We start from the raw sequence: 107555 nt of genomic DNA on the forward strand, positions 1-107555 counted from the left end.
TGGTCTCCTCACCTCAAAAGAGATATTCTAGCACTAGAAAAGGTTCAGAAAAGGGCAACTAAAATGATTAGGGGTTTGGAGAGGGTCCCATATGAGGAAAGATTAAAGAGGCTAGGCCTCTTCAGCTTGGAAAAGAGGATACTAAAGGGGGATATGATAGAGGTATATAAAATCATGAGTGATGTTGAGAAAGTGGATAAGGAAAAGTTATTTACTTATTCCCATAATACAAGAACTAGGGGTCACCAAATGAAATTAATAGGTTTAAAACAAATAAAAGGAAGTTCTTCTTCACGCAGTGCACAGTCAACTTGTGGAACTCCTTACCTGAGGAGCTTGTGAAGGCTGGGACTATAATAATGTTTAAAAGGGAACTGGATAAATTTGTGTTGGCTAAGTCCATAAATGGCTATTAGCCTGTGTCACGGAGTGTGGGGGAGTCTGGCCCTGCACCCCTCTTCCTGGGACTCACAATGACTCTCAGCCAGCCAGTAAAACAGAAGGTTTATTGGACAATAGGAATGTAGGTTACAGCAGAGCTTGTAGGCACAGTCAAGACCCCTCAATCAAGTCCTTCTGGGGTTTCAGGGTGCTTGGATCCCAATTTAGGATTCCCTGAATTCCCACCACCCAGCCCAAAACCAAAACTGAAACTAACCCCCTCCAGCTGGCCCCTTCCTTTGTCTAGCTTCCCGGGCAAAAGTGTTGACCTCCCACCCCCCTTGCCTAGCTCAGGTTACAGGCTCAGGTATTGTCCATCCCCTAAAGTCCTCCCCTGCTCTCCCATCCCCCATGCAGACAGCCCCTACTCCATCACAGGCTGGAGGGGTAAAGAATGGTGTCCCTAGCCTCTGTTCATCAGAGGATGGAGATGGATGGCAGGAAAGAGATCACTTGATCATTGCCTGTTAGCTTCACTTCCTCTGGGGCACCTGGCATTGGTCACTGTTGGTAGACAGATACTGGGCTAGATGGACCTTTGGTCTGACCCGGTGCGGCCGTTCTTATGTTCTTGTTTCTAGTTTCCATAATATGCACCCAGGTAAATCCATTATTATGTTGTTCTGATACAGCCAATCTGCTCCTAAAATAATTTCATCAGTCATGTCAGGGGCCTGAATTAAGTTCCCTTTTGTTTTAAAACCTTGTATTGAAAATGGGACCTGTGCCCATTCCCAGCCTGTACTTGGCTTTCCCTGAAAAGATTTCAAAGTGACTTGCTTCACTTTCTCCCCTGCCTGTGGAGCGGTTTTAATTAAAGAGACAGCAGCTCCAGTATCAATTAAAGCTAATGCAGGAGCGCGATTCTCCTGCTGGACATAAATGTACGGTCTCCCTCCAGAGTCTCAGGATATTTTACCGATGAGCCCCCATTGCTGCGCTCCCGTATTATGTGGGGTGCTCATGTCCAGCAGTCCCCCCTAGCTCTGATTGCTTGGAGGGGCACTTGCGGCTATGCTAGTTACACGTTCCCGATTCTGTAGGGCTTCTTGGACTAAATCTCAAGTTGGGGCTCCATCCCAGTGCTCCCAATCACCTCCTTGTCGCATTACCGCCCACCAAGCCAATCGGCAGATCAGAGAGTCATAAGAATTCTGTCCCTCCCCTTCATGTCTTTGGAAATTATCATTTTTTACAGAAGGGCGGGAGATTGAACATGAATAATGTCCCCGCGGCTTATGATTCCCCCATCCACGGTAGCGACCTCGGGAGCCCCCTATTCCTATACTGCTGCTTTCATTAGAGTAAGTTATTCGCTCAAGCGCAGCCACGAAGGGAGCCCTTTCTTTTTTTATTTGGAGTGCGGGGCCAGAATGGGTGGTGATCTGTTTGATCAGATCTCGGAGCTCAGTCACGCTCGCGGGCTGGTTAGGTGCCCAGAAGCTGAGCTTATTGGCATAGTAAGGGAGAAGAGTCGCAGCACAGTCCCTCAGGACGTCTGTGCCGTATGCTACAGTGTCAGGGTTATTTGCAGGGGCTCCTTGGGCATCTTCAGGGTGGGTGATGCCTGCCATGACCTGCATTAGTCCCCAGCAGGATAGGTACCCTTCAGGGTCTTCATTAGGTTCCTGCATCATGCTGGCTGCCTGTATCATTAGATGTCAGCGACTCATTTGTTCTCCTAGGCTTACAAACAGGGGTAGAAACGTATTGTTCTCCCTGTTTTCTCTTACCACCCGATCAAGGACTCCCTGTAATTCGGGAGCTGCACAGGTAGTCATGAGGCGTTTAAGCTCAGAGACTGTTAAATCTTCTCTGCTTGCCAATTGCAGCACACGCAGAGTCCATTTTGAGAAATTTTCCTGGTTAAGGGGTCCAAGCATTTTTGCCATCGCTTAGAGATCTGCTGCTGATACGGGGACGATTGTAGTAGCTGTGCTAGTCCCTGCAGCTGTGTCTGCTCTTGTTACAGTAATTCTGTTAATGGCTGCAACCGGCCCCTGGGGCTCAGGATTGCTGCTCCGTATCTCTCTTTCCCACAGCTCTGCTGAACCCACAGATCCTCTCAGACACTCAGGACCTCCAGTCTCACAAGCTCATCCACTGGGACCTAGGTCTTTTCCTTTGGGGGTTGGCTAAAAAGGGCATCCGCTGGGCCTTGCTCTCCAGTCAAGGACCCCGGGGTGGACATTTTGCCCATACCTTCCCTCTCCCTTTTCAGGCTCTGTTGTCTAGGGGTTTTCTGGTCGGGGATCTCTACCCCCATGCTCAGGGGATCTCCTCTTTTTCTTATCTTATCGAGGAGCACCTGGGCTATAGAGTATTGCCTCCTATTCCCATGTATGCATTATATGTCCATCTTCTCACTGGGCATCCACCAGTGCAGCCTCACCAGCTTCCTTTATACCAGAGAGCAGGCCAAGGCAGAGTCCACCAAGCCTTGTTGTCATTTCCTCCCCACCATTACTGGAATGGTGGACAGCTTCCACCCCTTCCCTAGCCCTCCAGTGTTTGTCCAGTCACAAAACTCTGCCCACCCACAATCCATGTCTGGGCAGTCCCTTCTTGTGCCTCAGTTGTCCACACTGCTAGAGACAATCAGTCTGGACCCTGTGAAGGTCTTTCTCTTCCTGCAGGACAGGCCACACGGCCTCCCCACCTCCTGAGACTGAACCGCTGGGCTTCACCCCAGGAGCCCAGCCCAGCGAGTCCAGCTGAGATGGACCCTGGTACAGACCCATCCACTCTGCAGGGCCAGACGCCCCTCAGCCCGGGTGACAGGGCCACTCCCCTAGCATTGTCAGAACAGTCAGATTTCTTAGGCACCTGGACCCCAGCCCCAGCAGCCCAGCCCACTGAAGGTTAAAGCAAGAGGACGTTCTGGTCAGCCCAGAGCCTGGCCGAGCTGCAGCGAAACCTGTTTTCGGGCTCCGAGTCTGTCTACACACTGTTTGTTTTTTGGGCCCTTCCCAGGCAGGGGTTCTTTGGGCCTTCTCCAAGCCTCCACTTCCCTGCTCAGCCATCCCTCATTCCTGGGGAAGTCCACCTCCACATGCTCTTCCATAAGCTTTACAGCTGGCTTGACCATATTCGATTGGTGCCTCCTCACTCACACTTGTATGTTCTCGGGGAGGTCCCATAAAAACTTCTCTAGGACCAGCTCATCCATGATCTCTCACACTCTCTGGGCATCCGGCCTCAGCCAGCAGATGGCCCTCCATTAACTTTTGGGTGAATGCCCAGGGCCTCATATCCCCCACCCACTTCGCCGACCAGAACTTCTGATGGCACTTCTCTGCAGACTGCCTCACCAGATCCGGTATGGCTGCCTTTACTGCTTCATAATTCCTGGCCTGCTCTTCACTTCGGGCCATGTAGGCTGCTTGGCCTTCACCAGCAAGGCAGAGAGCCAGTCGCAGGGCTCAGGTTGCCCAGTCCCATCCAGCCCCCAGGGCTACCCGCTCATGTGCCTAGAAAGGCATAGGGTCATCGGTCAAACCCATTTTACACTAAGCCCTAAGCCCAGCACCTGAACACCATCCCTTCCCCTGAGACTCACCACTTTCTGCAGGAGCTGCTGTTGGATGCCAGCCTGCTCCGGAATGAAGTCCTGCAGGCTCTTCCGCTGTTCTGCCTTCCAGCTTCTGGGCTTGCTGAAATCTCTGAATTGCCTTTTTCACCTCCTCTTGCTGCTTGACCAGCCATTGCAGGGCCTCCTCCATCTCTGGGATGCCAAACACTTGCTTCAGCATGGAATCCTGGACAAGCCCCCATGTGTAGCAGAGCATGGCAGGGCCCTTTGGGCTCCTGCCCCTGTTAGGTCCACAAAGTCACTCTGAGATTCTCAAGTTACTGGTGCAGTTTATTCATAGGCTTGTTCCCACCACCATTTCACTATGTACAGTTGGTCCTTAACCATCTGCAGCTGGGAGGGAAGAGCTACCTCCCCACTTCCACTCTTTGCCTTTTCTTTCTGCTCCCCCCTTGGCTTCCTTCCCCTGAGGTTTTTATACAGCCCCAGGTTAATTAGGCAATGGCTATCTCTGGTTCCCCAGTTAGGCCCAGGTCATCTCCAGCCAGCTCTAATTTATTCCCCTAAATGAGAGCTAGCATGACAGAGGGCTGAATCAGCAACCCTTTGCCCAGTACCATAGAATATCATAGGCTATCAGGGTTGGAAGGGACCTCAGGAGGTCATCTAGTCCAATCCCCTGCTCAAAGCAGGACCAATCCCCAACTAAATCATCCCAGCCAGGGCTTTGTCAAGCCTGACCTTAAAAACCTCTAAGGAAGGAGATTCCACCACATCCCTATGTAACCCATTCCAGTGCTTCACCACCCTCCTAGTGAAAAAGTTTTTCCCAATATCCAATCTAAACCTCCCCCATTGCAACTTGAGACCATTACTCCTTGTTCTGTCATCTGGTACTACTGAGAACAGTCTAGACCCATCCTCTTTGGAACTCCCTTTCAGGTAGTTGAAAGCAGCTATCAAATCCCCCCTCGTTCTTCTCTTCTGCAAATTAAACAATCCCAATTCCCTCGGCCTCTCCCCATAAGTCATGTGCTCCAGCCCCTTAATCATTTTTGTTGCCCTCCATTGGACTCTTTCCAATTTTTCCACATCCTTCTTGTAGTGGGAGGCCCAAAACTAGACACAGTACTCCAGATGAGGCCTCACCAATGCCGAATAGAGGTGAATGATCACATCCCTCCATCTGCTGGCAATGCCCCTACTTATATAGCCCAAAATGTCATTAGTCTTCTTGGCAACAAGGGCACACTGTCGACACATATTCAGCTTCTCGTCCACTGTAACCCCCTAGGTCCTTTTCTGCAGAACTGCTGTCTATCCATTCGGTCCCTAGTCTGGAACAGTGCATGGGATTCTTCCATCCTAAGTGCAGGACTCTGCACTTGTCCTTGCTGAACCTCCTCAGATTTCTTTTGGCCCAATCCTCTAATTTGTCTAGATCCCTCTGTATCCTATCTTTACCCTCCAGCATATCTACCACTCCTCCCAGTTTAGTGTCATCTGCAAACTTGCTGAGGGTGCTGTCCACACCATCCTCCAGATCATTAATGAAGATATTGAACAAAACTGGCCCCAGGACAGACCCTTGGGGCACTCTGCTTGATACCGGCTGCCAACTAGGCATGGAGCCATTGATCAATATGCGTTGAGCCCAATGATCTAGCCAGCTTTCTATCCACCATTCATCCAGCCCATATTTCTTTAACTTGCTAGTAAGAATACTGTGGGAGACCGTATCAAAAGCTTTGCTGAAGTCAAGGAATAACACTGCTTTCCCCTCAGCCACAGAGCCAGTTATCTTGTCATAGAAGGCAATTAGGTTAGTCAGGCATGACTTGCCCTTGGTGAAACCATGCTGACTGTTTCTGATCACTTTCCTCTAAGTGCTTCAGAATCGATTCCGAGGACCTGCTCCATGATTTTTCCAGGGACTGAGGTGAGACTGACTGTAGTTCCACAGATCCTCCTCCTTCCCTTTTTTAAAGGTGGGCACTACATTAGTCTTTTTCCAGTCATCTGGGACCTCTCTAGATCACCCTGAGTTTTCAAAGATAATGACCAATCACATTCGCCAACTTCTTTACCACCCTTGGATGCAGCACATCTGGCCCTATGGACTTGTGCTTGTCCAGCTTTTCTAAATAGTCCTGAACTACTACTTTCTCCACAGAGGGCTGGTCACCTCCTCCCTATGCTGTGCTGCCCAGTGCAGCAGTCTGGGAGCTGACCTTGTTCGTGAAGACAGAGGCAAAAAAAGCATTGAGTACATTGGCTTTTCCCACATCCTCTGTCACCCTGTAACAAAAGCCTATATGCCTAACTCAAGCTTTGTAGATTCCATTTTTGTTCTAGTGATTTTATAAATCAGGCACTGCAAAGCTCAGCATCACAATGCCTAAGTCCCTTTGTGGATTCAGGTCTTAGGCCACATCTACACTACAGCATAAAATCGAAATTATTAAAACTGGTTTTATAAAATTGATTTTACGCGTCTACACTAGGGCACATTAATTCGGTGGTGTGTGTCCATGGTCCTAGGCTACCATCGATTTCCGGAGCGGTGCACTCTGGGTAGCTCAGTAAAAGAATGAGACCAATAACTTCGATTTCCGTCCACACTAACCCTAAATTGATATAGTAATATCGATTTTAGGGTTACTCCTCTCGTTGGGGAGGAGTACAGAAATCGATTTTAAGAGCCCTTAAAATCGATTTAAAGTGCCTTGTAGTGTGTACGGGTACAGCATTAAATCGATTTAATGCTGTTTAAATCGATTTAACGCTGTAGTGTGGACCAGGCCTTAGTTGGCAGTCATCACCAAAGCAGGGACTTGTCTGGAAGGAATTTCAAAATCTGTAACATTTTGGCAAAAGGCAAGATTTCCTAGTTGACCGTACAAACTGAGAACAAGTCAACTATTAACAGGGGATTGCTGCCAGCCAGAAAGAGGCCAGATTTTCTGTTTGTTCATAAGGTAAATTAAACTGGTACCACTCATGCAAAGCCTTGAGAAATGGTCTCTGAAGCTCAAAAGGGGAGAGGGTGTAGAGAGAGAATGTAAATAGATGTGAGAGAACAGAAGTGTAAATGTTATTCTGAAATCCTACTTCATGATACAAATGATATTTTCATTCCATGAACATGCACTGCTATAGCAGCAAAAAAAGTTTGGAGAAGTCTATAGTGGAAGAACATAGTGGTGGTGTCATGGTATAATTTCCCACTCTGAACCTTAGCATCCAAAAGATGAGGTACCAGCATAAATTCCTCTAAGCTCAATTACCAGCTTAGTAGTTGTAGCACTGCCACCAACCAGGAATTCCAGTGCCTGGTACACTCTGGTCCCCCCAAACCTTGCCTGGGGACCCCCAAGACCCAGACCCTCTAGATCTTAACACAAGGAAAGTAAACCCTTTCCCCCCGTTGCCTCTCCCAGGTTTTCCCTCCCTGGGTTACCCTGGAAGGTCACTGTGATTCAAACTCCTTGAATCTTAAAACAGAGAGGAAAATTCACCTTCCCCCCTCCTTCTCTCTCCCCCTCCCAGATTCTCCTTGAGAGAGAAAGTAATCCTAACACAGAGAGAAATTAGACTCTCTCTCCCCCTTCCCTCCTTTCTCCCCACCAATTCCCCAGTGAATCCAGACCCAGTCCCTTGGGGTCTCACCAGAATAAAACAAACAAACAAACAATCAGGTTCTTAAACAAGAAAAGCTTTTAATTAAAGAAAAAAAACAGTAAAAATTATCTTTGTAAATTTAAGATGGACTATGTTACAGGGTCTTTCAGCTATAGACACTGGGAATACCTTCCCAGCCTAAGTATACAAGTACAAATTAAAATCCTTTCAGCAAAATACAAATTTGAACTCCTTCTAGCCAAACACATATTTGCAAATAAAGAAAACAAACATAAGCCTAACTCGCTTTATCTACCTAGTACTCATTATTCTGGACATGTAAGAGACTGTATCAAAGAGATTGGAGAGAAACCCGGTTGCACATCTGGTCCCTCTGAGCCCCCAGAGTGAACAACCACCAAAAACTAAACAGCACACACAAAAACTTCCCTCCCTCAAGATTTGAAAGTATCCTGTCCCCTGATTGGCTGTCACCTGACCAGAGGACCAAGCTCACTAATCTTGTTAACCCTTTACAGGCAAAAGAGATATGAAGTACTTCTGTTCTATTAACTCTTACTTATCTGTTTATGACAGGTGGGCTTAATGTCTGTTTAAAAAAAGGTAAAGTTTTTCAAATTGCTTACAATGATGTTATTAAATGTAAATATTTGTACACTAAGCAGTTGTATAGTACTCTCTCTTTAATAAGACCTGAAGTCAGGATTTTGAATACAATTACCCTGGGGTTTAACTAATCTTTCTGAGAGACAGAACTTTGGCCTGTGCTACATCCAAGAGTTAACCAGAGCTGCAGAAAGGGGAGTGTAAAAGTTTACGCCTGGGGGGGGGAACTCTGTGCCATTGCACACAAGCAAAATTCATGTCCCTCACAGAATTTTTCTTCTCTGCAGAAAATGCATTCTGCCAGAGTGGCACTGCAATTATGCCTTTCACCCACCAGGGGCTGCAATGGTACCAGATTAGAGAGCAGCTCCCAAGCGGGAGCAGCCCAGCTTTGGATAGGGAGAAGAGGCTTTCTTCCCCCAGTGCCCTGCCCCTGGGGCCAGGTGAGGAGGGAAGAGTTATGAAGGGAATGGACTGCTTGGGGTACATGGTGCTGCTACATGATCAGACACTTGAGAAAGGCTCTGAAAACTTCACCATGTAAATACAACCACAACAGATTTTTTTTTAAAACATGAATTGCCAGATTTTTTAAGTGGAGTTGGCATTAATATTTTTAATCCTATAATCTTGTAATCCTCAGAAATTAGCCTACAGAAGATTTGGCTCAAAGAAGTTATTTCCCTCCTCCTTCCACTTTTAGCCTATTTACTGTATATTCCATGTGAATTACAACTGTCATAGTCATTAGGTTGCTTCTCACAGTTTATGGTTTTAATGGCTTTTGCAACATTAGATGCACAACATTTTCAAGCATCAAAAACCAGGCTTTGCTATCTAACATTTTTATAAAGATAATAAAAGTTAATGAGCACTCATGATCTATGATCTGACAAGACATCTGTTCTTTTCTTTCTGAGATGATAAAACACCCACCGCATCTTGTTCTGGCACAGTGGGAGAGAACAAATATGATCCAATTAATCATTCTAAACTATAAGCTATATTAAGTTATAGTTTCTCAACAGGCTTGTCATACATAGCCTTTGCAATACAATTATTAAATCTTGCTTTCATCACGTGGTCAGCTCCAGCTAGTAATCCTGTTTATGTATATTAAATGCAAAAAAAAAAAAAAACTTAATGCGCATTTAAGACTGAGCTTCAAAATCTGCAGAAGCAAGGATAGAGAGTTCTACATATCATGGCAACAAAAGCTCTACTTCCTAACGTGTATTTTGATAAGAGTTTTTCACTATGTACTCAAAAAACTTGGCACTGATACACTAGCAGGCAAATAGTCTATAAATGTGTGTGTAACAGAATAGACCCCTGTAGCCACACCCTATTGTAATAATTTTGTACAAGACATGTCTTATGATGTATCATTTGAAAACTTAGTTTGCTGGAATCACCCTGTTAAAATATGTATGGCAATTCTGTATGTAAAATAAGATTTCCCTGTATGATAACACGTTCCAAACCCCACACCTCTGACTAAACAGAAGTTGGTAAATAGGTCTGTCATAAACAAAGGAGCATGTGTTCTCCTTAATTTGCATTTAAGCAGTAAGGGAGGGAAGACAAAAGTTCCAACAGGTGAGAATAAAGCAACAGGGGCCATCCTTCCACATAGACTTTTTGTCTCCAGGTGCCCTGCTGGAAATGTTTCTCAAGAGAGGGACTGAAACTACATAAAAGGAGGGACAAACACCCCAAGGCACCCCACTCTCCTCACCCCTTCAGCTCACTGCACCTGAAGGGACAAAGGAAGCAGTTGTTAGACTCTACGGGAGGAGTCCAGGCCTTCATGATTTGGTCAGTAAGATTGCAGTGAAAGCTTGTGGTGAGAAACGTTGCTTGAATCTGATTAGTTTAAGTTAAGTTAGATATTGGTAAAAAAATCTATTTTTCTTCCAACCATTTCTGTCTTTTATACCTCATTATTTGTACTCACTTTAAAATGTTTGTAGTTAATAAACTTGTTTTAACTAACCCAGTGTGTTTAAAGTATCTGAATAACTATTTGAGATAATAAACTGGTATATTATTTCCTTTAAGGAATAACAGACTTAAATATTAAAATATTTTGTTCTGTCCCGGAGAGGGCTGGTCAGTATAGGACATACATTTTGGGAGGGAAATCTGAGACTGGGAGTGTGTTGGGGTCATCTTGCAGTATAATCAAGGCAGATGAGAGCTTGAGTGCAACCCATGTGTGACCGGAAGGCTGGAGTTACACAGACACTCAGGGTGTAGCCTGAATGCAGGAGGGCTGGTTGTGAGCAGCGCCGGTGGGAGCTACTTCAGCAAGGGATTGCAAGACACTCAGGATTGCAGGGCAGCTGCTCATTAATCTGGATCGTACCCTAGTATGTCACAACAGGTTAATTAAGTGGAAGTACACACAGCTGCCAAGAGAAACAACACATGAATAGTGAAAAGTTTCGTTTCTCACCATTTATCTGTGTCAGAAATGGTGTGATTGGTGACACTGTAAAATGTAATAGAAAACACAGTTGCCATTCGCAATTTATCATACATGTACACCACCCTACAAATACTTTAGAGAGAACAGCATTTATTTAGCTCAACTAGTATTTACATTGTCTATGTTTAGTGTACCGTATGTAAACATCTGTGACCTTTTAAGATGCAAGGTGCCAGGGATACTACTTCGGAATTAAATATAATAATCCAGCTCCAATCTTTTACAAGTAAGATATTTATAAGGAAGCATCTCTCAACATAGGAGAAATATGGTAAAATACGCAGGTCCCTATCTTTCTGTAGAATAAAACTGCAACATGTTTGATTAGCCACCTATAACTATACAAGAATCCATGTTTAAATCAAGTGATTTGGAAACAATGTTTACTATTTGTTTGACAATACTATTATGTCAATAGGTAAAATCCCTTTAGTACATGAGCCCTGTATGTTTTGGTACAAAGTGGTTAGATTGTCCTATGGATCAAAATATTTTACTTCTTTGATAAGAAATTACTTTTAAAAATAGTGGATTACTTGTGAGCACTTTGTTCTCCTTTTCCCATGTCAATTACTGTCCTTTTACCATCACTGCTTGCTGTCCAGGATCATTAAGAATATGTAAGGATTTAAAGACTCATTTGAAGATTTTCCAGACCTCTCTCCACATAACATGGCAATACTTCTGCATCAATGGACTGTTGCAAATCCATTAATAGAAAAGTACAAGGCAAATATAAATACAAGTTTGAAAATTGTGCATTCAGTCTTATGCCATTTGATGTTTAGTGTTTTAGATCTTTCTTTTTAGCAGGCAGAGTTTTATGCTCTTTGCGAACAGCTGTACACTACAATGAAACAGAAAATGTGAGAAGTAAGTATGACAGAAATTACTTAGTCATTACAAAACAAAAGCACTTGCAAGCTAAACCCCAGATATAAGCAAAAAAATAAAAATTAAAAAAATCCCAGGTTAACTAGAAAAGGCAAAAGCTACAATTTCAGAGAAAGTAATGCTTATTTTACAGAAGGAAAAGATGGCAGTAACACTATGGAAAAGCCTTATGGTGCAGGACTTCATGTACAATCAGGGAAAAAACTTACCATGATGTCTGAACTGAGCCTGTGTGTAGGTAGGTTGCCCTCTATACAAGCATCTTGTGATTTTTCCCCCCCCTAAAACAGTAGAGTCTCCAATAATTTAAAGAAGCTTTTTTCAATGTAATGTGAAGTGTTACTCAGAAATGGTATGTTTTCTTTGCTAATTCTCTATGATAGTGGCATAGGATTCCTAATTATTACAGTCTGCTTGGTACCTCAATACATTCAAGCTTTTTTCCTTTGTGCAATGTGAAAGCCAACTCAAAGCAACAGCCTTTGTCAACACAATGAAAGGTATATACTCATGCAAATGATGGTGCAATGTGATTGTTGAGACTATTAATATATGAATTCAGTCCAGACAAAAAAAACCAAACAGTGGCCAGTCACAGATTCTGCTAAAATATTAAAATTTAATTATATCTTTTCTACATAGGACTATAGCAAGGCATGTGAAAAGGTATTCTTCGAATAAAGAACAGATATACATCTAAAACAATATATATAAGTTCTAAACTGCAAATTGACAATGAAGTCACAAATACTTTAATATTTAGTACAATATAGCGTACATTATCATATATAATATAAATTAGATCTTAATTCCATCCGCCATTTACTTTTCAGTGACAATGGTCTAAATTTTACATATTATATACACATTAAAATACTAAAAAGTTAAAAACCATTTAATATAGGTACAATTCAATAAGTGGGAAAATACATTAGATCTGTCATTTTGTACACTATCTAAATCAAACTTTCTATACAGTGTTCTCTGCAAAAATAAATGGCACTTTTACATGCAATAAGTCACACAAGTGTGTGTCTTAATAGCATATCATGTGAGTGGGAGGTCAACTAAAAGAAACTCATTCATCCACACAGTTGAGAATCAAATAAAATTGGTGGGAAACATTGACAAACCCACTCATCTTCGTGTTACGTTAATGCTAATGAAAATATGCTGCTTTCAATACTAATCTAACATTAAATAAAGATACAGTGTACTATGAAATTTAAGTCATGTAACAGTATCACAGACTTAGACAACATAATGGACAGGAAACAGATCCTTTATTAATTTTTTTTTTTTTTAAGTCAGCCCTGTCTCTGAATCGCAGCATATAGGCTTGCTTTTGTGTTGACAGTTTCCAAAATTATTTCTGCCACTCTGAATTGCGCATCAGTAGTCAGAGGAGTTTTCCAGACTTCATTACGCCATTGTGTAACCATAGCTTCCACAGTGTAATGCCACAAGAAGCCTGTTCTTAAGGATTTCTTTGCTTGGATATTCAGGTAACTTGAGCATGTTGATACTAAAATAAAAGCATCGCCATTAAATATGAGAAGTAAAAATTTGATTGTTTTGTACTAGGTAATTAATATGAAACTGTCCTCATATATTTATTCAAATTAGAAAACCCTGAAGTTGTCATGTTTATGAAAAAACACACTGCTGCATTGCAGTACCCTTCAGCATTCAAATGTACTGCAGGAAAATAAGTTCCCTGTGGTTTAAAGTAAAAAGCAATATAGTAATTTAGCTTGAAGCATCCCTTAGTGATATTGTACTGCCTTCCATTAACTACGTGGGAGTAGTTAAGGTTGTTCCTTCAAATATATAACTACTTATGGCTTAACAACCAGTTTTAGGTTTTCCTTTTAATTAGGTTGTACAAGAGGGTTGCACCTGAAGTGTAAAACAAATAATGAAAACAATGAAAGGATTCTGCTTAGTTTCTTAATGCATTTAAATGAGGCTATTTAACATACCATGTACTTGATGTTGGTAGCAAATTTTGAGTATATGGCACAGCTGCAATTGTGAAATTCTGCAATCCACTGCCACCCATTATATGGGCAAAGCCACCATGAGGAACCCTGGAACTGAAAGCATCCACCATTTATTAACACATTAAAAGGGTACTTGGGAGCTGAAAAACCAGCACACTATAGAAAGCTTGTATTGCCACATCTAATAACCAGTGCTAAAAAATGGTTACCTACCGTTCCGTAACTGTCATTCTTTGAGATGTGTTGTACATGCACCTCTAATGGAATGGATATGTGCAACTTGTACACAGTTCTCAGAGAACCTTCCCCACCCCCCCATCAGCAGTACTTACTGGGGCAGCTCACGCACCCTCTACTGCCAAGTGCCTGCATGCCAGTAGAAGAGGGCAGAGTCACCCCAAGTCCCGTCAACTCCTTCTTACTGGACAGATTCTGATAGAAAGGGGAAGGAGGGTGGGCTATGGAATGGACATGTACAACACACCTGAAAGAACAACAGTTACAGAAAGGTAGGCAACATTTTCTTCAAGTGATTGTACATGTCCATTCTATTATAGGTGATTCACAAGCAGATTAACATGAGGCAGGATTGGACAGGCATTGTAAAACTGGCATTGTTCCTGGACTGATGAGAAACTGCATAATGAGCAATAAAAGTGAATACTGATTACTAGGCTGCTGCTTTGCAAATATCTAAATAGGTACTTGCGCTAGGAAAGCTCCTGAAGCTGTATGTGCTCTACTCAAATGAGCCAATAATCACAGGGTTGGCATGACATGAGCTAACTGGCAGCACAAATAAATACGAGAGAAAATCCTCCGAGTGGAAACCAGTGTGCCTTTTACCCTGTCCACAAATCACAGTGACATTCTAAAGGGTCTGGTGCTGCCCAAGGAGAAGGCCAATGCTTTCCTCACACCCAACAAATGAAGATTCTCTTCATCTGTATGCATGTGATGCTTCAAGAAAAACATCAATCAGGCAATGTATTTGCTAATGTGGAAACTGGAAGCTACCTTGGTCAAGAATTTTGGGTGAGGGTAAAGGTAAACTTTATACTTATGGAACATGACACAGGGATGTTCTGAAACCAAGGCTCAAAATTCACCGATTCTCCTTGATGTTATAGCAACTAGAGAAAACACTTGCACACGGGTAGAGAGAGTAGGGACAGCATGTCGCAAGAGCTGCAAAGGGAGGCCCCATTCATTTTGTTAGCACAAGGCTGAGATCTCATGGGGGAACAAGTTCTTATACTCAAGGGTATAATCTGTTCAACTCTTTTAAAAATCTGATAGTAGACTGCTTTTTTTCCAACCCCATAACTAGGGCCCTACCAAATTCACAACCCTGAAAAATGTGTCACAGAAAGTGAAATGTGGTGTTGTGTGCTTTTACCTTCTACTATACAGATTTCACAGGGGAGACCAGTGTTTCTCAAATTGGGGGTCCTGACCCAAAAGGAGGTTGCAGGGGGTCACAAGGTTATTTTAGGGGGAGTTGCAGTATTAGCACCCTTACTTCTGCGCTGCCTTCAGAGCTAGGTGGCTGGAAAGTGATGGCTGTTGGCCGGGCACCCAGCTCTGAAGGCAGCACTCTGACAGCAGCAGTGCAGATGTAAGGGTGGCAATACCATAGCATGCCACCCTTATTTCTGCGCTGCTGCCTTCAGAGCTTGGTGACTAGATAGGGGCAGCTGTTGATTGAGGGCTCAGCTCTGTGGGCAGCAGCACAGAAGTAAGAGTGACAATACCATATCATGTCATCCTTACATCTGCGCTGCTGCTGGCAGCAGCTCTGCCTTCAGAGCTGAGGTCCTGGCCTGCACCCACTGTTCTCCAGCTGCCCAACTCTGAAGGCAGTGCTGCCGCCAGCAGCACCAAAGTAGTAAGGGTAACAGTACCGCAACCCCCGCTACAATAACCTTGCAACACCCCTCCCCACACACACACACACACACACACACACACACACACCCCTCCTTTTCGGGTCAGGACCCCTACAATTCCAAACACTGTGAAATTTCAGATTTAAATAGATTAAATATTAAAATTTACAAACTTATGACCGTGAAATTGACCAAAATGAACTGTGAATTTGGTAGGGCCCTACCCATAACTACCCATTGGAGGATGGAATGCTGAAATCACTGTCAGATGTACTTTAATGGAACTGTCAGACCTTGCCATTTCAGGGGCAACAGATAATCCAAAAATGTGGAAGCCTGAACTGGAGAGAGATATTTCTCAGCTGAGAGCAGGTAGAAAAAATGTTTCCATTTGACCAGGGAAGTATGTCCAGCTGCAGGCTTTCTGCTGTTCAGAAGCAGCTCCTGAATGATTTTCAAGCAAGTCATGGTGTTAGCTGTGAAGCATCCATGCTATCAAGTGAAGGGCCTGTAGATTGGGACAGAGCAGATTGCCATGGTCCTGAGAAAATTACATCTGAATCTAATGGGAGAAGTAGAGGAGGCCTCACTAACAATGCTAACAGGTTGAGGATCACTGTTTCCAAGGCCATCTTGGTACTATTAGCATGAGGCAAGAATGATCCTGCTTGGCTTCAAATATGACCGACATTTACCAATAAAAAGCTGATGCTTCCAAGCCTGTCTATAATGCTCAAAAGGCCAAGATGATTTCTTGCTCACTGAAGAAACAATAGGTTTCCACCACCAACCATGCTTAGCCGAAACCTCAGACCATAAGCAGATACATCATAGCAGAAAAGTAATAGTAATCTGAGCCATTTCTGCCAAGTTCCAGTCCTACGCTTTAAAGGTATCAACAATATAAATTTAATTACTGTTAAAAAAAAGCTGTAACATCATAGCAGTAGGTGATCTGTAAACAAAGCAAACAAGGCTCTAACAAGGCTGGTATTAGTCAATTTCAGTGAACACGTCAGAATTCCCCTAGTTCATTAACAAGGCTATAAACACAATGGATTCCACTTAGAGCACATATCCCAAACCAGTGCTTTTCAAAGTACCATTCTGGATTTCAGAATAGCAAAACTGGACTATTGCAAAAAATAGATTTTGCTAATTTAGAAACACTAGAAACAGAGAACTGGAAGCAGTGCAGGTAGAATTACAGGAGTCAGTTCTGCAAGGGATGGAAGAACAGATCAAGACTCTCACTAATAACCCCCTAAACTGACCATGATCTTTGGAGATATTGTATCGATTAAGAGCTTCACTGAGACTAATGGGGGTAGGAGACATTTTTGGTGGCCCATCTATAGCTGTGGAACTCTTCGCGACAAGACTAAAGGATGACCACAAACTTGGTTCCCTCCAGGGAAAAATGCAATATCCTCTTTTGATTGCCTGCCCACAGAATTAACAGGAAAAAGAAAAATCCACTACTCTGTCATTTCAAAGATGTGAGAGAGAAGACAGAAGTCATTTTTCCTGTCCTTTAAATTCTACCTGCCTCCCAGAAACAAGGGCAAGAGAAAAATTAGGCCTATACACTAACCACTTAAGTGGTATAAACAGGATCTTCTGTTGACCTATTCTGAAACCAGGTATTTTTGAACCTTGCATGGAAATTGAGACATTCACTGACTCATGTACTCCCTATGGCAGGTGGAGCTCCTTAACTCCTCCTTGAATACAACTTCCCCATGAAAAGGGAGGCACAAGTGACTCATGATAGAAAGAACTAGTATTTCGGACACAGTCGTCTTGGGGGAAAACTCTTGGAACAGCCTAGTTTGGAGTGAAACTTTATATTGCATTGTTTATTTTAACTGCCAGTAAAAGAACCAACTTGGAAAGAAAAGTAGTTTGGACACTCAAGTGTGTTCTATGGTAGACCAGTATGACAACTGCCTGTTCAAATATGGATTTATGTACATATCTGTAAAAAACTCTCAGATATCACAACAATGGGCAAAAATTAGTATCTATGATAGCTAAAAAATAGCAAGTTAACCACACAAGAGGTATAATGCACAGGAATAAGCGATGAAATAAAACTAAGTGACTACCAAAATTACAGTAAGTGTTGGCAAATACTAATTAGCCATTTTGGTGGTAACAAACAGTACAACTGTTTACAGATCAACTAATAGTAGACTCCCGAGTATTCAGGTTGCCCAGTTCGGTAAACAAACAGTTCTTGGTCATGAAATGTGTCTTTCCATTTGCAGTCCAGTTGACTCTAGAGTATTTGTAATATATGCAGTATAAACTGAAATATTTCTCACCTGCCAGTAACAAATTGTAATAGTAACACTCGCTCTTCCTGAGTTAGTTCTTCTACAACATCCCAGAACCACTAAATGAAAAATAAGTGTGTTTAATGGAAAAGGAAAACTTTTTTTTAATTTGAAAAAAGATATAACTAAATAAGGGCAAATTTAAAATTTGATGGTTTCAATTATGGAAATTAGCTCTGAGTCAGATTCATACCTTATTTTATTATGCGACATTCCCATCTTAAGTGATTTATAGAAATACTTTGGTTAATGTAAGCTTTTATCCAAAAGTAACAAAAACTTTGAAGGATTAAAATACAATATTCTCCATCCATTCAGCTGGGACTTTACCTGAATAACAGGGTCTTCTCTTTCATAACCACTTGTGTATTCTGTATTTTTTATCCAATCACTCACATCAATTTCTGGCATACCAGAGAGCAACAGCTCCTTCAGCAGGACAAAAACAAATCTTGGTTAGTCTTCTCTACAAACAATTAATTTTGAAGAGTGCAGTTGCTTTACTTAAAGAATAATCCTGAATTAAACCAAAATGCTTTTTCTGTTCCAATTTCCTTTCAATACTTCATTCCTAATAAATAAGATATCAATTCTTATAATACAAGATCCTTCAGTCTCCTACATTTTAAAAAAGACAGGCAAACCTTTGTGTATTATTTAATTCCACCTGCAAGTCATCAGAAGTAGAAATTTTATTACATGCAAGTGCAGTGTAAGCAAGGGAGCTAGTACAATCCTGGTACCAGAGTTCCACTAGAACCAACCTATCCACCCATCCTCCAGGCAAGGTGGATCTTTGCAGACTACCAGCCCTTCAATGCACAGAAATGGATTGGCTGAAAAACCTGTCACCTTGACTGGGAAAGTCTAGTGTCACAGCTAGAGGTAGTTTTTCTTTGCCCTTCTCTCCTGGAAAGGGGGAACCAACTTTCATCCTTTTCGGCAGAGATAATCCAAATCTATATCTGATCTAGTGTGAGACAGAAGGAAGACTGGCATCTTTCTAAACAGGCTATTCTCAGTAGAGTGATGCCAAAAATCCACCAAATTGGAGGATCAACCTATGCTGAGACAATGAGAAGGGGAACCCTACCAATTCATTACTTCCAGACTAAGACAACTTAATATTTTAGATATGAAACTAGAAGTCAAAGATACAGTTTCAAAGTAGGTAACAGCATTGTCTCATAGCCACCAGAATCCCTTTTAATAAAACAGATTCTAAGTGGAATAGTTAAATGTATGAGGGCTGCCAAGTTTGTCTACACTGAACTACACAACTACATATTCAACCTTAATATAAAATACATTAAATGCCTTAGATCAGAATGAGAAATCCTTTGTGTTTTATTGTTTCACAAACTTCTGATACAGGAAAAAATTCTCTTGGAAAGCATACTTGAATATGAAAAACCAAAGCACTTGCGTAACTGGAAGACTGAGTTGTTGATTTCGTTTTGAAAAGTCTGAATCAGTTGCTATTTATACAATAAAACCTGGTAAAGATTTTACAGGTTAAGAAATTTTAAACCTGTAAGTGATCACCTGAAATGACAGGTTTTCCTTTTTAATAATAAAACATTCTTTAAATTTGTAATAATATTTTTAAATGCTATATTAAAATATCAATGTCAGTTTTAAATATATAGAAGCACAAGTTAGTGATTGTACTATAAACTATTATTCAGAAGGACAAATTTGGAGCTTAAAACTGTGTTTTGTTCCTTGCCCAGCAGGAGCTGAATGCGCTGTGGAGAAGAGAAGGACAGGGAGCAAAAGAGGCATAGTGTTCTTAACACTTGTCTGATACACCCTGCTGATATGAGAATGGAAGATCAGGTTCTTCTTCGAGTGATTGCTCACATCCATTCCAGTTAGGTGTGCGCGCCGCGCGTGCACGTTCGTCGGAAACTTTTTACCCTAGCAACTCCAGTGGGCCGGCAGGTCGCCACCTGGAGTGGCGCCGCCATGGCGCCCAATATATATCCCTGCCGGCCCGCCCGCTCCTCAGTTCCTTCTTACCGCCGTGTCGGTCGTTGGAACTGTGGAGCGCGGCATAGCTGTCCTCCACGTCCCTAGCTCTCCTAGTTCTCTATCGTTTATCTATCGTTCATCTCTAGTCCATTATAGTTGTTAATTAGTTGGTTAAGTAGATAGTTAAATTAAATAGTTGTTAAGTAGTTCTTCGCCGGGGGCTTAGCCCTTCCCGGCACCCGGCGCCAGGCTCATGCCTGTTTCGCCGGGCTTCAAACAGTGTGCGGCCTGCAAGAAGCCCATGTCTACCAGCGATCCCCACGAAGCGTGCCTGAAGTGCCTCGGGGAATCGCACAGATCTGACAAGTGCCGCATCTGTAAGGCTTTTAAGCCAAAGACAAAGAAGGAGAGGGATCAAAGGCTCCGGACTCTCCTCATGGAGGCGGCACTTGACCAGACGGCTTCGCAGGCCGTGATCTCGGCGCCGGCACCGGATCGCACCGGCACCGAAAAGACTCCCCGGCACCGACCCTCTCCGGCACCGGAGTCAGAACCAAGGCCGTCGAAGTCCAATACTCCGGCCAGGCAGACCCGGCTAGAGCGCCCGGCCTCGACATCGGCCGCGGCGCCGCCGGCACCGTCGACTCCGGGCCCAGCGGGTCCGTCGAGTCCGGTACCGCCGAGCTCCCCCATGAGATCTGGGGTTGAGGCAATGGTCCCATCCACACCGGAGACCTTCGCCTCGGCTCGGGACCTCATAGCCCTGACTGAGCCCACTCGGCTGCCACCCCCGGTACCTCCGGAGCGGGTTGTGTCCAGAGGCAAGCCCATGATGTCGGCACCGCCCAGAAGATCTCGTTCACGATCCAGCTCCCGACGTCTTGGGCGCTCCAGGTCCCGCCGCCGCTCGCAGTCCCGGCACCGCTCCCCTCAGCGGTACCGGTCGCACTCGTGGCACCGGTCGACATCGAGACGATCGCGGTCAGGTTCCAGTCGCCGAGACCGGCACCGCGATTCCAGAAGCAGGTCCCGACGCTACTCGCTGCACCGGTCGACCTCCCGGCACCGAGCCGGTGGCAGGTCCCGGTCTCGGTCAACCTCCCGGCACCGAGCCGGTGGCAGGTCCCGGCACCGAAGCGGCGCCCGGTACCGATCAGGATCCCGGCACCGCGACAGAACCCGGTCCCGATCCCGGCACCGATATGACTCCCGGCACCGGTCCCCGGCACCGAGACGATCCTCCGTGCCGGCCCGCGCAGACCCTTACCATCCAGGGTCGGCCCCTCCATGGCCCTCTAGACAGCCGTCCGTATCCTCCCAGACGGACAGCGGGTATGCGCTGGGCACCGACCGGCAGACGGCGCTGTTCGGTGATCCGCCGCTGCAGGACCAAGGCCCACAACAGTGGGGATTCTGGACACCCTGGGCATACCATCAGGCCCAGGGCCCCCAGCAGCTCCCTGCTAGGCCGGCGACTGCGGAGCGTAGGGCTCCTGAAGCCTCGTTGTCTCACCCCCCTCCCTCCCCGAAAGGGGAGGAAGGGTCCAAGCAGCAAGACTCCGCTGTGGCTCCTGAGGCAGAGGCGAGGGCTGAGGAAGACCCTCAGTTAGACACTCTCGTGCCTGGGGTCTCCTCATCCTCCTCCCCGGATGAGGCGGTGGCGGGTACCTCCTCCAACAGTCCCCCCCCACTGGATCTCAGGGCGCACCAAGACCTCCTCAGGCGTTTGGCTCAAAATTTGAGTCTGCAGGCAGAGGAGGTCTCGGAGATAGAGGATCCAATTGTGACCATCCTCTCTTCTGATGCTCCCACCAGGGTCGCCCTGCCCTTCATACGGACCATCCAGGCCAACGCCAACACCATCTGGCAGTCCCCGGCCTCCATCCCTCCGACGGCGAAAGGCGTCGAGAGGAAGTACATGGCCCCTTCTAGGGGATACGAATATCTCCATGTACACCCGACTCCGGGTTCACTGGTGGTGCAATCAGTGAACGATAGGGAGCGTCATGGCCAGGAGGCTCCAGCCCCCAAATCCAGAGAAGCCAGGCGGATGGACCTCCTTGGCCGTAAGGTGTATTCGGCTGGGGCGCTGCAGCTCAGGGTCTCCAACCAGCAGGCCCTGCTGAGCAGATATGCCTTTAATTCCTGGGTGGCAGTGGACAAATTTAAGGAGCTGCTGCCACAGGATGCTCGCCAAGAGCTTGCGGCCATCTTGGACGAAGGCAAGAAGGTCGCACGCACGGCCTTGCAAGCCTCCTTGGATGCTGCGGACTCGGCTGCCCGTACCCTCGCGTCAGGAGTTACGATGCATCGCATCTCCTGGCTGCAGTTTTCCGGCCTTCCGCCGGAGCTCCAGCATACTATACAGGACCTTCCTTTCGAAGGCCAGGGCTTGTTCTCTGACAAGACAGACCCCAGACTCAAGAGTCTTAAAGACAACCGGGTCATTATGCGGTCCCTCGGGATGCACACCCCCGTGACGCAGCGTAGACCCTTTAGGTCGCAGCAACAACAACGCAGGCCATTTTCCCAGTTCCGCCAGCGGCAGGACCTTTACAGGCGCCGCGGCAGGAACGGAAGGCGCAGGCACTCGGGGAACCAAGGGGGGCAGAACCAAGGCTCCTCAAAACCCCCGCCTGGTCCTAAGCCTTCATTTTGAAGGTGCGCCCGAGGGCGCAGTAACAGTTTCCCCTATGGATCCTTCCCCCCGTTTTCCAACCGCCTTTCGTTTTTCCTCCCGGCGTGGTCCCAAATAACATCGGACCGCTGGGTCTTAAGCATGGTGCAGACGGGATACCGCCTGCAGTTTGTTTCATTCCCTCCTTCCCGCCCCTCCTTCCTCGTCCCTCTTCAGGGACCCCTCTCACGAGCAATTCCTTCGGCAGGAGGTGCAGACGCTCCTCAGCAAAGGAGCTATAGAGGCGGTTCCGGAAAGCGAGAAAGGCAAGGGGTTTTATTCCCGCTACTTTCTGATCCCCAAGGCCAAGGGGGGCCTCAGGCCTATCCTCGACCTGCGAGAGCTCAACAAATACCTCGTGAAGTTGAAGTTCCGCATGGTATCCCTGGGGACCATTATTCCATCCCTGGATCCGGGAGACTGGTACGCCGCCCTCGACATGCAGGACGCGTATTTCCACATTGCCATTTGGCCGCGCCACAGACGCTTCCTCCACTTCGTTGTGGGGGCTCTTCATTATCAATTTGCAGTCCTCCCATTTGGCCTGTCCACGGCCCCGAGGGTGTTTACAAAATGCATGGCAGTTGTCGTGGCGCATCTTCGGCGCAACCGTGTCCACGTGTTCCCTTATCTGGACGACTGGTTGATTCGGGGCACGTCGGAACAACAAGTCAACAGCCATGTCCGCGTGATCACCGGCATGTTTGCAAGTCTGGGCCTCTTGATAAACACAGACAAGTCCACCCTGAGGCCCACTCAGAAGGTGGAATTTATCGGGGCCGTCCTGGACGCCACTGTGGGCAGGGCCTCGCTGCCTCTGCAACGGTTTCAGACCATGGTGGCGATCGTTCAACGTTTGCGGTCAGCCCCATTGACGTCAGTAAGGACATGTCTAACCCTGTTGGGCCACATGGCGGCTTGCACCTTTGTGACCGACTACGCTCGGCTCCGCATGAGGCCTCTCCAGTTGTGGCTTATCAGTCATTACAGGCCGGCAAGGCAACCGTTAGACATGTTAGTCACAATCCCCCAGAAGGTCTTAGATTCTCTCGGCTGGTGGCTAGACCAGTCCGTATTATGTGCGGGTCTTCCCTTCCACCCCCCTCAGCCCTTGGTATCCCTGACGACGGATGCCTCAGATCTAGGCTGGGGGGCCCACCTAGGGACCCTGCGGACACAGGGCCTGTGGTCTCAGGAGGAGGTGGGGCTACACATCAACATGCGGGAGTTGAGAGCGGTCCGCCTTGCTTGTCAAGCGTTCTGTCATCAGCTTCAGGGTCGTTGTGTCGCCGTGTTCACGGACAACACGACGACCATGTACTATATCAACAAGCAGGGCGGCACCAGGTCCTCCTCCCTGTGCCTCGAGGCGATACGACTCTGGGACTTTTGCGTAGCCCACTCCATTCACCTCAGGGCTTCTTTCCTCCCTGGAGTACGGAACACGCTGGCGGATCGATTGAGCAGATCCTTCCTGTCACACGAGTGGTCCCTTCGCCCGGACGTCGCTCTCTCCATTTTCCGGAGGTGGGGTTATCCCCGGGTGGACCTCTTCGCGTCCAAGGGGAACGGGAAGTGCCAAGCGTTCTGCTCCTTTCAGGGCAGGGAGCCGGGGTCGATAGCGGATGCCTTCCTCATCCAGTGGTCGACCCACCTGTACTATGCGTTTCCCCCGTTCCCCCTGGTCCACAAGGTCCTCCTGAAGGTGCGCAGAGACAGGGCTCTAGTGATCATGGTGGCCCCGGCATGGCCCAGGCAGCACTGGTACACCATGCTGCTGGACTTGGCCGTAGCCGACCCAGTTCCCCTGCCCCTTCATCCGGACCTGATTACCCAGGACCACGGGACCCTCTGTCACCCAGACCTGCAGTCGCTGCACCTAGCGGCGTGGCTCCTGCGTGGCTGACTGGTTCCGAGCTGCGCTGCTCCACGCCTGTGAAGGAGGTGCTCTTGAGCAGCAGGAAACCGTCCACAAGAGCCACATATTCGGCGAAATGGAAACGCTTCTCCTGTTGGTGCGTAGAGAGAAATCTCCGCCCTATGGAAGTTTCGGTAACCGAAATCTTAGACTATGTTTGGTCCCTCAAAGGGCAAGGTCTGGCCTTATCGTCGTTGCGAGTCCACCTAGCAGCTATCTCCACCTTTCACCCGGGTGCGGACGGTCGCTCCGTTTTTTCTCACCCGACGGTGTCGAGATTCCTTAAAGGGCTGGAACGTTTATTCCCTAACGTCCGTCCCCCTGCTCCGACCTGGGATCTTAACCTGGTGTTGTCCCGGCTCATGGGGCCCCCCTTTGAGCCGTTAGCTACTTGCTCCCTGCTCTACCTCTCTTGGAAGACTGCCTTTCTAGTAGCTATCACCTCAGCTAGACGGGTGTCGGAACTCCGAGCTCTTGTGGTAGACCCCCCATATACGGTCTTCCACAAAGACAAGGTGCAGCTGAGACCACACCCTGCTTTTCTGCCCAAGGTGGTCTCAGCCTTCCACGTCAACCAAGAGATTTTCCTTCCGGTTTTTTTCCCAAAACCTCACTCCTCAGGCAGGGAGCAGCAGCTCCACTCGCTGGATGTCCATAGGGCTCTCGCGTTCTACATAGAGAGGACCAAACCCTTCCGAAAATCCCCCCAGCTTTTCGTGGCGGTAGCAGATCGTATGAAAGGGCTTCCTTTCTCCTCCCAGAGGGTATCCTCTTGGGTTATGTCCTGTATCAGGACCTGTTATGACTTGGCCCATGTCCCTACGGGCCGTGTGACTGCGCATTCTACCAGGGCGCAGGCGTCGTCGCTGGCTTTCCTCGCCCGTGTGCCCATCCAGGAAATCTGTCGGGCAGCGACCTGGTCATCGGTCCACACCTTTGCTTCCCACTACGCCCTGGTCCAGCAGTCGAGGGAGGATGCGGCCTTCGGAACTGCAGTGCTCCGTGCCGCGACTTCTCACTCCGACCCCACCGCCTAGGTATGGCTTGGGAGTCACCTAACTGGAATGGATGTGAGCAATCACTCGAAGAAGAAAAGACGGTTACTCACCTTTGTAACTGTTGTTCTTCGAGATGTGTTGCTCACATCCATTCCACACCCGCCCTCCTTCCCCACTGTCGGAGTAGCCGGCAAGAAGGAACTGAGGAGCGGGCGGGCCGGCAGGGATATATATTGGGCGCCATGGCGGCGCCACTCCAGGGGGCGACCTGCCGGCCCACTGGAGTTGCTAGGGTAAAAAGTTTCCGACGAACGTGCACGCGCAGCGCGCACACCTAACTGGAATGGATGTGAGCAACACATCTCGAAGAACAACAGTTACAAAGGTGAGTAACCGTCTTTTCTAGACTGACCCCACCACCTTAATCAAGGTGACAGTGATAGAACAGGAGGGAGGGGAGAATATACCTAATGATCAAAAAAGCATCCCTGAGATGGGACAGAAGGAAAAAATGCTTAATGAACAGCAGAAAAACTTGTGAATGCCTCTCATTAGAACTCAGTGGACTGGCAGTACAGCATAATCTACAATATAGGGGGGTGGAGGAGAGGAGGGTAATTTCAACATTCTACCAAAAATAGCATATATAAATGAATTACAGGGCAATTTTTCAGATCCTTCAGATAGTGTGTCTAATGAACTGGTGTCCTCAACATGACAACTTGGAATTGTATTTGAGCTTGCATGTGTGCGCACATGTGCTCTATCTATGTACACCAGGATCTTAGGTCACCAGCAAGACAAAGGACAAAATGCTGAAGAAATTGAAGTCTGTATTTCTTTGAAAGCAAGGGAAAGAAATTAATTTTCAGTGGCCTCTCTGTTCCCCCTCCCATGACACCCAAATGTGTGCACAAATACACATATATACTTTGCAGGAGAAAAACATGAGTGTGTTGTATAAATTTGTAACATCAGCACATGTACGTAGTGGAGGCTGGAACTCTAATTTACCCTTCAGAATAAAATCAATGAGGCAAGACTGCATAAGAAGGATTTTTGTGGAATTTCTGTTCTGAATTTTCTGGTTTTAGTAAAATATTTGGGTGTTTAGTTTAACTACAATACTCCAATATAAGTAGAATTTCCAATCTTAAGTTGGAAAAAATCTTTAATTTTACATTAAATAATATGTAATTGCTTACAGATGATCTATATTTTTTGCATTCAGTGAGACTCAGGCTCCTAAATCATTATGAAAATTTTACACCAAGTCACTTTGTGGCTTAGGAAGAAGGAAAGAAGAGAAACATCCAAACATATAGGAAAACAACCATGGAATATCATGGAAAACAGGCAGAAAAGGCCCTGACTGGTGGTCACTTTCTCCAAGGTACTAAGTATATATGTAGTCAGAAATGAAAAACGGAGCAACTACACAAAGTTTTTTAGGAAAGTAAATTTGATTCAGAAAGTAGGAAGTGAGAGTAAAGACAAATAAACTAGGCAATAGGAACATTTCCTGAAGTTTACTGAAGGGATTTATGGACACCACATGACATATTCACTTTCTATCTTGGGTATTACAAAGCGTGACTTTACTCTTGTAACGAGCGACCAATACTACCGTCTTTCAGGAAAATGCTCACCTAAGGTAATCAGAGTGAACAAGGACAGAAGTTTCAGAGCAAGTCTATAGAAATGAAAACCAAAGCATGAATATCAAATCTCTTTCAAAACACTGAGCTTTACTTCTACCTCATTACATTAGCAATGAAGTGCTGAATGCTGTCAGTTACAAATATAGGAACTGCTGCTTACCAGTTCATATTCATCAAAAAGCTGTATAAGAGAAGGTGGTATGAACATATGAAATCCTTGCAAAAAAGCATTTATCTGAGGCTGAATGGCTCTTGTCATTCGAAGTTCAGTAACAAGTTGGACATACTCAGCCTGCAATGAAAGATATTGAGAACATTAAAATGAGATTTTTATGGTAAAAAATACCTCTCTCTCAATATAACGCTGTCCTCGGGAGCCAAAAAAAAAAATCTTACCACTTTATAGGTGAAACTGCGTTATATCGAACTTGCTTTGATCCACCGGAGTGCGCAGCCCCGCCCCCCCGGAACACTGCTTTACCACATTCTATCTGAATTTGTGTTATATCGGGTCACGTTATATCGCGGTAGAGGTGTATATAAAAATACATATGCATGAACATAGTCCTGCCTACATTAAGATTATAATTCGAAGTAAATTCTAGCGGTGGTTTTCAATGCATTCTTCACTCATCTAACTGAGGCTAGCAACTGCAGCACACATGGACACATTTTCAAAAGGCCTCTAAAAACAGAAACCTACAAAGTTTGAGCAAGTACTCTTCTATTTCCTTTTTGCCCATACAAATGTATGTAGCACAGCCATATTTTGTGGGGCATGTTTTTGGAGACTACTTCTGGAATGACAGTGCAGCACAGTTCCAGCAAGGGCCTGGACCTAGACCAAGAATGTTAATGGAATTTTACATTGTCATTTTCTGACTGAATGAACAATACAACCTCAAACATCAGTTTGGATGGAATTTCCTTTTCTTGTTTTTTAACTAAACAGGAGAAAAACAAAAGACCTACAATATGAAAATATTCAGTCGGACACCACTGATGTACTGTATCCCACACATTTTAAGCAATCTGCAAGTGGGAACCTCTCACTCTTCACCTTCCAAGATACACACTAAATGAAACAAGGCCTTGGCTCACTCCCTTTTTATCATTCAAAACTGCTACTACTATGGAGCAGTCAAAAAGGTAAAGGGACTTTCAAATGGGGGCAGAAAGACAGCTTCATCCAGCTTTACATTGCCTGGGCCACAAACACAGTGCTATGTGCTTGTGCACAGCCTGCCAGTCTATTCCAGCTCATCTTGATGCACGTTGTATAAGTCTAACACATTCTCTTTACTCAATGCAGACATCTTTCTACTTGGGAATCTAAACTTATGCCAACACTTCTCAAAACTAAGTTAAATCAACTTTGGCTCTGAGTGATACATGCAGCAGCAGAGGGGAAAAAAGCAATACAGTACAGTACTGTATTAAACACAAACTACTAAAAAATAAAGGGAAAGTGTAAAAAAGATTTGACAGGGTAAGGAAACTGTTTTTGTGCTTGTTTCATTTAAAATTAACGTGGTTAAAAGCAGCATTTTTTTTTCCTGCATAGTAAAGTTTCAAAGCTGAATTAAGTCAATGGTCAGTTCTAAACTTTTGAAAGAACAACCATAATGTTTTGTTCAGAATTACAAACAACTTCCATTCCCGAGGTGTTCGTAACTGAGGTTCTACTGTAAGTCTAAAATGATAACATTTAAAAAATATCCCTATTTTGAAAAGCTGCCCAATTTCAAAGAAATCCCTTATACTTTATTCTAGCAGGAATTAGTAGTCTCTTCAAAATTGGAAGAAATTCTCTTTTCAGTGTAAAAGTAGTAGTAACGTAAGAGTGAGATGAATGATTAGTTAAATGTTTGTGAAGTGCATGCAAAAGGAGAAGGGTGAAGATGTACTTAAGTAAACCAAAATTCCAGTCTCTTCCAAGGACACCACTGAATGGCAGGCTAAACCAGGTTGAGGGAACCTATGGAGAGACAGACACCTCTGGAAATACTCATTTCCAATATGCATGGGACTGGGAATGGCTTAAGAACACTTTTCCAGATGTCCAAAAAGCTACAATCCCTCAGTTGAGGATGAAGGCCATAATGGTTTTAAAAAGCAAAACCACAAAACTGATTTAACAGGGAAGAGAAGGTGGCTATAAAAAAATTGCATACAAGGAGGATGTTAAACAGCAGCTATTTTTAAATCAGCAGTTCCAGACAACCTGCATCCAAGGGTCTTAAAAAGCTGGCTGAAGAGCTCATTGGATTGGTAATAATGATTTTCAGTAAGCTAACATACCAGGGAAGTCCCAGTAGACTGGAAGAAAGCTCATTATGTTTCAATATTTAAAAAGAAACAGGATGACCCAGGTAATTATAGGCCTGTCCATCTGACATTGACCCTGGGCACAATAGGAGAACAGTTGATATGGGAAAGAATTAAAGAAGGGTAACATAACTAACATCAACCAACATGGGTTATAGAAAACAGAGCCTATCAAACTAACTGGATATCTTTTTCTTATGAGATTACAAGTTTGCTTGATTAAGGCAATAGTGTTGATGTAGTATACTTTGACTTAGTCCCAACATGACATTTTGATAAAAAACTAGAAATATATAAAATGTACCTGTCACTCGTTAAATTAATTAAAAGCTGGCTAACTGATAGGTCTCAAAATGTATCTGTACACAGGAAATAATAAAATGAGTGTTTTTAGTGAGGTACAGCAGGGATAAGTTCTTGACTCTTACTATAATGTACTTATTAAACATGGAATAAAACAAAACAACTGATAAAGTTTGCAGATGACAAAAATTGGGGAGTGGTAAATAATGATGAAAAGGACAGGTTACTGATAAAGAGCAATCTACATCGCTTAGTAAACTGGGCACAAGCAAACAAGATGCACTTTAACAGGGCTAAATGTAAACATTTACTTACATAATGGAAGGCTCTCTCCTGGGAAGACACTGAAAAGGATTTGAGGGTTGTGGTGGCTAATTAGCTGAACATGAGCTCCCAGTGTGCCGCTGTGGCCAAAAGGGCTAATCTAGTCCTTGGATGCATAAACAGGGGAATCTCAAGTAGAGGCAGAGAGGTTATTTCACCTCAGCGGCTGAAATACCATGTCCAGTTCTGGTATCCACCATTCAAGAAGGTTGATAAATTTGAGAGGCTTCAGAGAAGAGCCACAAGAATCTATGAAGGATCAGAAACTTTTCCTCATAGCGACTGAGCTCCTTGAGTCTATTTAGCTTAACAAAGAGAAGTTTAAGTGATGACTTGATTACAGTCTGTAAGTACCTACATGGGGAACATATTTAATAATGCGCTCTTCAATCTAACAGAGAAAGGTACACCATGATCCAATGGCTGGAAGTGAAGCTAGACAAATTCAGACTGAAAGTAAGATGTAAAGTACAATGAGAGTAATTAACCATTGGAACAACTTACCAAAAAGTCATGGTGTCTTGTCCATCACTGAAAATTTTTTAAATCAAAACCATATGCTCTAGTTCTACAGCCTGTGTTATGTAGGAGGTCAGACTACATGATCACATTGATTCCTTCTGGACTTGGACTTTATGAATCTGTACTAAGTCTGCTTTGGTGGACAGGGCAGAGGAGTCCTTTTGGTTCAACAGAGGGAAAGGTACTGCAGGGACATTCCATGACATATGCACTGCTTGACAAGGCACAAAAGACATCAGTGGCTATCCAATGTAGCTAATGAAGTTACCAGTCTTTATGACCCTTCAAGCCACTGGTCTTTGACTTCAGCAGCCAAGAGACCAAGATTGCCTTTCATGCATCAGAGAAAGGAAGTCCTCCAGCAATGCCAAGTGGTGAAGTGTCAGGTGTAGGTGAATACTGGAAGTCAGACAAACCTTCATCCTTGGCACCAAGGATGTCAGGCAACATCCTAGGTGACTGAATAGCCCCTTTTAAGACAGCACTGCTCAGCCCCATAAAGGAAGAGGCTAGCAAAAGTGCCATAATATTGCCTGCCCAACTCTAATCTGGACAGTTTACCACATCTGGTGGATCATCCACACACGAGGTCATTCTGTACGCAAAACAAGAGCTCTCACCATGGGGATATGGAACATAGGGACTCTAATAGATAACACCACATCAAGACCTGAAAGGTGTATATTATTAATTGCAAGGGAATTGCAAGATGGAGCATCAATATGGCTGCCCTCAGCAAAAGATGACTTGGAGAAGAAGGCTCCAGAATGGGGACTTCTGTCCGAGTTCCTAAGTGTGGGGTGTGCCCCTCTAGGGGGCACAGAGGAACATCCAGAGCAGGCACAACAGGGCCCAGAGCAGCCCCCACAGAGGCAGGGAGGGAGTGCCATCCAGCCCCCAGCCATGTCCCTGGCTCCTGGCCCTGTGCCTTGGCCCCATTGCCAGCCTTGGTGTGCCTCTGCTCCTGGTCTCCCCACCAGCCTCGCCCGTTGGACACAGCTCCATTCCTGGCCCAGGGTGAAGGCTAGGGGTAAGGCTGAAAGCAGAGCAGCACCTGGCCATGGGCCAGCTGCTGGTCCCCCCTACAGCCCAGTTGAAGCTCTGCTTCCGTACCCAGCCTTGGCACCGCTCTCAGCCCCAGACCCACCCCCCAGCTGCAGCCCCACCTTTGGCCCCCTTACCCTGTCTGTGTCTCCCCCGTCCCTACTTCCAAGCCACATCCCCACTCTCAGCTATAGGTAGACGGAGGGATGCAGACGGGAGGGGGGGCACAACTGTCAAAAGTTTGGGGCTCGCTGAACTAGGAGGTGGCTAATCTTTTGGAAAGGGAAAACAGCAGAGGAAGAAAGGATTTATGGCATTTATTTTGCCATTAGAAGCAGCTTTCTGAAGTCATTGAAAGATTTATCCATGGGAGACTAATACCAGAGTAGGGAAAGATAGCGAGGCTTGGAACAGTAATAAAGACCAATGGAGTTGGAAAAATGAACAGCAATAGTCTCCTACTTCAGCAAGTGTGCTGAGCATGAACTCTATTACAAACACAGTATTTAAGCAAGCAGACAATTATAAAACCTCTTGGATGCACTGGAGATCAAAGTATTGACACCTGAATGACTATCATTATATGGCAAAGTGGCACTAATATCACCAGAGCAATGCAACGGACGAATAGTTGGACTCAACATACAATGATCAGAGTCATTTTTAAATTACATCCTGCTGCCTCTCAGCTGAAGATATTAAATCTAAAATTGAACATAGCAAAGCAGAGACATCCATTTCTTCAAGAAAAACTAAGGGAAGACTTAGGGGAAAGTTTGATAACATTACATCAACCAATAATGTACTGTAAAAGTGGAATATATTCAAATCAGCCATTCTTCAAGCCTCAGAAGATGTTCTAGCCATAAATCAAAGATGGCGCCAGGACTGGTTCAATGAAAAAATCCTCAAGCAAAAGAATGATGTGTATGTCTTGACAAAATGACAAAAATCAACATTAAAGAAAGATAAATTCAAGTACCCGCAAGCCAAGGGTTAAAGACTGCATTCGTTTCTACAGGAAAACTGGTGGGAAAAGAAAGCAGAAGAAATATTGCATTATGTCAATACTAGCATAACATTGTTTCAGGATTCCCTGAAAGCTATTTATGTCCATCAAAATCTGGACCCTCTCCACTAAAGAATTCAGGTGGATCTACCTTAATCAAGGACAAGTGAGGCATCTCTGAAAGATGAGTACAACACTTCACTGAGCCACGGAATCACCCTTAACTATCAACCAACAGGTGCTAGAGGAATTGACCCCATATATGAAGAAATCGCCCAACTACCTACCACTGAGGAAGTGCAAAGAGCTATCAAACAAATGAAGTCTGGTAAACACCTGGCAAAGATGACATACTAGATGAAATCTTTAAAACTTGCAGGCCTAAATGCTGTCAATTATCTAGATGAAATCAAAGATGGGAAGCCAAGCAAATTCCTCAGGGCTTCAAAGATACAATCAGTTACTCTATACAAAAATAAAAGCATTAACTCTGACTGTGGTAACTACTGGGGTATTTCCCTGCTATCTGTTAGTAGCAAAATTCTCAACACTCATATTTTGCTCAATCAGTTTGTCAAAACAGTATCAGATACATTTCTACCAGAGAGCCACTGTGGATTTAGATCAGGTCAGGGTACCAGACCTGGCTTTTGTTGAGAGACAGATTCAGGGGGGAAAAAAAAAAATGAACAAAAACACAGAACTGTACACTGTCTTCATTGACCTAAAAATAGCATTCGGTACTGTGAGCAGAAACGGCCTCTGGAAAATTCTAGAAAAGTTTGGCTGCTCCACCAAATCTGCCAACATCATATATCAATTTCACAAAGACATGACTGGTCAAGCCCTCTCAGACAGTGACCTTTTAAACAATTTCCCATATATAATGGAGTGAAGCAAGCCTGTATGCTGGCACTGGCCCTGGCCCTTTTTCGTCTCCTCTTTGTAGCAGTTCTGAATTATGCAAAGACCAGCCTTCCAAAGGGCATCTACGTAAGGTATGGAACTGATGGAAAACTCTTCCATTTCCAAAGGCTTACTGCAAATATAAAAATTCTTGAGGAACTCATACAGGAAGCCCTTTTTGTGGATGACTGTGCACTACTTAGCCATAGTGATAACGATCTACAGCTTATCCTTGACAAGGTTCTCTAAGGCAACTAAACAGTTTCAACTCACTATCAGCCTGGAAAAAAAAACAAAAAAACAAGCCTTCTTTCGACCAACCACCAGCCAAATATCGCCACTGATTGTTTAAGCCAAAGACTGTCAATAACTTTACATACCTGGGCAGTACTATCTTAACAGATGGTTCGCTCGATCAGGAAAGCTGAAGTCGAATATAAAAGCTAAGCCAGGCCTTCAGAAGACTTTGCCATAGGATACTCACCCAGCACACCATCCAACACTTAGGGTTTGGCTACACTTGCAGCTGTACAGTGCTGGGAGTTACAGCTGTCTTCATACAGCTTGTAGGGAAAGTGCTGCAGCGTGGCCCCACTGACAGCTACCAGCACTGCAGTGTGGCCACATTTGCAGCATTTGCAGCGCTGTTGGGAGTGGCTGAACAGGCATTCTGGGATACCTCCGAATACCTCTGGAGGCCAATTACAGCGCTTTTGGTGGCCACACTGGCGGAGCAGCGCTGCATCACCAGCACTGAAATCGTTATACCACAGGCAGAGCAGGAGTACAGCCAGCGCTGCAGCCAGGGAGATGCAGTGCTGTATGTGCCTTGCAAGTGTGGACGGTGAGTAAGTTGCAGCGCTGTAAACCCACCACCAGCACTGCAACTCTCCAGTGTAGCCAAGCCCTTAACAAAACTGATAATACCCAATGCAGCAGTACTAGCATCCCTTTTAGACAGGTGTGAAACACAGACAATTTACCACAGACACATTAAGCAACTTGAAGAATGTCACACATGCTGCCTCCACTCTATTCTGAAAGTTGACTGGCAAGACAGTCTCAAACATTAATATCCTTAAAAGAACAAAACAGTAATTGAGGCCAGTTGAGGCCAAGTAAATGATAAAAGCTCAGCTTAGATTGACAGATCATGTTATCAGAGTGGGCAACAACATAGCTCATAGAAAACTTTTGTTTTCTGGAGTGTTGCTCTTGAAAGCGCAGTATGGGTGGACAACAAAATACTTCAAAGAGACACCCATAAGCAGAAACTCACCTCATGTAGCATAAAGAACAATACGTTTGAAGACACAGCCAAGGACAGAATAGACTGAATAGAGAACAACTATCAATAAAAGTTAACACTTTGAGGAAGCCAGGTACGAAAAAGTGATTGAAAAAAGGGTCAAGCATCATGCTGAGACTTCAGTGTGAGCATGCACACTCCTGTGTGACATTTGTTCATGATCTTGCTCCTCACAGATCATATTATGAAGCCACATGAGAGCACATGAGCCTGTGAGTTGTCATTGTTGGATAGCCACACAGACTATTTTATTGAAATTGTATATCCTATTTTCAACACCATCCATATGAATTTCTTCAGGTTTTATCTGCTGAACTAATTTTTGTTTTAAATAAGTATGTGTCATTCTCAATTGACATTCCTCTTCTACTGGACTGGATTAGCATTTTTTTTCCCTTTGTGCCCCATGACTTTATGAATTGCTTGGGATGATAATACTTTTCAACAGGTACCCCTCTACGGGACACACACTAATGAATTTCTTCAGAGACTGAACTTCCCTCCTCTGACAGATGTTAGTACAAGTTTTAGAAAAGGACAATTGTTTATTCTTAAATTACAAAAAAAATTACAACGTAGACTACAGAAAAATATTCTAAACTTATTGGAGAAGAAAGACTGCAGTATAAAGTTATTACTTACTTTGGATCTTTTTTTAAAAAAGGCATTTTTTAAATCTGCCAGAGTCATTAAGTTACACAGTACAAATACAGGTCATTAAGAAAATATTTACTGAATAGGTATGTCCAAGAACTGGCACATGATTTAAAAGTCAAGGACTCTGTATCCTTAGACCGGGGTGGGCAATCTAGGCCCGAGGGCCATGTCCGGCGCCCTAGACATTTTAATCTGGCCCTCGAGCTCCCGCCAGGGAAAGGGGTTGGGGGCTTGCCCTGCTACACATGACTCCAGGAAGCAGTGGCACGTCTCCCCTCTGGCTCCTATGCGGAGGGGCAGCCAAGGGGCTCCGCACGCTGACCCCGCCCCAAGTGCCACCCCCGCAGCTCTCATTGAACGGAAACCACAGCCAAAGGGAGCTGCAGGAGTGGTGCCTGTGGACAGGGCAGCACGCAGAGCCATCTGGCAGCCCCACCACGTAGAAACTGGAGGGTGATCATGCCGCTGCTTCGGGGAGCTGCCTGAGGTAAGCGTCGCCCGGAACCTGCACCCCTTACCTCCTCTTGCACTCCAACCCCCTGCCACAGCCCTGATCCCCTCCTGCCCTCTGAACCTCTCAGTCTCAGCCCAAAGCACCCTCCTGCACCCCCAACCTCAGCCCCAACCCAGAGGCCCCAGCCCCAGCTGGAGCTCTCACCCCCTCCCGCACCCCAACCCCCAATTTTGTGAGTGTTCATGGCTCACCATACAATTTCCATACTCAGATGTGGCCCTCGGGCCAAAAAGTTTGCCCACCCCTGCATTAGACTGAGTCTAGCTCAGATCAGTAGAGAGCAAAAAAGTCATTGCCCTCTAACTGCTGTTTGTATGACCGTGTCATTAAATAGTTTCATAATCCCCCCATTCCCAAGAGACTAACATCCATATTTCAAAAATCATCATAATTAGCAACATCAAAAGGTGCTAAGGGCAAGAAGGGAATAGAAATATCACCTCTAGAGGTGATCTCTTCATGTCAGAGTTGAGCATGTAGTGGAGGTAGTATGAGAATATTTATAAAGCAAATATACATAAAACTATCAAACTAAAATATGTAAAATTCTTGTAGGATATGTCAAACAGAAGAACTTAAATATTAGATTAGGGATGACATGTTAGCAAATTTCCAACTTCGTTCAAATTGAAAAGAGCATTGTAAACTGACGATAGACTTTATAATGGCAACACTGAAACCACAAATTATTGTGGGATATATTAAACTAAGAATATATATTATATATATTATGCTACAAGAATTTAAAAGAGATTGGAACAAAGCAACAGTGTATTTGTTCCCTGACTCCATCAATTTATAATATTAATAAAGGGGCCAAATCTCCACTGACTTGCATTGTGTAGTCATTTACACCTGTGAAAAGGGGGTGGAAAACCAACTCTAAATGGTACAAGACAGTGGAGAATCAGTCTCATAAAATGCATGTTAGTTATCTGAATGACATGTCTGCCCTGATAGAAAGGAAGATTATGCATGTAAGGATTCACTGTCAAAGTTCCAGAAACAAGAAAATTTTAAAATAAATGATGACACCAAGTGGTCATTTGCCAATATAACAGCCGAATATCTTACCAGCAAAAAGCTAGATAAATACATGCAATTTATGTATACATATAATACACATAGTATGCTCAAGAAAGAACCAGTGCAAAGGAAGTACAGAATTTGATTGGAACAATGTCTGCTTGACTCTTCTACGAAGTGTTAAAGTTTTAACACCAACTATATTGATGCTCGTTTGCTTAATACTGAAAAGGATTATATGCTGGACTCCCATACTCTCAATGTCACAAATAAAACTGATTAAAACTATTTTCATATATACTAAACAATTTATACATGGCTGGAAATGCTTCTCATGGAAACTTTCAGACCACTATATTGAATAAACTGAGCACAGTTTTCCTTTAAAATCTATTCATATACAGTGTGCTTATACTGGTAACAGACCCATCACGACATAACCATTTAATACATATGGAAAGATTAAAGAAGAAAAACACAAATGGTAAATTTCTGAAGTGTCAGTAGCATGAAGATATTACCAGATACTGAACATTAAAGACTGTATGAAGAATACACTGAGCTATTGAATGAAGGACAAAATTCAATTAAAAGGTAAGTTATATCATAATTTAGAACTAAATTTTTAAAGAGAGGCTGGGCAAAGGATACTATTTTAACCCTTGTTATGGTAATTACACACCACAGATTAATGACTTTCATGTAGGCAGAGCATGAAACATAAAATCACAGTACTAAATTTTAGAAGTCTACATTACTTTATATCTTTTCCAAAGAAATTCTCTTTAGATTTCACTATATCATTCAATTTTCAGGGGTTTATAGCCACAGGGTATACAGTACATATTTAATTTAGGTTTAGTTTTTCTGTAGCACAAGCAGCAGCAAGTTGTTTACAAAATATTTAACACAGAGAACAGAAACAGACTTTGCTTTAGTACTATGTTTAAGTATTAGGCCAAACTGCGCTAGCACACAGATTTTAACCCAATTATAATTCTGTCAGCTTCTGCTTTACATAGATCAAAATGTTATATTGTTAAACTTTGTTTATGGCTCATAAAATAAGCCTGGAACTGTTGAAAGATGAAAGGCCTAATAAATTTATTTCAAAATCCCATTCCTTTCTGTTTAGTGAATGAATTTGCATCGTGTTTTGTTCAATGATAATGTTAAGATCAAACTGTCTGGGTAGCTGAGCAGCACAATTCCTACTGACTTCAAATGGAGTTTTGGGTGCTTTGCACTTCTCTGTCCCAACACACCTTAAACACTCCACTGTTTAGTAAACCGGCCATATTTAACAGTGAATTTTGCAACACTTAAGCAACATTACCTACAGCTGTATTTTTGAAAAGCACATAGGTGTTCCTTGTTAATACTCCCCCTCCTCCCACACCCCCACCCTCCGCCAAGAGCTTGATCATGTACAGTATAGTATGTCACTTCTAAAAAGTCCTTCATTTGATTTCTACCTTGATTTTCTTCATAAAAACTCCAACAAAAGAGACAGACAGACAATTTCCGAGAGCTGTTTAAAGAACTTTCTTCAGAAGAGTCCAATTTACTGACATATACAAACGGGGACCATTTTGCCAGCTACTTTTTAATATGTGGGTATGATTACTTTAGGTACATAATTTATGCTTCTACTCACTCATAGGTCAGTTAAATTGTTCTTATCAGTAACTTCTGGATAAACCTGAACACTCACTTTGTTGTCTTGTGTAACAAGAATACTTGCACCCCCTGGTTTCAAAGGCACTTCTTCCATTGCTCCAAACACATCAGTCTCGACAGAGAAGGTCAGTTCCAGCCCAAGATCACTGATATCATTATCTAAAATCCACTGCAAGTTCTTTGCATACTCTGGATCAATTGATGCCACATCCTGATAATTTACAGGAATACCTGAGAAAATGAAAATTAAAAAAAATAAAAATCCAAATATTCAGTTTGCCTCAGCCTGCTTTTTCTATGGTAGAAGATTGCCCTCTAGAGAGGGACTGGAATAATGCAGGGATGAAAAACAGATTTATAGTCATGATACACAGCAGAGTTTAAACTCGCCGTATCTTCTGTATTTTGGACACAGACATAGAAAGTAAAACATGTCCTTTAATATAGATTCTCCTGGTGAACCGAAGTCACACACCATTTAGTCAATAAGCTATAACAAATGCATGTTCCTGGGACACTGACTCAAGTCTCACTGTGAAGCCCAAGGCTTTCAACCATGGACTGGTGTATTTTCATGAGGTCAAACAGGTGTTTACAACTAGTAAGTTTTACAAAACCAATTGCTTTAGTATATTAAAAGAAATGTCTCTTTTCACTAAAAAGCAGTTTGTAGCTGGAAAAAAATACTAAGGAAGTAGTTATGGAGGTCTTTTATATAGTCAGAATAAATTAATTTCCTTGGCTCTTTACATTTCTTTTTTATCCCATTTCTTATGAGACAAGACCTGCTACTCTTTCAGCAACAACTGTGGTCCAGCTACAAATCACGTTTAGAAAAAAAACTAAAGTTGTGAAACCCTAAAGCAATTTACATTATAAAAGCAAATCTGGAAAGAGGCTAAAAAGCAAAAGTTGTTATACAGCTTAAGCTGAATACAGAAATAAGTTTTAGAATTTCCTATTTTTATCCCCTTTCCCAAATACACATCGAATGACAGCATGCATTTTGCAAGCACCACTGCTAATCTGATCCTTCCATATCTTCCTCCGTTGTGAAACCATGGAGAAAGAGGGAAGATCAACAGCTCCTCCAATCTCAGCCCTGGTCACTCCTGGCCTATCACATAGTCACAGCCAAAGCCAAAGAAATTTCTTTCACATTTAGTTCCAGCTTTCTTCTCTGCCTGCACAGTAATGTGAAAGATCACTTATCAGTAAGTGTTCAAGAGCTACCTCTGTACAGTTCACTGCAATGTGGCACCGCTGGTGTCAAGCTACTTTGCAAAACCACCTCCACAGGCAGGTGCACGAGAGTTCTCGTCTATGAGTGACAGCGCCACCCTACACTACATAAGGAATTGCCCCAGTTCCTTCTTCCAAACTACAGTATCCTGATGTTACTCCATGGCAAAGAGGAAGGAGAGCCAGTAGCATGAATACAGAGAGCTAATTCTTCAACCACAGTAGTTACCAGCCTATATGCTTCTCACCTATGGGAGTTCAGCAAGCATGGCTCAACCAGGTAAATAGTGGGTGAGGAGTTCTTAGCGAAATACGGACCATATAACAACTACACAAAACCAGGCACTGGAGCATGATGCTAAGTCTAAGGAGAAGCATCTAGTGAAAGCATACACTGAATTCTCAAACAGCTTCTTTGCAAGTCTCCACCAGGGGAAGCCGGCCTAAGATGGGCCACTGACACTGAGGTGGCAGTTGTGGAATGGGTCTTCAAACGAGGTACTGTTTTCCTAGCTAAGATGATATATGGAACATAGTAACAGTCTTGTGAGAGTGTCTGGTAATAGGTTATTTGTAGTATGTGGGAGAACCTATTTAAATAATCAAAGGGTTTAGGGTTTTTTTCCCCCGAGTAAAGCACAGTAGCCTCTTATATCTAGTGTATGGAGACTTGCTTCCCCTGGGTGGGAATGAGGTGTCAGAAAAGAAACAGATTAAGATAGATGGAAATCTGAGACTACCTTAAGCATGAAGCTGGGATGTGTCCTCAGGATGATTTTGTCCTTTACGAGCACAGCACACAGTGGAGCGGTGATCCAAGCATTAAGCTCACATGCTCATCTTCCTACCAATAACCTCAGGTATCAGAAAGGCCATTTTGATTGACATATGCTTGGGAGAAGCCTGGGCTAGAGGCACATAAGGAGAGTCCCATTAGCTTTAGATCCTGTGTCGACAGGGACTCTCTAATTGGCGAAGGGGTAGAACATTTAATATGTCCTTAAAGAACCTGCAAAGTGAAAGAAGGGGTTGTCTTAACAAAACATTCTAATAAGCAGATATTGCTGCTACGTAGACCTTCAGGGAGAGGCTAAGACTACTAAGTCCTGAGACTAACTGTAAAATGTACTCAAAGATTGAAGGAACTTCAGCTTGAGATCTAGCGAGTCCTTTGTCAGCCACCAAGACAACAGTTGCCATTTTTATTTATAACATTTCAAAGTGAAAGCTGTAAGAGAATGGCTTGAGATCTTTGAGAGCAGGAACTGTTCACATTAGTCCCAGGTTCTCTAACCTCTAAGCTACCAAGTGGAGTATCTCTATGCTAGGATGAAGAATCCTTCCTTGCTGTAGAGATAAGAAGTCTGGAGACAGAGGCCAATAAAAAGCAGCACTATAGCCAGCAGCAGGAGATCTGGATACAAGTGCTGACAAGACCATGTTGCAGCTATTATTATGTTTGCTCTGTCCAACCTGATCTTCCTTATGTGACCCTGGGAATCAGGGAAATGGAAAAGACGTTCTTCTTATGTATCTACTGAGGTTTGTGAGATCCAGAATAGACCTCAGACATTAACTGCTCTTGGGAATCAGGAAATGGTAGTGTTAAAATCCTTTCCCTCAGTATTCCTATGGAAACTCCTTTATGGTTCCCTTCTTGAGGAGCGAATCCATCTCTTTCAACAGGACTCTCTCATGAGATGGGAGAAAATGGTGAAATGGCCTGGTGCAGAACTGGATGGAGTATCCACCATCAATTATGTCCACTATTCACTGATCCAAAATAATCATGCACCAGAAGCTGTAAGAGGAGAAACTAAGCCAGGTCTTAAGAGTATCTTGTGAGCTTAAAACTCCATGTGACCAAGGTCTTAGCCACTTCCTTCTATTCCTCCAGTTGAGATTCCAAGACGAGGCCCATGGCACCCCAAAGTGTAACTGCAGATGGACAAGATGGTTTAGTAGTCAGCCATTTGGGAGGTCTAGACATGTAGGCTCTCCTGCCAAAAGCACCCAGCTTACACCCCTCAGTCAGGAGCGGAAAGAGACACTTTGCCGCCTCTAACTTTCTCTAATGCTGCAGACACCACCAGGGAACTGGCTGGAAAAAGTTGTTTGATGTCCATTGTTTGCCAGAGTATACATCCTGTCTGCTCACCTGGACACAGCCAAGGAAGAAAAAGGAGATAGCCAAATAGTTCTGTCATCCTCAGCCCACCAAAGAATAAGAGGCAGAGACTACATCTCACTAGTCTGTACCTGTAATATGTCAAACAGGGGATTGGATCTCTCTGGTGCCATGACCCATTTGTAGCTGACATGTATCTGCCATTCTTTCCAGTAGCCCCTGAAACAGTATGATTGTCAGGAATGTAAACAGATGAAACACCAGTTTGGTCTTCACGGAACGTACCATCTGTATTATTCCTCCAAAGGGGACTCAGATGGTTTATTCTGAAGGAGTCTCATCCCATTCCTTAGATATAGGCAGGTCCTCCTGCACATCTACTGGATTCGGTGGCAGCATCAGTGCTGATGAGGAAGGTTGTTTTGGCACTGGATGAATGATAGGTACTATAAGGGTATCAATGCCAAGTGGGGGCCTGGTGCCAGATGGGGCATTGGAACTAGTGTCGCAGTCAGTACCAGAACTGGTCTCAGCCTCCAAAAGGGTCTTCAGAGTCCTGTATGTACAGCCACATGAGTAGCTGAAGAAAGCCTATGGTAGATTTCCATGACTTCTCGACCTAAGACAAGAGCACAGGTCCAGTGCCCTGAGATTAATTCAGGGGACTGTGTAAAGTTCATCTCCAAAGGGGTTAGATATTCAGAGGCACCTATGGGTTGGGACTGGAGGATTAAGTTTCAGTGCAGAGTCAAGCAGTGGAAAAGCATGCTGTAGGGTGGCTAGTAGATTCAGACACAGAAAGATTCAAAGTATTATTGGGATCTGAACTGGTTAGAAGTCCAAGTTAATTGGTGCTGAGATGTTCGGCTCCACAGGGACATGGAAAAGAAATGCCATTTGAGAATCTTTGAGGCACTTGTGTGTCAGAGAATACAAGAGAGCACTCATTTTCTCTGTTTTTTGTGCCTCATGAGGAGATGTGCTGCTTCTCCTTCCTTTTACCTGAATGGACCTCTGAATGCCCTTGTAGAGTTATCAGTAGACGAATAGAATAGTGCCAAATCATCTTGTGAGGAGCAGGCGGCAAGATGGGCACTTCCTGTGTTAGCACTGGGGCTAAGGAAACCTTTAAGATGGTGCCAACTTGATCTTTGGTGCTAGATGAAAGATTCATTCCCAGCATGGCTCCAAAGAGATTCTGGTCTCAAGCTCATGATGAAAAGCTGGCACTGAGGACAGAGCAGTAAAACTCATCATGAGTCCTGCACAGGAAGACCTACGCTGAGGCTGGGGTCTCTGTACCATCAATTAGCCCAGGCTATCAAGGCTGTAGGCACTCTGAGAAGCTAGATGAGCCTAGAGCCTGAAATGACTCTGCCTTCTAGAGCAGGGAGGGAAGCGGCAGCAAATTGTACCTTCGGTTACTGAGTGGGTCTCGCCTATACAGAGCAAGCACCAGATGAAAGCACCTGTCTCTGGTATGATCACTGGGCAGAAGGCACATCTTTTGATGCCTTTATGAGACCTCATGGCCCAACATAGCGTTGGTAAAAGGTATCTGGGACAAGGGGAGGGTGGTTTACAATAAACTACCTTATACTATTCTAAGCTAACTAATTACAAGAAGATATTAAGGTAGGATAGAGGAAGATCTATCTATCTATAGAAGGCAAGTTCCATTAGCATTCTGTGGCAGTGGCAGCAGCAAAAGACCTGAGGCACTTAGGGGGTGCACCCTCATATGTACAGTAAGGAAATGAAGTCACCCTCATGTGGGACTTCTCATGCACTCCCCAAAGGACCCTGGTTTTCTGGCTGTTCTGCAGCTCGAAGCCAGAGACAACATATTCCACAAATGCCAAGGGCAACATATCTCCATAAGAGTACTGCACAGAGGTCCTCAAAGACCAGCAGATATGTTCTTGTTCCTCAGGGAGGAGCCAAAGACACCAACAGTTCTTAGTGTCCCCATTCCTAAAGAAGAGCAGAACTCCAGCACCTTTCTGGGGACTGGAACAGTACTGTTGCATCTGGGGCAATCTTTGAGACACTAGGCTTCTCCCAATGGAGAAAGACTTGAGATTTTGCTGGACAGGCAGCTATGGCAGTCATGAGACTCTTATGGAAAAATCACATAGAATTTAAGGTGGGTGAAACCAAAAGGGTACTATAGAAATTGGTATGAAATTCTTTGAAAACTTGAGTAAGAATAATCTCCTTTCTATTAGAGTTTTTAAACTATCCTCTAGGAATCTATAGGAAGGACACAAACTTACATTACATTCTAAATGATGACTCAAAAATAGTTCCACTGAAAAGGAAAAAGGCTGAGAAGGGTACTGTAATAGCACCAATGACCCACTACTGAGAAGTAATACATTTGTCAGGGGAAGGAATTGTTAATATTGGTGGTGGTAAAAATACAGATTTTCTTTGTTGCTATGTGATGAGAACCTGAGTGTGCATGTGGGTGTTTATAGTAAGAGTGGAGTAGTAGACTTTCCCCCCTAGATTCAGCAAGATTCCTCGATAAATTTACAATGCTGGAAAAACTTCAGTCAATTTTTTTCAAAGTTATCAAACCAAGCACCCTCACTGAAAGATAGAGTTTTATGTTAAAACTCCAAATGTTTGAATTAGAGTTCAGGGATCCACTATGAAGACATTTTTGTCAGAATTCCTGAAAGGTCTCATACTTCTAGGCTGGGGAACATAAGTAATTTCAGACCAGGACATATCTGAGAAATTACAAACCATGGAAAACAAGGTTTAGAATGAACCTACCATTTAAATATCAAACAGAATGTTAGTACTGAAAAAACTAACGAACCTGCTGGCCATAACAGCTGTACTACTTGTCTCTGAACTAAGAATGTTTTTTAAAAGACAATCAAATACAAAGTGGTAATGGCCACTAGTTTATATATTTACACTTTAAAGGGGTTATAGCAGTGGCACTGTCATTTTTTCTTAAACATCCACAAGTGAGCTTCGTATATTGGTTAATAAGTGTGAAGGACTAGCTATCTGCTTCAGCTGATATAGTGCAGAAGTTGCTCTACTAAGTTTCCCAACACGGAAGTACCCAGTGTATTTCCATTTTCAAGAACTTTACTATTCCAATCTAAGCCTTTCTTCAGAGAATGCCAGTCATGCTGTGTTGTGCTGTAACCCTGATGTACACAAAAAAAGACTTACTTTCACATCCATCATTCTTTACCATAGGTCACCAAAGATGAAAGCCTAGTGCATAAATAACAGTACTACCAAGCCACATCATTTATACCATTTACTGAAATGAATTAGTTGTCTAAAACAGGATTTTAATAGAACCATACCAAGAATATGCTTGTAGAATGACCTTGTGAAGTAGATGTTGACCAGCTGCCTGTGATTCAGAGCTAAACCCAAGATCTGTCCAGCAAATCGAAAGTAGTTCAGGTGATCAGGATTTACAGAAGAGTTGCTGTTTGGCTGGAAGGTTGTTCCTACAAAACAAAGGGTGCTATTATATTTAGTCATAGTTTTAGCCCGTATCTTACAACTGCAGCCTATATATTTTTACTGTAATTTGAACCTCTCAAATAAATTCAACACTTGCAATTTGTTCGCAGGACAAGAACAAAAACACACACCTACATTACCCACTTCTCTGATAGATCTATTTTCTTGGCGTGACCAAAATCAAAAGGCAAAACCAGGATAAAACTTGTAAATACTTTCTACAACTTATTAAAACTGAAACAGATATTTCTTACTGCACACACACATTCTTAATATTTCAAACAAAAATTACATTTCCCAGTGGCACAGTGTGTTTGCCTTCTTCATCTCAAACCATTGAATTGACAAACATTTGAATTTTTTTCAAAAATATTTACATTCTTGCTGGTTTGGAATTAAAGTACAAAGGCCATCCAGAGCAAATATAAAACATGCATAGCCAAAACTTGGACACACCTTACAATAGGCAAGGTCTGACACTATGAAAAAGTCAGTATCTTTCTACAAAACAAAAAGTTGAAGCAAGTTCTCCAGATTTTTAGAATTAGAGCGCATTGTTCAATAGACTATAATCAGAGCCAAACAACTTGCTTAAGTGTAGCTGTACTCACTTGTGGTCTATTTCAAAGCTATTTTTCTAAGTAATTAATCTACTTCTTTGATTATCTGAAACACTGAAGTAAAAAAATTTGTTCTGTGTTTGCTGGGGGGGGGTGTTGTTTGTTTTTTAAAATATTCTAATTCAGATTGTAATTTCTGTATTACATTCAGCAGGACTAAAGTGATTCAGGAAAGAAATGGGTTAAAATGGAATTTTAATAGACAATTAAGGATGACTCTGAATTATGCCCTCATCATAAGGGTAATAATGAACTACTACATATAGGCCCCAATCCCGACAAAACTTATGCACAGGCATTATTTCACTTACATAAGCAGTTCCATGGCTATTCACATGGTTAAATTTGTGAACATACTTTAAGTGTTTCCAGGATTAGAGCCTAACCACTTCTTTGCATTTATTTAAAGCATAGTGACAGAAGGTTCAGTCTCTCTCACACACCTTCCTAAACCCTTTTTCCCAGCTATCAGGATGCAACATTTGCTGACTCAGTTCTCTTTGCAGTTTCCTAAGAAACTGGTAGAAGGTGTGAGTGAGACAATTCCTACTTCTGAGAAAAGCTTTGCAGCTAGACGATCTGTTCGATACCCAAGAGACAAGAACTCAGGCACTGAAAAGCAATTCCAGGGAGATAAACAGCTGTTTTCACTGCAGAAACCAGTTGTCGGGCTGATGCCAAGAGGGGATGAAAAAAACTCCCCATATCCTGCCTGCACCAGCCCAGACACACAAGTAACTGCAAGGGGAAAGAGAGCAACCGCCTGCTGCTGATGCGTGAGGTATGTTTTCTTGCTACCAGGAAAATGAAAGGAAAATTAAACTGGGAACTCAAAAGGAGCTAAAATAGAATGTCTCCACCCATGCCAAAGAAAGAGAAATATTTACAAGTCAGCCAGCAACATGTCAACTTATAAAAGTTGCTTAGTTCTCAATTGTAATTAATGGATAGTGCATATTATTTATTAGCCAAGGACTTTTTCTGTCCATTATACCTTAATTGATAACAGTTTACATTATGAATAACTTATCGGAACTTTTCCTTAGATTATGAACATTTGCTGATGCAACATTTAAAGTTAGAAGAACAAGAGATACCAACATACCATCAGCTGACTGGGTGAACAGTGCATAATCTGGGTTAACTATCTCATTGGATAAGATATCAAACCATTCACGTACCACACCTTGACCCTACATGTCAAAAGGATAAAAATACAGCAAAAAGAAATTTAATTTTACAGATGATTTAACAAAATGAGTAACCAAATATATTTCTTAAGCAAAAGTATAAGAGTATTGTTAAAACTTCATTTAGATTCAAATTTTGGTTAGATTTGGTATAAATTATATTTATATGCATATTAAAAATTTGTTTATGAAGGTTTTACTTACCATGCCTTCTTCACCATGGAATCGCACAGCAATCCCCTGCTTCAGCTTTGCACAATTTGCTTTAGACACAACTTCACAGCTACTCCTAAAAATAGAATCTAAATATGAAACACTAGTTAATTTTATATCTTAAAAGAATGACAAAAATATTATGCACTTTATACATGTACTCCTCCTCCTTGTAGCGTAATACCTCTGTGAACCAACAGGATGTCATTTTCATTGACTGGTCTGTGCACCATGTCTGAATCTGGTTGTCCAGAGTGCAAATGTTCATAGAACCACTCACAACGATCTTTAAAGGGCTACAAAACAAACACAAGTAAAATATGCCCAATATATTAGTCAATCATTCTCAAGGCTAGTAATCAAAGCATTCTGCTAAATTCACTCTAAATATTAAGCTCCAATGAGGGACTTCATTAAAGTGTAATTAGCAGACATTTCAACAAGATGTCATAATGGGAATAAAAGCAAAATCAAGCACTAATCCTGCTAAAAGAATACACAAACATTTTGTATAGCTCATTTTTGCATTTGGAAAGGACGACACTTAACAATTCAAACGCTTATGTCTAGGCGCTTTGAAAGTTAGATCTGTAATTGAATACATTAGCAACCAATTAGCTCACTTTTAAATTCAATAATGAATTCTCATGAATAATTTCTTTGAAACTATCCTCCACATTGTCTATTTAGCATATTTACACAAACATATGCTTTCATTCTTATTCCTCATTGATCCTCTATGCTAATGAGGCCATTATCAATAGTACCTGACAATAATATGACTTCACTGAATAGGATGATGGAAAAGGTCTTCTATAAAAGTAAGCAAACTCATTATGGTTTGGGGGTTTTTTTTGTTTTGTTTTGTTTTGATTTAAGTCACTTATTTTCTTCAATTCTGAGAGAAATTCATTATGTCTGGTTTGGTTTCGACCCAAATTAGGCCATGACCATACTACAAGTACAGCCATGCTTTTGTAACCAGTTCATGACACCTATGTGACTGAGTTATATATTTGTCTTTCAGTACATCACTTCTATCTCACAACCATAGTTAGCATAGTAAGTGCACATGCACAATTGTATTTTATCTGCATCAGTACATTCTGGGAAATGTGGGCAGCTATCTCACACATCTCAGCAGACAGAATGCTTAGAGAAAATGCCAGAAGCAGCATTGTGGATTACATGTTCAGGGAAGGAGGACTGGCCTAACCAGTTACACTGCCACGCTTAGAGGTCCTTTACACACAGGATAGCAGAAAAAATCCAGAACTGATTACAGGAAGACAATCATGTGGCAAACTAGGTTTCTGGTAGAATACCACACTTGGTTTTCAGGTTATCAACTGTGGCAGCTGACTGCAAACAGTGAGTTGCGGAGACAAATCATGTTTATGGCCAACCATGCCACTAAGTGGTTACAAACTTATTTAAAATTATGTAGCAGAGACAGGGCCTTAATCTGAAACTGCTCTGGTTTTTAAGAAGCTGTTTGATGAAAGAGGTTTTCCTCGTTTAGGGCAATAATTCTCTGTTTCCTCCATTTAATAAAGGAAAAAGTCTCATGGACCTCCCTCCCCTCAACACCCAAAACCCCCACTGTTGGATTCTCAGAATGTTTTATTGTAGAGTCCTCTGATACTCCAGAGACCTGAGAATCTCTGACTCAGAAATTGAATATTTTTAAATCCTTATTCATCTGGTGTTTTGTCCACCATTGCAGGTTTATCTCAAAACTAAAAGTAGACGCTGTTCTAAGATACAAACAAAAAAAACAAGTATAATTCCCTTGATAGAAAAGTCAATACTGTCATTAAAATAACAGCAATAATGAAAGGTATGATTTACAGTAATTCAAAGTACTTTTGAGACCTCTAATTCAACAGCAAATAAGACCTATGGAAATGGAAACAGCCAGGATTCCCTAGAAATCTATACAAAATGGCATCTTTTTCAGCAAATCTCACCAGAAAGGTAGTTCCATCTTGTTTGACTCATGACATTCAAACAATTGTGGCGACTGTTATGGGATTTTGCTTAGAACAAGGCCAGACAAATGGTGTGTTCACTGCCCACTGATTATAAGGTAAGGTAATAAGGTAATAAAGTAATAATTGGAGATATACCAATCTCCTAGAACTGGAAGGGACCTCAAAAGGTCATCGAGTCCAGCCCCCTGCCTTCACTAGCAGGACCAATTTTTGCCCCAGATCCCTAAGTGGCCCCCTCAAGAATTGAACTCACAACCCTGGGTTTAAGCAGGCCAATGCTCAAGCCACTGAGCTATCCCTCCACCCAGCCACTGAGCTCTCCCTCCCGCCTTGGGGAAAGCAGAATGTGCCTTTACTTGCTTTAGTGGATAGGATACCAGTACATGGGGCTTGGCTGAGTACAATATGGAACAGAACTGAAAATTATCCAGGGGACTGACAGCTAGCACAACCCTCACACTCTGCCCTGAAAAGTTAGTCACATGGCAACAGAAGTGGGTTCATAAATTCTAAGTACTTAAAATAAATGTTTTGCTTTGTGGACTATGGAAGAGAGGGGAATCCTGTCCAGACTTTGATAACTCTCAAAATACAGAATTTCTTTAAAGAGATTTTTGCTATTCAGGCAGCATGGCCCAGAGCTAGCCTACATGTCGTCTTAGGATTTGAGCAAAAATCTTTAGAGAAACTGGTCTAAAGGACCAACAAAATGGTTTCTTATCTTAGGTCTTTCTAATAAGCAGGACTACAGAGAATATTAGGAAATCACCAGACTATCTGCAGAAGTAAAGGGGCTCTCGTGTAATTTGTTGAAGATTGAATGAAACAAAGTGCTGCCCACGAGCCACCCACCAGCAGTACTAGTGCAGACTTGGATAATGATCACACTGCAGCCAATGCTCACATGTGTGGCCTTGTGTGCAGCAGCAATACACTGGGTTTTGTTTCCTGCCTTTTTACTTAACTCTCTGGAACACAAAAAAGCAAGCAACCAATTGCAATAATACCCAAATGTTTTAACCTCAGATGGCATGTGACAGGTGGTAGGAGGTATACTACAGGCAGCAAGAGAATGTCCTGGCAACATGATATCTGACTGAAGTGAGCAGCTATAGCAGAATCATACATTGAAGACTCAGACTAATTATTGTGCAGCTATAAGCCAGAAACAGTTGGTCACAATTGTCCTCAAAGTAATTCGGTTATATTTTAAATGGAAAAGATAGAAGATAAAAAGTTCACCCTGGCAAATATCACAATCTGTTTGTTTAAGCTCAAATACTAGAGGTAGTTAACCTTCACATTTTAGAATTAGTCAGTAATTTATGGATCTGCAAATGAAAAAAAGTGTTGTAAAAAAAGTATTAAAGATGTAAATAAGAAGTGCTTAACATTTACCTGTGCTTTTATGATGTGCATGAACCTTGACATCAGTTCAGGGCACTCAAGAAGAAAATGAAAGTGGTCAAAAATTATTTTGGGGTTTCTGAAAAAAAAATTCAGGTTGGAAGTTTACTAGTTGCAGGTGCACAGATCTAACCAAAGTCTCATGACAGAACTGAGCATACCTGAAAGGTATTTTTAAAAGTCGAACAAAACAAAAATTATAGGATATTTTCAAGAAACACTGACATTGCATAAAGTGTGTTTTCCTGCCTCACTTTGTGGGAGGCTTACATTACCTCAACTCATCTCAAGAGACTCTCTAGAGAGAGGACAAGGAGGAAGACTGAGCAATCCTCAGAAGAACTTTGGAAGCAGCCAAGCATAAGGAGAAGACAAACTAGGCTGTATGCTTCATTCAGCATTCCTTTGGTAAGTAAACCAAAACCTTGGGAGAAGGAGGGTAATTTTGACCTGTAGTGGACTATGTTTGGAGCAGGGTAGGAAAGGGCACCTACTTACAGACCAGTAGTTCTAGTCAGGGCCGGCTTTAAGCTGATTTACTTGATTCCCCGGAATCGGGCCCCGCACTGAAGAGGGCCCTGCTCTGGGGGTCTTCGCCAGCATTTCAGCGGCGGGGGAGGGAGGGGTCCTTCAGTGCCGCAGAAAACCAGGAGTGGACCCCCCCATGGCCTAAGTGCCGCTGAAGCCCTGGACTGCCGCCGAGTAATCCAATCGGGCTGCATGGGTCATAAAGCCGGCCCTGGTTCTAGTTCCTTCTTGACAAGTGTTGGGATACGAAACACACAGAAGAGTTGCTTAGAGACATACTCATTTAAACTTCATTCCTGCAATGCTTGTGGGCATACATCATTTATGCACAGGAGTACTTCCACGAAGTCCAACGGGCCTACTAATGTGCATAGTTAGATGTGTATGAATACATGCTGGATCAGGATTGTACCCAGCAACAAACACCTCTGAATCACAATTAAATATAAATTTGCAACTAACATTTTAGTCAAATAAAAAAAATTAAATTTTTGAAGGCCTACCGGTTAACAAAACACTTAAGAACATTGTCATGTTTGCAGACAAATTCTATAAAACGAGGTGATGTCATCCTGTAATACAAATAAAATGTATTCAGTTGTAAATAATTTTGTTTAATGAAAATAAAACAAATGCAGAATTTAAGATTGTACAACAAACCTCAGGATTTTTTTTTTTTTTTTTTACTTAAAATTACATGTAATCCTGGTATCATGCTGCAGTACAGGGATTTTTCAAGTATATAATTAATTAGTTTTAATCTTCTAGTATATCAACACCTCTGAGGAAGTAATGTAAAGCAATCAAGAAGGCAAGAAGAGTCAAGTGTCAAAGCCTGGCCATGCAGCCTGACTGGTAACTGCTCTCCTGGGCATATGGTTTGTGTTACAGCCTAACTGCATTATCACATGCATTTTCTGCAGGACTTTTGCTTTTCATGATACAGGTGAGAACACATACATTGTATGATACAATTTAGCATACACCCTTTCTACTATAACGTTAAGAGCACCTAACAGCTTGCATTTATATTTAAATATACAGAGCATGTTAACATAACATGTTTTTAGTGGAGCTTTTAACTGTTTAACTTAGATCTCAAAAGGTATTAACATCTGAAGGTGAACAAAAACATTTAATACAAACACAGATACTAAGAACTTATCTACACATAAGCGCTGCAACTACACCACTGTAGCATTTAGTGGAAACACTACCTATGCCCTTGGTGGTATTCCATCTCCCTGAGAAGCAGTAGCTATGTTGACAGGAGAAGCCCTCCTGTTGACATAGCACTGTCTACACTGGGAGTTAGGTCAGCATAACTGCATCACTCAGGGATGTGGATTTTCCAAACCAGTGAGCAACATAGTTATACCAACATCTGTCTGTATATAGACCAAGCCAAAAGATATCAATATGATCATTACCTTTCACCTGCCCACACCTGAACTCAGATACCTGTTTTTCTCCAGCAAGAGATGATGACATGAAATATCTCAAACATTTTATGGAGTTGCATCTTTATACTGTTTTAGGCTTCTGGTTTATCAGTTCTTGCAGGAGAATAATTCTGAAACTTCAGGTCTTGGCAGTTAAGAGGAAGTTACTTTTAAATATATCAAATGCTTTTAAAAGTTTGTATGTTTTTAAGCCTACTCTATATCTACATTCAGTATTGTGCTACCACTGAGTGGTTAAAATTTTTGTGCAATTATAATCCTCACTTAGAGGGGGACCCTATTTTTAACCTATTTTTCTAGTTTTGTTTAATCATTTTCCAAAATACAATCAATATTTAGAAAGAATTGGAGAGTAAAAGTTTGACTCCCTTCTCAACTTTAAAAAAAAAAAAAAAGAGAGAGGACATGTTTCCCAACGTGCCAGAAAACTTTCAGCTACAACTGACCAGCCTTCAATTAATTTTGCTCTGTTGGGAATATCCTCTGGATTCAAATCTAATCTTTTAGAGTTAAACCAGAAGCTTTATTACTCCTACTGCTAAGTATATTTATGAAAGCAGAAGCATTTTCTTTGAGATCTGAGTTTGTGAAAAAAGTGTTGCATGAAAAATACTATACAATGAAATACTTAAGCCTTAGAAAAACTGAGGGAGCAGCAGCACAAGCTCTCTCACACTATCCCACGAACACCAACAGTGTTATGCTTATAGGGCAAGTAGCATATTACCAAGACACGTTCAATCCTTTATGTCAAATAGATTAACAAGAAGAGTTCAGTTATAATGGAGACACTTGTCTACTCACTAGGTATTGGACTGAGACCACCAATCTATGGGCCATTAGAACAGATGTCATATGGTAACAGCTTTTTAGTATCTGCTAACCTGGGAGTGAATTCATAGTGGGCGTGACCTAGGGATGAAAGGTTTTGTATCCCATTACAATTCTCTGTGACATCAAGTCAGATGAGTTCTGCCGCTGGTGCTTATTTTTGCATGAAATGACAGTTCTGATTTTTCTGACATCGAAACTATAGTAGCAGTTATGAAGACAATTATGTGACACTAGGGAGGACTTCACATGTGGAATATGAAGTGGAAGTATTTGAACCCCAGAAGATCATGTTTTCCCACAACTATCACACATAAGACAAAAAAAGCAAAAACTAATCAAGATACTCAATGTGAGCAGAATTGCACCGAGAGTTTTCACGAGACAGCAGCAACACTAAGAAAAGGAAGGTATGCTGCATTGTTTAGAAGCGTTATGAAAAATAACATACTTGAACAAATGAAAGAAGCACAGAGCAATCCCTTGATTGTCGTTAAATATGTCAGCATGCATATTTTCACAAGAAATCAGACTAATTTTAAAAAATAAAATTTGAGATAATGAGCAGAATCCTCCTTACCCTTGAGGCATCTGACAGGAGCAGCACATATAAAACGCTTGAATGACAGCACTCAACCTGTTTGCTGTCACTGAGATAACATCCTGGCAATCTGCACAAGCTTCCTGCTTCCTGGCAACATCATATGCTTTACAATCCCTTGTGTCAGTAGATAGCTTTTCTCTGCTCTCAGTTCCTGCAGCGTCAAAGGCAGGCTTAAGAGTAGCATCCTGCTGATTTGGCCCTTTCTGCTTTAGTAAAATGGATGTAATGTTGGCAGAGTCTCTTTTGTTTTTCATCAATTCTGTAGCTATTAGAACTAGCCATTCATCTAATGAGTGCCAGAGTAATTCCAGCGGCTGCAACGGACAAATGACAAAAATGTAATTGGACATATTTGTGAACATTAGAAACAAGATCACACCATAAACAAAGACAAGTACAGCACAACTTCCATGCAAATGGTGAAGCTGCTAAATTAAATTCTAATAAAGCTCATCTCAGATAAAGTATTTGTTCACGTAAAATCTTTTCACAGCTATACAGTAATCTAAAAAACCCACATAAAACCAAGGAGAAAGGGGGGGGGGAGAGTGGAATCACGTAGTAGATGAAGAAATATATGATCACCTTGTGTTTTATACAAACTTTAATTTATAAAACTCACACATATGTTAGTCCAGCGGTTGCTATGTACATACTACTGACCAGAGGTAGCGCTATCCTAACTCGTAGGCAGTGAGACAGAGAGATGAAATTCAAGTCCTAACAATCCTGCCTATACTATTTGAAATGTTAGAAGTCTAAACAAGTCTCTTCTTTTTTTATATCTAGATCAAGCAGGCTGCTCCAATCAGGTGGACCCCTGCACCTATACAGAGCCCCAGTTAAGTCAACGAGGCTCTATGCAAGCAGACTCTGACCATCAACAAAGTTTGCCAGAGTAGGACCAAAATTAATATTTTTATGAGTAGTTCTGCTAGTATCACGAACGTCTCAGAGTTCATATTGCTAATATGATTAATTTCACTGGCTAGAAACAAGTTTATTGGTAATAATTATGCAAGTCTCCCCACTGCCCTTCAAAAACCAATCTCATTCACTATTTTGCAAAGCTATTCATAGAGAAGTTTAATTTTTTTAAAAAAACAGGACAAGATATTTAGTATCTATTTTGTTTAAGACCACAGTTCACTAGAGCTGTAACTGAAGAGTATGGAATAAGAAAGGCAACTTTTGTACGCACACAAGGTATCATCATCTCATCCTTTCTCCCTCTTAAAAAGCATTATTACTGAGGTACAATAGAACCCCATTTATCTGGTCTAACTGGAACCAAGACCAGATCAGATAATCAAAATTCTGGAAAAAAGAGAAAAATGGGAAAATGTGATGCTGCAGCACCATCTAACGGCCACAGGAGAAATCGCCCACTTCTGGTCCTGGAGTCCTGGTTGTCTGGTAAATGTGGAGAGCCTGTTAAGGGAGAGTCAGATAAACAGGGTTCTGTTGTACTTGCGAAGTGGGATCTGGACCTCTCCCTTTATAACTTCAGTACTCTGTTCCTGCCACTTACTGATATCTGTTTTCGTTGCACCCGTGCTAACAAAACAGTATCCGTATGACACTTCTTGGGGGTCACCTCAACTGAATACTTCAATATAGGTGTCATTTTTACCTCAGAGGGGTAGCTATGTTAGTCTGGATCTATAAAAGTAGCAAAGAATCCTGTGGCACCTTATAGACTAACAGACGTTTTGGAGCATGAGCTTTCGTGGGTGAATACATGTCATGCATCTGAGGAAGTGGGTATTCACCCACAAAGGCTCATGCTCCAAAACGTCTGTTAGTCTATAAAGTGCCACAGGATTCTTTGCTATTTTTACCTCAATTACTTCTCACAAGAGGTCAGAAGGTTAGCTTCCCTCCAAGGATGCATGACTGACTTTACCACAAAACAATGTAAGACTTAAATGTTTTAATTAAAAACAAGATTTACTGAATTACATAGAAGTCAGATTAAAAAGTAGCTGTACGCATAACATATATACTCTGAAAGACAAAGCTACGTAGGCATTTCCTCGATTAGCCTTGCATTTCTAAAGCATGCTTTCTCCTAAGTATTTCAGATGCTTGTCAGACACCCTTCTTGATTTCTTAGGACTCCTATTTTTAATTCTCTGTTCCATTATGCCCTGCAGGCACCAAACTGATATTCCTGGAGGTCTGACCCAAAATTCATTCAGATTGTATTCAGAGCCGTGGTCAAGGCAGTTTCAGTTCCTGTTTTCCTATTTCAACATTATGACTTACCAAATGTGAATACTCACACACACTTCCCAAAGTGGTCTACATTTTATGCTGGCATTAATGACTATGCCTAAGCAGTATGACTTAGTTGAAGTTGTCACCAAGAAACCAACTTAGGCCATGTCTACATCTAAAATTTTGCAGCGCTGGTTGTTACAGCTGTATTAGTACAGCTGTATAGGGCCAGCGCTGCAGAGTGGCCACACTTACAGCAACCAGCGCTGCAAGTGGTGTTAGATGTGGCCACACTGCAGCGCTGTTGGGCGGCTTCAAGGGGGGTTCCGGGAACGCGAGAGCAAACCGGGGAAGGAGACCAGCTTCGCCCGCGGTTTGCTCTCGCGTTCCCGGAGCCACCCAGCAAACCGCAGGGAAGGAGACCTGCTTGCTCGGGGTTCCGGGAACGAGAGAGCAAACCGGGGAAGGAGACCAGCTTCGCCGCGGTTTGCTCTCGCGTTCCCGGAGCCACCCAGCAAACCGCAGGGAAGGAGACTTGCTTGCTCGGGGTTCCGGGAACGAGAGAGCAAACCGGGGAAGGAGACCAGCTTCGCCGCGGTTTGCTCTCGCGTTCCCGGAGCCACCCAGCAAACCGCAGGGAAGGAGACCTGCTTGCTCGGGGTTCCGGGAACGAGAGAGCAAACCGGGAAAGGAGATCAGCTTGATTACCAGAGGCTTCCTCCTTCCACGGAGGTCAAGAAAAGCGCTGGTAAGTGTTTACATTGGATTACCAGTGCTGGATCACCAGCGCTGGATCCTCTACACCCGAGACAAAACGGGAGTACGGCCAGCGCTGCAAACAGGGAGTTGCAGCGCTGGTGATGCCCTGCAGATGTGTACACCTTCAAAGTTGCAGCGCTGTAACTCCCTCACCAGCGCTGCAACTTTCTGATGTAGACAAGCCCTGTGTTTGCTTTTAAAACTACAGACTTTACACTTCATTCTATAATGACAAGAATGAATTTAATTCTATTCTATATCCAATATGAATCAGGAAAGAGTAACTGATCTCCATTATCTCCTCGCACAGAGGGCTGTACTTGACCTCTCAAGGCCCCTTCCAGCCTTACATTTCTACGATTCTAGCACACATATCAAACATCCTTTGAGTCATAGTTTTTATTCTTTGTGTGTCCAGAAAGGCTACTGTTTAGTAACAGATGGCACAACTCCTTCCTTAAACCTATTCATGTTGCATGTGCAGCACTTTCATTCTCTACTACAGTGGTTCTCAACCAGGGGTACATGTACATTTTTTCAATAATAGCATGCTGTGACACTTTTGTATGTCTATATCAGATTTGTAAGCAAGTAGTTTAAGTGACTGAAACTTGTGGGTATGAAAGACAAATCAGATTCCTGAAAGGGGCACAGTAATCCGGAAAGGTTGAGAGCCACTGCTCTACTGACCTGGAATGCCAGAAATCAAACTCAGCTCTCATGCTACAGTATACAGCAATACCTTCCAGCCAACAGACAAATGTTTTAGTTTTAAAAAGGTTTAGAGCAGGGAACCATTAGTCCATAAAAGCAATAGCCATATGACAACAAAAAAATCATAATTTGATACTAGAAATGAGAGAATCAAATGTTACAGGCTTCTCTGATTAGGACAGGGAGCTTATGAAAAGAAGTTCACCAGAAAAAAAGATCAAAGACTTTGGAAGAAAAAAATCAGCAGAACAAGATAAATTAAACACTTAATACAGGCACCGAAGCCTAAAGAATACAAAGCCACAATTCAGGCATAGCATGTCTAATGTTTATTTGTCCCAGTGATCTCTTAAAGGATATTGCTTTGGATGCACAGGGAAATTAGTCAACAGCATCATCAAATTTGGGCTGTTTAATGCTTAATCAATAACAAGACCATCATAATTTATATTTCACCCATGAATGAGGCATCTGACCTTGCATATACTACCACCACTTAATTGGATTGCACTGTGTTAGTACCTAGCTGAAATAAGATGAACTAAGTCCAAAGTGAACTGAATTCGGATCAGGAAAGAGGTCACTCATGTTTTTTGTATTTGATCTCAGGTTTAGAAGATGCCCACTCTCAAGGACATGACTCGAGTCAAAGTATCCTGGAATAGAGTTAATTTGTAAATCTGGAAGTGTGCAGATCACATTAGGATTTATTGGAATTACTAGCCAAGTTTATAGAGTTCTACAGTCTTAAAATTCTCCCAGTGCTAGACCCAAATAAAAGCAAACTGGCTATGACTTAAGCAATGTAAGACAGAAGCATGCTTGCAGGGGAAAATATTTAGAATAAGCAGAAGTAGTGCCTGCATGATTTTTTCCACAGATAGTTTGCTCTTTTAGGGTCCTATTGGACCAATTATTGCCTCCAGTTTACAAGATAGCAAAGGTAATCTACAGTGAGTTTGAACACACAATGCAGAACAAGAAGATCTGATCCTTTTCTAATGACTACCTCAAAGCAGCCATCCATGCCTGTCACTGACAAATTAGAGCTGCAATGTGATGTGGGACCATTACTTCAGTCTTAAATCTGAAATAATTTGAGGTATTCAATGGAATATAATGGGGAGAAGATTAGAACCCGGTCAAAGTAAACAGAAAAGAGGCTTCTCACAGGTAGACTTAATTTGAGTTAAAAGGGATTTCCTTCACTCTTGGGTTTCTAAATAAAATGTATATTAACCAAAATTTCTTTGCACAGCCAAAGTTCAGTATAATCAAGAAGTGAGTTTTAATTAGCTAGTGATTCCTTCACCTATGAAGAGGGGCTGACTCTAGTGCATTTTATCATCTGCATAACACAGGTAATGCATCCACTTTTAGTACCTTTGGAATCTCTTAAATGAAGCTGGCTGGGTCTGCTGTAGTCAGTTAAGGATGGAATCTTAACTATGCCTCCAATAAGATCACACAGCTATTCTCTTCCCTCAAAGCGTGAGCTTTTTCCATGTCAGCCCATGCTCAGGGTCTATCCAAACTCTTTACACCTCTCCATGAAAGATTACTGTGACCATTTTTTTTTATTTAAGTGTTTAAAGCAGGGGTTGGAAAACTACAGCCCATGGGCAACGTCCAGCCTGTTAGACCTTTTAATCTGGCCCTCGAGCTCCCGCTGCAGAGACAGTGCCTGCAGAAGGGGCAGCACCTGCAGACAGGGCAGTGGGCAGAGATGCCTGGCCACGCCTCTATGTAGGCCATGGTGCTGCTTCCGGAAGCAGCTTGAGGTAAGTGCCGCCCAGAGCCTGCACCCATGACCCTCCCCACACCCTAGCCCCCTGCCCCAGCCCTTAACCCCTTCTCAGCCTCCGAATCCCTCGGTCCCAGCCCGGAACACACTCCTGCCCCCCAAACCACTCATTCCTAGCCCCAACCCAGAGCCCTCACCCCCTCCTGCACTCCAACTCCCTGCCCCAGCCTGGAGCCCTCTCTCATTTCTGGTACCATCCCAGAGCCTGCACCCCCTCCTGCACTCCAAACCCTAATTTCAGGAGCATTCACGGGTCCGCCATATAACTTCCATACCCAGATGTGACCCTCAGGCCAAAAAGTTTGCCCACCCTTGGTTTAAAGAAGAGGTGCCCTGAACTTTAGGCATTTCTGAAAATTATTTTAAAATATAATAAATCATAGATTCGTAGAATACCAAAGTTGGAAGGGACCTCAGGAGGTCATCTAGTCCCACCCCTCTCAAAGTAGGACCAATCCTCAACTAAATCATCCCAGCCAAGGCTTTGTCAAGCCTGATCTTAAAAACATTAAGGAAGAAGATTCCACCATCTCCCTAGGTAACCATTACAGTGCTTCACTACCCTCCTAATGAAAAAGTTGTTCCTAATATCCAACCTAAACCTCCCTCACTGCAACTTGAGACCATTACTCCTTGTTCTGTCATTTGGTACCACTGAGAACAGTCTAGATCCATCCTCTGCAAACACTTGGAAGGTGGTAAGGTGATAGGGAATAGCCAGCATGGATTTGTAAAGAACAAATCGTGTCAAACTAATCTGATAGCATTCTTTGATAGGATAACGAGTCTTGTGGATCAGGGAGAAGCGGTGGATGTGGTATACCTAGACTTTAGTAAGGCATTTGATACGGTCTCACATGATATCATCAATAATAAACTAAGCAAATACAATTTAGATGGGGCTACTGTAAGGTGGGTGCATAACTGGCTGGATAACCGTACTCAGAGAGTAGTTATTAACGGTTCCCAATCCTGCTGGAAAGGTATAACAAGTGGGGTTCTGCAGGGGTCTGTTTTGGGACCAGCTCTGTTCAACATCTTCATCAATGACTTAGATATTGGCATAGAAAGTATGCTGATTAAGTTTGCAGATGATACCAATTTGGGAGGGTTTGCACCTGCTTTGGAGGATAGGGTCATAATTCAAAACGATCTGGACAAATTGGAGAAATGGTCTGAGGTAAACAGGATGAAGTTTAAGACAGACAAATGCAAAGTGCTCCAGTTAGGAAGGAACAATTAATCAGTTTCACACATACAGAATGGGAACAGGCTGCCTACGAAGGAGTACGGCACAAAGGGATCTAGGGGTTATAGTGGACCACAAGTTAAATATGAGTCAACAGTGTGATGCTGTTACAAAGAAAGCAAACATGATTCTGGGATGCATTAACAGGTATGTTCTGAATAAGACACAAGAAGTCATTCTTCCACTCTACTCTGCACTGGTTAGGCCTGGAATATTGTGTCCAGTTCTGGGCACCACATTTCAAGAAAAAAAGTTTCTAGAGTTGCTCTTTCCTTGACAGGAATCCAGTGACTTCACCTAGTGAAGAATACATCCACCTGCCTATAAGAGGGAACACTGTTCTCATACAACATCTGTTCTCAGAATTCTGCACTTGTTCAAATGAGTGCATAGCATTCATCCTTTGCACTTGTTCTTCTTACTTCTGGGTGCAATTAAAAGCAAAGCCCCAATGGTTTGAAAGCTAGCTACATAAGACTACTCCTTTCATAACAGCAGTCATGAAAGTTAAACTAACTGGAACCCTAGACAGAGTTCTGCCACTGGCTTTACAGTTTAAGTTAAGGACCTTTGCCTTTAAAAAGATTACAAGCTAAAGCCTAAATTTAGCAATTTTGAGGGTACTATGGAAGATATTTTAATATGATCTGACACTGTGCTTATTTCACCTTTAAATGGATTTATATTTTGACTTGTGGCAGTAACTTTTGCTACTCACTGTGGTTATTTCAGAAGTTTGTACTTGATACGTATCAATCGATTCTGGCCCCACTGAAGTTACAACAGGAGTCAGTTTTACCATTGACTTCAGTAGGACCACTACAACACCCAAGATGTATATTTTTAAATGTATTAAATATGTACACATTGTTTGGTACAATTCACAGGTCTAAAGCAGCCTCCACTTGAAACAGTAACCACTGCTAACTGGCAGACACAGTATGACATTTCTTTCTTCCCAAAGGATTAAAGTGATCAGGACCACTACATACCTAAAGAAGGATTAAAGAGGAAAACATGTCTTCTGGGAGCCAAATACTGTCTGGCCCCCACCAGCTAAGCTACCTGAATACTGTGAGTCCAAAAGGAGCATACTACTTGTAACATGCCACTGAAGACTTTTAAACTAGGCCTCTCCATTGCTAGTCAAGTAAAATATACACCTGGAGATAAGGGTTAACCACCTGAAAGTGAAAATTAAACTGTGCTAAAATACCCAGACAGAAAAGCCATCAGAAGCCAAAGCAGAATCCTTTCTTCAAAATTTTAAGATTTCTAAACGCAGACAAAACTTCACTAAAAAACAAAACAAACTGAGACCCATCATGCAATTCTCACTTTTGCGAATTAGCAAGTTAAGATTTGAAGCCATGTTAGTACAGTACATAGTTAAATATACTAAACTCATGTATTTGAAAATATAAGTTTGCTTTATAGCGTAAAAAAACTATTACCAGTGCATTTTGAGAAAGCAATGTGATTTTAGTAATACAAACCTTCCCCACAGCACCCTGCCATTAAAATTTTTGTTGACAATAAAGAAGGGCACTGTGAATAGAGTTTAGTGATGTTCACCTGCATATCAAGTAATTCAACTTTAATATTTCAGTTTTAGGAAAAAGCGTGAGTTATATTAGCAACATTTCTTCTGCTGTAGATTTCATATTTCCCAGCAGAGTCACTGAGAAAAAGGATAGACTATTTTACCATCAAGAATTAGACAATATCTGAAACAGAGGCTTTTCAAATTTGCATATTTTCTCCCCTCCTTCCAGTAGGTGACACTATTCAACAAAATGAAGAATTACAAGGTTTGAATTTTGAGTATTCTTTTTTGGGGCTGCTTTGTTTCTACCAATATATCCATCTCTCAGTATACCTACCTCCCTCCCTCCCTCAATGCTAAATGTGATTTTCATGTTGAAGAAAATGTAACAATGTGTTTTGAAAAGAAGTAATTTAGAGGATAGCAGAAACGGAATGCTTTACAAAATAGCAAGTTACATAATTTCCTACTGAAGTATCATATATATGAAAAATATACATTCAGAGGTGAGACTTTTCATTAACAGAGCTTTGTGCAGATGTTTCAAGATACTATAAAGCCAATTAACTTTAAAGTATTCAATAATAAAGTTATTGGTTGAAATTTCTTAAACAAGGTTACTTCAGAAAAGACTTGGTGATGAAAGTAAAAAGAAAGATTAAATTTAATCTATTTTGAGAAATCAGATAAAAGAAGTGATAAAAACCTTATAAACCTCTAATCATCATATTCTGGATTTACATTAATACATTCTAGTATATTTCCTAATGTTATAGCATTGAGATTACAAGCTATACTACTAAACCTAAAACAGAAATAAAAACCTAAGATCTACCATAACAAACACAGATTGATAATTAAAGCATTTAAAATGTCTTATAAATGACATTAGATTATTAGTAGGAGACATTAAGAAGAGAACAAGAATAGGTAAGATGTAGGTCAGTAAAAAATGTAATGTAAAAACCTGATTACACAAAAAGTAAAGAAGTGGGCCTGGTTTAAAAACAGATACAGGTACCAACCAAACTTACTTCCTGTTCATGAGATGTCTGATTAATGAATGCATGCTTTGTGAAATTCATCTCTTTAACGTCTATCTTCCTAACAACTTCATATACTTTTCTGACCTTGAACACCTGACTTCTTGGAGTTTTATTTCCATTGTAGCCCATGTCATTTCCATTACTGGGAGAGGATGGGCCAATGCGAAAGACATGACAAAATATCCTCACGATCCTTAAGAGACTCTTCATTTGAGCTTCATAGTTACTTGACAAGCTGGGGGGAAAAAAGATATTGATTTAAGTATTTTTTCCCTAAATTAAATGATTCAGTATATAAAGGGGTAAACATAGGCCAATGTATGTGGATTTAACGCTTCTCCAACACACATGGCTAACAAATGATGGACCTATTCCCTAGCCAAAAAGGTCAAGGAACACATGCTGTAATTTTTACTGATTTCTAACCATATTTAAATTCTAGATACTTTGCAATAATAGCTAAGTAAAAATAGCAAATACAAACTTTTAGGGTACATTTTGTTAGTATTTGTATATACCTACACATCTTCTGAAGCATGGGTGAGAGATGCTATCTACAACAGTAAGGTCTTAGCACACCACTAATCATAAACCAAGCTGACTCAAAAGAAAATGTTTTCATTGCTTCCACTAAAAAAAAGTTAAGTGATGAACAGCATGCTAGCTAGTATTCTGTCTCAAGTAATACTGTAATAATGTAACTTATGTAATATTCAAAAAAGTCACACTTACTAAATAAATAAAATGTTTAATACTTGCGTGACTAGATTGGACAGAACTTCAACTGTAGACCAGTATCCTTGCACCATTAGTGTAATTAATGAATTCACTGATATCTAGATTATATATTAAACACTATAGACTCAACCATGTTCAGATTGCTTTCTGTTAACAAGCTGTACAACCAAGCTTCAAGAATTTTTCAAGCCTGATAAAAAGGATGCTTGTCCTCTATGAGAAATCTGAAGACACCATAACACAGTTTTAAACAACTTCAAGGAGTTAAACTTAGTATTTTAATATGCTAGATGCAGTTGTTGAGTGTCAACTCTGACTTTAAATACAATAAATCAGTGGTTCTCAACCAAGGGTCCACAAGCAGAGCCAACATTACACTTGCTAGGGCCCAGGGCAGAAAGCCAAAGCCCCACCACATGGGGCTGAAGCCCAGGGGCCCCAAGCCCTGCCAACCAGTCCTGAACAATTTAGTTTCATGGGGCCCCCTGTGGCGTGGGGGCCCAGGCAACTGCCCTGCTTGCTACCCATCACTGACTCTGGCTTTTATATGCAGAAAAAACTGTTGTGGCACAAGTGGGCCATGGAATTTTTTTTTAGCATGTTGGGGGTGGGGGGGAACCTCAGAAAGAAAAAGGTTGAAAACCCCTACAATAAATTATACCTTCTAGTTTTTGAGACGTGTGGTGACATGGCTATAAGAAACCATATACCTGCTCACCTACTACCTTGAAGGGTGTTATAGTGCCCTGACTAGGTTACTGAACTAGTGAATATTAATGTTATAGCATAAGTTGTTCCAATCTATGCAACATACCAAATAATGCCATACCACAATAATGCCCCAACAATATTATAATATTCATTAAAGAAGATGATCTGTCAGTGAGGAAACAGCCTAGATCTGCTGCAATAGCCTATATATAGTATATAAACACTGGGTATTAAAAGGTCATATAAGCCAGTTTTCAATATTTCTTAAAACATGGTTTGCCTGTCTGTCACAGAAGGTAGCATAACCATTTTTAAACAACGATAACCTAAACCAGACCAAACCACGTGTAAAACTGGTTTAAGCAACATTAGAGTGCCAACAGCATATGAAGCACTGTCTAGACAAATATCAGAGGGTAGCCGTGTTAGTCTGGATCTGTAAAAGCAGCAAAGAATCCTGTGGCACCTTATAGACTAACAGACGTTTTGGAGCATGAGCTTTCGTGGGTGAATACCCACTTCCTCAGATGCATGTGACATCTAGACAAAGACAGCACCTGTTCTGATTTTGATGGGGTCAAAGAGTTCATCCACTAAAAAAGGAAACAAAAGGAGGGGGGAAACTGCATTTTTTAAAGACTGCCTTTTTTAAATAAAAAAGTTACTACTAAAATATTTGAGGATTTAAATTAACACATTTTTGGAAAAATGATATGTAGAGTTCACATCTTTCCTGCTGTTTGATCTTTGACCAGGGAGCTTTTCATAAGCCAGGATTAACAAAGAATAGTATTACAACGTGATAGAAAAGGCTGCATTTTCCCCCAGTTAAATTTAAAAAAAAAAGGAAAAAAACACAAAATACAGGTTCAAAATTGTGATCACCTAAGCTTGGTCACAACCATACATCAATCATTTGGGAGATTCTTATCTAGCCACCAAAGTTTCTGAACACAGAATTTTAATTTAAATAATGAGACAAACTTAATCCACCCATGTGTATCAGCCAATGGCCCAGTGTCAATTTTTTTCCACATTAGAATTGGGTTCCAATCTTTTGCCTCCCAGGCTGAGAATGCTTCCTAAGTATATGACCAGCCCAAAAGAAGAAATAAGATAACATTTTCCCTAAACTAGTACACCTCTATCCCGATATAACACGGTCCTCAGGAGCCAAAAAATCTCACCGCCTTATAGGTGAGACTGAGTTACATCGTGTTTGGTCTGATACGGCGTACTGGCAAGAGCCGGTATGCCATGCCAGACCGGACTGGCTTCCCTGGTAGTGATTTAAAGGGCCTGGTGCACCAGCCAATGCGGGGAGCCCAGGTCCCTTTAAATCACCGCCGGAGCTCTGGCAGCAGGGCTCGGGCAGGGATTTAAAGGGCTTGGGACTCCACATGAATTCCGATATAATGCAGTAAAGCAGCGGGGCTCAGGTGGCGCTTTAATGGACCCGGGGCTCCACGCTGCTTTACCACGTTATATCCGAATTCGTGATTTATTAGGTCACATTGTATCAGGGTAGAGATGTATTAATGAACCCTGGATTGCGTTCCATCCAGTCCTTCTCTGCAAAAAGTATCCCACCACATCTGCTGTATGTTACAGAAAAGCTATACCAGATATGCTGAGTATTAAGATACTACTTACATTGCTCCACCTGCAAAACTAGCCTTCCTTAGTTACAAAGAAGGTTAACTATACAAGCAACAGCACACACTGTGAGGTGGAGAAGTATTATCCCCATTTTACATACGGGGAACCACGGCACAGAGATTCAAGTGCAACTTGAGACCACCGCTTCTTGTTTTGTCATCTGCTACAACTGAGAACAGCCTAGCTCCATCCTCTTTGGAACCCGCCTTCAGGTAACTGAAGGCTGCCATCATATCCCCCCTCACTCTTCTCTTCTGCAGACTAAATAACCCCCGTTTCCTCAGCCTCTCCTTGTAAGTCATGTGCCCCAGCACCCTAATCATTTTCGTTGCCCTCCACTGGACTCTCTCCAATTTGTCCACATTCATTCTGCAGTGGGGGCACCAAAACCGGATGCAATACTCCAGGTGTGGCCTCACCAGTGCCGAATAGAGGGGAATAATCAATCTGCTGGCAATGCTCCTACTAATACAGCCCAATATGCCATTGGCCTTCTTGGCAACAAGGGAAGTGTTGACTCATATCCAGCTTCTAGTCCCCTGTAATCCCCAGGTCCTTTTCTGCAGAACTGCTGCTTAGCCAGTCAGTCCCCAGCCTGTAGGATTCTTCCTACAGGCTGGGGACTGTAGGAACCCCAGCATAGGATTCTTCCTTCCTAAGTGCAGAATTCTGCACTTGTCCTTGTTGAACCTCATCAGATTTCTTTTGGCCCAATCCTCCAATTTGTCTAGATCACTCTGGACCCTATCCCTACTCACCATCGTATCTACCACTCCCCTCATCTTAGTGTCATCTGCAAACTTGCAGCAGGTGCAATTAACCACATCATCCAGATCATTAATGAAGACGTTGAACAAAACCAGCCTCAGGACCAACCCCTGGGACACTCTGCTTGATACTGGATGCCAACTAGATGTCAAGCTGTTGATCACTACCCATTGAGCCCGACAATCTAGCCAGCTTTCTATCCACCTTATAGTCCATTCATCCAATCCATATTTTCTTAACTTGCTGGCAAGAATACTGTGGAAAATCATATCAAAAATTTGCTCAAGTCAAGATACATCACATCCACTGCTTTCCCCATATCCACAGAGCCAGTTATCTCATCATAGAAGGCAATCAGGTTGGTCAGGCATGACTTGCCCTTGATGAATCCATGCTGACTGCTTCTGATCACCCTCTTCTCTTCCAAGTGCTTCAAAATGGATTCCCTGAGGACCTGCTCCATTATTTTGCCAGAGACTGAAGTGAGGCTGACTGGTCTGTAGTTCCCCGGTTTCTCTTTTTTAAATATGGGCACTATAGTTGCCTTTTTCCAATCATCCGAGACCTCCTCCGATCGCCACGAATTTTTAAAGATAATAGCCAATGGTTCTGCAATCACACGAGCCTTATCAGCCATCACTTCAGCACCCTTAGATACATTAGATCTGGATCCATGGACTTGTGCATGTCCAGCTTTTCTGAATAGTCCTTAACCTGTTCTTTCACCACTGAGGACTTTTCTGAAGTCCAGGGTCTCCTTTCTTCAGGATCCTGAACTCAACCATCTCATGGTCACTGCTGCCTAGGTTGCCAACCACTTCTACTTCCCCTACCAATTCATCCCTATTTGTAAGCAGCAGGCCAAAAGGAGCATGGCCCATAGTCGATTCCTTCAGCACTTGTACCAGGAAGTTGTCCCCAACACTCTCCAAAAACTTTCTGGATTGTCTGTGCACTGCTGTATTGGTCTCTCAGCAGATGTCAGGGTGATTGAAGTCCCCCATGAGAACCAGGGTCTGTGATCTGGAGACTTCAGTTAGTTGTCCAGAGAAAGCCTAGTCTCTCATTTTTCTGATCTGGTGCTCTATAGCACATGTCCACCACGACTTGTTGCTCTCGCCTCTAAACTGAACCCAAAGACTCTCAACAGACTTTTCTCCTGTTTCAAACTAGAGCTCTGAGCAATCATACTGCTCTTTTACATACAACGCAACTTCTCCACCTTCCCTCCCAGACCTGTGCTTCCTGAACAGTTTATACCCATCCATGACAGTGCTCCAGTCATGTGAACTGCCCCACCAGTTTGTTATTCCAAACACATAATAGTTCCTTGATTGTGGCAGGACTTCCAATTCTTCCAGCTTCTTTCCCAGGCTTCTTGCATTTGTGTACATGTGTGACAGTGCCATCCATAAGGCTTTACAGAAATATGCTCATGGATGTACATATATAGAACACAACTAGAAGGTATTTTATGCTACATATGTCATGTAACATCTCTGTAAAGATTATGATCTACTGAATCTATTAATCCTATTGTATGCATGTATCATTTTGTATTATAAATATTGCCTGCATACTTGTTTGATTCTAAGCAGGCTGTACTGAAACAGTTGGTCAGCTTCCTGAGAAAAGACTATTTTCAGTTAGTGCCCAGTCAAGAAACACTTAAGCCAACAAAGAACTTGAAGACACCATTCCACATCTAAGCTTTCCTAGGAATGTGGCTTGGCTGGTAAGTAACTCGGTCATGCATGGACATGTAACTTGCCCAGGTGACTCCTGGCTTGACTTGCATAGGAGAGCCAGCATGAGGAATCCCCTAGCTACCACCTGAGCTGGAACAAGGGCTGTACCACGGGAAAGGACTGTGCCCAGACTAAGGAGGGCATCCAGTCTGTGAAAAAAACGTACTGAAACATCTGTCAGGGTGAGATTATCTGTACTCAATTGTATTACAGCATTAGGCTTAGAGTTGCATGGTTTGTTTTTGTTTTTTGGCTTGGTAACTCACTTTGTTCTGTTACTACTTGGAACCACTTAAATCCTACTTTCTGTATTTAATAAAATCATTTTTTACTTATTAACTCAGAGTATGTGTTAATACCTGGGGAGGCAAACAGCTGTGCATCTCTTTCTATCAGGGTTATAGAGGGCGAACAATTTATGAGTTTACCCTATATAAGCTTTAAACAGGGTAAAATGGAATTATTTGGGTTTAGACCCCCATTGGGAGTTGGACATCTAAGTGTTCAAAACAAGAACACTTCTGTAAGCTGCTTTCAGGTAAGCCTACAGCTGTTAGGGAATGTGATTCAGACCTGGCTCTAACCAGGCAGAGCACTGAAGTCCTAAGCTGACAGGGCAAGAAGACAGCAGCAGAAGTAGTCTTGGCACATCAGGTGGCAGCTCCCAAGGGGGGGGATTCTGTGATTTAACCCGTCACAACAGGCACTTTAAGAAAACTAGCCGATTGCCCTACTTTCTCAGTAGGAATCAGGAGGCTTCTTGCCTTGTACGCTCCTCCTCGTGTTTCCTCCAGGTATCCCACTCCCCCACTTACCTCTGTGCTTAGGTCACCATTCCCAAGCGAACCTAGTTTAAAACCCTCCTCACTAGAGATACGTCTTCACTACCCGCCGTATCGGAGGGTAGCATCAATTGCTCGGGGATGGATATATCATGTCTCATCTAGACACGATATATCGATCCCCAAACGCGCTTATATCAATTCCGTAACTCCACCAACCCAAACGGAGTTGCAGAATCGACAGGGGGAGCCACAGACATCGATTCCATGCTGTGAGGACGGTGAGTAATTCAATCTTAGATACTTCGACTTCAGCTACGTTGTTCATGTAGCTGAAGTTGCGTATCTAAGATCGATTTTCTCCCGTAGTGTAGACCAGCCCATGGTTAGCAAGTCTGCCTGCAAAGATGCTCTTCTCTCTCTTCACTAGGTGGATCAAATCTCTTCCTAGCAATCCCTTTTCCAGGAACAATACCCCATGGTAGAAAAATTCAAACCCCTCTCCCGACACCACCTGCGTAACCACGCATTCACCTCCACAATTCAACAGTCCCTGCCTGGGCCTTTTCCTTCAATAGGGAGGATGGATGACAACATGACTTGCATCTCAAACTCCTTTATCCTTCTTCCCAGAGCCACGTAGTCTGCAGTGATCTGCTCAAGGTCATTCTTGGCAGTATCACTGGTGCCCACATGGACAAGTAGAAAGGGTAGCAGTCCGAGGCCTTGATCAGTCTTGGCAAACACTCCATCACGTCCTGGATTCTAGTTCCAGGCAAGCAGAACACTTTGAGTCTCTGATCTGGGCTGCAAATGGATGACTCCATCCCCCTTAGGAGGGAGTCCCCAACCACCACCACCCATCTCCTCTTGAGTGGTGGTGGTCCTGGAACCCCCATCCCTAGGACAATGCATGTCATGCTTCCCTGCTGATGGGATTTCCTTCTGACAGCTTCCCTCAGAGGGCTCTTCCAAATCCTTCTCTGTAGTAGTACCGGTGGAGAGCCTCAAAACAGTTTTGCACCTCTATCTGCATTGGGGGTACACAGGTTCTCCTCTTTCTTCTTCTGGAGGTCACCTGCTGCCAATACTCTTCCTCATTCTGCACCTCACTCTGATTCATCAGCATGTTTTGCTTCCAGAACCAAACACTGACCTCTATCCAAAAAACCCTCATTTTCTCTGATGCAACGCAGGGTTGATACTTCGTTCTCCAGTCCTCTAACCTTCTCTTATAATATGGAAACCAGCTTGTACTTCATACAGACGAAGTCACATCTGTCTTCTGGGAGAAAGACAAACATGGTACATTCTGAGCAGGTCACAACAGCTGACTGCTCACTATCCATGTCTTCCTTCTAAAAGGCTCCTCAGATGTTGTATGTAATGGTCAAAGGAGCCTGTAAAGCAAAAACACTGTGTGACCTCCCCACAGGCGAACTCCCAGGCAAACTCCCTCTGTTTGCCTGTCCGCTGTTTGCAACTGGCTGCCTTTTTATAAGGCTGCTGGATCAAAGCAGGTGGCCTGGCTCAAAGCCTGCTCTCCAATCAACGACTCAAGACCCACCTGGAACAAGGCACTCCCAATTCACACTTTTCAAACACCCACACAGTCAAACAATCGCATTATTCTGTCTTGCAGAAGCACTTATGTTAGGATGACATTTAGCTGAAGGAACATGAAGCAACAGTTTTAGCTAAACTTTGTAAAATGGAAGACACGGTCTGTGACATTAAACCCCATATTCTCCATAGAAATATTGTTATGATATGAATATGGCATCACTAAGACATGTTTTATGCATGATGGGTCTTGTGAGATCATTGAAAAGGTTATAGATTCATAGACTCTAGGACTGGAAGGGACCTCGAGAGGTCATCGAGTCCAGTCCCCTGCCCTCATGGCAGGACCAAATATTGTCTAGACCATCCCTAATAGACATTTATCTAAACTACTCTTAAATATCTCCAGAGATGGAGATTCCACAACTTCCCTAGGCAATCTATTCCAGTGTTTAACTACCCTGACAGTTAGAAACTTTTTCCTAATGTCCAACCTAAATCTCCCTTGCTGCAGTTTAAGCCCATTGCTTCTTGTTCTATCATTGGAGGCTAAGGTGAACAAGTTTTCTCTCTCCTCCTGATGACACCCTTTTAGATACCTGAAAACTGCTATCATGTCCCCTCTCAGTCTTCTCTTTTCCAAACTAAACAAACCCAATTCCTTCAGCCTTCCTTCATAGGTCATGTTCTCAAGACCTTTAATCATTCTTGTTGCTCTTCTCTGGACCCTCTCCAATTTCTCCACATCTTTCTTGAAATGCGGTGCCCAGAACTGGACACAATATTCCAGCTGAGGCCTAACCAGCGCAGAGTAAAGCGGAAGAATGACTTCTCGTGTCTTGTTTACAACACACCTGTTAATGCATCCCAGAATCACGTTTGCTTTTTTTGCAACAGTATCACACTGTTGACTCATATTAAGCTTGTGGTCTACTATGACCCCTAGATCTCTTTCTGCCATACTCCTTCCTAGACAGTCTCTTCCCATTCCGTATGTGTGAAACTGATTGTTCCTTCCTAAGTGGAGCACTTTGTATTTATCTTTATTGAACTTCATCCTGTTTACCTCAGACCATTTCTTCAATTTGTCCAGATCATTTTGAATTTTGACCCTGTCCTCCAAAGCAGTTGCAATCCCTCCCAGTTTGGTATCGTCCGCAAACTTAATAAGCGTACTTTCTATGCCAACATCTAAATCGTTGATGAAGATATTGAACAGAACCGGTCCCAAAACAGATCCCTGCGGAACCCCACTGTTATACCTTTCCAGCAGGATTGGGAGCCATTAACAACTACTCTCTGAGTACGATTATCCAGCCAGTTATGCACCCACCTTATAGTAGCCCCATCTAAATTGTACTTTCCTAGTTTATCTATAAGAATATCATGCGAGACCATATCAAATGCCTTACTAAAGTCTAGGTATATCACATCCACTGCTTCTCCCTTATCCACAAAGCTCGTTATCCTATCAAAGAACACTATCAGATTAGTTTGACACGATTTGTTCTTTACAAATCCATGCTGGCTATTCCCTATCACCTTACTACCTTCCAAGTGTTTGCAGATGATTTCTTTATTTACCTGCTCCATTATCTTCCCTGGCACAGAAGTTAAACTAACTGGTCTGTAGTTTCCTGGGTTGTTTTTATTTCCCTTTTTATAGATGGGCACTATATTTGCCCCCTTCCAGTCTTCTGGAATATCCCCCGTCTCCCATGATTTCCCAAAGATAATAGCTAGAGGCTCAGATACCTCCTGTATTAACTCCTTGAGTATTCTAGATGCATTTCATCAGGCCCTGGTGACTTGCAGGCATCTAACTTTTCTAAGTGATTTTTTACTTGCTTTTTTTTTTATTTTATTTTCTAAACCTACCCTCTTCCCGTAAGCATTCACTATATTAGACATTCCTTCAGACTTCTCAGTGAAGACTGAAACAAAGAAGTCATTAAGCATCTCTGCCATTTCCAAGTCTCCCGTTACTGTTTCCCCATCCTCACTGAGCAGTGGGCCTACCCTGTCCTTGGTCTTCCTCTTGTTTCTAATGTATTGATAAAAAGTCTTCTTGTTTCCCTTTATTCCCATAGCTAGTTTGAGTTCATTTTGTGCCTTTGCCTTTCTAATCTTGCCTCTGCATTCCTGTGTTATTTGCCTATATTCATCCTTTGTAATCTGACCTAGTTTCCATTTTTTATATGACACCTTTTTATTTTGTAGGTCACGCAAGATCTCGTGGTTAAGCCAAGGTGGTCTTTTGCCACATTTTCTACCTTTCCTAACCATCGGAATAGCTTGCTTTTGGGCCCTTAATAGTGTCCCTTTGAAAAACTGCCAACTCTCCTCAGTTGTTTTTCCCCTCAGTCTTGATTCCCATGGGACCTTACCTATCAGCTATTTGAGCTTACCAAAATCTGCCTTCCTGAAATCCATTGTCTCTATTCTGCTGTACTCCCTTCTACCCTTCCTTAGAATTGCAAACTCTATGATTTCATGATCACTTTCACCCAAGCTTCCTTCTACTTTCAAATTCTCAACAAGTTCCTCCCTATTTGTTAAAATCAAGTCTATGATTTACTGAATGTGATTATCCAATTCATACGCATGTATCATTTCTGTATGTAAAGTTAGGAATATGGACTATAACAATTGCAACTGGGTGTGTATTTGGAAGATGCCCATCACACAACAGTCCATCAGATTTGATGGGCCATTAGGAAGAAAGAACAAGACTGTGAAGATACTAATCTCTCTCCTTCCTGAGAAGCATCCTGGGATGTAGCTGTGACACTACTAGGCCATGTGGTCTTGTCACCAGATACTAAAACTTATCTCGGACATCTTGTAACTTTCCACTAAAAGAAGAGGGGGGGGGGGGGCTTTTTGAGAAACAAAATATTCCGGCCTTATGTAAATCTTATTGAAGGGTGTGGAGGTTAGCAAACTGGACTCTACTCCATTGCCTGCCTGCCTAAGAAGAAAGACAGCTAAAGACACTTGAAGGGAAGGCAAGGGGGGAGTCCAGACTGAGACAGAGGTCCAGTCTGAAAAGAGGTATAACTGGAACTCTAAGCTACAGAAACTTTGCAACCTGCCTAAAACAACATTTAGGGTAAGAAATTACATTTTGTAACCTGTTTCTTGAGTGTATTAAGCTTAGCTTGCATATTTTGTTTTATTTGCTTTGTTCTGTTTGTTATCTTATACTCCCTTAAAATATGCCTTTTATAGTTAATAAATTTGTTTTATTATTAAACCCAGCTTGTGCAATTTCTAAAGGGGGGGTGGCAGGTGGGGCAAGAAGTTGTGCATCTGTCTCTTCACATTGAGGGAGAGGGAGATTTTTTATGAGTTTCCACTGTGCAGATCCTTCTGTACAATGCAAGACATTATTAATTTGGGTTTATTCCCCAAAAGGGGTGTACATGTGAGTGCTGAGTGAATCCTCACACACAGATCTGACTTTGGTCTGTGTCTGCAGCTGCATGTGGTCCTACCTTTGTATGTGAGCTGCAAGAGGTCGGAGAGCCTAATTCAGCAAACCAGGGAGAGCGAGTTCAGGCTAGTGGACCAGGAGGAGAGTCTTAGTGAAACCTTAGTACATCAGGTGGCATCTCAAAGGGGAGTCTAACTCATCACACAGTCATTTAAGGATTCTTAAGACACATGGTTGAATATCATCAACACAGGTACACAAGCTAAGATTAAAAAGGTACAAATGAGATGACTAGGAAACAGGCAGCAGGAAAGGGCCAGGAGGTGGTATATGACTTTCACAGCTCGGCAGACAACTTACAGAATCTGTCCAACAGTTGAATTTGGATGATCTTGAGAACCAAACAAAATGCATTAGCCCATAATAAACCCATCCTAAAGATGTACTTACCCAAAATCTCAAAGAATGACTATGAGCCCCATGCTTTGCAGCTTACTACCTGACCCTAATCTGCCCTTTCAACTGAAAAGAGGTGGCAGAAAACTCCACTAGATCCTAGATCTGGCACTACAGAGCCCCAGAAATCATAATGCCTACCTGATCTCCATTAAAAAAAAACTGGACTGTTTCTTTTAAAGAACCTTTTAAAATGCATTATGAAAGCCCCCACTAGCTTGGCTTTTCTTCAAATGTTTCTATCAAGTATGACTGATATGTGTTTTCATGCCAGCCAGGTGAGAAATCAAGAGAAAATAAATATCCTGTTCTTAATATAAGAAGAGTCTTTAAACTATTTTTTATTACTGACCTACTTGAATATTTTGACACTTACCTCAGTAGTTTGTGACCATTTGTTGTAGCAACTTCAGCAAGGCTTGTTAGGATCTTAAGGTACTGGTTTTCACTCTGCTGGGACAAGTGTTCTAGAACTTGCCGCAACTGGATATGGTAAAATAAAGTAGATAACATGTGATATTACTAAGTGTTCTATTACAGATTAATCGAAAACATATAGCTAGGTGAGGCAGAAACCCCATAGAAACTGTAATTTGTATGTGCCAAACCATTTCATAATTAGCACTAATACTCAGTAAGATCTTTTAAACTGAAAATCTACTCAAAAATGTATATTTTAGAAGTTAGTTTTTGTATTATAAGACTTGAGAATTAGCATGAATAAATGCTCTGAAAGTACTAATAAAATTCATCACTAAGCAAAGTGCCATTTTTTTTTTGTAAGAATGCAAATTCAAGTCCAGCACAAGCTTCATCACTCTACCAATATGACTAAGGTTCCTGATTTGTTCCTTTGCTGCCCTATGTTATACCAATAGCCTGGCTGATCCCAAATTTTGAATCTCAACCTAACTTTCACTACTTCCATTCTTATTCAAATAGTGATGAGCTCCAAAGTCCAAATTGTGCTAACCACCAGTTCTTTAAATTCATTCTCTCCTCTTCCTTGCTAAACAATTTTACTTCTCCCAAGCACACTTATCTTGCCAACATTCAAAGTCTCTTCGCTACCTTCAGTTCCTCCTTTCACTCCTCACTGTCCAAGACCTTGAAAGTTTTCCCAGTCACAAAAATCTTCTAACTTCTATCTGTGCTCTTCACTACATCCTTGTATGCCTGCTGTCATCTCTTGTTACTTTTCCTATTCCTTTCTCTTCATGCATATTCTTGCATCCATTCCCAGCCCCCGAAAAAAAAATTTTCCTCAAATCTAGCCCTTCAGCCCTGCTGAGTTCAGCTTTCAGACCTCTTCTTTTCATACAGACCCCAGCTGCAGCTCCATGCCTTCATGCACACCAGGCAGGGCTGGCTCTAACATTTTTGCCACCCCAAGCAAAAACAAAGAGCACTACCCCGCCCCCCCGAGCGTCACGTCGCCCCAGTCCCTGCCCCAAGCATCGCATCGCTCCAGGCCCGCCCCCGAGTGCCGTGCCACTGAAGCCCGTCCCCGCCGAGCACCGCGCCGCCCAAGTCCCAACCCCCCCCAGCACAGCACTGCGCAGCCCAAGTCCCCACCTCCCCCCAGCGCCGCCCGGCCGAACCAAAAAAAACCCCAAAACAAACCCTGAATGCCACTTGGTCCCAAGGTGCCGCCCCAAGCACGTGCTTGGTAGGCTGGTGTCTGGAGCCAGCCCTGACACCAGGGGATTTCTGGTAACCATTCAAATGAACAGTCTGTGTCAGGTCTACCCTCCTGCAGGGAGTTTCTGACACATTACAGTCTCTAGTTAGTTTCCAACCCTAGCCAGGTTTCTTGCATGATGTGGTAGCTGCCAGTCTACTCTTATTCCAGGTCAGCATCCAGCTGAGCTGTGTTTCTTCCTTCCAGCTCCTCCTTCCAGCCTGACACCCAGGCTGAATGGGGTCACTGCAGCTTATTAACCCTTTCCTGGTCAAAATGGGGTTTGTATAATCCATCACAGCTACTTTATTGTAAGGACTCGACTTTGGAGTGGGTAGGTGGGCTGGGTGAATGACTCTGGTGCCTTGCTGAGGGGGACACTTTCAGAGCACGGTGTCCTGTCCTAGCTCCCCCTGCTGCTCCATGGCCATCTGCAGCTGCTGCTTCTCCTGCCACTGCTTCTCCTGCCTCCACCTAAGCTTGGAGCTGCCCTGGCCAAGCTGCTCCTGAGACCCTCCTGTCTGCTGTGCAGAGCACAGGTGGGGGGATGATTTTAGGGTGTCCTCATCTCCCCACCCGTGTACACAGTTTCCACTGAGCTGGAGTGGGGGGCAGGAGCCTGTGCTACTGCCTCTGGGTCATAAGTAGGGCCCTACCAATTTCACAACCTGAAAAACTTGTCAGGGACTGTGAAATAAGCCCTTCACAATGAAATCTGATCTCCCTCAAACCAGCTGGGCTGGGGAGGGACAGGACTTGTCCTCCCTCTGATAACAGCTGTGAAGGGGAAGATCAGGCCCACCTCCACAGCACCCTCACCTCTGCACTGCAGCAGCCCCAGAGCTGGGCTAGGGGCTGTCTCCCTCCTGCAGCTCTTGCCCAAGCTCAGGGCACCCAGGCTGGCCTGTCCGAACTCGAGGCTGCCACTCCTGCCCCCCACAGCGTCTCCTGCTGGGGCTGGAGGCAGACGGGCTCCAGACGGGACTCGAGGTTTCCACTCCCTGCAGCTCTTGCCCAGGCTCAGGAACCTGGGTTGAGGGCTGTCACTCCCACAGCTTCAGCCCCTGCAACTCCTGCCAGGCTCAGGGCTGCCGCCCCACCTCCCTGGCTCCCACCTGGGCTCAGAGCCCTTGGCTGGGGGCTGCCACTCCTCGCTGCTCCAGCCAGGACTCGGGGCTTTCACCCCCGACAGCTCCTGCCTGAGCTCCAGGCTTCTGTCCCCTGTGGCCGTGAAATTGACCAAAGTGAGCTGTGAATTTGGTAGGCCCTAGTAATGAGTGGGAGCTGCTGGCTGCTGCTGGACTTCATACACACACACACTCCCTCCAACACATACTTGTATTATTATTGTTGTTACTTCCTGGTACTTCCCGTTGAAATGTGCAATGCACGTATATTCTCTGTAATTTTATTCTTTCAAAGTTCATTAAGGATTACAGTACTGTTATTTTAGTTTTTTTTACTGGTCTGCGCATTTCATAATTTTATTTCTCTTATGCTTAAAAGTAGTGAGTTCTAAAATGCCTGGCTGGAGCAATCATTATTACTACTTTTATTAGCACAATATTGTGCTTTGTAATTCATTATTTAAAGTGGTACAACCAAATAACGGTATCCTTCTAGAATGTAAATTTAGTTTTATTCACTTTAGCAGAGCCAGCTTAAAAAAATAGCTAAACGCAACTTTGACACTGTGCAGACGAAGGTCATTTATTTTTAGTTATATCGGTAAAAACTTAAAACTTGTATGAAAATAAATGCAGTTCAAAGTATGACACTCATAGCAAGGAAGGAGTTAAAGGTTAGTGAGCCACATACACGATTATCAGTGAACAAATTCTAAATTAAAATAGGAGAATTTCCATTCTTACTAAAAGAGAAGAATCCTTAATCACATATGTTAAAATTAAATAAATACATTTTAATGGAGTGAAAAAATTGGCTATAATACAGTAGATAATGGCAGTAAAACAGTGTGTGTTAGAGAAAGAACGCAGTTTTATTTATCTCTACGAAAAATAATGTCTAAAATATCAAACTTGCGTTTCTGATATCTGTGTTAAAGCTCCAGAATGGTTTTCTCAAGGCTTGGGATTGGGAATGGGAATATCTTCCTGCATTATCTCCTCATTGTTCTAAATTTACATATAAAACTTAAAATGTGGCTTTAGTTTGAGTTTGTATATATTTTTCTTTATATAGCAATTAGACACAGTGCTCCTGTCAGCTAATACCTAAGTAATTAACTGCAAAAAAAAAGTTTTCAGATGTCTAAGTAGCCCCTGGAATCACGTTTGAAGTTGCCGCCCACCGTACAAAATCTGAAATGGTGCCCCTGGTGAGCCAGGAGTGGCCAGATGATTGCAGAAGGGCTGTGGGCTTTATTAAGATACAGCCCCCAGCCCGCCTTGAGCTGCAGGCTGAACACCAGGCACTACAAGCCACAGCAACAGCACAGAAGTAAGGATGGCAATACACCATATACCATGACACACTTACCTCTGCGCTGCTGCTGGCTGTGGCTTTGCCTTCAGAACTGGGCATCTGACCAGCAGCCACCATCAGGTTGTCCAGCCAGCGCTTAATTGGTGCTGAGGCAGACCTCTGGCACCTCTTTCAATACAAATTAAGCACTGCAGGGAGGCAGCGGGGCACAGAGATGAGGGGGATGGGAAGCCTAGGGAGCCTGTGGGGGCCAGGGGTGATGGGAGAGTGGGGAGCCCACAGGGCACCAAAATACAAGTTCGCCAGGGTGCCATTTTCCCTAAGACTGACCCTGTTTATACTAGTAAAAGGAATAAGGTAGAGAACTATTGAGAAGGAAATGGGCTGGAAATTATTTCAAGACCCATCAACCGTGGGTACAGATTAGATAAGAATCTGGGAGGGAAGGAGGTGAATAATCATCATCTTCCAAATGATTCAGGGCATACTTCACATACACCCTAAAATGGGTATCTGCAGAAGCTATTATTTAAGGAGAATATGCCTCATTCTGAAGTACAATGTGCTTTTATAGTGCTGTACCAAAGATTTTTTGCTAAGAATCTACAAAAGGCCTACTCCTCCAGTTCTTATTCTGTTCAGACCAGTCTGCCAAAGTAATGACAACACATTAACAGGGTTCTAGATGGAATCCAAACTCATTTACTTGTAACCTAAACTGAATTTCAGGCCAGCACTCCATGGTAGAAATTACTACATATAACAATCACTGGACTACCTCATTGTACATTTTCATGTTAAATCAGTACATCTTTATCAGAACGTGAAGTTCTGTACAATATATACATACATACGCCCCCCTCCCCAGTTCTCCATGTCTAAAGGGTTCTGCTCCAGAACTGGTGGAAGTCTCCAGTTGTCATTGAGCTGCTGCATGTAAAAAACAAACAAACAAAAATGTCAGGTTTAAACACACATTGTAATGTAACAATGTGGGGTTCAACTTCACTGAATTTGGGTTTAAACATCAAGTTTGAGATGTTTAAATTGTAAGGAAAGATACAGAAGTAGACAGAGGGAGTAAGGCCCATGGGGACTTGGAGAGAGAGCAAGACAGACACACATGTAGACACAGCATAGAAAATATGTATTACCATGTTTTCCCGTAGCTCTTCATTCTGTGTCATTTGAATAATTGCCTGGAAGAGTCTAGGATGATGTTGTATTAAAACTTCACAAGTCTCTCCATACCCACCCTGTAAGACAGCATTTTTAAAAACAAGCAACTATTATACAACAATTTTAAAAATAAGTGCTGTATTTATACTTACAGCCAGGCAATCCATCCAATACTAAGGAGCAAATGCAAAAGACTCTTAAAGTCCTAATCTCAAAGTAAAGACTTGAAAGTTAAATAAAAAGTGGACTTTAGGTGTTGAATGTTCATTTATCTGTATTAACAAAAAATCCACTCGTGTCAATCATTAGTAATCTCAGTTTCTTTTCTCAAAGTAATCAATTTAATCCTTGAGAAACTACAATAACTTTACATTCCAGCAGAAATTTTAACTGCTAATTAAGAAGAATGCTGAAAACAATAGATTTATACACAAATCATAATGGAATTAGCTCCTGCTTTCACATTTGGTGAGTATTGCTATTCTAGCTTGTTGCACCCAGAAAATTAATTCCCCAAAACAAGGTTAAGATGCCTCAGCTAGAGGTTCCCAAACCACAAGCTCATGGGACAATTTTTTTTTTTAATCTTACAGATCCTGGCAATAGGATAATCACATAAACAATGCATAAAACTTTAATTAAAATGAACAAAACAAAAAAAATCAAAGTATTATGACTAGATATGTGCCCAAGACACCAGGTTTAGAAATAAACTTCCCAAAAGATTCCCAAAATTTGGAGTTTGAATTATATCACATCTCTAATTTTGTTTCAGGAAATCTACCCTAGATGACTTTTGGCTTTCCCTACCAGTCAACAGCACTTATGCTTCAATTATATTTAAAAGTATTAGAATATTAATATAAGTCTTTATAATCCTCAGTTTCCTCAACAGTTTCACATCAGCACATCTTCAAGGTCCTGTGTCAGAAACATCTTTACAAACAAAGCCCACTAGAAAGGCCTCCTTTAAGCGCAGGTAAATAACACTTTAGAATCAGCCAAGTGTAATCCCCCCAGAACTGAGCACTTGCACAAACACACTCCAAGTTCCTGTCAGTCCATGGAGCACAGTACTTCAGGTATCAAAACTAGAGTCATGTCAGAATATGCTGGTTGACGAAGAAAATATGCAAAATAAGAAGCTATACATATTAGAGGAATCCCCAGCTGGCATTCCTTTCACTGCTCACTCAGCACAGAACACAATCCCAGCAGAGATTAGCTGGCTGGCAGTTATAAAAGGCTAAAACAAGTCTCAGTTCTGCAATCTGGTTTCTCAGATTGCGCAGGGGGAGGCCCCCCCGCCGGGCCAGAGAGAGCGAGAAGAATGATGTATTCAAAATTAAACGCACCAAAGGAGTGTATCCACTCCCTTCTCATCACAAATGAGTTGAGCTACCAATGCAGAACTATTAGGAGTGAGCAATATAAAAAAGTAGTGGTTAGGAAATACAGTTTTGATAAATATATAGGAAAGGAACATGCTAAGGATTGCCTAGTGCGGTATTTAAAAGGATATAAAGTATAAGTGAGTTAAAAAAAAGAATTGGATAAGTTCATGGAGGATAGGTTGCTATTAGCCAACATGGGCAGGGATGCAACCCAGACTCTGGGTGTCCTGAAGCCTCTGACGGCCAGATGCTGGGACTGGATGACAGGGGACAAATCATTCAATAATTGTTCTGTTCATTTCCTTCTGAAGTGTCTGGCATTTGCCACTGTCATAAGACAGGATACCAGACTAGATGAGCCATGGCCGTTCTTATAAAGCATCTTAAAGCCTCTAGATGTTCTATTCAGTACTGTCCTAGAGGCAGCAACATCCTTAATACTCTTTCCTATCTCTAGGATAGGAATGTATCATTTACCCATTTCCTAACTTACACTGTGTAGATTCCACCTACTGTGCTGGAAACAAACCAGCTATTTGTTTAATTTTTCTAATTAATGTCAAAATTTTCCACTTACAGAGAATCTTGCATATGCCAAATGGTGTTATATGAGTTCTTCCAGTTTGATCTCATCATTGATAAACTAAAGACATTCTACAGGTTAAACCTGATTTGGAATTATATTAAAGGTATGTTACTCCCTAAGGCTTTTGTAGAACCAAAAGAAATGCTAGCAAAGATGTAGACTGAGGGAAAGCAGAGTACTGAAGCTGAGGAAACTGTGCCCAAAGTGATAGTAATTAAAACCCTTAAACTTATTAGACACAAAGTTGATGCTAAAAAAGTGTTGTGAATGGAGCAAGACATTTTACAGATTAATCTATTAAATCAATCTTTCAGAATCATCCTTCTTTAAAAGATTCCAGAAGCATGAATAGCAGAACTACTGCCTAAGAGACCTTTCCTAACTTTTAAAGATGACCTGGAAATAGTGTATTTAATATCCTGACTCTTGATCCTTTGTCTTGCCAAACAAAAAGAAACAGGTCACTGGAGTTACAAGATACTCACTAATGTACTTACATTCTATAAAACCTCGTAGATTTCTGACAAAACTAGATTTTGTTTTGCATGGCAGCTGAAAATGTGTAGGAACAGGAAGTCATAACATCCTCATCCTTTTTAAAATAGAGGCCTGATGCAGAGATTGCAATACCTTTAAAAAATTGAAGGCTCAGCAGCAAAATCTTCTTGATCTCCTTGAAAAGTTAACATCTGAAGTAATAAGTTATTCTTACGCAGAGGCCTTCGGCTCTTAGCTGTTTTAGCAGTTTGCACATGAACACCTAAAAGAGAATGTGTTACCCCAAGATGATGTAATTATGGTATGAATAAATGTGGCCTTTAAGAAGAGACTAAGCGAACGGTTGTCTGTTTACTTCTTTTAAGACCCTAATCTTGTGAGCAGCTATTTTGTGACAGAAGTATCAATCTTCTATATGCCTACCCTAATAAGAAGGTAATCTTGGTTGATCTGGATTGTAGCATGAATATACACTCTGCCTAATTACTCAGGAGAAGAAGAAAACATTTTCTAATGGAATTAATAGACAGAAAATGGCATGTTTTGCTATTTTGAACTAACCAAGAAGTCAAACCAAAAAAGAGTTAGGCGAAGCTGCTTCCCTGAAACTCCTCAAAAGAGGTCTCTGACCTCTAGGGATGAAGTCATTGTTTTCAGATAGCAGAAATAAAGGAGGAGGAAAAAAAAATCATTCCATATCAAATTTACACAAAACACTGGTGAACGTAAAGCAAATTTATACCTGTACACAGAGATCCAGTGGTGTAACTCCATTTTTGTCTGGTAAGTATTTGGCTCCTCTCATCAAAAGGATTTGTGCAGTGTCTCTTTGACCATGGCTACATGAAACAAAGGAGAAAGTTTACCAAAAAGTATTTAGCCCATGAGTGGTACATGTGTCTACATTATATGCTAACAGTGCAATAGGTGTTCCTCACAAACTTTGATTCCCATACCAATACAAACTAGGGACCAAATGCATAAAGTTACATTACAGAAATCCATAAGTAGAAGCACAGAATGGAAGATGACCCCTCTTCTGTGTCAGAGGGACCACTGTTAAGTGGCTGTTCTTCAGCCTATTGCCAAGGTATATTACAAGCACTGGCTTGAGTTGGAATTTTTTGCATATTCATACAGGAATACTCTGACCAGAAGTAGCCTCTAGGCCCATTTGATGGTTCCTGAGTGTAATACAGTGCACAAGGAAAAATATAGGCATTTTTAATGCCACTTTTACACTGGAAAAGTGTACTTAGAGAAGATTATATGATTGTTTCCAGATGCCTAGTAAGCTTTCATCCAATACATTTTAAATAAAAGAATCACTTATATAATGTCTATAACTAACCATGTTCTTACAATAGACTGTAAGGGTAAGAAAACAGATGTTCTGTTACTTAAAAAACTCAAATACAGCTATGTTAAATACTCTATATTTGCATGAGCGGAGTTTGAAAGACAAAACAGACCTATTCTGTCATCCAGTACATCATCCTGACAGTGCAATAATGTGGTGCATGTGTGCATTTTTTTTACAATAAGTTTTTAGTGCTTTGTCTAATCTAGATAAAAATATTCAGAGTGATGGGCTTTACTACTTCCCTTGGGAGACTATTTCAAAGTCTAATACATCTCATTGTCAAAGCTCTGGGTCAAGGAAACAGTATAACTACTTTATGTAACATATAATCAGCTACTTTATTGTTGCAGCTGGTGGTAACCCATTAAAGACCAAAAAGCAGTAATTATGCCACACACTCCATATGGCTACACTTAAGAAAATTCATTTTCCAATTAAATTTTAAAAGGAGAAATGGAAAATTAGATATAAGTGCTTCTATAGTCACCAGAATACTATACAGCATGTTATAAAATGGTGTTAGCCTTTACAAGTGCTCTATTTTTAGGCATATACCATCAATTACAGTAGTTTTTATTTCAGAATGGGTGAAATTCAGCCCTCCAGGAAGACCTAGCACAAAGGCTTCTACACCAATCAAGGACGGTCTTTACCCTCTGCAAATGAAGCAGTTGCACAGGAGAAGATTACTAAATTGACTACTCCTCAAAATCAGTTGGCCTAAAACCGTGCATGAGAGCTTCCATTACTACTCCAGCCACAGAGGCTCTATACTGCATTCCAATGCCCTGACCCTAGATTTGTTCAGCTCTTAAACATCTCCTACAAAGCCCAAGTAATGTGGCTTTAAGTGTATTACATGAATTTCATTCCGAAAATAGTCTTAACCCCTGTATGCCCTTAAACACAGAAAATATTTTGCAGACTTATTGGGGATATACATAATATTAGAATCAGGATGGACAAAAATCAATGATTTTTTTTAATCTGATTTTTTTTTATTTAAATCGAATTTTTTTGATAGAATGCCTTTTGAGGAAAAAAGCAATCTAAAGATACTTTTAATTAAGACACATTATAGCTCAAAGATCTCATCATGGAATTAGGGATTATAAATTCTAGTTCTATAGTATGAGACAATATATGCATTTAATGTTTCAGAAAAGTTTTGTAAATGAGTTCCAGTAGTTCACTGATTAGGGATTTCACAGACGTCTGTATAGATTATTTAGGTTAATCTTTCTATCTACCCAATGAGACTCGGTATCTTCTAGATTGAGCACCATCAGAGATGCTTAGTTTTGCAGTTCTCAAACTGCAGATTGTGTCTGCAGAGGTAACATGCTTGTTAACAGCAAAAATGTTGTTTATTAACAAACAACAGACCTCAGCTCTATTGTCCCTCTGCAAATCTGTGTGCAGAGTGTCAATTCCTTACCTCTCTAAAAGTGCAAAGTTTCAAGAAGTTCAATGAATAGAAGACTTTTGGGGGTGGAATAGATCTGGACAAGGAGAAGAAGTCTGGAGATCAATGTGAGAAGTGAGGGACATGTGCTTCTTTTATTAAAATATTATATGTTCACTGTTGAAGCAAAAAATCCAGAATACTTAATGTTATAGTTTTAGTTAAAATAAAACAAATTTAAATGTCTGTCTGGTAATGTTCTCCTCCTAATACAGCATGGCAAGAAATCCTCCAAATAATAATTAACCTGTTGAACTGGATATAGTTCACCTCCCAATGATTTCATAAATATCTGCTTCAGTTACCTTTGGTAAATGAAATAACCAAACAATCATTCATTTTCTGATATAGCTGTAAAACTAAATCTGAAAAGTTTTCAAAATAAATCACTGTTTAAAGATGTAGGTTTCGTTTTTAGAAGGTACACACTATACATCTATCTCCGAGTTGTGAAAAATATGTATTAAGGTTATAACAACCAACAAGAATGCACTTATGTAGAAAACCATGATTACATCAAGTCTTCCTGCCTCAGTGATTTAAATCAATTTGATTTAAAATCAAATCCACCCTGATTAGAATGTAACTGAAATATAAAATTAACATTTTGGGGTTCTCCTCTTGACTTTATCTGAACCAGGAAGTATCTCAACCAAGGATTTTTCATTTCAAGAAGTCACCATTGAACCCACCACACAATCCTTTCTTTTCTGAAAGGTTTAAATGCCTCTAAACTGGAGCAACTCAGTTGCTTCTTCTAATATCAATATCAATCCCTAAACTGAGTGCTGGGAGACCTTCAATTAGCTAGTTTCTATTTATTCTCTCCTTCCCCTCTCCCCAACTGCCAAGAGCTGCATATGTCTGACCTCCAGCAGACCAGGCTCCCACAATTTAGCTCTTAGCAGGCCACCATGTCAGCCCATTTCTCACTTTGTTTACATGTATAATTTCACAACAGGTTGAACTATTTAACCTGTAATCAAAGCACCAGGATTACAGAATTGTAGCTGTCCCAACAAATAGCTAAATGGATCCAATTAAAATAAGGAGCTATTGGAAACTGAATTAAACATAGAAAACAAAATTTCAGTCCAATACTAAGTCTTCAGGACAGGGCTGGGCTGGGCAAACTATGGCCTCTCATGGCTTTGGATACGGCCCGCGGGACTGACCACCGGCATGCTACGGGCCCTGCACTGCTCTCAGCAGAGGCCGGCCTAATCTCCCTGCAGCCCCCAGCACCACCCCCCACAGCTCCCATTGGCCAGGGATGGGGAACCGTAGCCAATGGGAGCTTCGGGGAAGGTACCTGGAGGCACAGCAAGTGCAGTGCACAAGAAGCCCTTCGCCTCACTTCCCCTAGGGGTCCCTCCTCACTAGGGAACCTGCCCTGGCCCAGTGCACGCTGCCGCCACCTCGGAGCCCAAACCCCTCCTGCACCCCACCCCCCGTCTTCCATAAGCCCCCTGCCTGCACCGTGTACTCCTCCTGCATCCCAACTCCCTGCCCTGAGCCTCCACCGCACCCCACACACCTGTGCACCCCAACTACCTGCCCTGAGCCCCCTCATACACCTCACACCCCAACTCCCTGCTGTGAGCTCCCTGCTGCACCCTGAACCCCTGTGCACCCCAACTCCCTGCCCTGAGGCTCCTGCTGCACCCACACCGATCCTGCACCCCAACCCCCTGCCCTGAGCCCCCTGCTGCACCCCACACCCCTCCTGCACTCCAACCACCTGCCCTGAGCCCCCTCCCAGTGTCCACACCCCTCCTGCACCCCTGCCGAGCTCTCTCCTGCACTCCACACCCCTCCTGCACCCCAATCCCCTTCCCTGAGCCCCACATACGCCCTGCACCCCTCCTCTGTCCCAATCCCTCGCCCCGAGTCCCTTTCTGCACAGTGCAACCCCTCCCACACCCCGCACTCCCTACTGCACCCCAAACACCTGCCTCTGCATACAATTTCCCCACCCAGATGTGGCCCTCAGGCCAAAAAGTTTGCCCACCCCTACTTTAGGACATAGGTTTGTATTCTATGACAAAGTAGTTCAGATAGCTCATTCACTTTATGTTGGTCAGTTTATAAACAGAGCATGATTTATAAAGGCATGTTTAACCAGATTATAGGTTAGCATCCATTACAGCAATGGTTCCAAACCATTTCCATTATAATCTGCCTTTTTCACATGCTCAATTTGCCACCCCCTCAAATATTGCTTTTTTAACAACTGTTTTATGCCATACTCTATCAAAGAAACTGAGGAACCATCTGATCAGCATCCTATACAGCAAACAGGAAAACATCAAAAAAGAGCTCTCCAACCTGGAGATTCATTAATAACCAAACTTCCATACAAACGGACTTCGCTAAAATAAGACAGGAGATCTACATTACTCACTTCACCTCTCTACAAAGGAAAAAGGACTGTAAGCTGTCTAAACTCCTACCTGCCTCATGGCGCCACAACCATGGTACCCCCAACCCACCCAGCAATATCGTCAATCTATCCAACTACACACTCAGCCCAGAAGAAAAGTCTGTCCTATCTCGGGGACTCTCTTTCTGCCCTCCCACCGCCACCAACATGATACAGTTCTGCGGCGATCTGGAAGCCTACTTCCGCCGTCTCCGACTCAAAGAATACTTTCAGGACAACACTGAACAGCGCACTGATACACAGATACCCTCCCACCAACAGCACAAGAAGAAGAACTCCACATGGACTCCTCCTGAGGGTCGAAATGACAGTCTGGACCTCTACATTGAATGTTTCCGCCGACATGCACAGGCAGAAATTGTGGAAAAACAACATCGCTTGCCTCATAATCTAAGTCGTGAGAACGCAATGCCATCCACAGCCTCAGAAACCACCCAGACATCATCATCAAAGAGGCTGATAAAGGAGGTGCTGTTGTCATCATGAACAGGTCTGACTAACAAAAGGAGGCTGCCAGTCAACTCTCCAACACCAAATTCTACAGGCCACTTCCCTCAGATCCCACTGAGGAATACACTAAGAAACTGCAACATCTACTCAGGACACTCCCTACACTAACACCGGAACAAATCAACATACCCTTAGAGCCCCAACCAGGGTTATTCTATCTACTACCCAAGATCCACAAACCCGGAAATCCTGGATGCCCCATCATCTCGGGCATTGGCACTCTCACTGAAGGACTGTCTGGATATGTGGACTCTCTACTCAGACCCTATGCCACCAGCACTCCCAGCTATCTCCATGACACCACTGATTTCCTGAGGAAACTACAATGCATTGGGGACCTTCCAAAAAACATCATCCTAGCCACCAAGGATGGAGAGGCTCTCTACACGAACATCCCACACACAAATGGAATACAAGCTGTCAGGAACAGTATCCCTGATGATGCTACAACACAACTGGCTGCTGAGCTCTGTGCCTTTATCCTCACACACAACTATTTCAAATATTTGATGACAATATATATCTCCAGATCAGTGGCACAGCTACAGGCACCCGCATGGCCCCACAATACGCCAATATTTTTATGGCCGACCTGGAACAACGCTTCCTCAGCTCTCATCCACTCATGCCCCTTCTCTACCTACGCTACATTGATGACATCTTCATCATCTGGACCCATGGGAAGGAGTCTCTGGAAAAATTCCACCACAATTTCAACAGCTTCCACCCCACCATCAACCTCAGCCTAGACCAATCTACACAGGATGTCCACTTCCTAGACACCACGGTGCAAATAAGTGATGGTCACATTACCACCACTCTATACCAAAAACCTACTGACCGCTATGCCTACCTTCATGCCTCCAGCTTCCATCCCGGTCACATCACACGATCCATTGTCTACAGCCAAGCACTGAGGTACAACCGCATCTGCTCTAACCCCTCAGATAGAGACCAACACCTACAAAATCTCCACCAAGCATTCTCAAAACTACAATACCCGCACGAGGAAATAAGGAAACAGATCAACAGAGCCAGATGTGTACCCAGAAGCCTCCTACTGCAAGACAAACCCAAGAAAGAAACCAACAGGACTCCACTGGCCATCACATACAGTCCCCAGCTAAAACCTCTCCAATGCATCATCAGGGATCTACAACTCATCCTGGACAATGATCCCACACTTTCACAGGCCTTGGGTGGCAGGCCAGTCCTCGCTCACAGGCAACCTGCCAACCTGAAACATATTCTCACCAGTAACTGCACATCGCACCATAGTAACTCTAGCTCAGGAACCAATCCATGCAACAAACCTCGATGCCAACTCTGCCCACATATCTACACCAGCGACACCATCACAGGACCTAACCAGATCAGCCACACCATCACCGGTTCATTCACCTGTACGTCCACCAATGTAATATACACCATCATATGGCATCAATGCCCCTCTGCTATGTACATCGGCCAAACTGGACAGTCGCTACGGAAAAGGATAAACGGACACAAATCAGATATTAGGAATGAAAATATACAAAAACCTGTAGGAGAACACTTCAACCTCCCTGGACACACTATAGCAGATCTTAAGGTGGCCATCCTGCAGCAAAAAAAACTTCAGGACCAGACTTCAAAGAGAAACTGCTGAGCTTCAGTTCATCTGCAAATTTGACACCATCAGCTCAGGATTAAACAAAGACTGTGAATGGCTTGCCAATTACAGAACCAGTTTCTCCTCCCTTGGTTTTCACACCTCAACTGCTAGAACAGGGCCTCATCCTCCCTGACTGAACTACCTCATAATCTCTAGCTTGCCTGCATATATATATGTACACACCTGCCCCTGGAAATTTCCACTACATGCATCTGACGAAGTGGGTATTCACCCACGAAAGCTCATGCTCCAAAACGTCTGTTAAGTCTATAAGGTGCCACGGGACTCTTTGCTGTTTTAAAAACAGAACTGGAACAGAATTAGTCTTACAATGAAGTCTTAAACTTGCCACGTATATAACCTTCCGTGAAGACTAGTACTTTTGATAGTCTGAATTTTTTTTTCCCCCATAGTGTTGTTTGATAATTGTATACCAAGAATATATTGTACACCTGGAATATTGACCCAGCATGCAAAGCTGGTTAAATATTGGTTATTTTAACAGCTTCCTATTCTAAATCTAAAATTATGACTTTAGTTTATTACAGTATACCCTGTTAGAAAGGTGCTTAGCCTGCAATATTAACAGACATGTAATCTTATATACATGTGCATGTCTAAAACTTATGACAAAATATTCAAATACTATACCATACAGCATTCCAGCAAGAGGCAGAGTTCAGACTAAATACATTCTTAGTTTTCATATTTCCTGATTTGGGTTCTTTGCTATACATTGAATTAGTGTAGTTTTGTGTATTAAAAATTAAAATTTTACATTTTGTACAGTATTTGGAAGTCAAATATACCATACCTGCAAGCAAAATAGAGTGGAGTTGCTCCTGACACGTTTGGCCTGTTAATATCTGCACCACTGTCTAACAAACACTGCACTGTCTTTTGGGAAAAGGAAAAAAAGTAGCGTCAAAACTAGAAAGAAACTAACAAAAATATCACTTGGCTTGAAACTGTTTAGCTTTATGCATCTCTCTTCAGTTATACGAGTAGATTTAATTTCCAGTAATACATCTCAAAAACAAGAAACCTAAACATTAAGAAAAGGATTCTGACAGCTATACCCTGAAAAGCTTTCACATAGTCTAGTCTCTATTTCTAAGACTTGGCTTTTTAATAAAAATGCCTTTTATAGGACTTCTGCCATTCTGTAAGATCACTGAAATCAGATCCTCCGAAAAAGCTTATACTGAAGTTAAATATTTAATCAGTAAATTGAGGTTAAAAAATATTGTAGTTTTGAAAAATATATTAAGAGGAAACTAAGTAAAAACGAACAGTGTAAAGTATGAAAATGCTGAGCTAAAGTACTTAACCTCAACTCTATCCCATCCACATGATGTAGATGTGTGTCTATAATTATCAGTCTGATTGTTAGCTGATGTCTTGAAACTTGTAACCTTGACAGCTTGCCATCAGGAGCCCTGTCTGATGGTTCACAGAATAACTTTTTGACCGCGGTAGAATGGAGAATTGGGCTGGGAAACAGTCCAGAGACCACTGCTTACTCTAAGTGGTCTATATCACTGGATAACAGGATCACTGGTCCATATGATCTTAAAACACTTTTAAAAAAAAAAAAGATTCAAATCTGTACACATCTATTCTATATGTACATGCTTAATCCTAATGCAAAATCCATCCCCAAGATAGAGTACAAATGTTTAATTGTATCTGATTAAAAGTAACCAAGTTGCCATATACGTTTTTCTATATATAATCATTCTGACAAACATGGCTCAAAATACTATACATTATAGTGAGTAATGCACACAAAAAAAATTCAAGAATATTAAACACTACACCAAGATCTGCAACCAACTATGCAATATTGATTAATCAACTGCATGAACAGATGTGGGATGTGCATTGAATTATTTATACTCTCAAAGGAGACTGCAGGATCACCCACACAAGAATAAACCATTTATTCCTATACGAGTACATGTAGTTAAGAATTATTAAGATAGAATTATTCACATGCCTATCATTTAACCTTCATATAGGTGTATGACTAGCCATAGTTTCAAGAATATATATTTTATTTTTTAAAAGAGACAGGTATTACCAAGGTTTTAACAATTACAGTCCGTTCAAATGAGTTTCATGAACTTACTGTCTTGTGACCATTTTGGCAAGCCACGTGTAGGGCTGTCTGTCCCATTGCATCTTCAACATCTACGTTATTGACATGCTGTACAAGATCATGAAGTAGTTCTGTTCGCCCATTGACAGCAAGCCAGTGAATCTAAGTAAAAAAATCAAATTACTAATATTCTTAGTAGTCAATACATACATATATTTCATAAACACAAGTGTACAAAACCCAAGGCTTTGTGGCCAAGATTTTCATAAATAGGATCCTAGAATTAGCTGCCTAAATATGCATCTAGAAGTCTAAATCTGTGCCTGAATTCACACCAGCTCCCTTTGATCATGAGTAGATTGCAAGAATGTGTTTAAGAAGAGGATCCTCAAACACTGTACCTGCTGAGGAATGTAACCAGTAGACTACCTGAATATCCTACTGATAGGAGCTACAACCAGCAGACTGGGAGTTAAATTTAGATTCTTGACACTCAAGAGGTACACAAGAAGAGAGCAATTGGTGCCAGCTAAGACAATCAAGAATGTTTGAGGGAGGGGCCCTCTGCCTTGATATCAGAAGTCCACATTCATTGTTCAGGCCAGCAAAACTAGCAGTTGCAAATATAACACCATGTGGTTCCACAACTTTACCCTTCTTAATTTCAAGTCAAAGCAGTTTGCTACAATACCAGCACAGAGGAATGGAAAAAAGTTAAAATCCTGTATAAAAATGATCACTTCCTGGTCACTGAGGAAGTAGGTGGAAAAAACAAAAAATTAACCTTGAGAATATAAAGTTGCATTTCTGAAAATGTTTTATTTGAACAAAAGATTTTACTGTTTTAGAAATATTTTGATCAATTTTGTCACTGGTAAATTAACAGTTCCACAATACTTTACAATTATATATTAACAGGGACCCTTCCAGTTTTAATGATTGTAGATCTAGTCAAACACTTAGCAGGAACAAGCTATAAGCATTTTCAGTAAAGTTAGCATATCACTGGTTTATTCATTTCAAGAGAAGCACTTCAGTGACTTAACTAAAATGGATAGCACTTACTGCAGTCAGACCTTCATTATTACAAATGTTGACATCTGCACTATATTCTAATAGCTTGCTCATACATTTCTTCTGTCTGTAAAGGAAAGAACATATGCAATTCCAGTCATAAAAAAAGAAAAAAGGTCTGCAGAAAACATATCTTCCCCATGCCCCTTTCAGACTAATTCGTCACATGCATCAACTGCAGTATGCAAGTTTTCTTCATAACAGTACACCATTAACTGATATTTAAAGAAAAGCAATTGCTCACCAATGCCATAGAAGACACACACAGCCAAGAGTTTTAGCTTACAGGAGGGAGAGGGAGAATGGTGGTTGATTAGACAGGTTGCTATGTTACAAATATCAGAATACTTAAGTGTCCTTATGACAGGGCAGCCCCACCCCACACTAGCCCCAGCAGCATCAGACCAGTAGCTCTGACGGCGCAAGCTCCGCCCCAGCCGTACTGGGCATGCTCCAAGTGCTCCGGCAGTATAAAAGGAGGGAACTCAGCTCAATCTGGGCTGGCAGCCGCTTGGGAAGGACCCAACTGGGAAGCTCGTACAGAGGACCAGCCACCAGCCTGGAAGTTGCCGGGAACTGAAGCTTCTCCTGGCCAGCATGAAGCCCTACTACGGGAGGAGCCCACAGAACCTAGGGACTCATGGGAGATCCCAACTCTCAAGCCGGTAGGAAGCGACCTAGGGGGGTGATGGACTGGTACCTTGCCCCCGGTAAGCCTCAGTGTGTTTCAGTAGGACCCCTCCGCTGAGCCAGTGGCAAGGTCCTACATCGCTGTTAGGGCCAGGGCCCGGCAAAGTGGGAGAGACTCTGGCAATTAGGCTGTACTGCCCTGCAACCAGGGGTGATTCTATGGACTCTGGCCACTAGGCCACACTGCCCTGCTACCAGGGGCGTAAACTCTCACAGTCCTGTTCTAACATTTCAAAATACAGTAAAAGCTGTTTTATATGGCATGTTGGTAGAATGGGGGGTGCCAAGAAGCAAAAAAATGCTGGTTAATTTAAGAGGGAGGGACATTGGGTGCATGAGGTGGTGCAGGCTCTGAGAAAGAATTTGGGTGCAGCAGGGGGCTTGGGGCATGGGAAGAGGTGCAGCGTGACAGATCCAGGGGTGCTCACCTCGGGTGGCTCCCTGCAAGCGGTGACCTGTCCCAGGTGCCCCTAGGCAGAGGCACAGCAAGTGGCTCTGCACACTGCCCCCGATCTGTGCCGAGTGCTGCCTTCACAGCTCCCATTCGCCAGGAACAATGGCCAATGGGAGCTATAGGGACAGTGCCTGTGGCTGGAGGCAGCACACAGACCTGCCTGCTGCGCCTCCACCTAGGACCTGACTGAGGTGAGCAGCCCCCAATCCAGCACTCCACATCCTGTCCCGTGCCCTGCACCCTCTCCCACGCCCAAACCCCTCCCAGAGCCCGTGTTCCACACCCCCTCCCATGCCAACCAGACTATAAACCAGACTTTCAATGAAGATCAGATATGCCGGTTCACAGAGCTTGCCAGTTGGTGAAGTGCCAAATAAAAAGACTTTTACTCTATATGGAAGAAAGGATGATCCACTGGTACATCAAGCTCAAAATACCTGGGTTAAGTTCCCTGTTCCACCACAGTTTACGTGTGTTAGCTTAGGCAAGCCACTTAGTCCCTTTGGGTATGTCAACACAGCATGCAGCAGCATGTGTCCAAGCTCAGGTCAACAGATTCAGGGTCGCACTACAGATAGGTGCAGGGATAGTGCTTTCAAGTTCCAGCTTAGGCTGGAGCTTGGGCTATGAAGCCCATTCCCGTCCCCAGGCTTCAAAGAGCAAAGTGGTCAGGGTGAAAGGCACATCTTGTTAATTTCATGGGGATTTTTCCTTTACTGCAAGAAAGCATAATTGTTGACAGCAATAATCTGTTCTTTTAACAAAATAATCCAGCCCTAGAATCCCTGCTAATATTATGCCTACCTTTAAAGGGGCAACTTGAAGAGTCAGATTTTCTCCTGAAAATTCTGTAACTATTACCATTAAAACCATCACTTAAGATAACTGAAAAGTATTTTCTTCATTTTTTCCTTCATTTCACTGTTTACTTGACATAGCATATTTTCAGTTCCACTTCTTCACTGATGGTTAATTGCATTTCCCACCATCTGCACTAGCATAACATCACTCACATATGCTGCCCTAGGGAACTTATAAGTATATTCTTTCCCAGGTCCTTGAAGAGGGTGTCTGCCAGTCAGACAACAAGAAAAGTGGAGAGTGAAGAAGCAACAGACATGCATGTACACAGAGAAAAGGGTCAGAGGAGAGGCAGCGAGTCAGGGCTCTTAAGTGGTGTTATTCTCAAGATACCCAAAAAAACCCACACTTAACCAGCCATCAGCAGGATAGCTAAAGAAATCCACTACCAAATAAGAGGAGCACAGCTAGGCCAAGCCCTCTTAGCCTAATATTACATGTATGGTATTAGTAGGACATGCCTACACTAAGATAAGTCGACCTATGGTAGGTCGACTTTAGCCACCACAGTAACTAATGCAGTGGCTATATGTCCACATTATCCTATTTCTGTCAGTGGTGCACATCCTCACCAGGAGCACTTCCACCGACTGAAGAGGGGCAGTGTGGAAGACTGAGAGCCAGGCCAAACGTACCAGGAGCGGGGGGGGGGGGGGGGGGGGGCAGGTACGGAAGCCGCCCAGGCTTCTCAACTCTGGTGAGGAGATCCACACCCGGAGTCCAGTCAGCTACTGTGCTCCAGGGTTCCCAGTGTGGAGCCTAGGTGGCAGCCCGGCTTGGAGCGAAGACCAGGAAGCATCAATTTCATGCCCCCAGCAGACAAGAGTGACAGCTGACAGAAGGACTGCACTGTCAGCACAAACATGCATCGTCCTAACTATGTCAACATGCCTCTTGTTGAGGTGGTTGTCTTATGTCGGCATAGCAGGGGAGTTACATCGGCAGGAGGAGCATTTCAGTGTGTACACCTATACAGTTTACTCAACAAAAACTCACTTTTGTCAACAAAACTGTAGTGTAAACAAGGCCTGAGTTGTCTTTGTCTTGCAGATGATGTTCCTTCAGGGAACATAGTTAATTTCTTTAACTAAATATCAATCCTAACAGTGAAATCCCTTCAACTTTGTCTTCCAGATCCTGAATAATCCAATCCATGCTTTACTCCTTTAACGTATTTACCTTTTTCGTTGTCATGTGTTGTATTACATACACTTACAATACTGCAATACGTTTTATTATTATTAGCCACTAAATAAAATCTCTCCAACTATCAAACTATGATTAGCAAAAATGCTTAAGTGGTCGTAGAAATTTGTTTACTGCTTGGTTGTATTTAGATCAATATTCTAAAATTTAAAAAGTAAATATCCCACAAATTCATGGTACACATTCTGTGGTTTTATTTATACTTTCAAAAGTGCAAAATATATAATTTAAGCAGTATGCAAACCAAAATCATAAACATTCTTAAAACAGGTCTATAATCTGTGTTCAGCAAAATCAGCATGCTTTGAGAAGGTAACAGTTTTCTTACCCATTTCTAGCTGCCAAATGAAGGGGTGTACATCCCGAAATATCTTGGTAGTTAGGATTTGCTCCCTTTTTTAACAGCAGAACTAGACATTCAACTGATCCACAGCTTGGATGGAGGTATGGGAAGAAAGAAAGGAAATGGCAAAATCAGTAAAGTGAAACTTTCATGGTAAACCACAGCAAGCACTTTTAAGAGTCAAATTCTACACTAACTTACACTATCATGCAACTTCATTAACTTCCAGAGGTTGAAGTCAGCACAAAATTTGGCTCTAATGTCACTAGGGTTTTTACAATTTGAAAGCTTAAAAAAAAAAAAAGACATTTTGCTGGAATGAGAACTGATTATATAATATTTGGTTAACATTACAAGGAAAGAAAGAGTTACTAATCTTAGCTTAATGGACTTAAGACCAAATTGCAGAAGCAGGTGCAAGGAAACCTCAAAGATATAGGCTTTCCCCACCCTTGGTATTATGTTTGTTTCCCTCAGCCAATTTGTCCTTTTGCAGCATCAAACCTCTAACACACTTTAATACAAAATTACTTGTTTAAAAAAAAAAGTTAGAGGTTTAGTTTTCAGAAGGAAGGTAAATACTCAAATGTAAGCACAGCAAAAAGAAAAAACAAAGACTGAGGGTTACAGGATCCATCCAAATACCTGAGTCTGCCATTAGTTTTGTTGCATAACTTTCTCTTTATTTTCTGTTTGCAATTTAATTGGTCATTATTAGGGCTGTCAAGTGATTAAAAATATTAAAAGCGTGATTTAAAAAAATTAATCTCGATTAATCACACTGTTAAACAGAATACCATTTAAATATATTGATGTATTTTAAACTTTCAAATATATTTATTTCAATCACAACACCGAATACCAACTGTAGGGCTCACTTTATCTTTTTGCTTACAATTATTTGAACTTTAAAATGAAAAGTATATTTCAATTCACCTAATTCGAGTACTGTAGTGCAACCTCTTTATAATGAAAGTTGAACTTACAGATGTAGAATTACGTACAAAAAAACTGCATTCAAAAATAAAAATGTAAAACTTTAGAGCAGGGGTCGACAACCTTTCAGAAGTGGTGTGCTGAGTCTTCATTTATTCACTCCAATTTAAGGTTTTGCGTGCCAGTAATACACTAACATTTTTAGAAGGTTTCTTTCTATATGTCTACATTATATACCTAAACTACTGTTGTATGTAAACAAGGTTTTTTAAATGTTTAAGAAGCTTCATTTAAAATTATATTAAAATGCAGATCTTATCAGTTTAGTGCAGTGGTTCTTAATCTGGAGTGCATGCACCTCCAGGGGGTGTGAGATGCCCTTTCTGGGGGTGTGAGACATGCAAGATTTTTTTTAGAAGGTAAATCAAACACAAATTAAGCACAGGCACATAAATACAACTATTTTGTTTCATCAAACCTATGTATTTAGTAACACTTTAATGATTACTGTAATATACAAAGTTAAGTTTTTAAGCTAACTGTAGCGTAATTTTTTAGAAGGGGTGCGAGAACATATTTTGAGAACTCCAGACCATCAGCAGGCTGAGTGGGGCTGGGTGTAGTGTATTAAATTGCTCCCCGTAGGAACATGCTACGTAAAGTGTACTACTTATAAAATATCTGGGTTGGAAGGGACCTCAGGAGGTCATCTAGTCTAACCCCCTGCTCAGAGCATGACACATCCCCAGACAGATTTTTGCCCCAGATCCCTAAATGGCCCCCTCAAGGATTGAATTCACAACCTGGGTTTAGCAGGCCAATGCTCAAACCATTATCCTTCCCTTACGGCTGCCAGTCCTGATGCTCTGGGTGGCATGGTAAGAGGACAGGGAAGAGGGGTGGTTGGACAGGCATGGGAGTCCCAGGGGGCCTGTCAGGGCCAGGGGTATGGATAGGGGTCAGGGCAGTCAGGGGACAGGGAGCAGGATCTCGGGGGGTGGACAGAGGTGAGTGGCCTTGGGAGGAGGCAATTAAGAGACAAGGAGCAGGGAGGCATTGGTCGGGGACAAGCCTATTTTTACTACCTGACAGGTTCAAAATAAATTTGACATCACGCATTTCATATTTACAGGCAAGGACTTCAGCCTGGATCTAAAAGCATCAGAAATATTCAGTACACAGCCTCAAATTCTTCCCTGTCTGCTCATAACTGAGCAGAGAAGTACCTGCCCACCATATTATGACAGTAAAGCATCAGATCAGTAGTGGAGTACTTCCCACTTCCATGATGTAATTACCATGAGACGGAATGACTGAATGCTTCCAAAAAAAAGCCAACTGTCTACTAGAGAGGGAGAAAGCAAGTCTGGAATAGCAAAGCTCAGGCAGCTAGCAATTGCAGAGGTAACTCTTTCACCAACAAACCATAAACAGGCTTCATTCCTCCCACAGCAGTCTTATTTCAAAAATGATGAAAAAGCAACCATCAGTAGCTAATGTTTCCTATAAAAAAGCTTGTCAGGATATGGAAGGCACTTGAAATCCTGATTGTAAGCTTCCTGGTTTTATGTTATGTTATTCTTGAAAGTGCAAATGTGCACACCAGTAATTAAGTCAAGAAAGGTTAGGGGAAAAAAATATAGCAACAAATATGCACTGAAGGTTTTTCCAATTTAATGCTCTAGATTTCTGTGGTAATGTAATTCTTTAAGTCATCTCCCTGACTACTCAAAAGTGCTAAATCTTACTTTGCCGCAATATGAAGCAAGCTCCTCTTCACACGTCCAAATGCATAATTCACATCAAATTTTGAATTTGACAGTAGCTCTGAAACAGACCTTAAGCAGATAAAACTGTGTTAGGGGAAAAAGTCTAAAGATAGTTTCACCCACTTTCGATATGCATCACAACATAAAGTATTCAGTCATACAGATAAAATGTATCTGTTTTACAATTGTCTCAGTGTACCATTTTTCTCCCTTACAACCTATAACCAAAGCAGAGCTCCACAGCTCTGTTAAAATACCTGAATACTAACCTGCAATGCCCTTGCTCTTCCACTTTCTAGTTCAAACTGACATCAACAAATATGCCATATTGTGTGGTTATTTTGAATGAACATTAATGTAGACTAGCACAAGAGGTTCAAGACATTTCTTTACTGTGATAAGCACTGTACTGACTTTGCTTTGGACAGTTATAAACAAATGTATGCCAATACTTCTCCCCATTCGACTACATGTTCCCTTCCACATTTCTGGCAAGTTCCCTATGCATACACCAAGTTTAGAAGGAAAAAGTGACTGTATAATGAAATTTAAAGAAGACTGTTAGACTGAATTTCCATTATTATGCAAGAAGTCTGACACATAAGACATACGGTTTTATAAGTCTGGATGGATCACAGAATTAACTAAAAGATACACACATTTCAAACTAGGCTCAAGCTGAAACAACCTGGTGACTTGCAGTTCTGTTGGTGCTGTCCAGGAGGCCGCGTAATTGAAACTCTAGTATACGTGTCACCATAAACATATTGTGGAGAAGGAACAACATCCATGCTGATATCAGATCAACAAATTTCAGCACTTCTTACATGCCTACAAAACTCAAAAAGGGCAGGGAAGTAGCAGCAAACCCACTTGACACATCCCTCAGACAGATTCCAACAGCTTCCCCACTTCCTAAACAGCTATCATTTAAGCCATCAGTCTTGTCTGATCAGTACATGCTGGACAATCTCCTCTACAGATAAGATACTATGAGTTTCAATATCAACAGTACATCAACTCCTAGTGATGCATCTCATTCACAAAGAAACCACCATTGTTCTGTTCTCCCAGTACTCATTATATACTGGCTCCTTCTCCATCACTTCAAACTCCTTGTCTTAAGCACACACACGGGCATTTACAGGATTGAGTCAACCAGATTTCTCAGGTACATAAAGTATATACACAGTCATATGCAAGTTGAGTATTCAGCAGGCTGGGCCCCAGCTATGCAAAAATCCTCTCTCTGGGCAGGTCTACACTACAAACTTGCATCAGCACAACTATATCAATGCAGATGTGACACTGTAGTGCTTCTGGAGAAGACACTCTAGGCGAAAAACACCTCTGCAAAAGGCAGTAGCTATGTCGACAGGAAAAGCTCTGCCACTGACATACTGCTGTCTACACAGGGGACTACGGTCAATATAACCACGTTAATAGGGGTGTGAAATCCACACCAGTAAGCAACATAGTTGTACCAAAGAACGTACGTAGTACAGACCTGGCTTTTGTCACCCTGGATGGCAGCTCAGCAAGAGAAACCCTGGAGCCAACACTACTTTAATAAATACAGCTCTATTAAACATGTTGCTTTCTATGCCCTTAAAAATATTTAGTTTTAGACTACTACTACGGAAGATGTTTATTATTACCATTTAGACTGATGTTACAGACAGACTAATGTTTGCAACCTTACAAATAAGGTAATTTAAAAAAATAGTAATTTATGCACAAACCTGTAGGAAGAAACACTCACCTGTGCTGGTCAGCCATAACCATTGGCATTAGTGTGTAGACAGCAGTTTCATTATCTATGCAGAAATTAGAGTTTCAGTTACCATAACATCTTATGTGTAAATTTATCCAGTAGTTATTGTCTGTTTTTAGAAGTTACTGTAGATGAATAAACTATCTACACTCTACAATAGATCTAGATATACATATGACAGAAATAAATTGAACAATTCTAAAAGAAAAGCTACTGCTGTTTATATGGAAAATGTTAAAATATTTTAGGATGTAGTACTGATATTACTGTAGGTGAAAACAAACTGTTCTTTCTAAATAAGAAAAATGTATGTTGATTTATTTTTAGATTTTTTTATTTTTTGTCTATACTTTTATCCTTCTGATTGCTGCCAAGTTCTCATTACTGAATTGTCTCAGTATCATGTAAGTTAATTTAAAAGTGAAGGATATTTTAGATTTCCTGTATTTACACTTTATTTCCATTGTTGTGTTACTGATGTTACTAAAAATGATTTTTTTTTCCAAATCTAATCTACTTAATACTATTAATGCCTTTTTGTCTCAACTTATATACTGAAAAAGTCAATTTCCCCCTTTTGTTTCTAGACCTTTACACTTTTTGGTTCTGACAAAACCTGGTTCTAGTTCTGACTAGCACAAAGCTACAGTGTTTGGGTTCAAACACTGTAGAAGAATTACTGATGAGGGAATTCTGCACCAAAGTATAAAAATTCAGCACACAATATTTTAAAATTCTGTACAATTCTGCATATTTTATTTGTCAAATAAATATGGAGGTGCCTACATGGCAGAGGGAGATCACCCTGCAGCCCTCCCACCCTGGGACATGGACTCAACGGTGAGGCTGGACCCGACCCTGACAGTGCAAGGCCTGGGCCTGGCCCAGAAACACCCTAGGGCCCTGCATCTCCACACCAAGATAGCAAGTAAGAGGAACAAAGTCTCACATGCACCCCCAGCCTTGGCTTCCAATCCATGTGTGTGGCAAGCAGGCTCAGCCTGGCAGGATCCAAGTGTGGAGGAACTTAGTATGGGGGGGATCCAGGTGAGGAGCAATCTGGATGCACAGGGACACACTGAGGGGGTTCTGGGTGCCAGAGAAGGGGATGGGGATTCAGCAGGGTGAGTATGGAGGGGATGAGCTCAATGGGAGATGGATCTGGAAGGAAGTGGGGCTTGGTGTCCAGGTGCAGTTGGTTGTGGTTCAGCGGGGTTGGGGTGCAGGTGCAGAGTGTTCATCAGGGTAGTTCAGGTGCAGAGGAGGTGGACTCGTCAGGGGGAACAGAGGTAAAGGTCCAGATGCAGGAGGATATTCTCAGTGGGAGGGTTCTGGGTGCAGGTGACTTGGAAGGGGGAGGTTTTCTGGGTGGACTGGGAAGCAAGTCCCCATACAGTGGCCCCTCCCTCAGCATGATGTGGGAAGGGAGAGGAGGGACACACCTTATGAGGTTTCTGGGGGTGGATCTGAACCATCCCGAGTCACTCCTTGCAGGGGAAGAGGAAGTCCTGTCCCCCCTGACCCCCTGCCCAGCCAGGACTAGCAGCTGAGCCTGACTGATTACTGATGAGTGGAAGTCTTTTTCCTGCCAAGTTGAGGGGGCCTAAGCCATTAGCTTCTGAGAATTAAAACTTTCATTTCTATCCATTACAGATTACACCCTTCTAAACGTGAACAGATACTATCTTCCTGAGTCTGCAGACGTACGACACTCATGCCTCTGCACAGATTTCTCAAACAGCTGCAAAATGAAAATAAAGGCTTATCTGCACACAGGCATTACATCAGTTTAACATAATCTGGTTTAAATCAGTACAACTTTTGCACTTGAACTCTTTGATATCAGTTTATAACTGACCCAAAGAAGGGCTCTTTGTAACCCTGAAAGCTTCTCTCTCTCATCAGCAGAAGCTGGTTCAAGAAAAAAAATAATACCTCACACATCTTGTCTCTCTAATGCCTGGGACCAACCCAGCTAAGACAACATTGCATAGAACTGTTTATGTCAATTCAGAGTACACCTGTGTATTGTTCATACAAAGTTGCAACAGTTTAACAAAGTCAGTATCACTGAAGGTTATATGATTTTATGTCAGTACAACTTTCTGTTTAGACCAAGCCTAAAAGGATTATTCAGTGTTTACTGCTGCTCTTCAGAAGCCAGAGGTTAACTCCTTTCCTCCTCAGTATTAGTTACTATGGTAAAGCAAATAAATAAAAGCATGAGGGAAGGACCCCCCCCCCCCCCCTCAGAGTAGCCAGAATGCTTGAGGCAGGGCAAGGGGGAGGAAGAGGAAAAGGAAAATTCTTCCTCCCTTCCAGTAGGAAAAGAGAGGAATGGAGAGTCACTAGCCACAGAACAGTCTAAAACAAGCCCCTTAGGGTCCAGGGACAGTATATCAGTAAGGTTGTCCAAACTACAAGCACCATAGTGCCACAGCTATGCCACTATCCTGCTTGTAGGGTAGAGATCAAGGGAAGGTTTTTTTCCACCGCTTGTAGTAAACCCATCCCCTCACGAGGTGCTAGCTAAGTCAACAGAAGAACTGTTCTAGCCACTTAGTGGTGTCTACCCTGGGTCAACTGAACTACATCTTTTTCCACACCCCTACATTAACCGACATTTCAGGGGCAGCCCAGGTTCAGAATCCCAATCATCCTTCCCAGGCCCAACGCAGCCCGGTGGGGCCCGGACTTCTCACTGGAGCTCTGCCCTGGTCCTAGCTCGTGACCCCAAGCTATGGCCCACAGGAGCATCGAGCCCGAGATTGATGCCAGGACACGTCCCAAGTTTTCCAGACGCTGGCACGGGCATCATGGCCGGCAGGCCCCTCCTGACTGATGGCGACGTGCCAGAAGCCAGTCCCCGGGCAAGCCGGGCTGCGGTGAGGGGCGCCGCAGGGAAACGCCCCAGCGCAGATGCGGGGGCTGCCAGGCGGAGGGTTATGGAGTAAGCGGGCCGGGCCCCGAGGCAACTGCTGCGGCGAGTCACCCCGCGCTGGGAGCCGCCGGCGGGGAACGCAGCTCCCGCTGCTGAGCGGGCACGGGCGCCCCTGGCCGGGGGGTGGCGCTGGCCCGAGGACCCCCCGCTCCCCTCTTACCTTCGGGAAGCTCCACGGTGCGGGCGCGGCGCAGGGACCTGGTGAGACGGTTGAGCTGCTCCATGGCTCTCTCCATCCTCGGGGGGCCCCGCTCCGCCCAGAGCCGTTGACCCGCCTCAGCCCATCCCGGCGCCGGTTGCCTGCGGCCAGAGGGGAGCCCGCGGCCCTCTGCGCGGGCTCACACCCACACGGGCCCAGAGCCGCGGCGCATGCGCGCTCCTATGCGCGTGCGCACCAGCGAAAGGGCGCCGCACTGAAGTGGCTGCCCGTACCCGCAACAGCGCCCAACAGCACTGGGCGGGGGGAGGAGGGGAGGGGGCGTGGCTAGGAGCTGTGGGCGGGGCAGGAGCCGAACGGGTGAGCTCGGTAGGAGCTGGTTCAGCAGCGTGGGAGGGGGGGGTTGGGGGTGCGAGTGAGTGAGTGAGGAAGGTGCAGGCGCAGATGCTGCTCTCTGAGGCTAGGGCCTGAGAAAGCGCAGCGGGAGGAAACTGTCCAGGGGCTAATACTGAGCCAACACTGTAGTGCCTGCACCCCTGAAAATATTAGTGCCCCCCCACACCCTTCGGTTTCCTTCCCATGTCCGCAAGGACGGGAGGGTGCTTGTGTCGCTGGGTGCTGTTGCGAGAAGACTGCGTCCCCCGGTGATTGTGCGTTGTGGACTAGGAAATTAATTTGCCTATCATGTGACTGAATAAAGATCATAGTAGACACCAGAAGAAATTGCACTGAATTATGCAGTTTCTGGGTGTAGAGCTGAACCCTGCAAATATGCGTGAGCTACGTCTTACTGCCATGAGTAGTCCAACTGAAATCCGTATAGCTACTCCTAGTAAAGGTCAGACTTATGTAAGTGTAAACGGTATCAGGCCCCCAAGATACTGCTAAAATTCTTTGAGTAGGTCCCTTCTTTTTAAGTAGATTATTTTCACAAAAGGATATTGGAAAACTTGAGTGATATTAGCATTAAGAATACTGAAGAGAACGAGGCAGCAGTAGTCAGGTATGAAGACGACGTTGATGACTTGAAAAGGATTTCTGCAGTGAAAAAGGAGAGTTAAGGGCAGATTTGGGAGCTATTACAGAGATTAAACCAGCAGGATTTAATAACAGTAACCATAATGCAACAGAGAATAGAGTGACAGGAGAAGCAGAGAACAGATGAGCACATGAAAATACATACTTTCAAAGTGTATTATTTGTTTCTTGTATTTCAGTAGAAAATAGAGGTCCCAATCAAGTATCATTGAGCTAGGTATTGTATATACATAAAAGTGTGAAAAATGGGAAAATCATGTTAAAAAAAGAAAATATAGAACTGATGTGGAGGCACACAAACATACATAAACTAATGTAGTAAGTTTTAATATTGAAAAATGATATTAAAAGTAATTCACCATTGGATAAAATGTACAGGCAATGCTGAAAAGTCCACTCCATTTTTTTACGAGTAAATGCAATTTTAAAAAATATTCACAGTGTTATAAAAAAAAGTATAATACCTTTTTAAATAAATTTATGTAGCATGTAAGCTATTTTGAAAATCCTAACAAAGTTATTTACAGATGCAGCCTGATGATTACACATAGAAATATAAATGAAAGGCTACATATAAACACAATAAATGAAATGGCTGTTAACAAAGCACATATTTTGTTGACTCAAAAGAATTACTTAAAAGTATTCAAAAGTAGCTGGTCTGTTTGTTAGTCAATTGTGTACTTGCATATAACTGATTAGCATGCTTACACTGATTTTAAGAAGTTAAGAATGATAAGCTATAAGTGCATAGTTTTGTGTGCCCAACTTTAAATATTTGACTACATTATGTTTACATTTTTGATCAGTCTAAAAAAGGAAAAATTATGGTATCCTGTGTCAATCCAATCCTGACTCAAACAAAACTCTGGGTGTTTATAGCCAGACTGCAGTCAACTCTTAGCCCTGGTCTACACGACAGAGTTAGGTCGATGTAAGGCAGCTTATGCTTACCTAACTCTGTAAGCATCTACACTAAACTGTTGCTCCCACTGATGTAACTCACCCACCACACTGATTTAATAACTCCAACTCCTTGGGAGGTGCAGAGTCAATGTTAATGTAGTTAGATCGACGCAATGTCAGTGTAGACACTGCATTACTTACATCAACTGTTGCTACCTGTCAGAAATCATCCCACAGTGCCCCACAATGACAGTTAAATCAGTGCAGTCACTCCGGGTGAGGACAACACAAGGAGCATAGTGTGAACATGCAAAAGTAATTTAATTACTGCGGTGGCTGTATGCTGATGTAACTTAGGTCGACATAATTTTGTCATGTAGACATACCATGAAGTTATCAGATGGCTTCTAGTTTTTGTATCATATTTATTCACAACATTTTAAAAGGTAATTGAGATGCTGATTGTGCCTACAAGAC

At 42.6% G+C, this 107555-nt stretch overlaps 1 protein-coding gene across 3 annotated transcripts; it reads right to left on the reverse strand.

Moving 5' to 3' along the window:
• Positions 1-12205: 12205 nt before the first annotated feature.
• Positions 12206-105333, reverse strand: HACE1 (HECT domain and ankyrin repeat containing E3 ubiquitin protein ligase 1). 3 transcript variants are annotated; one of them, XM_030556017.1, is made up of 24 exons: positions 105138-105333; positions 102025-102079; positions 100242-100331; positions 97543-97647; positions 93995-94070; positions 92960-93091; positions 91643-91725; positions 84136-84232; positions 80891-80992; positions 75987-76093; positions 63834-63984; positions 54388-54725; positions 52017-52085; positions 50977-51064; positions 47769-47880; positions 47576-47673; positions 47287-47374; positions 45396-45545; positions 38722-38918; positions 27226-27357; positions 18168-18266; positions 17826-17896; positions 13589-13702; positions 12206-13131 (listed from the first exon to the last, which is right to left on the reverse strand). In XM_030556017.1, the coding sequence occupies exons 1-24, from the start codon at positions 105211-105213 to the stop codon at positions 13029-13031; spliced, it is 2733 nt and encodes a 910-aa protein (XP_030411877.1). In that variant the 5' UTR covers positions 105214-105333; the 3' UTR covers positions 12206-13028. The 3 variants fall into 3 exon arrangements, with proteins under 3 accessions (XP_030411877.1, XP_030411875.1, XP_030411876.1); XM_030556015.1 differs by having other exon boundaries at positions 63738-63984; XM_030556016.1 differs by lacking the exon at positions 100242-100331 and having other exon boundaries at positions 63738-63984.
• Between the last annotated feature and the right edge of the window lie 2222 nt (positions 105334-107555).

Source organism: Gopherus evgoodei, chromosome 3 (genome assembly GCF_007399415.2).
Source record: "Gopherus evgoodei ecotype Sinaloan lineage chromosome 3, rGopEvg1_v1.p, whole genome shotgun sequence".
NCBI lineage: Eukaryota > Metazoa > Chordata > Testudines > Testudinidae > Gopherus > Gopherus evgoodei.

What these genes read in the sequence shown, in the direction of transcription:
- HACE1 (XM_030556015.1), bottom strand. Translation starts at nt 105,213, where the DNA reads ATGGAGAGAGCCATGGAGCAGCTCAACCGTCTCACCAGGTCCCTGCGC. An exon ending in CTTAAGTGTTTTGTTAACCG is followed by an intron (nt 51,065 to 52,016) that starts GTAGGCCTTCAA and finishes TTTTTTTTTCAG; the next exon opens with AAACCCCAAAATAATTTTTG. An exon ending in TCCATGGTGAAGAAGGCATG is followed by an intron (nt 47,375 to 47,575) that starts GTAAGTAAAACC and finishes TTTGACATGTAG; the next exon opens with GGTCAAGGTGTGGTACGTGA.